Source organism: Jaculus jaculus, chromosome 11, assembly GCF_020740685.1.
Source record: "Jaculus jaculus isolate mJacJac1 chromosome 11, mJacJac1.mat.Y.cur, whole genome shotgun sequence".
NCBI classification, from domain to species: domain Eukaryota; kingdom Metazoa; phylum Chordata; class Mammalia; order Rodentia; family Dipodidae; genus Jaculus; species Jaculus jaculus.
This window is the reverse complement of record NC_059112.1, coordinates 2,484,134-2,628,312: the sequence shown is the minus strand read 5'-3', so window position 1 is coordinate 2,628,312 and position 144,179 is coordinate 2,484,134. Positions and strand designations below refer to the sequence as shown.

General features: G+C 43.1%; 3 protein-coding genes across 3 annotated transcripts; all 3 read left to right on the top strand.

Moving 5' to 3' along the window:
• The first annotated feature begins 64,011 nt into the window (after window positions 1-64,011).
• Window positions 64,012-114,307, top strand: LOC105944543 (interleukin-8). The gene is made up of 5 exons (XM_045130152.1): window positions 64,012-64,075; window positions 65,925-66,060; window positions 67,084-67,167; window positions 113,150-113,217; window positions 114,237-114,307. Exons 1-5 carry the CDS (start codon window positions 64,012-64,014, stop codon window positions 114,305-114,307), a joined length of 423 nt encoding a protein of 140 aa, XP_044986087.1.
• Window positions 114,308-114,827: 520 nt separating this feature from the next.
• On the top strand, window positions 114,828-115,743 carry LOC101610936 (alveolar macrophage chemotactic factor). The gene is made up of 4 exons (XM_004665302.2): window positions 114,828-114,945; window positions 115,063-115,195; window positions 115,289-115,372; window positions 115,610-115,743. Exons 1-4 carry the CDS (start codon window positions 114,828-114,830, stop codon window positions 115,626-115,628), a joined length of 354 nt encoding a protein of 117 aa, XP_004665359.2. The 3' UTR covers window positions 115,629-115,743.
• An 11,688-nt stretch (window positions 115,744-127,431) lies between these two features.
• Window positions 127,432-132,543, top strand: LOC101610648. Its single transcript, XM_045130151.1, has 6 exons — window positions 127,432-127,573; window positions 127,784-127,964; window positions 128,109-128,197; window positions 131,670-131,864; window positions 132,095-132,224; window positions 132,320-132,543. Exons 1-6 carry the CDS (start codon window positions 127,432-127,434, stop codon window positions 132,405-132,407), a joined length of 825 nt encoding a protein of 274 aa, XP_044986086.1. The 3' UTR covers window positions 132,408-132,543.
• The last annotated feature ends 11,636 nt before the right edge of the window (window positions 132,544-144,179 follow it).

The following is a 144,179-nucleotide window of genomic DNA, read 5'->3' as shown; positions in this document are numbered from 1 at the left end:
TTACCTGGCATGTGACACCAAGGTGACCCCTTGACCTCGCTGAGGATGGGTTTTCTTGCCTGGAGAATTGGTGTAAGAACAGTAACTACATCATGGGGTGGCTGTGAGCCTCGACTGAGGGAGCACATGTGGAGCAATGGGCCCAGACTTTGTCCAGTAAGAGCTCACGATTTTTTTAAAATTTTATTTTATTTATGAGAGAGAGAGAGAGAGAGAGAGAGAGAGAGACTGAGAGAGAGAGAGCATTCAGCTGCTGCCAACGAACTCCAAATGCATGCACCACCACGTGCATCTGGCTTATGTGGGTCCTGGGGAATTGAACCTGGGTCCTTTGGCTTTGCAGACAAGAGCCTTAACCGCTAAATCATTTCTCTAGCCCCTCATGATGTTTTAATAGTCCGCTTTCCCCTCTCATTTGAAGACACTTCCTACCTATACCCTGCATTGGTAACATAGCCCATTGGTGGGAAGTACTCTTTTCCTGGTTAGTAACAAGACCTGTTTTGTTTGGGGAACTCTGTGTTTCCGTTAGTAGTTTTAAGACTGGTGCAACGGGAAGGTTCTGGAATCGGATACCCACCCTGTTTCTGTCAGCACCTGTGAGTCAGGTTGAGACAGGCTGTCATCTTCTTACACTGTATTGTATGAGGACACATTTTTCCTCCAGTCTTCTGTGCTAGGCTAAGCAAGCAGAAACTGTCCAGGCTTGAGCACCAGCTCCCGGCAGGAAGAAACGACCTGCCCAGGGCCGCGGAGAGCTCTCAGTTCAGCACAGGTTCAGTGATGTGCTACCCTGACCTCACTCATCACTTCATTATCTTCTTCCATCATCTCACTTTTACACCGAAACCCCCCCCCAAACTAGGAGAGTAAAGTTATGAGAGATACCTAATTTAAATAAATCATACTACTTATTTATGAGAGCGGAAGTGTGCTTTGAACTCTCTTCGGGGAGGATGTAGTCCTCGTGTCTGGAAAGTGTTTTCCTTCCAAAGATACTGATTTAGGTATTGAGAAGTAAAGGGACCAAGTTATGCTAACTTTTTCCTTTTTGTTTATTTACAGATGGTTATTCACTTTTATAAATTTACTACTTTAAAATTTTTATCACTGCCTGTCTTTAGAAACTTTGGCTAACCTTAGAGGGCAGCCAGCTGGCTGTGAGTCACTTGTGATTGATTTGACTGTGTACTTTTAGCAAAGTGTTGATGCAGGGCTGAGAACGTATGGACTGGACTTTGACAGGCCTACCCTGGAGGATCTTCCAACTGTCTACTCATCATATAGTCACATTGTTATCAGGAAATATCCAAGGCTATTAACTTCCAACAAGACAAGGTTTATTTTGCCTCATAGTTCTGGGGCTCTAGAGGATTCTGGGGGGTTCTGGCCTAGTATCAGTGAGTCTGTTTCTTGGTGTCTTTAGCAGGGTTTCACATCATGGTGGGGACAAACTGCTTCTGTCACAAGGAAGCCAGAAAAGAAGAGGAAGAAACCAGGCTGTTCAGGCTCCATTGTGAGAGGTGCAGGGAGTGACTCTTGCCCGAGGTCCCACTTCCTCACCTCGCCCATAGTGCCATGCAGGGGTCCAAACCTTCAATACACAGACCTTTGGGGAACACTCATCCACAGGCCCAGACCAAATCAAAGACCACACTCAAATTGTCCATAGACATTTAGAGACGTGTGACCCAGAGTTTCTACTGCGTGACTCACTTGGAAAATACAGAGCAAGCTTCTTTATAATTTGCAGTGTCGGAAGCCAGAGGCAATGGAAGGCGTCTGAGGTCCTGTCCTCTGCCACTATGGTGAGCAGACATTTCTGCAACCACGCATTTGTTGCGTGTCAGTGATGGTCACTCTGTAGTACGTTTGTGAAATTCTGTGGCAAATAAGCTACTGTAGAGCCTTTATTTAACAGTGTTCGTGTGGTGAGTGGCTCTGAACTAAAGTACGCTGAATGAGTCTGGCGTCATTCTTTAATGAGATAGTGTTGGAACCACTTTTCTACAGAAACCATTTTGAAACTCTCCTGAAAATAGCTCAGTAGATAGAAATGGAGGATCCATCACCTACAGGCTATACGATTTGGGGAAAGTTATCTGGATTCTCTAGGCCACCTCACCTTCTTCATTAGCCTAGTTAGCATAATAATGACCTCCATATCCTCTGAGTTTGCATAGCAATCTCATTGGTTAGGTTCCTGCATGCTCTTTCAAAAATGATACTTCTGTCTTGAATGATTCAGTTACTTTCTGCTTCCTCATGTAATTTGATCTTTCCTTACATTGTCATCTGTTTACTGGGGAGAAGAAAAGTACCAAAACAAAACTTGAACTTAGACAAATAAACCTACATGATTGGACATACCCAAGCTTGATATTGACCCATTGATATGTTTTTTGTTGTCTTTGTTTTTGTTTTTTTGAGATAGAGTTCCACTCTAGTCCAGGCTGACCTAGAATTCACTATGTATTCTCAGGGTGGCCTCAAACTCATGGCCATCCTCCTACCTCTGCCTCCCTGGTGCTGGGATTAAAGGCATGTGCCACCATGCCTGGATCCATTGATACATTTTAAAATAATATAATGTTTAAAATAATGGGCGTTAAGGGCAGCAAAAAATTCCCTTGTATGGTCAAAGGGTCCGTATGGTAACAGATTCCTCTTCTTGCTTCCAGGCTGTTGTGTTTCAGGTGTGTCACTCTGCGTTGTTCTCAGACCACGGGAATTTCTCACCTGGGGATTGCATTGTCTCCCTGAGGGCCTGTGGCAGGGCTGCCTATGCAAGGGAATTCCTAGAACCACCTCGGGTGCTTTCTCTCCTGGGAACTTTGTAAGCCATCTGCATACCTCAGTGCAAGCCATTAAGTTGGATCTTTTCTAGTTTTAAAAAAGAAGGCAATCAAAAGATAACCTATTTATAAAAATGATGAAAATTTGTGACAATCGAAATGATGAGGTAGACACGAAACTGACAACCTGCAGCGGTTCGTGTCTTTGCATTAGCGTGGCTGCTGTGGAATTGAAGGGGTCAGTGTTTTCTCTGCAGGAATTTCTCTGCATGAGTCTACGAGCAAAAATCATGTGGCTACAATGTCAGCTTCAGTGCTCTCACTCACATTTCTAAGACCAGAATGGTTTTTGCAAAATCCCATGCATTGCAAATAATTATACCACACAGTAATACCATGAAGGTGAGAGCCCAAGTGGTAGAATTATTGTCTAAGAAAAAATACATATAGTTCAAGGAGAGACAGAGTCCTGCAAACTTTTGTTTCCTGAACCGTTAGGAAGAGTGATGAGGTAGGACACACTCCAAATGCTCACCATGAAAGAAAGATGGGTTGAGACAGCAACTGTGAGACTTAGACAGCACCGGTGTCAGCAGCCTGCAGGTGAGCGCGATCACCGAGAGTTCTCTGGGGGAGGATGGAGAAGAATCAGAAGATGGCAGTAATGAATACAAAGGGAAAATCAAGAAACATTTAAGGTATGACATCAAGTAGACTTTGGGATAGGTTAGTTTTTGGTGGGCAGAAGGAGTATTTAGGGGTCATACTCTTTCTAATTGGCTGGATTCTAATCTCACCAAGGGAGAAAGAAAATGTGAAGAAAAGAAAGAATGATGTCAGGCAGCCAATAGCACTTAATTTTCCATAGACTATCAGTAGTTGGTGAAGCAAGGCTAGTTTTCTTAGAACACTGCCCGGCTTTAGTGACATCTCAAAATACCATAGTAGGAAAGAGAAGCTATCACATTTAAGAGTCTGGAATGGGTGATTTGAAGGCAACTTTTGCAAGGGGGGTAATATTGGAGATCAATGGGTCTAACAAAGCAAATGTCATGTAGTAAGTCTTATTGAGGGACGGCTGGTCTTCATATAGGAACTGAATGGTGCAGAGTCTAACTTTGATCCAGGAAGGACTATTTCCTGGATAAGATGGTAAGTTACTTCATGCGGTCCCCGCAAAGGCTGTGGCTAGTTCCATGTCCCCCTGCCCCAACCCCATAATGTAATGCGAGGACCAGGGAACTCCTGTGGCGTTCATTCTATTCAAGCTAGCAAGTCCACCAGGCTGGGCAGAACATGGAAATAGAAGGGAAATAATCTCAAGTCATCTAAGCAAAGTGCACTTACCAAAAACCACTTTGAAGTATAGATTTATTTTCCCATATAAACAATTTTATATCTCCTCAGAAAACGTGACTATGCCATGCTGTGGAGAACTGCAAGCTTTAGCCACAATGTTGAGAGCTCTTGGTATAAATACTTTCTGATGCAAGTAGAAACTCAGTAATGTATCGTGCAGTGGTCCTCTTAGGGAGTCTTCTATTAAGGATTATTCAGGAACTAGAACAGAGGTTCAAATACAGATGTTCTGAGATCCCATTTTTTGGGACTAGGAAGTTTATTAACATCTCAGAGCAGTAGTTTAGGCAAAAGGGAGTGGATGAGGAGCCAGTGAGTTGTACAGAGAAGCATAGCCTGTGGCAGGTTAGCAGGAGGAGGGGAGCTGGCTACGAGGGAGAGAGAGAGGGAGAGAAGGAGGGAGAAGAGAAGAGAAGAAAGAGGTGCTATGCAGAAGGAAAGCAGACAAGAGCCAGAGAGTTACAGAGAAAATATGTGCCATGCTTCAGGAAAGAGGCCAGAAGACAGAGGGAGGGAGAATGGCCCTGGGCCTTTTGTGTCCATGTCCTTGGGGTGTGGTGACTTGCCAGTGGAAAGAGGCCTTGTAGGGCTGTGGGCCAGTGCTCAGCGAAGGGACAGGGCCGGCTGGATCCCTCTCGGAGCCAGGAAGCCCTCAGTGGAATGAGACCTTTGGAAGATGTCTGTTTTGGCCAGTTGGAGGGAGAGGGTCCTATGAGGCTCTAATAGAATTTAGACCTTTTCCCAGAATGTTAGAGACTTTCCATCCAAAACTAAGAAGAAAAGTAAAAATGAGCATTGTTCTTTTTTTCTTTTCTTCATGGTCCTTAGGGCCTCAACAGCTAGGAAATGACACTGACCCCAGCAAAGATGGAAGGTTTCATGAGTGCCGTTACTCAATGGCATCACTGTGGGAGCTACTGGTTTTTGATACCAGCATTGGGAAGAGACAGCCGTCAGCTGCACCATCATCCAGGCTCTGTCCCTGGGCTCTGGGTCGCTGCATTGTTCTCAGGTCAATGAAGAGTGTAAAACATGTTTGTGCCAATGCTCCCTCTGGGAAAACTGCAGGGTGCTGGATATCTCCAAGACTAAGGCACTTGAGCTTCCATAAGGCTCACAGTCTGGAATTGTTCCCTGGTAGGAAACCATTATCAGGCCTTGGGAAGGAATTTTAAAAAGTAAAAAAGACAAACAATCCAAAACCAAAAGAGAGAAAATGACTGAAGTGGTGTTCACAGTTTCTTTCTCCACTTGCCCAACTCTGCACTTGTTTTTAGGGGGCTTCAAATGCATTGAGTGAATTTAATGACCACATTCCATATAAGTGTTTAGGCACCTTGTCTATGCCAGACCCTTCCACAGGCCTTGGAATGTTCCAAAGAGCAGATGAGAGCCCCCACTCTCCTAAAGACTGCATCCTAGCCCCAAACACAGCAAAATGATCCTTTTAATTATTTGTTTTCCCATCCTCAATATTGATTGAGCATTTACAGTGTACTAGGCACAATAGGACACACAGAAACCATCGTCCCTGCTAGTGAGGAGCTTACATTCTAAAAGAAAAACAAATACACCTCTTTTAAAATGGCACTTTTGTTTGGTGTTCTCTGTAAAGTACTGAGGAAATCTTGGGTAGGGTGTGAACTTTGGGTATAAGTTAGCCCCATCATTGTTTAAAGAGGAAGTGGAAGGATTTAAAAAATGGCCATTTTAGATGAAAATACATGCTAGGTGTTAACAAAGCAATGAGGAATAGATGGCAAATGAGTGATAAGAGACCCATGGAGGAATGCCCACTGAAACAGGAAGATGGAGGATCAGGCAGGGTGCAGCAAGCCTCTACTGCAAGCTGCTTGGAAGGCTGGCTTGGAAGGATCACGTAAGCCTACATGTTTTATTCCAATCTGGTAAACATGGCAAGGCTCATCTTACAAAATAACCAGGGGAAACAAGCGCCTGTGGTCTGTGATAATGTCACACTTGAGGTGAAGCTTCAAGGATGTACGAGACTCGGCATGTATGTAACTGGGGACAGAGCATGCCAAGTAAAGGGAATAACAAGTGCAATGGCCTTAAAGCCGCTCTCTGAGTGTTCAGGAGGTGGCAGTGGGCGGTGCATTGAAGTGGTAGTGTCTGGTGGTAATGCTGTAGGAATGGACAAGGACTGGTTTAGAAAGCACCAAAGTAGATTTGGCAGAAACATGGGTGAAATGAAGAAAAAGAGATGTTTTAAAAATTTATTTATTGAGTTTTTAAATAAAAAGATTGTAATCCTGTATCTCCTGTTCTCTGCCCCAGTTCTGCTAGAAACTGCATTGGTGGGGTTATTGGTATTCATTGTGGAGACCAAGAGGCCTCAGTCAGTCTCTGCAGGGGTGGGGAAGCCTGGTGTCTCAGGCTGTTCCGGCTTACCCTGAGGCTCCTACTATCTTTCCACCTCCTCTTCCGCAATGTTCCTCGAGTGTTAGTGGGCAAGGCAGAGGTTTGATTTAGTGTTGCTTTCTCTGTAGCCTCTGGATCTCTGTTTTTATGAAGCCTGAGTGATCACAGTGTCTGTTGCCATTTCCCTGGAACTGGTTTTCAGGCTCACCATGAGAGCAGTGTTCGTGTCACCACTTTCTCTGCAACGACTTCTGGACCTGGCCAGTTGAGGTGGAGGTGACCCATATCCTGGCAGACATTTGGCTTTCTCCTTTGATGTAGGGATGCATCCTTGTTCTCCCCAGTGTTCTCTTTCACCCGCTGCACATGAGCTGCTGGGGAGCCAAAAGATGACTTTTGAATACATATTTATGTAGCATGTTAATCCAATCATTTGAGAATATTGTGCATGCTATGAAACTCCCATCTTCTTCTTGCAGCGACAGGAGAGCTCTATGCTATTCCAGATGTCAGAAATTTAGGCTTAACTCTGCTCTTCAGCCGCTGACCGCTTCAAAGCTCCTGTCATTAGCTACTGCCTATTTTAGATAGTTATCATGCCCCGTTCAGTTATTTGAAAAGAGTTTGTCTTTGTACTTGAACCACCTCAGTTTCTGCAAAGATCTCTGCATATCGATGCTTGTGATGTGGACTTAACAAAGGTGGGACCTGAACTGGGACATTACCTCCCCTTCTTCCCTGTGATGAAAACTGTCCTGATTGTGGAAGCAAATCCAAAATACTGAGAAATACAGTTTCCTGTGTTATTATCCGAGGTTAGGCTATTGCTCCCCATAACTGGAAAAGACTCCATTTAAACATATTATGGCAGATTAATTCTTGTGTTTAAATCATCTTTCACAAATAGTATTTCAAATATTTATCTCTGGTTAAAAACATCTTCAGAGGACTTTAAAAATGAGATTCTATTTTAATACCATTATGTCTTTCATTTTTCTCCTGGTAGAGAATTCTATAAATAATATCAATCACCTACTGCCCAAGAAGGGTCTGAAGTTCTCTCTCTCTCTCTCTTACTCTGCCTTTCTCCTTGTCAGGACTTAATGGGACCTAGGATGCCTATGATTATCTTACATTCTCAAATATGAAGCTCAGAGAAGTTATATAGGGTTAGAAAGTATGTCTCTGATTCTTGATCTTTCTTCCCACTGTAACACCCCACTCTTCAAAGTTTTGCACCATTGCTTTCTAATTTGGGAGCATCTTCTTCTCCCCAAAGCAACAGGCAGTTAGATAAAAGTTATACAAGTCAATCAGAAGTTATAGGGAGCATGGATTTATTTTCGCCAGGCTTTTGGGTCATAATTTACCCTGAGGCTGAGCCTGGAATTGATGTTCCAGGCAGCTATTCTGGCCACCAGGAGACATGCTTTCCAGCTCACCACACTTACTGTAGGTCACTGAATTCCAGTAGCTCAAAAGCATGCTGGCTGGACTCAACAGTGGTCCCGAGTCCTGTGGAATGATAGACTTGCTCTGGGGGATTCTAACCACAGTCACCACATTCCCTCATTCTGGTCACACAGGATGATCTTAGATAGAATTCATTGTCCTCTCATGTGGACTGTCTATGAGGTAACAAACAATGAGGTAACAAAACTGCTATTCATGTGAGCAAGTTTCTACAGACCAAGGGACACATCTTAGGTCAACAGAAATGTCTCTACCGAAAAACAAAACAACAAAAACCAAAAGAGGATGAGACTTTGACTCACCACTGTGAATGAAGTCCCATAAATATATAATGGAGCCATCAAACATGTATGACTCATGAAAAGCTAATGTATTTTTAAAGACCAATGAGAGAAATCCTCTAGTACTGAAGATAGTGAGTTTGGGTAACAGACCCACTTATAATACATATTTTTATCATTTTATATGCAGACTTCAATGGAAACTTACTTAGATCTTTCCCTTTCCTTGTCTAGAGGTGTCTTTTCAAGTAAAAAGAGACTTTGATACTTCAGATGGAAACTGACCAATTGAAGGAAGTTAGGTACTATGATAACAATTACTTTTATTTATCACTTAAGTATAAAAATTATAATACTCTGCAAACCATAGTTATTATTTTATGAAATTTCTTCAACAAAAAGACTCAATACAATAAAAACAGACACAAGTCTTTGTGGGACAATCACAATAACCAAAAATCAACAGACTTCTCCATGAAACTGTGCACATGACTTGCCTAGGTCTTATCCATTAGTGAAATTTATTGCTTTACTTCATATTGAAGCTGTAATTTTCTAGTTTCCTTTGACTACAAGTTTTTGGTCTCCTTTTTCCTTCAAGCATTAGTCATCTTCCTTGTGTATTTATTTATTCACTTAATTTTAATAATAGTAGGGTCTCACTCTAGCTCAGCCCCACACAGCAGAATTTAGTCATCTTGACAACTGAAAACACAGAGAAATATGGACAAAATCAAACTCTCCTACCACATGCTAGACTGTTCTAGGCCCCAGGAAGTCAGTTATGTCCGCTCAGAGTTTACATGAGCTCAAGAAGCATCGTGGAGGACAAATCAACGAACATGGCAGCCCAGCGTGGCAGATACCACCTGGGATCCTGGGGCACTGTGAGGCTGAGGAGGAGGGTTGTTTGAGGCTAGCTTGGACTACGTAGCAAGTCCGAAGCCATCTGGGTTAGGCAGAGAGACCTTGTCTCCAATCAAAATAAAACGAAATAGCTGAACACAGTCATTATTTCACATGGAGAGAACTGACTTAGTTTGGGCACTCAACAGAGACATCGGAGGATGATGACATTGAGTGGTGATCTGTCCTTCATTCTAGGGAAAGAGGGCATTCCTGTACTCCAGGCCAGAATGGGAGCTGCATGAGAAAGCAGATGTGGGCAGTAGACACACGGCCAGTGACAGCTGGAGGCCGGGCTGCAGTGTGAGAAGCCTGCGGGGTCGTGACACGGCGTGGCCTGTGCCTTATTCTGAACACAGTGGGAAGGCATTGGGAGTTTATCACCATAAGAACAACGTGAGTTCATTTTATTTCATTTTTTTTTTTTTAAAGATCAGCCTGCAAGCTATATAGAGTGGGAGCAAGAAACTTATCCGGACACTGCTGTAGGAATCCAGGTAAGAAACGAGGATCTTTGAACTTAGGCGGAAGCAGCAAAGATGCAGAAAAGCAGACAGGCTGGAGATGTGTTCTGAGTGAAAAGTCAGAGGGCTTGGTGGACTGAGGGGCATTGTGAGAAGGAAGGAGAAGAAATGAGGCTACGTTCTTGGCTTGATTTAGCGGCCTGGAGGATGAGGGCGAGCTGTACTGAGCTGAGGAAGACTGGGGCGTGCGCAGTGGGCAGAGGGAGCATCAAGAGCTCTGTTTGGTTCAAAGGATCCCCAGGAAACCTCTGGGACTTCCAGCTAATGACACTCCAACTTGAAAAGTCTGCCCTCTACACTTACCATGCACGGTTGCATGGGCAGACAGGGAGGGCCAGACAGGAAGGAGACATTGGTGTGGAGAGGACAGACAGACATAAATCAGCATACTCACTACATGATGGCCGTTCCTTGTGGTCGAGCAGCTCCCTTCTTCCTTTCCCATGCATTCCCACACTGTCTTTCTAAGGCTTGAAATGAGGCACTTCGGGGAAGAGATCGAGCGATGGCTACAGTGATGGACCTGTCCATTCTTTTCCCACCCTCATCTCTGAACCACCACCAGATTTGAGTGACTTACTACCCCCGCTCACAGTAAGATGTCTTAGTTTAAGAACTCTGAGCTCACTGACATCTAGGAATGAGGAAAAGAAAATGCTTGGTCTAATAATAGTGAAGCTTTCATTCTTGTCCCACTGATGTCTATATTTAATTAAATATAACTCAGGTGACTCACTTAGCACAACACTAAAGACAGATCTTACCAGCGGTTTATTGTCTTTTACACAGTTGCCAACTGAACTTCAATATTCAGAGGGATCTTATTTAAAGTTACCAGATCAATACTTAGCTTGAATTTTTAAATGCATAGAAAGTTGCACAAGAAAGTATAGGGGGCCTTCACCTGGCAACAACTGTTATTTTAAGGGTCCTAGTAAGATGAACTCTAGGGGGCCCAGCTGTCTGTACCATTTGGCAGGATTAAGCACAGTTCAACACTGTAAGAACCCAGCTGTTAAATACGAAGATTGTTGTGTTCATGGCCCTTCTTTAATGTACAGGTGCCTTCATTATTGCCCTTTGAATAATTTGAAGTGTTGGGAATAAGCCAACCTCCTCGAGCACTACTTGTGAGATGCCTCCCCAGGCCCAACTGCCTCAACTGGTCAACTGCCAGCTGGCCAACAGCCCCCAGCAGACAGCTGTACTCTTGGCAGGGCCAGCTGCCTGCTTGACATCTTCCGCCCCGCTCGGAGGAGCGCTTCGCTTGGGCTGTGAGGCCCACGGCAGCCTGTTCCCCTTACGGCTCCTGCACCGTGTCCCTGCCTTGGAAGGCTTCCTCGCTCTGGTATAAGCCTCAGTGAACTCTGTGATTGGTTCAAATTATAAAGTCATGTTTGCACACCATACATATGTCCTATCCCCTTCAGGCTCTAAAACCATGTCAGTCAGGAGATATGCTCTTGAACCACACTGATGTTGCAATATTAGGCTCAATAAAGAACTTCTTCCATAACTGGAGTGATGGCTTAGTGGTTAAGGCCCGGTTCGACTCTCCAGGACCTACATAAGCCAGATGCACAAGGGGGCACATGCATCTGGAGTTCCTTTGCAGAGGCTGGAGGCCCTGGAGTGCCAGGAGTGACTAGGTGTACAGGTGGTGGTGGTGAAGGAGGGGCAGAGGAAAGAGAGAGAGAGAGAGAGAGAGAGAGAGAGAGAGAGAGAGAGAGAGAGAGAAGAGAAGAGAAGAGAAGAGAAGAGAAGAGAAGAGAAGAGAAGAGAAGAGAAGAGAAGAGAAGAGAAGAGGAGAGGAGAGGAGAGGAGATAGGCTGTCAAGAGCAAATGATGAGGGAATTAGGTCCATGTAGTGTTTTATGGGCTGAGGGCCCCACACCCAAGGAACTGTAGTGCTAGTTGCTGTTAGGAGCCGGGGTCCTGACACCCAGGTTTAGCAGCTCTAACGGTGGCCGGGACTCACAGCTATACTGCTGGCCGCTGCGACAGGATGAGGATTATACAAACTTCCAAGGTCTGGGCTAGTGGCAATCAAAGCCTGGAGTCATAAGCCTTTTAACCTGAGCACCTAGAGACACAAGTCTGGCCTCTGGAGCCTGAAGCCATGAGTCTGTGGTTTTCAGAACTTGTAACTGTAAGCCTCTGTCCATCAGCGCAGCCCGTGAGTGCGTGGGGTGTGAGGGCCCAGGGACGCCAATAGTAGAAGACTATTCACTGCCTACTGGCCACTTCTCTCTGAACAGAGCCCAAGGACACCAAGTAGCTAACTGGTGACACTAATATGCCTTTGGGTGATAGGAGATTATAATTAAGTAAGCCTTTCAATAAAAATGCATTATATATATACTTATATATGGTACTATACATATATACAGGTATGCATATTCTGGTTGGAATTACTGAACCACAGGATATACATGTCAGTTTCTGGATTTTTATCCAAAGTGAAACAAGCTTGTACAGAAGTCCAGATGTCTTAGAAAAAGACTAAAGATTTTAAGAACTAAAAACATTTTCTATGACTATCTTACTATATAAGTGGAACAGTTTGGTAGACTATGATAGAAACTGTTTTGGGGGGCTGTCTATTAATGGTAGTGCTTTATAACGTTTAACTTCTACTTTAAATCTAATCATTATCTTGAGAGCCACAGGAAGGTGATCACAGAATTTTAAGATAAAAACTAAAGTGATAAGTTTTGTATTTTAGAGAGATCATTTCTGCCCACTGTGTGGGGTCTGGACTAACAGAGTCTCTAAGGCAGGAGTTGTGCTAACGTTCTGCTAATCCTCATCAAGGAGCACGTGGACCGGCAAGATGCCAGTGGGCATGCCTTTGCTACTGCTGGGACATGGGATGTTAAGAACAGGCCCAAGTGTTCTGCCTGGACAGTGAAGCATCTAGTGCTTCCATTCACAAACACAGGAAGTGGCGCCCTGGAGCCCAGACAGCTGTGGATGAACTTGGTTTAGCTGAGTTACAAGTGTGCAGATGAGTGTCAGGCTCTTGTGCTGTGATAAGCCTGGCAGATGCTACTGGAAAAGCCCTGTGTTGTTTCTTCTTAACTGTTTGTCCAGTCCCACAAGCATATTCTGTACAGTGTCAAGCTAAACTATGATGGGAATGAATACAGATGAAAACGATAGCTTTCTTTTTAAAAAATCATCCAATTTCTTAGAAACAGGGCCAAAGTCCCTAATATTTATTTCCATAGCCCCAGTACCCAATACTATGCGATGCTCAGAAACAGTTTGCTTAGTGCACATATGCGTGTTGCAATGGGGCCAGGCACATATCCAAATAATTTAATGCAGTGCACTATGATTCATGCTATGATACTGGCAAAATATTGCTGCAATATTTGTGGGAAATACTCATGGATCCTAATACAGACACAACACAATTAGCTTGGCAGGTTCACATGAGGTGAAACTCAGTGATACCCTTGAGATCATTGTGCACAGATTCTGGTTTCAAGCCATTTTAAGGGTGCCTACCATCTCCTTCACATGTGACAGGGCCTTACCCAGTATCATTTAAATTATTTTATTTATTTATTTATTTATTTTGAGAGAGAGAGAGAAAAGGAGAGAGAGAGAGAGAGAAAGGGAGGGAGGGAGGGAGGGAGGGAGGGAGGGAGGGAGGGAGGGAGGGAGAGAGAGAGAGAGAGAGAGAGAGAGAGAGAGAGAGAGAGAGAGAGAGGGAGAATGGGCACGCCAGGGCCTTCAGCTGCTGCAAACAAACTCCAGACACATATACCACCTTGTGCACCTGGCTTCATGTGGGTACTGGAGAATCAAACCCAGGCCATTGAGCTTTGCAAACAAGTGCCTTTAACCACTGAGTAATTTCACTAACCCCAATTTCATTTTTTATGAACAAAATGTATTTCACTCCACACTCTGCCCGTTGCAACTTTTTTAAAGGGTGAACACTGCTATATTCACGTGTTAAAATTTGAAAAGCGAGGAGACAGGAAGATGGCTCAGTCTGTGCTTGCGGCACAAGCATTGGGACATATGTCAGGATCCCCAGCATGTGCATAGAAGCTAAGTGTGATGCCCACACCTGTAATCCCAGTGCTGGGGAGGCAGGAACAGAAGGACCCTGCAGGCTCACTGGCTCACTGTTGATGAGCTCCAGGTTCAGCAAGAGACCCGGTCTCAAAGAATAAGGTGAAGAGTGATTGAAGAAGACATTCAACACAGACTTCTGGCCTCTATACATAGGTACACACACATGTATGTGCATCTGCACACAAATGTGTGCACATTCAAATGGAAAAGGTTTTTTGGTTTTTTTGCAGTGTTCTTTGTACAGTGTCTGATACACATGTCTATAGTATGTGTTATTCTATGTGAAGTGAAGGCATTTCCACCACATGAGTGTTATATTGATAACTGAACTATAACATAGTCTGTGGGGTGAATTACTGAACAAACAGCAGAAACCAAACACTTAGATTAACAGTGCAACAAAATGGCTGTGTGTGACAGCCCTTTGAAAAGTTACCTTGTGAGCCAGCACGCTTAATTTTCCCAAAACATTGAGTCTTAACCTAAAGACTTCTGACTAAAATTTAAAAAGAAAAGGATGGGGGTGGAGAGATGGCTTTGTGGCTAAGCACTTGCCTGTGAAGCCTAAGGACCCCAGTTAGAGGCTCGATTCTGCAGGACCCATGTTAGCCAGATGTGCAAGGGGGAGCATGCGTCTGGAGTTCTTTTGCAGTGGCTGGAGGCCCTGGTGGGCCCATTCTCTCTATTTCTCTCTATCTGCCTCTTTCTCAGTCTGTCGCTGTCAAATAAATATATAAAAATTAAAAAAAGAAAGGGATGGAAATGATTCCAAAAATTCATATTGGATTCAAATTTCACTGATGCACTTCCAGAGAAGTCAGTTATGATAAACACTCTCCTTTGGAAGAAAAACCCTTGGCCAAGAAGGATAATTCTGTTAATACTTTCAGAATCAGAATGATATTAAGGCCATCTGTTGTATAAAGAGGAATGGATGAAGCCGCTTGACTTCCTGTCACCACTATTGTTTCACTCGCCAGCATCAACATTTTTGGGAGTCTCTGACTTCTCGGATAGTTGGTGGAGTTATATCAGTTCTCTACAAACATAGGCTCCAACTTTCATAATATAATAAAGTCTCATGTTATTCCTTAATAGTCCAAAAATAAAATGAACGAGCAATATAACTTTTGTGTACATACAATTTGGTGGAATTCAACCCAACTCCTTAGCTATACAATAAGCAGGGTAAAAAAAACTTAGGATAATATCTATTTTATTATGTGGATTCAGGGATAGCCACACTAGAACATGTAATGAAGGAAATAGATGCATTTAACAACTTATAATGAATTGATATCAGATCAAAAATAGCAGTTCAGTGGCTGCTTCCTACACAACAGGAATAACAGCCCAGAAGTCCCAGTAGACAGCCAAACACACCAGGAACGCTGCGCTGCTGCGGGTGAGCAATCACAGGACAGGCTGCTCTGTAAGGAACCCAGGGAGGAACATGGAAACAATAAGGAAGTGTGGCAGCTTTGATAGCTTTATTTTCTGTTTCTTTGCAAAATGTTTATTTTAATCTTGATGCTTTCATTGCTTTGCAGGGGAAGAGAAAAACCATGGCAGAGTGGGTGTGCTGGGGTGTTCTGTAGTGTGACCGGGAGACGTCTCTGCGTGAGGACCACTTGGCACAGAGGACAAAGGAAACGCGGTGGTGGCACAAGCAGAGAAGGACTCTGAGGGAGTCTGAGTAGCTTGCGTCAGGAAGGCTGGGGCAAGACACAAGGCACATGGTGTCGAAGAGGCAGAGGTGGCAGAGATGAGAGTGAGGGACCAGGGGGAGAATTAGAGCCGCCACAGCACTCCTGGCTCTAATGAGTGAGATGGGAGCTACCAAAGTCCAGAGCTTAATGGTATCAGGATGAAATTCATCTTTTAGTAGCAGCCTTCCCTCGTTCAGAAAGAACCCCTTTCTTATTGAAAACAGAATGTTGGGGGATAAGGGGAGAAACTGGCTGATTAATCACGCTGATTAGGAGGCTGTGGCAATACTTCAGGTGGGAGATGATGGCAGTCTGGAATGAAATATTAGATGCATGGTAAATAAGGAACAGATAAGAGTCACTGATGGGTTGGGTGTGGATATGAAGCAAAGGGAAGGATCATGGTTGAAACCTAGGTGTAGGCTTGACTTTAGGACTGCCTTAGAGATTACAGAGATGGGATGGGGAGACCCAAGCAATAGCAGGGTTGTGCACAGGGAGGAAAGTACAAGTTTGGTTTTGGGCACAAAATATTTTAGGGGCTCACTTGGCATTAAAATGGTGATTGTGAAAAAGCAAACGGATTTTAAAAATAGAAATAGATCTGAACTGTGAATTTAAAAATATTGAATTTTTCAGTGTAAAGATGATACTTAAACACTGGGGTTGCCTGAGATAATTGAGGGGGGGAATGCCACCAGGAAGTAGAAAGGGATGAGAAGACAGAGGCCTGAGGTAGGTGAGGAGGGTCTGGTCACGTCGACTGAGCGGCACAGGGGCAGGGGTAGAATCTTGCAGACCCGGAGAAGACAAGGACTCCAGGTCAGCTGTATCCAGTGCTCACGTTTGATTGACGTGAGGACTGACCGAGCTTATTCCAACCAGCCAAAGGGAAGGTTGGGGAGAGTGCAGCTCGTAACATGCTTCCCTTGCAAGGTGGAGGACCCGAGTTATCCCCACCACCCATATATACGTGCTGAGTCTCATGCCTGTGATCCCAGCACCAGGAAGGCAGACACAAATAGATCCCCAGAGCTCACGGCAGGCAAGCAGAGCTTCATCCTTCAGTGACAGGCCCATTAGAGGCCCTGTGTCAAAGGAGGTATAGCACGTAGCTTCTCATTGCCAGGACCAAACACTGGACCAGAAGCAGTTTATGGGAGAAAAGGTTTTCTTTCAAGCCTACAGTTTTAATGAGAAATTTCACTGTGCTAGAGAAAAGCATAGCAACTGGCTCACATCTACAGGAGAGAGAGAGAGAGAGAGAGAGAGAGAGAGAGAGAGAGAGAGAGAGGGAGAGAGGGAGGGAGAGGCAAGTGTGTACCGGCTCTGAATACACTACTGTAGGTTAGACTGATCAACCGCAGGTCCAGCCCCAGAAATATCCTTCTTGAGCAAGACTACACTTTCCAAAGCCTCCACTGGCTGAGAACTAAGTAGGAAACTAAATCACAACTCGTTTTTAAAAAGAAGATTTATTTTTTATTTAGTTATTGGGGGGTGATGGGCACACAAGGGCTCCCAGCCACTGCAAATGAACTCCAGACACATGCACGATCATGTGCACCTGGTTTACATGGGACCTGGAGAATTGAACCTGAATCCTTAGTCTTTGCAGACATGCACCTTAACTGCTAAACCCTCTCCAGCCCTAAATCACAAACTCTTGAGGCTGTGGGGGACATTTCACATTTAAACCACCACGGGAGGTGGATGGTATACCTGATGACACACACACCTGAGATTGTCCTCTGGTCTTCCAACACGTATGCACACATGCGCATGTGTACCTGAGCACACACATACAAACACATATATGCACACACCACCCCACATACACATGCAAAAAGTAATGAAGCACTAGCAAAAATTCTTTGGTGACTGATAAAAATTGATTGCATGTACTAACATTGTTGGAGTCAGAGGCCCCTCTAGACCAGTGGTCATGAATTTAGACAGGAACCAGCCAGCATGGTGATGCTCTTCTGTTTCCCTATGTAGGGCGCGAAGGTGTGGCTGAATTTACCTGGAATGAAGGCTATGGCAGAAGTTTAAACAAAGAAAAGGGCAAGGGAGAGGTTACATTGATGGATCAGGGAGTCCAAGCTGGGTAGGAACAAAGCAAAACAATGAAGAAATGAGGGGAGTGAACTGTGGGGCACTTAAATCCCACCACATCAGTGACCCAAGTGGAGCTCTGTGTCTCCCCGTGTGTGTGTGTGTGTGCACGTGTGCTCATATGTGTGCTCACATGTGTGGCATACATGTGTGTGATGTGCATCATGTTCCTATGTGTGTGGGCATGCACGTGTGTCGTGTGTGTGTGTAATTTGGGTGTACATGTCTGTGGTATGCATGTGTGTTGGTGAGTTCGTGTGAGTGTTGGGGTGTGCGTGTCCGTATGTGTGTGTGTGCAGGTGCTTGCACCCATGTGTGTACCTGCACACGGAGGCCAGAGTTCAGTGCTGAGTGGCTTCCTCGCGCATTCTGCCTTACTCTTTGAGGCCGGGTCTCTTCCTGAACCTGGAGCTCTCCGACTCTTCTAGACTAGCTAGCAGCAAGCCCCAGGGATCCCCGAGCGTCCACTTGTCTGGCACTGGGATTTGCAGCACACACTGCCTCGCCTGGCTTTTACATGAGTTCTGGGGAGTCAAATTCTGGCTCTTACACTAATGTGACAAGTACTTTACATGCTGACATTTCTCCCCAGACTCCACCATTTATTCTGAAGATAAAATTCTAGGTGTTTTATAATATTTTTATACACCTTCTATTTTTCTTACTTCGACAGTTCGAAGAATCTTATGTTCTTTCCTGCATGGTGGGTTTAGAAATACATGTGGTTGCTTCCAGAAATTTACTCCAGGAAATTTTTGTTCAGTGTTTAAAATTTTAAATCAGTGGCAAATGTCCACTTTCCATGCACTTGGTTACATTTAGTCTCCCAGCATACTGCTTTGTCTTTCGACGGCTGGGTGTGCCCTCTCCGAATTCTATAGGTCAACTATTACTTACACATAGTGCCAAGGACTTACGATTCATACCTTTGCGAAAACAAAGTATTTAAATCAACAGTAGTCTACGTACATGAATCACTTGCTACTTCTTGAAAAATCTTTTGGGTGGCAGAGATCTCTGTTCTCTTGTACATCTCTGGAGTGCAGTCCTTTTTGGACTTTTTTTTTGCAGTTTTAACCATCTTTAAGTTTTTCTTAGACATGCAAACATGCTTGGATTAACAGACAAGGCTCCATGAGACAGAGTGGTCATCAGCTTACCCATATTATTATAATTAAGATTATGTTTTGCCCTATAGCAAAGTCAAGGTTATATTCTGTGTTCTCACCCACCTTCGTAAGCTATTGCATCTCTGTCTTTCAAACAGCTATTGACTTTAACTGAAGGCCCCCAAGCCTGTCCTCCTGGCTGCTCCCTTCAGCACTATCTCTTCCAATTAGAGTGTTATCACTGACACACGGTGAGGCCCCCATGGCCAGCGTGCACGTGTGCTCACGCTTGCACACTTGCTGCTTGCTCCTGGAGGAGCAACAGCAAACTCTGCAGGCCTGCTTTTGCAGGACGGTGGCCCACTTGCTCAACTTTCCTAATGCCCCACTGACCTACTAAGGTTCCTGGGACCCGTCACATACTCACCTGGACAGCAGCCACACAGGGTGGAGATTAAGTCCTATGGCAGGAAGCATTTTCTGCTTCACTGAGTTGAGCTGTGACCTCAATATAATGGTATTTTCTGGGCAAACAAAGGTGGTTCTGGGAAAGAGAAGCCTTCTAATTCACATCCTACTCCAGAACCATATGCCCAGTCTTGAAGACTGCTGCCTGCTCTCCCTGCCTGTAGTCCAGGGGCCTTGGATCGCAGCTCTGTGGGGCTTAATCTGTATCTTTTTTTTTCTTAATATTTTTAATTTTTATTTATTTATTTGACAGAGAAAGAGGGAGGGAGAGAGATAATGCGACATCTTTCTTTTTCTAAAAGAACTTTATGAAAATCAGAAGGAAACGTGTTGATCTACTTTTTCTCTGGCACATCTCTAGCTCTTTGGGGTCCACTCTCCTCTCACGTGACAAGCTTGAGGTTACATTAATCATGGTACACTGGCTTATTGGGAAGAATAGTTAACAACCGTGGTAGAAAACTCAACAGAAATAAAACCTCAACACTGGACAAGTCAGTTTAAATCCATAAAGCTGCCCATTCTCTCCTTAATTCAAATCCCCTCTACCACGACCACATATTTTCCAGACAAAAAGAACCCCACTTCTTATGATCACAGCCTTATGCAGAATCTCAAATCTTCCATAGGCTACAGGAGACTCAACACTGATGAGGGGAAGCAAGAGAAAGAACAGGAAAGGAGGAAATGGAAGGAGGAGCAGGGGAAGAGGGGGAAATGCAGAATGGAGAGAGGAAGAAGAGACGGAGAAGTAGGAAGGAAGAAGGAAGGGGAGAAGAAGCCATGAAAGCATTGTACACTAGACGAGAGAGAGAAACGTGGGTGACACCCGCACGCTCCCAACAGCTCACCTGGCCAAGGACAGTGGGCAGCAGGCAAGGCCCCATTCCTTCACAAGGTCTTTTAGTGAATGACGCTGAAAATGACCCCATCACACGGTGTCATTTGTGATTAAAGCCATACCACACAGTCACCCTTCAAACATTGCTTCTGGGGCTGCCACAAGCTGGTAGCCACATATACCCATTATTGCAACAGCCCAAAGGTTTGAATTTCCTGTTTGCTAACATTAACAATTCAAAAGCCAAACAAAGCCAGCTATTTCTTTTAAACAAAAGTAGACCTCAATATTTCTGAATGCACAATGTCTGGAAATGAATCAAACGTTACCTGAAGACTATTAAAACCTCACTTTCTGAGCTTGGAGAGAAAAAGCAATTTTTTTTCTCTTTGTTATAGCAATTTATTATTCTGGGTAGTACTGACTCTAGAATGTTAAATTTGTGCTTGGTACTGATTCTCCCTTCTTGGGAGAAAGTGCTCCGAGGCGTTGAGGCTGGAGTGTAAAGGGACACATTTCTACACTCGCTGTCCTCCTTTTCTTCCCTTCTCCTCCCCTAGTCCTCTCCCCTCGATCTCTTCCTATTCTCCCTCTCTTTGTTGTTCTTCCCTCCTCTCACTTACTTTCTGCAGCCAACAGGGGTTTGCGAGTCTGCGTAGGTAGCAGTGCCGGGAGTGCAGTCCTTCACGATGGCAACTGCGTGCCTGTGGTGGGGGAGCTGTGAATTCACGAGAGCACTGGCAGTTCTATGGCTTTAAGCTGAATTGCCCAGTGTTGGGGTTTTGTTTCTACTGATTTATCTATGAATGCCTTTGACTGTTGTTCCCAATATGTTATTTGGACTCTGGGTTTTGATCACAAGTGTCCTGAAACTCACGTTGCATTCATAGGAAAAAACTGTGTTCTGGACAGCGAGGCTACAAAGATGACTGATGCATGATTCCTCCACTGAGAAACTGATTTTCTAGAATGGAAAATAAAAATTCAAAGAGTGCTTCGAGTTCTCCTGAAAAGTCACGAGGACATAAAACCGTGTGCAGAATAAACAGCCCAGTGTCACACAGAAGCCAGACTTGACCCAGGACGTGTACCTAGTGCCCCGAGAGACTGGTCTGAGTTCTGAGTTCTGAGGAACTGGCAGGAAACACTGGAGACCCGTGATAGCTTCGGAGGGGCAATCCTGGCTTGTCTTCGTCCAAGGATGCAGGTTAAAACAATTGTCCCTGATGATAAGATAGGGGAGGAAATTTCATGTACAGGAGGGAGAAGAAGAAAGATTGCTGAAAGCCACCAACGTGATACACTTGGTTACATTTAGCGAAAACCTCTCCCTTTGTAACTTTTATGCTTGTTATTTATTTTTTTTTACACATGTTGATATCAGTGAGTTTGAATTAAATAGTTGACCAAGGAAATTGAATTTTTGAAAGCTTCCTGCACAAACATGAGGGCCTGAAGGGACCTGAAATTGCCAGGGTGAGGTCCACCAACATAGCCAGATGTGGCCACAAGTGCCCATAACCCAGTCCTGCAAAGGGGAACAGAGACCAGGGAATTGCCCAGGCTCATGAAAAGCAGCAAGCTTTGGTACTGTTTTGTATCAAACAAGAACAGGCAGGAGGGATGGAGCTGGGCACAGATGCGTGCCCCCCACCCCACCAACTCCTTTCAGGAGATCACATGGGATGCTTCTAGTGGGGAAAAGTGCTGGGACAGTTATTTACAAGGTTGTATGAAAAAACTTTTATTTATTTATTTATTTGACAGAGAAAATGGGGAGAGAGAGAATGGGCATGCCCGGGCCTCCAGCCACTGCAAACGAACTCCAGATGCATGCGCCCCCTTGTGCATCTGGCTAATGTGGGTCCTGGGGAATCAAACTTGTGTCCTTTGGCTTTGCAGGCAAACACCTTAAGCGCTAAGCCATCCCTCCAGCCCTGAAGAAACTTTAAACTTGAATGGAAGGTTGGGCGCTGTGGCCCATCCAGATTTCCTGTTCAGAACAGGGCATTACTTTATGGAGCCAGAATTTTGCAGTTGGCAGCTCACAGCTGAATGCCTCTCCAGGAGCTGTCTTTGGCCTGCAGTGGCTGCCTGGCTGAGGTTAGAGCCTCCCCCTGAGGACTGCCCACACCCACAGTCTGGTTGAGGTAGGAGTGCAAATTCATAGTGAATTCGAGACCTTTGGGATGGCCACCACCCAGAGTTTCTTTGGAGTCTGTTATGGCCCTGGCTGCATCTGCCCCACCATGCAAATTCTCCCTCTGTCCACACTTGTGCTTCTCCCGCCATTTCTGGTGCTGTTCCCATCATCATTCTCCAACTAGCTGCATGTGGACATCTCACAAACCTAGAGACTGATTCCTGGGGAAGTCCACCCAAGAGAGTCTCTAACTCACACCACACTTGAGAATTTGGGTAATGAAAATGGAGGCGTAGAGCTCTGAAGTGAGTCATCTGTACCAAATCACACTTCTGAGTCAGGAAAGGCCCAGAATTCAAACCAGGGCAGTCTGGCTCCACCTGCTTTCAGACACTAATGAAAATGAGAACAAACGGACTGCAGAGTCGACAAACGGAGGCACAATACTCCAAGCAGCATGCCTCCATCCAGGTAGTCCCCAGCAGGACAAAATGAGCTCTGCTGTTCAGGAACCTGGACATGTCACATCAGTACACAGAAAAAGCATGAAAGGATCTCTGGAAAACATGCAGGAAGTGGCTACTAGAAGGGTAGAATTGGGAAGCTAATTTCTAATAATGTGGTGTTTCTCCTCCTCCTCCTCTTCTTCTTCCATTTCCTCCTCTTTCTCCTTCTTCCCCTTTTATAAAGGCTCTATTCTTATTTATTTATTTTTAAAATTTATTCATGTGGGAGGGAGGGATGGGTACATATTTCACAGTGCATGGGTGGAGGTCAAAGGGCAACTTCCAGTTGTCTATATTCTGCCTTCTTTGAGACAGGGTTCCTTACCACTGTAGTTGAACTGTCAGATTACAAAGGAACATCAGACTGACCTGTAAGCTTTGGATTCTCCTGGCTCTGCCATCTCCTCAGCCCTATTGAGGCAGTTTAGGGGTAGCAGAATCCCCCAAAAGTAGAAGTAAGGAATACTTTTCTTCCTGGGATTAAGCACAGATAGCTTGAGGCCATAAAGTGAAACCAGATGCCCTTTGGACATAGTCATCACATTGTGAATTTAGGTAGAAGATATGAGTTCCCTACAGGTAATGTTTCCTAGCACTTGGTTCCTCTGCTCTTTATCTCTATGTGATTTGGCTAGGAAAGAGTTGGGGATGAAGGGTAAATGGGGTATATGTGTCCTGACAGCAGTAAATCATCCATTTTACATACATACATATATATATATATATATATATATATATATATATATATGCACACATGAATATATATTCATAATGTATATATGTATATATACACATATAAATATAAATATATATCATACATAATATATACAAATCTATTATAATTATAATATTATGGAAATTCAATTATAATATATATTCATATATGTATATAAGTGTGACAGTAATGCTCATCTCTTTGTATGATAATCAAAAGATTGATGGAGAAAAACTTTTTTAAAAAAGGAAGGGAACTAGTAAAAGTTTTGAGGAAGGGTTATGGAAAGACAAAAGACTTTGAGATAGGAGATGAGAAGAGGTCTAAAGAGTCCACAAGCAACTTCCAAGGGCTGACCAAGTGGGTGAAGAGAAAGTTGAGAAGTGACTTTGTAACTGTAAGAGAAACATGTGGAGGCTGGAGAGATGGCTTAATGGTTAAGGCACTTACCTGGGAAGCCTAAGGTCCCAGGTTCAATTCCCCAGCACCCACGTAAGCCAGATGCACAAGGTGGCGCATACATCTCAAGTTTGTTTGCAGTGACTAGAGGCCCTGGCACACCCATTCTCTCTCTCTCTCCCCCTCTTTCTCTTTCTATCTGCCCCTTCTCTCTCTCTAATAAATAAAAAATAATATTTTTTTAAAAAGAAACAGGCAATGGGATAGAGCCTAGAAACCAGTGTAGATGTCCCAGCCATTCTGATCTTAATGATATTGGTGTTGAGCACTACAAAGTCCCTCTGGGCTCTGAACCAGTGGACCTGTTGGGCTAGGGCACCAGACACTTTAATTCCCTAAGCCAGGGGCTCTCAAGCTCTTGTCATATGACCAGCAAAGAGCTGACAAGTGTAGACACACAGAAGGGTAAGTTATGAAAGTCTGTTTTGGGAGAATAAAGTATAAAGTAAAACAGAAAAGCTCCCAAGCTGAGCGGCGTTCCAAGCAGGAAATCTCTCTGGCAATGGACCAGTCAGGGTTATGGTGAGATCCTAGCTCAAAAAAAAAAAAAAAAAGTCTCCAGCCCCTATCTTCAAACAATGTGTACCTAGAAGTTAAAATAAGTAACCAAGAAAAATACTGCACATTTTGTACTACTTTTCATGGGGATGAGATGGAGAGGGATAGACTAAGAGGAAGGATTTTGGAAAGGAATATCAGAAGAGAAAGTTCAAGGGTGGGTGTTGTGTCAGTTCCACGTTGCTGGGATAAACATGCATACCAGGCGTAGTTTATGGGAGGAAGGGTTTACTTCAAGCTCATAGATCCAGGGGAAGTTCCATCACTGGTGGAAGAAACTGCTTCCGTATATCCCAGCAGAGAGAACCATCACAGCAGCCAGCAGACACCAGAAGTGACTAGCACGAACCAGACGCAGACTGTAGGGCCCTCACCTGCTCTGTACGCCCTTGACATGGCAACACGATCAGCGCAAACACACCTTGGAGCTGCACCCCAGGATCCACCCCCAGTGACACCTCCTCCAGCCAGGTGGCTGGAGATCCAAGTTAAAAGCTTAAGAAAACACCTGAGCCTATGGGGGGCACTCATTCAAACTACCACAAATAAAGAAAAAATATTGCACATTCTATACTATTTTCCATGGGAATGAGATAAGAGAAGGGTAGACTAACAGAAAGGACTTTAGAGAGGAATATTTGAAGAAAAAATTCAAGGATGAGTTTCAAAAGTAAGTAGGTATTTACGTTGTATTCTGTTATCTCTTTGAAAAAGATTACTTTGTAGTTTTTCTTATCAGCTTTCAGAGGTTAATGCTTAGAACTCACTGGGCACATCATGAATTGGGGGAGAATGCGAGAAAAGGATTGGAGTACATTCTCAATGTTTAAGCCTCATAGATGGGATATCCAAATTCATGTCAGAAGCATATTTCTTTCAAATAGGGGCTTTTTTTCCCCCAAGGGGACAAGTAGTGGGATAACATTATAATCAAACTCATTGTATGATAGCATGGAAAAGTAGGGCATGATCAAGATAAATGAAGAATCATTGTCTTGTTTATCTTGGTTCCTCACTGGATGAAAAATTTTGCTTTGAGGACAAACCATTGTATTTTGATTTAAGAGCCACATTGATCCTGCTAACACTAGCTAAGTCACTTAAGCTCACTGGCTTTATGAAAAAAAATTCCATTACTAATGCAAACAATAAGCTCTTGGTTCTTCACTGAAGAATTTCTAAGGTATTGGGGCGTCAACAGCAGGAAATTCTTTTTCAACTTGCACTTATCATTGTAAGAGACATAGGCTGAGAGCTGTGGTCATTTTCCGGGGGGACACGGTCACAGCTGGCACTGGGTGCCATTCATGGTGCGTGTCTTGGGTTTGCTCTGGCAGGTCTGAGGTTTGCATTGAGTTTATGGGAATCAAGATCACAGTGGAGAGGAGAGGGATCTATACTCCATGAGAAGGTGGTGGCTTGGAATGGATGTGCTGGGTGAACCTTTCTCACAAGCGTGGGCCCAGGAAATGCTTTCTCATGGGCTGTAGTGACTTGTTAGGCTTATGACTCAACAAACCAAACTACGTGCCAAGTGAAATTGTGTTGCCCCATTCCAGCTGCTCATGAGGGGCACACAGGATAGTGCATGCACTCCTCTGCAGCTCGGGTCTGCCAGGCACTGGGCAGCAAAGACAGAGGAGATGAAGCAAGATGAGAAGCTGCCTGACCTTGGAGGTAAAGGGCAACAGGATGTGAGCAGACCAAAGTCACGCTGTTTTCCTCTTTCTGTGGAAGGGTAGGCCAGTGACAAATTTATGTAATTATCACGTAGGAAAAAAAAAAAAAAAGCACTCTTTGGGGATGACAAATATTTCCTGGTTTACTTTGGGACTAAATCATAGGTGATGCTATTTTTTGTTTACTCTAGCTTTTGAGTTCCATGTAAGCTAGGGTCCAAGGGGCATTAATTTCACAGAAAGACCAGAGTTTAAGATGTGAAGCTGTGAGTGAAAGCCCGGCATGGGTGACCATGCCAAGTAATATCATGGACTTTCCATTCCTCTTCACCATGCTTCTTATGTTTGTTTTTTGAGGTAGGGTCTCACTCTAGCTCAGGCTGACCTGGAATTCACTATGGAGTCTCAGAGTGGCCTAGAACTCACAGCAATCCTCCTACCTCTGCCTCCAGAGTGCTGGGATTAAAGGCATGTGCCACCGCAGCATAGCTTCTCTGCCCCATTCTTCATTTGGAAGAGACCAGATTCCACTGAACATCTGGGAACAGAGCTGCCTGGAGTTTGAGGGCTGGCCAATTCACTTTATTCCAGCTTTCACTGCAAAACTCTTGACTATTACAATAAACTCATATTTATGCTTATATACTAATAGTACTTTCTTTTTAAAAATATTTTTATTTATTTATTTGAGAGAGAGGGATAAAGAGGGGGGGAGAGAGAGAAATGCAGAGAGAGAATGGGCCCACCAGGGCCTCCAGCTGCTGCAAACAAACTCCAGACACATGTGCCACCTTGTGCATCTGGCTTATGTGGGTCCTGGGGAATTGAACCTTGGTCCTTTGGCTTTGCAGGCAAATGCCTTAACCACTTATCTCTCTAGTCCTTTTTTTTTTAAAAAAATATTTTTGTATTCTCATTTTTCTTTAGAGAAGTCAATAGCAGTGACCACTGGGGTGACTCAAAACTCACCATATTGCTGAGAAGTGATGGTGGAGTGTTCAGCACTGAGACATCCCTGTCATACCAGCCAAGGATCAGGAACCATTGTGGAAGAGGTGGCAGAAGTAATTTAAGACCCAAAAGAAGAGGAGGACTGCTTACAAGGCTGTCATCTAGACACAAAGTGGCCCTGATATTCATGACCTCACAATGGCTGGTGCTACCTATACAAGATCTGCAAAGTAGGAGGAAAAAAGATGACATCAAAATAGAAGAGAGACTGGTTGAAAAGAAGAGATTCAATGGAAGGTTGATTTGGAAGGGGGAAAATGAGAGTGGTGGGAGGGGATCGTCATGGTTTGTTGCCTATACTTGTGGAATATAAAGTTAATAAAAAGTTAAATATAAAATAGTTACCGATTGCCCAATACATATAATTGTAGCTTACTTTTTGTTGGGGTCAGAGTCCTAGGGCTGGAATTCTCAGAAAGCCCTTATTCTTCAAGAACTCATATTTACCTATAGAGCACCAGAAAGTCATTAATGCAGTTGTTGGTATGATGTGGACTTGTTTTGCTTCACAACAAGATAAATTGTACTGGGTGTGTAGAGCTCCTTGCTCTTCTACAAATGTGGTGAGCAGGGATCTCTGAGGTCTTCTGGAGCTTTCCCAACTTAAAGCTCTCTAGCACTGTGCCTGCTTAGGATGAGGTATTCTGTTCTCTGCTTCTGGAGCCACAGAAATCATGGCAGGCACTGGAGTGAGCTGTTCAGAAGACGTTGAAGGAAGATGATCACTAGAGAAACAGTACAGGAAACCAAAGTAGAAGCCTACCCAAAATCAGTGGTGAAGTTTTATGATTCTTTGTATCATACATTAAGAATTTCCTATATTGTTGTCTAAACCCTAATGATGCCATTACATAGGAACTAAAGAAGGAGCTGGAGAGTGAGGAAGAGAGCCCTCCCTGCGGGTGCTGGCACGTGCGCTCTGTGGTGAGCTGTCTCCCTGCCTCTGGCACATAGGACTCAAGCTCCACCTTCACTGCCTTGACTTCAACCTTTTTATTTCAACCAGTATTCTGCTTGCTGGGCTGTAGTCTAGGATGCTGGCATTATAGATTTTTAAAGAAAATATCATCCATGCCACTATCTGTATACCAAGTTATCTAAATTCCTTTAGATATTAATTGTAAATGTCTATAAAAGTGACTTGGTAGCTTAGACAAAATTGATCCCTCAGTGAGAATGTATTCATGCATCCCATACTGGACGTTTTTCTCCCCAGAGACAAGACCTAGCCCTTGACCTGGTGTAATATTATAAGCACTTAAGACTACCGGCCAGCCTAGCTCTGTAGGATTTCTTTTTTTTTTTTTGTTCATTATTTATTTATTTATTTGACAGCGACAGACATAGAGAGAAGGACAGATAGAGGGAGAGAGAGAATGGGCGCGCCAGGGCTTCCAGCCTCTGCAAACGAATTCCAGACGCGTGCGCCCCCTTGTGCATCTGGCTAACATGGGACCTGGGGAACCGAGCCTCGAACCAGGGTTCTTAGGCTTCACAGGCAAGCGCTTAACCGCTAAGCCATCTCTCCAGCCCGCTCTGTAGGATTTCTATGTGAAGTCAGAGCCAATAACTTACTCATTTCGAGCAGCATTTCTTCATTCCGACGATGTCTTCTGAACACCTACTGTGTGCAAGGAATTCATCAGGACCACTGAGGGGCACCTGTAAACAAAAAGGAAGCCACTCCTCCACCTCCTGGGAAGCCTCATGGTAGCAGGGGCGTAGGAGTTCAGCACTCTCTTCCCGATGTCTGATGCTTTCCTCACCGCTCTAGCGGCGGCTGGGCACCTGCATCCAAGGACAAGTTGCCAGTGGATACCTCCCTCAGTGAAAGAAAGACAAGGGCAGGCACACACAAGACACACGCACTGCAACTTAATGTCTTGTCTTGAATATTTCTGCAGGAATTTTCTTTTCCCCTCCTGTTTTCTGGCCATTGAAAATCAGATTGCAAAGCCAACCGTACCTGGACTGCATATACACCAGTTGTTTCATCTAGGGTGTTCCATGTGGTATTTGCAGGGGAGTTGGGGAAGAACCCTTTTCAGGCTACACACACTTCACAGTGGCTTTTATCCAGTCTACCTGGCTGGCTGTTCCCTTGCAGGTACCTCCCTACTTCCCCGCCCCCCGTGGCTTGCACGTAAGCATCCGTGACTATTCCACAGTGAGCTCCTGGTATTGAATTAACTCACAGGTGCTCCACTAATATTGATATTGGCTCAGGGCTTTGTAAAGGGTTTGCATTGAAAACCAAGGATGCCATTTACAGACTATGACCCTCACCATTCACTTTAGCATGAGCTTCTCAAGGATTGGATATACCCTCACACGAGACCTGGACCCTGTGTCATTTCCATACCTCGGCAACTTTGCAAATGACAAACGCTTGGAGCTCAGTTTCCAGCAATACAAATGCGAACTACTTGGGACCTCTGAAGCATTTGACTGCTGTGTCTGTAAATTTACATGTTGGTATTCTAGGTTTGTTGATTTTTTAAAAAATATTTTATTCTTATTTACTTATTTGAGAGAGAGAGAAGGAGAGAGAAAAAGGCAGATAGAGAATGGGCACTCAGGGCATCTAGTCATTGCAAGTGAACTCCAGACACATGTGCCCCCTTGTGCATCTGGCTTATGTGACTCCTGGGGAGTTGAACCGAGGTCCTTTGGTTTTGCAGGCAAATGCCTTAATGGCTAAACCATCTCTCCAGCCTTAGATTGTTGAATTTTGAGATGCTAGTGCAGCAAAGGTTGCGATCAGGGTGAATATTCAAATAAACACTGAAGACTTTTTGTCTGCAATGTGCAGCTCTGTTTCTTGTTTCACCGACTTTGTCAGAAGAGATTGAGTTGTCCTTTTGTAGACAGCAAGTGGAATTCACGGTAATGCAGGCTACCACGGACAATTGAGCAGCGGCACCTGGTTCCCATTATGAACTTCGTCATGCCTTACCTGCAGTCCATTAGCTGGGCCGGGTGCCTGCCCATATCCAACCAACGAACCACCAGAAACTCTCCTAGCTATGTGTTTCTTTATGAAGAAATGGCAGCCATTTTGGCATGTACAGATATTTTGAAACTATATAAAAATACACAAGGATCATACCTTTTTTTCCCAAAATATTTGTATTTATTTGTGTGTGTGAGTGTGTGATTCCAGCATCTCTTGCAGCTACAGGATTTTGTCTGGCTTTATGTAGGAGCTGGGGAATTCAACCTGGGTCAGCAGGCTTTGCATGCAAGTGCCTTTAATCACCGAGCCATCTCCCCTCCCTTTGTCTTTCTTTTTAAAGAAAAAGTTCTTCTGACTGTGATCCATTTTAAAAATAGAAAGCCAAAGATTATACTTTCAAGGGCTCATTTCTATAGCTTGATAATAGAAACCTAAAAGAGAAAAACAAGGATGGGGAAAAGGCACCATAGGCTGGGAGAAAAATCTGTTTTTTTCTTTTTCAGAAGGCAATGAGAACCAAGGAGATAAACCATTCCTCCTACATGAGCCTCAGAGGAATTGGCGAGATGAGCAAGAGTGCTGCTTCCATGGACAGCTTGACAACCTGCGCCAGGGTGATGGAGACAGACACTGAGGACATTCAGAATGCACCAAAGCAGAAATCCAGATGCTGAGAGCTGAGAGTTCTTCACTATAGTAGACTTAAAACACACCCATTCACAGTCAGGGAATTTTGTGGAAGAGGGGGTGGAAAGATTTTAAGACCCACAGACTGGGAGGGAATACACAGAGGCACTGCCCCCCCATAATGCCAAACTGCTCCTCTCACAGCTTATAAGCCACACCCCCATGGAGAATACCAGCAATCCCAGTGAGGAGGACCCTCAGTGAAATGGGAGCAGGAAGGAGGGATATGATGGGATTGGCATATGATGTGCCCATACAAAGTTTCTACTTAAAAACAACAACAACAAAAAGAAAACCAAATAGAGACTTAGAGAACCACAGTGGAGATTTAAGGATTTAGTTTGAGCATTGCATTTATTTCTTAGTAAAAAGTAGTAGGTTAGTTATCTTTTCTGTGGTACTAAGGATTGAACCCAGAGCTGCACACACACTCGGCAGGTATCCTACCACTGGACTGTACCCCTTATCCCTTTTCAGGACTGATTTGAGGCAGGCTCTTATTATGTAGCCAGAGTGACTTCAAAATCAAGGCTATCCCTCCTGGTTCAGCCTGTTAAGTGTTGGAATTGCTCAACAGGATTACTATTTATGCTGATTTTTTATTGAATTGAGAACTTTTTAATAAACATATTGCATAATGGCTATATCCTGCTGAATTGTACTCTTACATTCCCTCTCCCCTGCTCACATTCCACTGAAGGCCTTCTCCTGGGGGTCGCTGGTATCCACTGTGGGGTCATGAATACACCAGTCACTCTCTGTGGGGAAGACAAGGTCTCACCGTGAACCTTCCCACCCAGTGGCTCCCCCTCTTCCGCACATTATAAGTCTCTTTTAATGTTGAGCTCTCAGCAGCCTCTGATTCTCTGCTTTGATGACTTTGAAGCCCCTCAGTTTCTACTTGGCATCTCCATGGAAGAGGTTTATTTATGAACAAGGTGACTTAAGTCTCTGGGGACTCTATGATATTAACTGGCATCATTGATTTTGGCTCAGAGCTCTAGGTGATTTCAATATGTCCAGCTCTCAGATGAGTCTCCATCCCTACAATTTTCTTCTTCTTTTTTTTTTTTTTAAATTTTTTAATTTATTTATTTGAGAGCGACAGACACAGAGAGAAAGACAGATAGAGGGAGAGAGAGAGAGGATGGGCGCGCCAGGGCTTCCAGCCTCTGCAAACGAACGCCAGACGCGTGCGCCTCCTTGTGCATCTGTCTAACGTGGGACCTGGGGAACCGAGCCTCGAACCGGGGTCCTTAGGCTTCACAGGCAAGCGCTTAACCGCTAAGCCATCTCTCCAGCCCAAATTTCCTTATTCTCAGATGGAGAGAAGGAAAGTGACAGGAATGCAGAGACAGAGCTGCTGACTCAACCCCTGGGTGGTGCTCTGTTGCTTTTGGCCACAGGGACCATGTAGACACCAACTTCGTGATGGGAAGAATAGAGAGAGGTGAGGCAAGATTGCTAAGGGTCAGGCCTTCCTCATTTCTGCCAAGTGTTCCTTTATTCCTGCATGTCATCTTCTGCTTAGGTGAATAATTATGACAGCAGAGGCAAATGTAAGAACATTTTGTTTTCTTGCCATGGCACAGAATCCTATTGACGTTATTGTGAAAAGGGAAATGAGTGCTCGGGTTAGGTCTGAGAAACAAGGCTGCCAGACTACCAAGAATTCTTGAATTCCACTTGTGGTCAGCGCCCCGAGTCATTGCCTCATCTGTGCCTAGAATGACAAAGCAGACTCATACAAAGCAGGAAGGAAAGTGTCAAGCTTTTGAAAAATGTTTAACGAATTTTGTCTTGTTTATCTGTTTGTTTAGAGAAGACAGCATGTAAGGATATATATATATGTATGTATGTATATATATACATATATATATATGTATATATATACATATATACACATATACATATACATATATATGTGTGTGTGTTTGTGTATATATGTGCACATATATCATATATATCATAAGATAATTTTGGGGCTGAATTTTAAAATTTTTACGTGCTAATTTAGTTTTGGTCATTTGTGCTAAAAATGAAAGCTCCAGTAATTTGGAGTTGTGAACCTGATTCTATCTGAAGGCTTAACATTTAACTCTTTGCAAACTAATTCTGTCACATATTCTGAGGACTCCTGGATCTTTCCTTTTATAAAATTCTTTTGTTTATTATTTATTATTTATTTGAGAGCAACAGACAGAGAGAAAGAGGTAGAGAGAGAGAGGGAGGGAGAATGGGCGCGCCAGGGCCTCCAGCCACTGCAAACGAACTCCAGACACATGCGCCCCCTTGTGCATCTGGCTAACGTGGGTCCTGGGGAATTGAGTCACGAACCAGGGTCCTTAGGCTTCACAGGCAAGTGCTTAACTGCTAAGCCATCTCTCCAGCCCAATCTTAATTTTTTTTTAAAAAATATTTTATTTATTTATTTGAGAGAAAGAGGCACACACACACACACACATCCACATAGGTGTAAAATCTCCTTGGGTGCGTGTGTTATGTTGTGTTTTTCCTTACCTGAGGGAGGGAATGGTAAAGGAAAGCTATCATTACATCTGAAGCACTTTCACATGCTATTTACATCTATCTGTTTAACTACCTGTTTGAGTCAGAGTTTAATGTGGTTCAGGGTGGCTTCAAATTCATTCTGTCGCTGAGGGTGAGACTGAACTTCCGACCCTCTTGCCTTTTCCTCCGAGGGCTGGGAATATAGCTGTGAACCACTGCACCTGGTTTAGTGTGGAGCTGCGCTTGAAAGCAGGGCTGCGCACACTGGACAGGCACTCTGCAACCGAGCTCCATCTCCAGTCCTCACATAATATTTTATTCTTTTGGTTTTTTGAGGTAGGGTTTCACTCTAGTCCAGGCTGACCTGGAACTCACTGTGGAATCTCAGGGTGGCCTCAAACTCACGGCAATCCTCCTACCTCTGCCTCCTGAGTGCTGGGATTAAAGGTGTGTGCCACCACACCTGGATTGATTTAATTTTTTTAAGCACAAAACTTTTGGAGAGGCTGAGAACATGTCTACAGTTTTGGAAACACTAATACCTGACATCTAACATAAAGTTGGCACTCAACAAACTGTGTTGTAGAGATGCAATTTGCTCCATTTCAGAGCTCTGACAGTTCTCAACTCATTTGAAGGTTGCAAAGACCCTCCTGTAGACCACTTTTTCTTTGTTTATTTGAAGTAGGGACTCACTCTAGCCCATGCTGGCCTCCAACTCACAGTGATCCTCCAGCCTCAGCCTCCTGGGTGGTGAGATCACAGGTGTGCTCAGCCCTACTAGCTCCATAGATGACTTTCAATGGCCCTCACTTACCTGAGTTCAGATGAATGCAGTGCTGAGTACTGCACAGGAGACTTAGGTCCACATGGTTTGAAATTCGTAATCTTAAATGAAGATTGGATCTGTGACTTGGTGGACTATATACTCCATGGAGCCAAAAGCTGCACTGATCTGACTCTCTGGCCTGCAGAGTTATGCAGGAATGAGGCTGTGAATAATTAACCATCAAGCGAGGCATTTGGTGAAATGGCAGTGATAAAAATGGACTGGCATTCCAGAAGTGAGAACAGTAAGAAGTCTTGTAGTAGTATTAATAAATAGCCTCCTAGGGCATCGTAGATAGCCACAAGCATCATGCAAGGTAGATTAAACTCAGAAAAACAGATGTCAAAATACCTCAACTAATAGAAAACTGGTTCAGTCAATAGTTCAGAGGATATGGCAATGGTGTTCAGCATTTGATTTTCTCAAAGTTAAAAAAAAATTATTCAGTGCTGTCTTGTAAAACTTTAGCCATTTTACCAATGTCTCAGACTGTTCAGACACCAAATCTTTATTAAATCGTAATGCTCCACATGGCTGTTATGTTAAACTTCTTGGGTGTACATTCTACCTAAGTAGTCTTCTAATAGATTTATAAGATCAGTATTTTAGTAGTCAGTCATATGCGTGTGGACAGAAACAAAAGAGAGGTGGCAGTGACCCCATGGCAATAACAGGGACCCCCAAAGGCGGATGAAGCAGGATTGGTGAAGGCTGAATATCTCCATTTTTAAACCCGAGGTGTTCCCAAGTCTGAAGTGTTCTGAGTGCCCTCCTGACGCCACGTGGAAGACTGCACACCAACTTCATGTCACGAGTCACACATGCAGGTGCTCGGAAAACGTGCTGCGAATGTTTCAGTCGAAGTGCAGACACTGCCTATGAGTGACAAGTGAATGTGAGATCTGGATTTGGGTCCTAGTCCCAAACTGCCTAATTCCGTATGTGCAAAACTGCGAAAAGCTGCAACATGAGAAGCGCTTCTTCCTGCCGCCGACAGTTTGTCCGAGGGATATTCGACTCGATGCTTCCATTTGTCCCCCTGAGCCCCGCTGGGTGGGCTGAGGCTTGCTTGGGGGCGTGATGACATCGGGTAAGAGTGCAATCACAGCAGAAGCACCGGCTGTTTTCTACCATCCTCTCTATCTGCCAGTTCGCTGTCTGGCTCCTGACCTCTGTAGCAATAAGGCATAGGATTCTTTTTTACTTTAAAATTCATTTTATTTTGGACAATTTCGTGATGTATTTATAATGCATTTTGAGCATAGTCATCCCATGGTTCCTTCTTGTCCCCTTTCACTTCTGCTGAACCCCTTCTTCTTCCCAACGAATTTCTCCTCTACCTTTGTGTCTTTTTAACATTTTTTGAGCATGACCCACTGAGTTGAGTGAGGGTTGTTTGCATGACCGTAAGCGAGGGTTCTTTACCTGGCCACACCACGGAAGAAAAAGCCCTCCCCTCGCCCAGAAGCCATTCACTGCCCATGACTTCTGTGGGTGGGGCTCACGAACCTCTCCCCTATACTTTATGGGCCCAATCTTGTACAGGTAATCACAAGTGAGTCTTAACCCCATAAGTATGACTTTTAATTGGTAGCTGGACCCGATGAGGTCATGGAAGATGGTAAGGCATGTGTCAGATTAAGCTGCCTTTCTTCAGCTTAGCAAAAAGTGGCACTTATCGTCCTGAATAACTTTTTTTTTTAAACAAAGGGAAAGGCCTTTGTCCGGGGTAGCTATGCACCCCACTCCCTTTCCCTGGCATCTCACGGTCCATGAGTAGATAATGTCAGTGGAAGCAAGTCATAAGGTCTATCTTGCAGAGTCATGGAATGAATCAGCAAGATACATGAACATGTCTATGTGCTAAAGTAAATGTGGACTTTTTTTTTTTAAGTCAAAAAACAGGAACAAAAGAGTTCACCCATTGTTAACCTTAAAGTTGGATGCATGATGTCAAAGAAGACAGGGTGTGACTTTTTACACCTTCTAGGACAGCATCTTGGCAGAACTGTTGGCACCTCTCATTCAGAGTGACTGCTGTACCCTCAAATGCGGAACAGGCTTTTGAAACCACCACAAGAAATGCTGTCTCACGACAGTGCCAATTGCGTGTGAGATAAGCGGATGTTGTTTTCTCGTTTAGCAACTTCCTGACACGTTACAAGTATTCATAGCTCCAAATAAGCATGGTGCATGGCAGGGCCCATTGCTACCCTGGACCTGCTAGAAGCTGGCTGAGGGTTTGTTTGATGTGGGTCTTTAAACTAAGCAACCAAGAGTGATTCTCTCAATAAATGATACTGACAGCAATTACAGTCTTCAACATATTGACTAGTTCCCATTTATACCATATGCTCACTCTATCAGTTAATACTTCAAGGAAGTAACCACACTCCCCAAATTCCACACAAGAAACCAGAAATTCCATAGGTAAACACATGCTAAAGATGATACACACTCCTGATTTAAAGCCAGAGGTGTCTGACCATACAGTACGTGCTTATTTATTTTAGACAGACAGAAAGACAGACAGACAGACAGACACACACACACACACACACACACAAAGAGAGAGAGAGAGAGAGAAAGGAAAGAATGAATATGCCAGGGCTTCCTGCCACTGCAAATGAATTCCCCCCGATGCGTGCAGCCACCATTGTGCATCTGGCTTTATGTGGGTCCTGGGAATCAATCCTGAGCCATCAGGCTTTGCAACCAAGTTACCTTTAACTGCTGAGCCACCTCCCAAGGACTGTCACAGCAGTGCTTTAGCATTATTATCACTAATGGTAAGAGAAGGAAGGAAAACTGTATTTCCTTAGAAAATGGGATGCTGAAAGCCTGAAGGTGTGTTACTGCATAGGTGTGCTCAGTTCCAAAGCGGGAGCGGCCCTAGGTGCCTCTGCCACTGTGGGCACGTGGTGCAGAGGTAGGAAGGTATGAGTCCCACCAGGCACGGCCGCCAACAGCAGACAGCAGTGCACACGATCAGGCCAGCCTGGGTGGGAAGGCAGCAGATGGGACATCTCACTTTCCCATGCCTTACTTCTGGCATTATTTCCCTGATCCAAATTTAAAGTATGCCAATCATTTTCTCTTTCAAGGATGGTGCTTGAACAAAGCCATGTCTACTGGTAGGAATCTGTTCTGAAAACATTTCAGAAACTCTCATGAATGGTTCATGAAACTCTCCTCGGAGTCACTGGCAATGATTTTTCCCTTCTTTTTCATTTCTATCTTGTGTGTAGTGTAGTGTGTGTGGTATATTCACATGCATACACCCGTGGGCCCTCATCGGCTAACCTGCTGTGGCTAGAGTGGAATGTCGGGTATTCTGCTCTATTTCTTGTCTGTCTGGTGTTGCTTTGAGCCCAAGTCTCTCTCTCTCTCTTTAACTAGTTATGGAGTATGGGACGGAGCTCCAACAATTCTTGGATCTCTGCTCGCCTATGGCACTGGCATTACAGGTACATGTGGCCACACCCGGCTATTTATATGGGATCTAGAAATTTGAGTTCAGGCCCTCACACTCGCTCAGGAAAAACACTTACTCCCTGAGCCACCTCTGCAGCCTTGTGATTGGTTCTTACTGAGATGCATGTATTCCATGGGGATTTACTCAGTTGACCTTTGCTAGAATACTGTAATCTTTCTCATTTTTAAAATTCCATGTAATTCATGTATTTTTCCTAAGGGTAGTCAAATGATCTTGGGCCATGAGGTGGAATGTGAAAATTACAGAGTGGTAGATAGAAGTCTAGGAAATGTAATAGCTCAGCTCAAGTCAATGCCAAGTTCAGATAAAGTGCTGGTAGATGTTCCACAAAGCTTTGCTGAATTCCTTGATTCCCTTTCATGATATGCAGCTCAGCAGCATCTCCTAGGTTTGAAAGATGTTAAGGTTTTCAAACAGTTACACATATTTACCTGAAATATGCAATAGCTTAGTCTTTCCCTTTATAAGGGGTGATATAAAAATCAAGGCAGGTCATGACTTTGCTAAGGTTGTATTTTTAGAAACCTCAACTTTTTGTGGGTGATTTGATTGAGGAACTTTAAAGATGATGACATTTACTTAGAGACTTCCCTCAAATGAGATCAACATTGTTGAGGTTCTACATGTCATTCCTCACTGGGTCCAGTGTAGGAAGAAGAGAAGCTGAGGTGGACTTTTGTGAGCAGATCCTTCACCTGAAGGATCTGATGTGCAGGGAGGCTCAGTGGTTGCTGGGTTAGACTACCTGGAAGCTCTTTAAGGAAGAGAATGAAATGACATCATTCAATGTGTTGATTGGCTTTCAACATTCCAGAATAGACAATTCTCTGAGATTTATCTGTTCTGCAAAATCATACACAAGATATTTTAATAGTCATATAAATATTTTATATTTAGTCATTTTATAAATATTTAATTGTGAAGAGGTGACCTAAATCTCCTGGTGAAAGAATAATAGACTCCTAATCATTAGCTTAAGTTGGTCCATACATCAAATGCCTAACTCACGGCAGACTAGAGGGTACACGTTTTATAGAGGTTCTTGTACTAATAGTGTCCTTTATGTTAGAGCCTTTATCTTTGTAAGTAGAAATGAAAAACAAGCATGACTTATAATCCAGGATACCTACAGCTCTCATCCTAGGCATGCTCAGTGTATGGTCTGTTCTGTGAAATGGGACTCTGTACAATGAGACGAAGCCCTCTGTTGGCATCCACAGAAGTGAGAGAAAGCTTTCCATACAAAGGATTATTTTACTTTTGTAGTCCACAATCCAAATACTATATAACTTTAACATGGACTAAAACAAAGAAGTTTTATTTCTAATTTTTTATAGCACTTTAGTTTTGCAATACCAAAGCTTGGACAAACAACATTTTTTTGTCACATTTATTCATTATGTGAACATTTCACATGGGGAATTTTCTGTATTGAAGGCTTTGTGGGTTAATGCTGTCCTATCAAAAATGCATTGTGGGTGAGACAGAAGGAGCTGGCTCTCAGTGAGAAGTGCTCTGTAGTGTATGACAGCGGGCTTGGGAATTAGATGTCAGGGTTGAAGTCTTGTTCTTCCACTGCTTGAGGACCATTGACAAACTTTTAACTCTGTTGCTTCCTTATCCTCATCATCTGGAAGGGACAATGACTCCTGACTTTGTAAGTGCTGGCTGAGTGACTTGATGCGTGGGAAGCGCAGTGTGGGCCCAGAGAAAATGCATCGTACAATAGAGAAAATGCATCGTACAATAGAGAAAATGCATCGTACAATAGAGAAAATGCATCGTACAATAGAGAAAATGCATCGTACAATAGAGAAAATGCATCATACAATAGAGAAAATGCATCATACAATAGAGAAAGTGCATCGTACAATAGAGAAAATGCATCGTACAATAGAGAAAATGCATCATACAATAGAGAAAATGCATCGTACAATAACACCCTCCCTCTGCCATAGCTCTGCCAGGTGCTCACTGAATAACCGAGGAAGTAGCATCTCAGGGTAAATATTTTTCTTTGTTGTTCTGAGAATAGAACTTTATTTGCCATTGATTTAAATTCATGTCATAAATCCCAAAGAACTCTACAGTGGCTGAAATGTCCTTTGGAATTGACAGCTCATTTTGGACTTTTAAAAATCACTTTTCTTTTCCATTAAGAAATGACTTCACTCTGATTCATGTGACCCAGGGTCATCCTAGGGCTGGTTTTAGAAGGTAACCGAATGTGTAATTTCTCTGTGTGGTGTGTCTTTAGAAGAACTGGGAATACCTCATGGAAAAAATAATGTCTAATCCCTGTTCACTTTGAGGAGTGAGAGAGTGACAGAAGGAGAGAGAAAGAGAGAGGGAAAATATGGGTGCAGCAGAGTCTTTTGGTCTCTTGTAACTGCAAACAAACTCTAAACACATGCACCACACTGTGCACCTTGCTTTATGTGGGTACTGGGGAATGGAACCCAGGCTATCAGGCTTTGCAAGCAAGCACTTTTAATCACTGAGCTAGATCCCCAGCCCCAAGAGTGATTTTCTGTGTGTGACATTTTTCCTTGACCTAAGGGTCTGTTTTTCTTGTGTCTTATACCCTACTAAACACAAATAATTTTCATGCAAAAGTTTTACTGAAAATGTTATGATAATCTTATGAGACCTCCCGCGTAGCGCCCTCTCCTCCCCCCAACGCCCTTCCTTCCTCTCTCATCCCATATCTTCTCCTCTCTCCCTTCCTTCAGTCCTTCACCCCTCCCCCTTCTTTCTTGGTAGCAAAGTTAATGAGACACATTGGGGCACTTGCAACTGGCCCTCAGGCAAACCATGCCTTCTTCTTGAACCAATTTTTAGTCGAGTACAATTTCTAGTTATTTGTTGAATAAGGGGAGTTCAAGGGAGATTTGTCAAATCCTTGGGAAATTCCACAGCAAGTGGTTCATACTCATGACTGGTGGGGTATGAGAGCAAATGGTATTGCAGAGGACTTCACTAATTCATGCCTTAGGAATGTGACATTGGAGCGAGGGCTCAGAAGCAAGCTGACTATAGGTGATTACTAGGTAAGAGACCCCTGGAAGACTTCCTTTAATTCATGAGATTTTCAGTGTTTATTTTTGAATTATTCTTGCAGTAATGAAAATAGAACCCAGGGTCTCATCATCACAGAGCAAGCATTCCCTTACTGAGCAATATGATCCATTCTTTAAAGGAACTTAAATGTGTAACATGATATGAGCATTTTAGAACTAAATACAGACTGCTACAAAGGGGACACTCTCCAAAGGAGAATCACTCCCAACAAAGAACTTGAGGGTAAAACACAGTGCTGTAAATGCTGACCCAGGACAAAACTGATTACTGCTACCTTGGTATTGTTGAGAGAAGTAGATTCCTGGGGCCTGGATATTTCGAAATGGTGATGTAGGAGCACAGCTCAGGAAAGAGGCCTGGACCTGTTGTGACAGTGCTGCGGGAACAGAGCTCAGGAAGCAGGTCTGGACCTCCTGTGACAGTGCTGCAGGAGCCGAGCTCAGGAAGCAGGTCTGGACCTCCTGTGACAGTGCTGCAGGAGCAGAGCTCAGGAAGCAGGTCTGGACCTCCTGTGACAGTGCTGCAGGAGCAGAGCTCAGGAAGCAGGTCTGGACCTCCTGTGACAGTGCTGCAGGAGCAGAGCTCAGGAAGGAGGTCTGGACCTCCTGTGACACTGCTGCAGGAGCAGAGCTCAGGAAGCAGGTCTGGACCTCCTGTGACAGTGCTGCAGGAGCAGAGCTCAGAAAGCAGCTCTGGACATCCTGTGACAGTGCTGCGGGAACAGAGCTCAGGAAGCAGGTCTGGACCTCCTGTAACAGTGCTGCAGGAGCAGAGCTCAGGAAGCAGGTCTGGACCTCCTGTAACAGTGCTGCAGTAACAGAGCTCAGGAAGCAGGTCTGGACCTCCTGTGACAGTGCTGCAGGAACAGAGCTCAGGAAGCAGGTCTGGACCTCCTGTGACAGTGCTGCAGGAGCAGAGCTCAGGAAGCAGGTCTGGACCTCCGGTGACAGTGCTGCAGGAACAGAGCACAGGAAACAGGTCTGGACCTCCTGTGACAGTGCTGCAGGAACAGAGCTCAGGAGGCAGGTCTGGACCTCCTGTCACAGTGCTGCAGGAACAGAGCTCAGGAAGCAGGTCTGGACCTCCTGTGACAGTGCTGCGGGAGCAGAGCTCAGGAAGCAGGTCTGGACCTCCTGTGACAGTGCTGCAGGAGCAGAGCTCAGGAAACAGGTCAGGACCTCCTGTGACAGTGCTGCAGGAGCAGAGCTCAGGAAGCAGGTCTGGACCTCCTGTGACAGTGCTGCAGGAACAGAGCTCAGGAAGCAGGTCTGGACCTCCTGTGACAGTGCTGCAGGAGCAGAGCTCAGGAAGCAGGTCTGGACCTCCTGTGACAGTGCTGCGGGAACAGAGCTCAGGAAGCAGGTATGGACCTCCTGTGACAGTGCTGCAGGAGCACAGCTCAGGAAGCAGGTCTGGACCTCCGGTGACAGTGCTGCAGGAACAGAGCACAGGAAGCAGGTCTGGACCTCCTGGACAGTGCTGCAGGAGCAGAGCTCAGTAAGCAGGTCTGGACCTCCTGTGACAGTGCTGCAGGAGCAGAGCTCAGGAAGCAGGTCTGGACCTCCTGTGACAGTGCTGCAGGGAACAGAGCTCAGGAAGGCAGGTCTGGACCTCCTGTGACAGTGCTGCAGGAAGCAGAGCTCAGGAAGCAGGTCTGGACCTCCTGTGACAGTGCTGCGGGAGCAGAGCACAGGAAGCAGGTCTGGACCTCCTGGACAGTGCTGCAGGAACAGAGCTCAGAAGCAGGTCTGGACCTCCTGTTACAGTGCTGCAGGAGCAGAGCTCAGGAAGCAGGTCTGGACCTCCTGTGACAGTGCTGCAGGAACAGAGCTCAGGAAGGCAGGTCTGGACCTCCTGTGACAGTGCTGAAAGGAGCAGAGCTCAGGAAGCAGGTCCGGACCTCCTGTGACAGTGCTGCGGGAGCAGAGCTCAGGAAGCAGGTCTGGACCTCCTGTGACAGTGCTGCAGGAACAGAGCTCAAGAAGCAGGTCTGGACCTCCTGTGACAGTGCTGCAGGAGCAGAGCTCAGGAAGCAGGTCTGGACCTCCTGTGACAGTGCTGAAAGAGCAGAGCTCAGGAAGCAGGTCCGGACCTCCTGTGACAGTGCTGCGGGAACAGAGCTCAGGAAGCAGGTCTGGACCTCCTGTGACAGTGCTGCAGGAAAACAGCTCAGGAAGCAGGTCTGGACCTCCTGTGACAGTGCTGCAGGCGCAGAGCTCAGGAAGCAGGTCTGGACCTCCTGTGACAGTGCTGCGGGAACAGAGCTCAGGAAGCAGGTCTGGACCTCCTGTGACAGTGCTGCAGGAAAACAGCTCAGGAAGCAGGTCTGGACCTCCTGTGACAGTGCTGCAGAGCAGAGCTCAGGAAGCAGGTCTGGACCTCCTGTAACAGTGCTGCAGTAACAGAGCTCAGGAAGCAGGTCTGGACCTCCTGTGACAGTGCTGCAGGAACAGAGCTCAGGAAGCAGGTCTGGACCTCCTGTGACAGTGCTGCAGGAGCAGAGCTCAGGAAGCAGGTCTGGACCTCCGGTGACAGTGCTGCAGGAACAGAGCACAGGAAGCAGGTCAGGACCTCCTGGACAGTGCTGCAGGAGCAGAGCTCAGGAAGCAGGTCTGGACCTCCTGTGACAGTGCTGCAGGAGCAGAGCTCAGGAAGCAGGTCTGGACCTCCTGTGACAGTGCTGCAGGAACAGAGCTCAGGAGGCAGGTCTGGACGTCCTGTCACAGTGCTGCAGGAACAGAGCTCAGGAAGCAGGTCTGCACCTCCTGTGACAGTGCTGCGGGAGCAGAGCTCAGGAAGCAGGTCTGGACCTCCTGTGACAGTGCTGCAGTAGCAGAGCTCAGGAAACAGGTCAGGACCTCCTGTGACAGTGCTGCAGGAGCAGAGCTCAGGAAGCAGGTCTGGACCTCCTGTGACAGTGCTGCAGGAACAGAGCTCAGGAAGCAGGTCTGGACCTCCTGTGACAGTGCTGCGGGAGCAGAGCTCAGGAAGCAGGTCTGGACCTCCTGTGACAGTGCTGCGGGAACAGAGCTCAGGAAGCAGGTCTGGACCTCCTGTGACAGTGCTGCAGGAGCAGAGCACAGGAAGCAGGTCTGGACCTCCGGTGACAGTGCTACAGGAACAGAGCACAGGAAGCAAGTCAGGACCTCCTGGACAGTGCTGCAGGAGCAGAGCTCAGGAAGCAGGTCTGGACCTCCTGTGACAGTGCTGCAGGAACAGAGCTCAGGAAGCAGGTCTGGACCTCCTGTGACAGTGCTGCAGGAACAGAGCTCAGGAAGCAGGTCTGGACCTCCTGTGACAGTGCTGCAGGAACAGAGCTCAGGAAGCAGGTCTGGACCTCCTGTGACAGTGCTGCAGGAGCAGAGCTCAGGAAGCAGGTCTGGACCTCCTGTGACAGTGCTGCAGGAGCAGAGCTCAGGAAGCAGGTCTGGACCTCCTGTGACAGTGCTGCAGGAGCAGAGCTCAGGAAGCAGGTCTGGATCTCCTGTGACAGTGCTGCAGGAACAGAGCTCAGGAAGCAGGTCAGGACCTCCTGTGACAGTGCTGTGGGAACAGAGCTCAGGAAGCAGGTCTGGACCTCCTGTGACAGTGCTGCAGGAACAGAGCTCAGGAAGCTGGTCTGGACCTCCTGTGACAGTGCTGCAGGAGCAGAGCTCAGGAAGCAGGTCTTGACCTCCTGTTACAGTGCTGCAGGAGCAGAGATCAGGAAGCAGGTCTGGACCTCCTGTGACAGTGCTGCAGGAGCAGAGCTCAGGAAGGAGGTCTGGACCTCGTGTGACAGTGCTGCGGGAACAGAGCTCCGGAAGCAGGTCTGGACCTCCTGTGACAGTGCTGCGGGAACAGAGCTCAGGAAGCAGGTCTGGACCTCCTGTGACAGTGCTGCAGGAGCAGAGTTCAGGAAGCAGGTCTGGACCTCCTGTGACAGTGCTGCAGGAGCACAGTTCAGGAAGCAGGTCTGGACCTCCTGTGACAGTGCTGCAGGAAGAGAGCTCAGGAAGCAGGTCTGGACCTCCTGTGACAGTGCTGTGGGAACAGAGCTCAGGAAGCAGGTCTGGACCTCCTGTGACAGTGCTGCAGGAAGAGAGCTCAGGAAGCAGGTCTGGACCTCCTGTGACAGTGCTGCAGGAGCAGAGCTCAGGAAGCAGATCTGGACCTCCTGTGACATTGCTGCAGGAGCAGAGCTCAGGAAGCAGGTCTTGACCTCGTGTGACAGTGCTGCGGGAACAGAGCTCAGGAAGCAGGTCTGGACCTCCTGTGACAGTGCTGCAGGAGCAGAGCTCAGGAAGCAGGTCTGGACCTCCTGTGACAGTGCTGGGGGAACAGAGCTCAGGAAGGAGGTCTGGACCTCCTGTGACAGTGCTGAAGGAGCAGAGCTCAGGAAGCAGGTCTGGACCTCCTGTGACAGTGCTGCAGGAGCAGAGCTAGGAAGCAGGTCAGGACCTCCTGTGACCGGTGCTGCAGGAGAGAGCTCAGGAAGCAGGTCTGGACCTCGTGTGACAGTGCTGCGGGAACAGAGCTCAGGAAGCAGGTCAGGACCCCCTGTGACAGTGCTGTGGGTACAGAGCTCAGGAAGCAGGTCTGGACCTCCTGTGATAATGCTGCAGGAGTTGAGCTCTGGAAGCAGGTCTGGACTTCTTGTGACAGTGCTGCAGGAGCAGAGCTCAGGAAGCAGGTCAGGACCTCCTGTGACAGTGCTGCAGGAAAAGAGCTCAGGAAGCAGGTCTGGACCTCCTGTGACAGTGCTGCAGGAGCACAGCTCAGGAAGCAGGTCTGGACCTCCTGTGACAGTGCTGCCGGAACAGAGCTCAGATCTGGACCTCCTGTGACAGTGCTGCAGGAGCAGAGCTCAGGAAGCAGTTCTGGACCTCCTGTGACAGTGCTGCAGGAGCAGAGCTCAGGAAGCAGGTCTGGACCTCCTGTAACAGTGCTGCAGGAGCAGAGCTCAGGAAGCAGGTCTGGACCTCCTGTGACAGTGCTGCAGGAACAGATCTCAGGAAGCAGGTCTGGACTTCTTGTGACAGTGCTGCAGGAGCAGAGCTCAGGAAGCAGGTCAGGACCTCCTGTGACAGTGCTGCAGGAAAAGAGCTCAGGAAGCAGGTCTGGACCTCCTGTGACAGTGCTGCAGGAGCACAGCTCAGGAAGCAGGTCTGGACCTCCTGTGACAGTGCTGCAGGAACAGAGCTCAGATCTGGACCTCCTGTGACAGTGCTGCAGGAGCAGAGCTCAGGAAGCAGGTCTGGACCTCCTGTGACAGTGCTGCAGGAGCAGAGCTCAGGAAGCAGGTCAGGAACTCCTGTGACAGTGCTGCAGGAGCAGAGCTCAGGAAGCAGTTCTGGACCTCCTGTGACAATGCTGCAGGAGCAGAGCTCAGGAAGCAGGTCTGGACCTCCTGTGACAGTGCTGCAGGAGCAGAGCTCAGGAAGCAGGTCTGGACCTCCTGTGACAGTGCTGCAGGAGCAGAGCTCAGGAAGCAGGTCTGGACCTCCTGTGACAGTGCTGCAGGAACAGAGCTCAGGAAGCAGGTCTGGACCTCCTGTGACAGTGCTGCAGGAACAGAGCTCAGGAAGCAGGTCTGGACCTCCTGTGACAGTGCTGCAGGAGCAGAGCTCAGGAAGCAGGTCTGGACCTCCTGTGACAGTGCTGCAGGTGCAGAGCTCAGGAAGCAGGTCTGGACCTCTTGTGACAGTGCTGCAGGAGCAGAGCTGAGGAAGCAGGTCTGGACCTCCTGTGACAGTGCTGCAGGAACAGAGCTCAGGAAGCAGGTCTGGACCTCCTGTGACAGTGCTGCTGGAACAGAGCTCAGGAAGCAGGTCAGGACCTCCTGTGACAGTGCTGCAGGAAAAGAGCTCAGGAAGCAGGTCTGGACCTCTTGTGACAGTGCTGCAGGAGCAGAGCTGAGGAAGCAGGTCTGGACCTCCTGTGACAGTGCTGCAGGAACAGAGCTCAGGAAGCAGGTCTGGACCTCCTGTGACAGTGCTGCTGGAACAGAGCTCAGGAAGCAGGTCAGGACCTCCTGTGACAGTGCTGCAGGAAAAGAGCTCAGGAAGCAGGTCTGGACCTCCTGTGACAGTGCTGCAGGAGCACAGCTCAGGAAGCAGGTCTGGACCTCCTGTGACAGTGCTGCAGGAACAGAGCTCAGATCTGGACCTCCTGTGACAGTGCTGCAGGAGCAGAGCTCAGGAAGCAGGTCTGGACCTCCTGTGACAGTGCTGCAGGAGCAGAGCTCAGGAAGCAGGTCAGGAACTCCTGTGACAGTGCTGCAGGAGCAGAGCTCAGGAAGCAGTTCTGGACCTCCTGTGACAATGCTGCAGGAGCAGAGCTCAGGAAGCAGGTCTGGACCTCCTGTGACAGTGCTGCAGGAGCAGAGCTCAGGAAGCAGGTCTGGACCTCCTGTGACAGTGCTGCAGGAGCAGAGCTCAGGAAGCAGGTCTGGACCTCCTGTGACAGTGCTGCAGGAACAGAGCTCAGGAAGCAGGTCTGGACCTCCTGTGACAGTGCTGCAGGAACAGAGCTCAGGAAGCAGGTCTGGACCTCCTGTGACAGTGCTGCAGGAGCAGAGCTCAGGAAGCAGGTCTGGACCTCCTGTGACAGTGCTGCAGGTGCAGAGCTCAGGAAGCAGGTCTGGACCTCTTGTGACAGTGCTGCAGGAGCAGAGCTGAGGAAGCAGGTCTGGACCTCCTGTGACAGTGCTGCAGGAACAGAGCTCAGGAAGCAGGTCTGGACCTCCTGTGACGGTGCTGCTGGAACAGAGCTCAGGAAGCAGGTCTGGACCTCCTGTGACAGTGCTGCAGGAGCAGAGCTCAGGAAGCAGGTCAGGACCTCCTGTGACAGTGCTGCAGGAACAGAGCTCAGGAAGCAGGTCTGGACGTCCTGGAATAGTCCTGTGGGTGCCGATCTCAGGAAGCGGGCCTGGGCTTGGTGATACTGGAGCTGCAGGCACAGTGAAGGCAGAGACTGGGCACGGTTGAAGGATGTCTCCTGACATTAGGGGTGGTGGGCTCACGACCTTAACCTGCATGAGGCCTAACATACCATATGTTCCCCTCTCTCTGCCACTATCCCTCCTGGGCCCTTCCTCACTGGTGTTGCAGGTATCCCTCATGGGAGAGGCATTGTGGGAGAATCAGTCAGTTACTGACAGGAGGCAATGCCCCCCTCTGAGCATGATGCCCAACGTGTAGCTGTCCTAATCTTTGCTCCTCCTCTTCCGCAAAATTCCCTGAACCTTGGTAGGTAAGTTTTAAGTCTACTTCAGTGATGAGCTCTCAGGAGCCTCTGGATCTCTGCTTTGGTAGTTGTTGAGTATGCTCAGTGTCTGTCTCCTTCACACTGAGGTTGATTGTCAGACTCACCATGGAAGCAGCACTCTTGCTCGTCTCCCCAATCCCTCCATGGTTTCACCTGGGCCTTGGCTGAGATGGGAGGTATGGTTTATCTCCTTGGGTCTTGCAACCTTCTAAAAGAGAAAAACAGATTCTCTAATGGAGAACGAAGTTAGCATAGGTTAAATGGGGTAAATGTTATTAACATAGGGAGATTTTGATGGGCATAGCCCTTCTTTTGGTGAAAGACTAGTGGGAGCCTGACTTTGGAAAGCACAGTCTTTGTCTCCATGGGATTCAGACCTTGTTCCCAGTTCCAGATATGGGTTTCTTTCTACTGAGTGGATCGCTTAGCCAATTTGAAAGCCACTGGTTCCCCACCAAGGCTGTGTACCACTATTACACTGGTGTTTACTTCGTGTCTTGCTGACCTTTTAAAGGGTTAATATTGAGAACAAAAGGTAGAGAAAAGAATTACCAGACTGTGCACAAATTGAAACATAGAAGCAGGGATAGACAGAACCAAGGGGAGACTACAGGAGTTGTCTTTGAACGTTGGAAGAGGGGTTCTTAGAACCAGAGCGCTGTCTGCAGAGCTTAGAAAGGGCTATGTGGGGAAGATTTTTTAAGTGGATGAGTGGCATTTTTTGTATCCTGGAGACCATGGTGATGAGTAGACATTGAAGGTTACCTCTGGGGAAAGATAAGGTCAGGTTTGTAATTCAAGAAGTTCATTTGGTAAAAGGGGATGGATGGCAGAGTAGACAAAGCTGACATTTGGACCAGTAGGAACTTTGGGTCACAGTCTTGGGTCCGAGAACGCAAGGCTCAGCCTAACACAGTGGAGCTGTGAAGGAGAACCTCAAGTGGGGGAGCAGTTGAAAGAAGTGATTTGTAGAGCTGGATAAATTATAACTGCAGAAATAAAAAATCATGAAGCTGAGTGACTGAATGATAGAAAATGCTAGCAAGAGAAGCCAGGCATGGAGGTGCACGCCTTTAATCCTTGCACTTGGGAGGCAGAGGTAGGAGGATTGCCGAGAGTTCAAGGACACGCTGAGAATACATAGTGAATTTCAGGCCAGCCTGGGTTAGTGTGAGACCCTACTTCGAAAAAAAGAAAGAAAGAAAGAAAGAAAGAAAGAAAGAAAGAAAGAAAGAAAGAAAGAAAGGAAGGAAGGAAGGAAGGAAGGAAGGAAGGAAGGAAGAAAGAAAATGCTAGCAGGAGTCACTGTACCTGTGGCCCATCCTGATTTTGAAATGTGCTCATAAGCACATATAATTCTGGAAGATATATATGTCAAAACACCTCTGGGCAATGAGGCTACAGATGATATATATTTATTTCATTCTAAAGATTTTCTTTATTTCCCCAATTTTTTCCCCCTTTTTTGAGGTAGAGTCTCATTTTAGCCCAGGCTGATGTGAAATTCCCTCTGTCGCTCAGCCTTTGCAAACTCATGGCCATCCTTTTTCCTCAGTCTCCCCAGTGCTAGGATTAAAAGTGTTTCCCACCTCACCTGGTTTCTCTCTGATTTTCTGTGCTGAAAGCCCTTTATAGTTATAATCAGAAATGCCAAGTGGTAAATAAGGAGGGCAAGAAGAAGAAAGCAAGAAAACGTGGTAAACCCTGCTTGAAGCAAGGTGGAATAATATATGGACAGTCAGACCAGTTCTGCCAATAGATGACAGTTACAACTCCAAAAGGAGCCTTGTCAAGTTAGCCTCAGCTCTTTACAGGCCCACAGAGCAGGTTTGACAGGCTGTAGGTAGGAGATCAGAAGGCCTGGGCATGAAGGGGCTGCAGCTCAGGGGAGAAAGCCAGCTGTATCTGCCTCATCTCAGCAGCAGGGAACCTTTGTGTAAGAAGGAAGGCCCCCAAGTCTGACGACCTGCTGGACTGTGCCCCAAGGAAGCTGTGCTCATGGCCCCCCAACTCAGACCACTTCTCTTCAGTTATGAAGATGAAGGGCGGGTTTATACTCGCTGGAGCTCTGAGGTGCTGGAGACCTGCTCCTTGTTGGTCACAACAGCTACATTTTAAATGTCTGTCATGGAACACAATGCACAGTTTGTGTAGCCTAAAACTAATAGGCAGATGCATTGTAAGAAGTCTATGGGGCAATAAAGATTGTTGTTTTTTTTTTTTTTTTTAAAGTATCCCTGAGTGACAGAAGAGGCTTTTTAAAGTGATGATAGAGGGGCTGGAGATGGCTCAGGGGTTAAAGGCACTTGCTTGCCAAACCTGCTGGCCCAGGTTTGATTCCTAATATCAAACACGCAAAAGTGGTGAATACATCTGGAGTTAGTTTGCAACATCAAGAAGCACTGGGGTGGCCATTATTTCTCTGTCTCTCTCTCTCTGTCTCTTTTTCTTTCTCTCTCTCTCTCCCTTCCTCACAAATAAAAAGTATTTTTAAAAAGTGATAAGATTTGTGATCCTGCTTTTCAAGAAACAAATGACTAGAATTCCAGGAAACCATAATGATAACTATAATGACTACTATAATATGTCATTATACTAAGAGCTTTACAAATATTGTTTAGTCCTTGTAACAGCCATGCCCATTGTTTTTGTTTTAAGTCATTGCTTACATATGGGGGAAACAGATGACAGACACTGAGTGGTTGCTTCAGTTTGAACCATAATGATTTTTATTCACACGTTGCTGCTAAGAGTTCTGGAGATGGATTATGGTGTATATATGTGTTTATACACACACACATAAATTGTTATCTGTGCATGTGTTCGTGTGTGTGCAGATACACATGGGTATGTGAGTCCATGTGGAAGCCAAAAGACACCCCCAGAATGGTTCATCAGGCACATTCACATTTTTGAGACAGAACATCCTAAGGGCTTTTAACTCACTAAGTAGGCTGCCCTGGCTGGCCAGCAAGCCCCAGACATCTACCTGTCTCTGCCCCCAGGCACTGGGAGTACTAGAGCAGCTTGTTTTTGTAAACACGCATTCTGAGGGTGCAACTCAGGCCCTGATGCTGCCAAGGCCAGCCAAGCATTTGTGCAATTGAGCTGCCTTCCACAGCCTATGTATGTATGTGTTTGTTTTTCTTCTTGTTGTTGTTGTTTTTCAAGGCTGGGGCTCACTCTAGCTCAGGGTGGCCTCGAACTCACAGTGATTCTCCTACCTCTGCCTCCTGAGTGCTGGGATTAAAGGCATGTGCCACCACGCCTGGCTCTGTATGTATGTGTTCTTAACAGGATCTCACTTTACATCCCAGTTTGGCCTTAAACTCGTGATTGTCCTCCCTTGGCCTTCTGATTGCTCCAGTGATAAGTGCACATCATCACATCTAGCCTCCCAGACATCTCGACGTGTAACAGACATCCACCTTAAGGAAACACCTGCTTTGAGGGGAACAAAATGGAGGAGTCCTAACACCCTTAGGAAACTGGCTCATACAACCCTCCAAGGATAGTCTGTTTCCTATCTCCTTTCTTCCCCTCTCCACCTCAAAAACATTCTGTCTCCTTTCCATCTCCTTTAGCTTTCCTTACCCTGAACCAAACCCACAGACTGCCCACTTCCTCAGCTCACGTGCACGCAGCTCAGATGTAAGCTCTGCTGACCAGCCAGTGGGACTGAGCCTTGCCACAGAGTGTCCATGAATGGAGAAGAAGCAGAAGAAATCTGCTTAACTCAAGCACCAGGAGCAGGTTGGGGAGGCATGTTGATTGTATCTGGGAGAGCTGACTTTGAAGAGGCTTTGGAAATTCTAATGGCAATGAAGTAGAGAAGAGATGGGCCCAGCAAATGAAAAACCCTGGTGTTGGGCTGGAGAGATGGCTTAGCGGTTAAGCGCTTGCCTATGAAGCCTAAGGACCCCGGTTTGAGGCTCGATTCCCCAGGACCCACGTTAGCCAGATGTACAAGGGGGGCACACGTATCTGGAGTTCGTTTGCAGTGGCTGGAAGCCCTGGCGTGCCCATTATTTCTCTCTCTCTCTCGCTCTCTCTCTCTGTCTCTCTCTTCTCCTCCTCTCTGTCACTCTCAAATAAATAAATTAAAAAAAAAAGAAAAAGAAAAACCCTGGTGTTTAATGTAATAGCAAACACACACACACACACACACACACACACACACACACACACACACACACGAGTGAGTTGATCCCATTCCAGAAAATCAGAAAACTTGGGAAACCAAGGGCGAAAGCCCTGCTTGCCTTTCCTGAACCCTCAAAGCCCATCTGTGGGCAGTTTTCTGCAGAGGAGAGTGGGAACTTACTGCCTCCTGTCCACAAGGTGGGGCTTCTTATTGGCTTAAAGTATTTATCAGAAGTACTCTTTGTTTTAGCCTTTTCATTTACCTTACTTCTGTATTATCACCTCAGGAAGGACCAGGCTGTAAGATTCCCCAGCTTATCCAGATGTAATTTGTGCAGAGATTAAAAGTCTACAGCTGGATGAACTGGAGAGATGGATTAGTGGTTAAGACACTAGCCTGCAAAGCCTAAGGACTTAGGTTGATTCCCTAGTACCCATGTAAGCCAGATGTACAAGATACACATGTTTCTAAAGTTGCTTTGCCATGGCTGGAGGCCCCACTGTATCCATTTTCTCTATCTTTCATCAATCAGTAAATAAATAGAATTAAGAAAAAGACTACAGCTGGGAAGAAAAAGTACATTGCTTTTGCATGTGTGTATGCAATGTAATATAGGGCATGCATCAGTGCATGGTGTGTGTGTGTGTGTGTGTGTGTGTATGTGCAAGTGTATGTGTGTGTGTATGTGTGTTGTATGTATGTGTGTGTATGTGTGTGTGTATGTGTGTGTGTATGTCTATGTGCCTTGGCAGAGCAGACATCGGGTGACACACACCATCCCTCTTCAGTCCCTTCTCATTTTGAGCCAGATTCTGTTATTGGCATTGACTCTGTTCCCCACCAAACCCAGGTAATTCCCTGGTCTCTGCACCTCTGTGCAGGACTGGACTTACAGGGGCAGGTAACTGTTTTGTGGGATTTAGAAATTCAAACTCAGTTGGATTCAGGACCCTACAGGCCTTCACCCTTGCACAGGATGTGCACTTTGCCGCGGAGTCATCTCTCCAGCTCCAAATGCCTAGTTTAAAATAGGTTTATTTATTTTTGCTATAATCTATTCCTCAAGGTAGGTAATATCTTGTTAGGGTATTGGGTCTTGCCACAGAGGCCTATAAAGATCAAAGTGGCTTTAACCTCTCTTTTTCATCTTTTTAAAGACTAGATACATTGAAGAAGAAGAGGAGGAAGGTAAAGAGGAGTGGAAGAAGAGATGGAGGAGGACGAAGTGGAAGGAAAACATGGTGGAAGAGGTTGAGGAAGAAGAAAAGAAGGAGGAGGAAGAAATGTCAAAAGAAAAATGACATGAAAATAAATATGACCGAATTATAAGAAATTCTAAATAAGTTGTTTGAATTAAACTTGGGTTCAGCTCTTTGCTAGCCATGTGATTTTCATACTCGGTTGAGAAATGGAGATATTGGTACCAGATTCGAAAGTTCAGGACGAATTAACTTGTGTGGAAGACGTGGTGCCAACCTCCCCACGCACCTCCCCCACCTCCTGATCCCTGTGTTGCCGGGCACAGCTGCAGCTCGCCCAGCCTGTGCCGCTAACCGGGGAGTGTGTGGGCGACTTCAGTGAGATACTTCTCAAGTGTGTGCGTGACAGACAAGCGCCCTTCCAATCACCCACACCCAAGGTCCTCACCGTCTATGACTGGCTCACCTCCACTAGATTTGCAATCATCTAGGGGCCATCAGAGAGATTCAGCTAAGGACAGAAGAGCCACTGCCCCTGGCGCCATCCCAAAGGCTGGGCTGCTGGACCGAATAGAAAGGAAGAAAGGAGAAAGCAGGCTTTGTGCCGGCATTTATCGCTCGTTGCTTTCCCTGACTGCACATGCAATGTGGCCGGCTGCGTCTCTGCCACGCCTTCCAAGGCATGCGCTGTGTCCCCCAACTGTGGCACAAAATAAGTCCTTCCCTCCCTCTTTCCTTCTCCCTCCCTCCCTCCCTCCTCCCCTCCCTCTTTCCTTCCTTCCCTTTCTTCCTCACAATGCCTCTGTCAGGTATTTTGTCACAGCAACCAGAAAAGTCACCAACACAGGGGCCACCTCCTTTCCTTCATCTCAGATCCATGCCCTCTGCCTCTGGTGCTGTCCCTGTTTTCCATGACCCGGAGTCTGGGCGCTCTCTACTAGTCCTGCTCCAACGCCCTGGTCCAGTGTGCGTAGTTTCGTAGTTTCAGTCCCTCCCCTGAACTCCCATAGCGCTCATTACGTGGTCATCTTGCTTCTGCCTTGCCCGGCCACCTACCTGTCTTCCCCTAGCAGCCACTGCGGGAGCATGTCACTGATTTTCTTTAGACACTCTAGTGACTTCCACCCGGAGTTCACTCAAATCCTATAGCTGCCGCCAGGGCCATGTGATGTGACCCTGTGTTCCCTGCCCCTCCTTCCTTCCGTTCCTCCCTCCCATGTGCCAGTGTTCATTGTCACTCTCACCATGCCCTCAGCGGGAATTCTCTCCCCAGTAGTCACTAAGCCAGTTCCTACACGGAATGATGGAATTCTCAGCTCCAGGTCAAATTCTCCAGGAGACTCTCCGACTCCCCAGTGCTATCCCTGCTCATCCTCTGGCCACCTGCCACCTTCACCCTGTCCCCCGACCCTGACTAGCTTACATCTTCTGACTGCATTTTCCTCACCTAAGACATCATGTAAGGATGGACAGTGCTGTTCAGGCTTTTTACTCACTTCCCAAGCACACACAAGAGCATCTGAGATGGCAAAGATCCTCTGCCAATGGATGGATGAATATCAGGAAAGTTAGGCCTCTTTCATGTATTTTTAGAGTTTGATGGTGCTTGTTTTGGAGAAGTTTAATAGGGTTTTCTTTTTTTTTTCTTCTTCTTTTTTTTTTTTTTTGAGGTAGGGTCTCACTCTGGTCCAGGCTGACCTGGAATTAAGCATGTAGTCTCAGGGTACCCTCAAACTCATGGAAATCCTCCTACCTCTGCTTCCCGAGTGCTGGAATAAAAGGCATGCTCCACCATGCCCAGAGGGGTTTTCTTTTTTTTTTTTTAATTATTTATTTATTTATTAGAGAATGATGAAGAGGCAGATATGCAGACAGAGAATGGGCATGCCAGGGCTTCCACCTACTACAAATGAACTCCAGACACATGTGCCACCTTGTGCATCTGGCTTACATGGGTCCTGGGGAATTGAACCTGGGTCCTTTGGCTTTTTGGGCAAGTGCCTTAACTGCTAAGCCATCTCTCCAGCCCCCTTTTTCTTATTAAAAACAAAACAAAACATGTCTCACAACAAGGGACTGAACAGCCACTACATATCTGAAAATCTAAGGAGGAAGTCAAATAGGAGGAAACAGAGGCCCTCCCTTCCCCATAGGAGTGGCAATGTCTGGTGGTCAGTCTCCCCAGCCCACGGGCCTCTCATGGTTGCCTCCCACTTCCCTGAACCCTTCTCTGAGTAGGTGATAGATTTGTCCACAACATTCAAAGATGAGTTTACATTCTTTTAAAGCGCTGGCCAATCTAGTGTTGGCAAGTGTTCTCTCTCACCACATCCAGTCAAGGTCTCCAGAAAGCACTTCTCCATGTGTTCCCACAAACTAAATGTCACAGAATAAAGCATGAGGAAATAAATGGGGAAATGCTTTATTTCATGTGTGAAAAACCTGAGCTCTTGCTAGGAGGCGGGACTGGTTCTTCTGATGCTTGGAGATGCTCTCCCCAGCGCTGAATAAAGAACTCTCTTGTAGCAGTAGTTTCTTGTTGCCCTTGCAAAGGAACATCCAGACACATGCTCCACTTTGTGCATCTACCTTTTTGTGGGTACTGGGGAATTGAACCCAGCCTAGTAGGCTTGGTAAGCTGGGGTCTGTAACTGCTGAGCCATCTCTCTCAGACCCATAAGATGTTTTTTAAAAGTTTTACATAATTATTTTTGCCATAAATTGTGGCGACTGATTAGCTTACATCTCCAAATCTATGTACAATGAATTCTATTCTAATTTGGTTTCCTTTGTATAGAAAATGATTATGTATGACTTTTAGTACTTTATTTGTATTTATGAGACAGAGAGAAAAAAAGACAGGAGAATGGGCATGCCAGAGCCTCTAGGCGCTGCAAACAAACTCCAGATGCATATGCCACCATGTGCATCTGGCTTATGTGGGCACTAGAAATTGAACCTGAGTCCTTAGGATTTGTGCCTTAACTGCTATGTCATCTCTCCAGCCCTAATTTACTCTTAATTGATTTTAATCTTTGAGAAAAACTGGAAAAATCCCTGAAACTCTGCACAAATTTGCACCTTTGGGCTTACATGGATTTTGTCGTGAACAGAAGATACATAGCTTTCATTATATTATGAAGTAACTAAATGTTTAAAATAGAGTCACCAAAATATTTCTAAAAGGGAATTTAATTTGTTTAATCCCAGAGCAGATTAATTAAACTAACTGCAGGACACCACTCATGTTCACTCGCAGCGCTCCATGTCGATGACCTTCAGGCTCTGGATAGCAGGGAGCAAGAGAATCCCTTTCTGGTAGTGGAATCGAGCTGCTGGGAGTTCACACCTGCTATTCTCCTCCTCTTATCCTAATGGATCCTATTTTCTTGCCACTTACTCCAGTCCCAGGGTGGTTAATTCTTCCAAGAGAGGAAATCCTTGTCTGGATGCAATGGTTTCTATCCCATCTCCCACCCTTGCTGAGTCAGAGAGGGAACACAAACTATTTTCCATACTAATAAATAGTCATCCCCAAGAGAAAACAGGAACAGACGAAGATAAGTCCTCCTTCTTCCCATAGTTAATTTTGATCTCACTTGAAGAAATTGTGAGACCTGGGAAATCTGTCTTAAGGAAATGTGGACCAAGCACAGGGGCAGTGCAAGTACTGTCTGGAGACTGGCACCCAGGGCAAGTAAGTAAGGGGGCAGGGCCCTGACCTTGTGCAAGTTCCAGTCCTGTGAGTGAAATGCCTGTCTACCGATGGTCACCACACCGGGTCACACGGGGTAGAAGTTCATATCACCTGCATGTAATCGGTGTGGAATTTGTATTTGAATCAACTTTATTCACAAACATTTCAACAGTCTCTGAAACAAAATGGAGAGAAGTAATTGTTAAGCATCTACTAAAGTTTGCAATAAATACAAATTATTAAAAAGAGCCGGGCGTTGTGGCACACGCCTTTAATCCCAGCACTCGGGAGGCAGAGGTAGGAGGATCGCCATGAGTTTGAGGCCACCCTGAGACTACATAGTGAATTCCAGGTCAGTCTGGGCTAGGTGAGATCTTACCCTGCAAAACAAACAAACAAACAAACAAACAAAAGAAAACAAAAAAAATTGTTAAAAAGAAATTGTTAAGGCGAAGCTGATATTCTGAAATAAAAACCTTGAACTGGTAACATAGAAGAGAGTAGTCACAGGGCAGGAATGACAAGAGACATTTTTCCATTTAGTTGTCTTCAGATAGAGCCCTGTTTCATCTCTACATGACTTTGAAAACATTGCCTATCTACAAAAAAGTACAAAATAATAAACAAATTTGTGGGGAAAATTTTTTTAAAATTCACTATAAAATCACACCACCTTGGATCAGCATTTCTGAAACTTTTTTTTTTCTCCAGTCATTTGATTAATTATGTGCTGGAGGTTTCAGTTACATCAGTCCTGTAATTTATAGCAAGCAAAGTTTCTTTCTGCCAAATGATCCCATTTTCCATTACTTTCAGTGAAAGACATTCTTGACAAGTAATATATGATCACTGTTACCCCAATGATCTCTCTTATTATAAACATTATAGTAATAATGACTAGATGTGAGGAAAAGAATCTGGGACTGGGAAGATGACTCAGTAGTTAAAGGTGCCTGTTTGAAAGCCAGCTGGTTCAATTGTTCAATTTCCTCAGCCTTCACATAAAGCCAGATGCAAGATGGCACATACATCTGTCACCCCAGGCACCGATGGGAGTCAGAGCCACGAGAATCCAAAGCTCACGGGCTAGAGTCATTTGTGGAGGCAGGAAACCCTATGTCATGGAAAGTACAACAGTCACCTCGAGTCCTCCGACCTCTACACGCGTGCTGTGGGGAATGCATCCCCATAGCATGTACACGCACACACACACACACACCCACTCTCTCATACACACACACACACACGCACACACACACACACACACACGCACACACACACACACACACACACACACACACACAGCCCTGCAAATAAATAAGAAAATAACTAAAACTTCCACATAGGCATATGCATAATTTGGTTTTACATATTTTAACAGAAAGAAATGATTAAGCACATGTTGATGCTTGCGCTTTAGATCCGCATTAAAGGCAGGCTGACCTTAGGTTTCCAAAGCCCGCATTAAATGCCAGTTTCTACCAGTACTCTTTGCCCCAATCCAGCACTGCAAACCTTTAATTCCACTCAAGGAGAAGACTATTAGAAATTCAACCCTGTGTGTACATCAAGGGTTAAAATATCTTTTGCACACAAAAGGAATTGAGCTACCAGCAATATAAAAAAAGAGATTTCTAGAAAAATCTGCAGCTAGATCAAAGCTTTAAGAGATTGACTTTATGGGGGCTAGAGAAGTGGTTAAAAGCACTTGCTGGTAAAACCTAACTGCCCAGATTCAATTCCCCAGTACCCACATAAAGTCAGATGCACAAAGTGACACATGCATCTCAAGTTTGTAATGGCAGGAGGCCCTGGTGCCCACACAATTTTTCACTCTGTCTGCTAGTCTTTATATATTAAATACATAAGAATATTTTTAATTTTTTTAATTAAAAAATAAATATTGCTGAGACAGCTTTACTTTGTGAACTTTAAAAGAAGATACCTTGTTACACAGTAACAAGGTAGAAAAGAGGAAAGCGGATTTTGTGAGCCCTTCTCTGAGGCAGACATCATTCACGGCCTGTGACGTGGGTCCTCACTTAATTTCCAGTGTGGTGCCCTCGGAGCCGAGCAGGTTCCTACGGCCTCACTAGCGCTCCCTGTGGGTGTGCAGAGCAGCGGGGCTCACGGGTTGCAGGTGAGAGGAGTGAGACGGAGGTGAGGACGCCCTCCACGGCGGGCTCAGGATGGAGACGCTGGGCTGGGAGTCGGCGTCTCCTCACTGTCTCATCTCGGCATGTGTGCAGGCCTTTAAATTTAGTTTTCTTCATGACCTGTTGTTGCACCCCCACTCTTTATTTATGTGGGCATGCTTTCAGTGGTACCATTGCCCAACTTGACAGGGGTAAATTGGAATTTAGAGATGGAGCTGAAATACCCTAGGGATACCAGGCCTGACTCAGTCATAGTATTCATAAAGTGCAGAGCTGAGAGCCTAGCCTAAATCTTTCCATTAGTTTTTATTTATTTATTTTGATTTTTCAAGGCAGGATTTCACTCTAGCTCAGGCTGACTTGGAGCTTATTCTGTAGCTCAGGCTGGCAATCCTCCTAGCTCAGTCTCCCGAGGGCTGGAATTAAAGGTGTGCACCCCCACACCTGGCCATATCCATTGGGTTTTGCTGACTTAGGTTTTAGTGACACATTTATGGTAGGTGTATTAGTTAGGGTTCTCTAGAGGAGGACACCATAGAATGAGCTGTATTGAAAAGGGATTTATTGACTTGTGTTCACAACTTTTAGCATTAACAGTGTTGTAATTAGAAGTCATCAGTATAGGTTTATAACCTTACTTCATCCTAGAGAATTGCTGAGCTGGGACTAATTTTCTCAAAGGAAGAAAGCATTCTAGATGTGAGTTGAAGTAGAATGAAGAAACAAAACAACAAAACAAAACAGAAAAACCAGGTCTGGAGTCTCACATTTTGGCAGCAGCAGTTGAAACCTGATCATAGACTCATTTGACCCAAAGTCTGTTGGTGAATACACAGGGGACACGATTCAGACTCAAATTCATCTCAAGTCCAGTCCATGCTTTTCCCACCACATTCGGCTGTGCTTTGTGAATACAATCTTGTCCAAGCTTAAAACAACCTCAAATTCCAAGATGCCTTTTGCAGTGGGAAGGAGAGGAGCTTAATTTAGCCCAGCACCAAAGAAACAGAGTTAATGTGTGCATGTGAATTTCTGTGTGTGTTAATGTGTGCAGGTACAGGGTGTGTGTGTGTGTGTGTGTGTGTGTGTGTGTGTGTGAGAGAGAGAGAGAGAGAGAGAGAGAGAGACAGAGAGAGAGAGAGAGAGAGAGGGAACAAGAGAACAACGTTGGGAGTTGTCCCTCAGCTCCATCTCCTTTTACTGACCTGTAACTAGCTGCCCGCCAGCTCCAGGGGCCGCTGTCTCCTCCTCCCCAAGGCTGGGGTTCTCAGTGTGCACTCCTACTCCCTGCTTCTGTGTGTGGGCTCTGGGGAGGCAGGGCAGCTCTTCCTGCTTTCAAGTCAAGCAACATACCAGCTAAGCCATTTCCCAGCCCCTTGGCAACTTCTTAAAACATGCAGTTTGGTAAGAGTTATGTATGGATAGATATGGCAAGAGGATGCCTATTTGGATATCTTGGCTATGTCTTGAGCTTCCATTTCTAGGGTAATAGGCATTTTTAGTGTCTCTAATGAATATTTCTGGGTGCCTGTCATGTCATCAAATTATTTCATTGGCTCATGTGCTGGATGAGTAAACAGCTCACTTTTCAAAAAGACTAATGAACTCGGCATTTATCTCTCAGGGTGGGGGGAGTGACAAAACACCATTTATATATGTGCTTTAGTTAAACTTTTTATGCAGCTCTGCAATATTTTACAGCAGGTTCCTTCCTGCTTGTCATTTCTATTTCATCTTAGCTTATTTTTTTCTTCTCATGATGCAATGATTCTAAGGACTATCTTTTCTGAAGTGGGATGAGATAACTCTCCCCCTTTACTTTGTCTTTGGCCCCATATCAACAAGAGAGAACCCTAAAACACAAAACGTTAGAGATTACACTATGCAAGATGAACCACATTTGGAAAAGGGTATTTATGTCTTGGGAATGTTCCATTTTGGAGAAAAATGTATGCATTACAGTCGTAGGGACTCACAGGCTCAGCTGTAAGGAGGATATCAGGAAGAGGTTGGAGCTATAAAATGACAAAAGTGGGCCAATTTGAGGAGATGGGAACAAGGGCAGAAGACCAGCTGCCCATGCCAGTGGGACACAGCACAAACGCATTTGCACGCACCCACAGCTCTGCACGTGGAGGTGATGCTGCTATGAATGGAGTCCAGGAACAAAAAACTGCATTGGGCCTGGGTGCATCTTTACTGAACGAAGCTTAAAGACAGGGTTTTCTTTAAGGTCACTGGGCATTTTCTATACAAATGTGGCTCTTTTTATATCTTGTAACTCCACAGACTTCATTACGCTAAACAATTTTAGGAACACAAGCGGGCTGTGTTGTCTTAAATTTAGTTTAGTCATGGTGAAGTTTTATCTCCCTTTAGTACAGCAATCCCAATGGTGTGTCTTAAATCCAACCTCGTTGTCAGTGATAGTATAGTTCACAGCTGCTTCCTCAGAACAAAGTTCACTCACTCAGAGGACACCCAGACCCCCCCACCCCCCTTGTCGGCGTGCAGAGCTTGTGCTTACGTGGCACAGCCACGGTCAGACGTTCTTACTTGCTCCTGTGGCGAGGCGTCTGCAAGCAGAGCTAGGCTTGAAACCTCTTTTTTTTTTTATTTTTTAAGTTATTTATTTATTTATTTGAGAGCGACAGACACAGAGAGAAAGACAGATAGAGGGAGAGAGAGAGAATGGGCGCGCCAGGGCTTCCAGCCTCTGCAAACGAACTCCAGACGCGTGCGCCCCCTTGTGCATCTGGCTAACGTGGGACCTGGGGAACCGAGCCTCGAACCGGGGTCCTTAGGCTTCACAGGCAAGCGCTTAACCTCTAGGCCATCTCTCCGAATTCAGGGTCTTTGCAGGAATCCCACTTCACCCAAGACCTGACATTAGCCACCATTGTCTGTTAAATCAGTAAAGGGACAGTTAAATTTCTGAAATGCTGCTTCAAAACAATTGACTGAGCATTTGCTTTGTGGTAAAAGGTTCTGTAATCTAGGCATGGCCTTGCTCTCAAGCCTTAGTGATTGGAAGCAGATGAAGAAAACAAAAACAAAAACAAAAGCATCAAAAACCTTGTGGTTCAGAAACTAAACTATTTGAACTGCATTTGAAAATGGCAACATTTCCTTCTGTACATCCTTCTGTGGATCAAGTGCTGGAGCAAAAAGGTGTCTGGAGTTAACTCTCGAACGTCTCTCACCATTTCCTTAACCAGATGTTCAGCTGGCTTTTGTCTTCCTCCATCCTATGAGTCCTTGCCTGTATTGCTTAAGCTGCTTGTGAGAAACTCTACCCTTATGCCCCAGGCTGGAAATATTAATCTAGTACTTTTCTAGTCTGGCATACAGTCAGCCTCAACTTGGCTTTGTTTTTGATAGATCAAATGCTTTCAGAATACTTATGTCTAATACTTATGTTACGTACTTATATAAAAAGATCTGATGAAATCTATTATTAGTTTGAACAATATGCTAACAAAAATGAATGGAGCTTTGTTTAGCATGCGTGTGTGTGTGTGTGTGTGTGTGTAACATAGTACGTGTGTGGCGCCTGCACATTCATGTGCCCATGTGGAGCCCTAATGAGACCCCAGTGGTGGGGTGGGCGTGCCTGCTGGGCCAGAGTAGCGCGTCAGGTTTCTGGCTCCTTTACTCTTCAGACCACTCTTATTTGGGCCGGAGCTTGTCATTTTGTCATGAGCTCTTGCGGTTCTTGGGTCTCTGCTCCCCTACAGCACTGCGGTTACAGACACAGGGGGCCATGTCCAGCTGCTTATACGGTTCCCAGACACGGAACTAACCTGAGCAGTCTCCCTGGCCTCCTTATGTCTTCATGCTTGCACAGGAAGTGCTCATAGTACTTAGTCTTACTGCTTCTAGGTCCTTCTCTCCCTCTTCATTATTCTAGGAGTTAGTACAAAATGTTTGTGCAGCTGAGTGATTTCCATGTGCAATATGTGTATTCATAGTTGTACTTAGTACACACATAATCATGGTTTAAAGTTGTGACGTGATCATTGAGGACACTAACAGTTCCTGGAGTGTGGTGGTTTGATTCAGGTGTCCTCCATAAACTCAGGTGTTCTGAATGCTAGGTTCCCGACTGATGGAGATGTGGGAATTAATGCCTCCTGGAGTGTTGGGGGCAGGTTTATGGGTGCTAGAGCCAGTGTTTGGCACACTCTCCTGTTGCTATTGTTCACCTTATGTTGACCAGGGGGTGATGTCCACCCTCTGCTCATGCCATCATTTCCCTCTGCCATCGTAGAGCTTCCCCCTGAGTCTGTAAGCCATAAGCTGCTCTTGGTCAGGTGTTTTCTGGCAGCAATGCGAACCTGACTGCAACATGGAGGTTCTACAAATTATTTGGAAAAGAGCTCATCATAACTTTCCCACTAAAAGTGGTTGGCACTGTTACTTTTACCTTTGTCATGGCACTGACAATCCCCCTAACAAGATGATTATAGAAAGGATGGTTGACAGCCTGTTCAAATAACTATCACACAATAATTATGTTTTTCCATAAATAAAAAGGAAAACAATTGCTAATGATTTATCAAAGTAAGAATTGTGTTTTAAATCATGTCTATCCAAATTATTCAATAATTTGAAGAAAGTTTCACTCACACAGAGAATCTGATAAGGGCCCAGTCAAGGAAGTGTGATGACTCAGGTTGGGCTGAAGGGCAGGTAGCCACTGCGCACTGTGGAATTTCCTCTGACATAATGCATGGGTAAGGGTGCAAGTCTTTCTCTGGCGCTGTGATGATATAAAAAGGCACGAAAGCACTGCATGGACGCAAGTCCCGGAGACAGCAGACCGCACCAACGTCTAGAACGAGAGACCCGCAGCTCGAGACTGCCCTCGTCTTGAGACATGACGTGCAAACTGGCGGCTACTCTGTGCGCTGCCCTCCTGCTGTGGGCAGTTGTGTGCAAAGGTAAGGGCATCTTTCAGGCCTGCAGAGCTCTCCTGGCTAAGGAGGATCCTCAGGTGGGAAGCTTATCTCTAGTGAATGGATACGAGCATCAGGAAGAGAAGGTAATTTTTGTAGTTACTTAATGTTAAGTTGAAGTTTTTAGGCTATATCTCTATGGCATCTAGGAAAGTATAATGTTGATCATTATAGATATACTGTTTTTATCTTTCAAACTCTGTCACCTACATTTTAATATAAATATATATCAAGCATCCTGTTGAGAACCACAGTCAATTATTATTATTAATATTAGTAGTAGTAGTAGTAGTATTTTGGTTTTTCGAGGTAGGGTCTGACTCTGGCCCAGGCTGACCAGGAATCCACTACGGAGTCTCAGGGTGGCCTTGAACTCCCGGCAATCCTCCTACCTCTGACTCCCGAGTGCTGGGATTAAAGGCGTGCACCACCACGCCTTTAATTTATTTGATTTATTAATACTGACAAAGGCAATGCCTACCATTTAGCTGCATTGCAGAATTTGATGGACAGCCTTCAGCTCCTGCTCTGTCCAAAGGCACCCTTATTATTTATCACCTTGATATCCTTCCTATAAGTAAACACAGCCTGGAATGCTTATCAATTGTGCATTCTATAATTTCTCTTTTAAGCATTAAGGATGTTACTATGATACTACTCTTGGTGAAGTTCATTTCTAGCTTCTATGAAATCTTCCTGAAGGCAGTGTCTATGTTGCTGAATGTTAGTTTACCTAAATATACGACATTTTGGAATTAGTGAGGACTGTGTGACATTGAATAGAAGAAAATATTCTGAGGATGTCACTGTAGCACAAGGACAACTCTAACGCTATGTAGAAAGCCGTTTTGTGTTTTTAGCAATATCTGCTTTGAAACAATTACACTGCGCACACGTGCTGGTCAACTTCAGTGAGGGATTCACTCAAAATACAGTGTTTTATATATCCCACAAATACTTATGTTGGGATGAAATAGGAGTACATGGGGATAGAGAGCTTTTTCAGTGGTTAACGGTGAGTTCAACTCCCCTGTACCCACCAAACCCAAATACAAATTAGCACATGTCTGTGATCCCAAGGTGTCCACAACCAGAAGAGGCGGAGACAGGAGTACCCGAAGTTGCTGGCCAGCTCCTCTGGCAGATTGCAGCATGGCAGTTTATTTTCAGTGGCAAGTAGGTTGTATCAAAGAAGGTGGAGCCTGGACACCTCCAAGTCGTCTCTGAATTACACGGGGTGCTGTGACACACATACTCATGCGCTCACACGTCACTACATAAATATTCTTCCCTCTATTCTTGCCTCTGCCCTCTCTTTACCTCTTTGGAGTAAATAAATAAGAATATTTTAAAACATAAAAAGGAAGTAGAGGGTCTGGAGAGATGGCTTGCTGGTTAATGTGCTTGCCTGTGAAGTCTAAGGACCCAGGTTCCATTCCCCAGTACTCACATAAGCCACATGCACAAGCTGACACATGCGTCTGGAGTTCGTTTGCAATGGCTAGAGACCCTGGCACACCCATTCTTTCTCTCGTTTTCTCTTCCCTCTCTCTCTCTCAAATAAAAAAATAAAATAAAAAACTTAAAACATAGAGAACAGCCGGGCTTGGTGGCACACACCTTTAATCCCAGCACTTGGGAGGCAGAAGTAGGAGGATTGCCGTGAGTTTGAGGCCACCCTGAGATTCCATGGTGAATTCCAGGTCAGCCTGGGCTAGAGTGAGTGAGTCCCTACTTCGAAAAACAACAACAACAATAAAAAAAAGTAGAGAACAAAGATGTAATTTTTGATGAAATCCATCCTTAACCTTGGTCTCCTAACCTCCTTCCACAGCTGTATCTCCAACAGAGCCCAGCAAGGAATTCCGCTGTCAGTGCACTATGTTCTATGCCGTACCTATCAATCCCAAGATCATCTCAGAGCTGAGACTGATTGAGAGGGGACCACAGTGTAACAGTACAGAAATGCTGTAAGTACTCTAAATAATGACTAGGCACATTGCTTTAGAAGACCTAGCATTGGGCTGGAGAGATGGCTTAGCGGTTAAGCGCTTGCCTGTGAAGCCTAAGGACCCTGGTTCAAGGCTCAGTTACCCTGGTCCCACGTTAGCCAGATGCACAAGGGGGCGCACGCATCTGGAGTTCGTTTGCAGGCTGGAAGCCCTGGCGCGCCCATTCTCTCTCTCTCCCTCTATCTGTCTTTCTCTCTGTGTCTGTCGCTCTCAAATAAATAAATTAAAAAAAAAAAAAAAAGAAGACCTAGCATTGTAGAAAGTGGAAGTGTTGGCCTGGAGAAGTGGCTTAGTGGTTAAGGGACTTGCCTGCAAAGCCAAAGAATCCAGGTTCGATTTCCCCGAACCCACGTAAGCCAGATGCACAAGGTGGTGCATGCATCTGAAGTTCATTTGCAGTGGCTGGAAGCCCTGGCGTGCCCGTTCTCTCCCTCCCTCTCCCCACCTCTTTCATGCTCTCAAATAAATAAAAATACAATACTAAAAAATAAAAATAAAGAAAGTAGAAATGTCTAGGGAAGCTGTAGATTAAAGAACATTCTAGTGACTAAAATAAAGTCACAGTTCACTCTCTCTCTGTCTCTAATAAATAAATAAGATGGAGAGAGATGGAGAGATGGCTTAGCAGCTAAGGTGCTTGCCTGCAAAGCCAAAGGATCCTGGTTCGATTTCTCAGGACCCACTTAAGCCAGATGTACAAGGGGACACATGCACCTGGAGTTTGTTTGCAGTGGTTGGAGGCTCTGGAGTGCCCATTCTTTCTCTCTCTCCCTCTCTGTCTCTAATAAATTAAAAAAATACAATAAATCTTTTAAAATAAAGTCACATTTTTTTTTTTGTCTCCAAGACATTTAAACATAGTACCTGGTATGCCTAATAATTGAAGGTTACTTTAGGCTTAGGTTTTGTGCCTGTATTTTAAAGATCCATGATTAAAGTAGGGTGGTTGAATATTGATTTTCATGTTCTCTCTCATTTCAGTGTGAAGCTTGTTGATGAACGACAGTTCTGCCTGAACCCCATGAAAAAGTGGGTTCAGCATCTTGTGTACTCGTACTTGAAGGGGTAGGTTGATGTTTTAAAATTCTGATTCTAAGGAAGGTAGTCTTATGTTAAAAATCAGCCTATAATTTTCTGCTGCTGTTTAAAATCTCACCTTCTGATTGAAAGGGGAAAACTAGTAGCACTTGTCTATTATACTCATGCCCAGGATGACCATGCATGTCAGCTTGCCTGGGGATGTCTGTGTTGGCACCCACGTCTTGTGCCATCTGTCTCATTATCCTTAGAAGTATCCTGTTTTAGATTATAACTTAGCTTCCCCTCACCATATTCGGTTGAAAATACAAGGCATTTCTTTCTAACATGTCTAAGAAAATGTATTTTAAGAACCTCAATTTCATCCTTATTAGAACATTGTTAATAGTTCATTATTTTATTCTATTTTACTTATTTTCAGCTTTGAGGTGCTGATGCCGCAGGGAACTTCACAGTAGAGATACAATGGGACCAGCTTCAAAGAAGTCTTCAGCACTTCACCAATGGATGGCCTGAGTCTGCTATAAGGCTGCTAGATAAAAACCACAGGATATCCTGCTAAATTTGCATTTAGTGAAATCATGAATAGATTCTTCATTGTATCATACAACATTCAGTATATAGCTATATCCAATTTTTGTTTGACTATAGAAAATGTTAAGAATTTCAGAAATGTAATGCTTTGACATTACATAAAATTGAAAGGATCATGATGTTTGTGGTAAATCCTAGATTTTCATTTGAGTCTGGCAACCCTAGTCCAGCTGGCCAGAATCTTCAAATCCTTGTTTAATAGTACCATGGTTTCTTACTCAAATCTCAACTGGAGAAACAGTATTAGCAACCCTCCTACCTCACAGGTGCCTGTGAGCACATGAGGAGGTACTTTAAGGATTTTGTTTATGAAGATGTAAATTATTCTCAAGTATGAGCATTCACCTATTTATTATTTATACGTTTATTTAAGCATGGAATACCAAAATGTGCATGCATAAATTTGTTAAAAGATGGGAAAGAAAACAGGGATGGTTAATATAGTAAGATGGTTTTGTATTTATTTTAGATATTAGAGAACTTTTGATCAGGCTTTCAGATTTGGCAAAAAAAATCTACATTTTTATTTCGCAGGACAATCCAAAGTTTTAGTATGGCTTATCTGAACACTTCCTGGAGCTGAGCATCCTTATCTGATGCTAGTGGTCCGGGTATCATGCTGTTTGCTATCATGAATTACGTATAGAATCACACATTAGGACTGCCTATCTCACATTTGCAAAGGTTCTCCAAGTACTGTAAGCAAGGAAGATCTTGTTGATTAAAGCACACCTATTATGCAGAAATTGACTCACAATTCTATTGATATACTTGTAGGTTTTGTGCAAATTAGCTTATTATTTTAATATTGAGAGTTTTTTTTTGTGTGCTCCCAATGAGGTTTGCTAGTACTTTTGAAACTATGGCAATTGAAATCTAGCTGTAAAACATTCAAAATAAAATGTATTACAAAAGTCACCAGGTGTTTATCTCTCTTATGTCATTTTAATCTACTGGAGTTGTCTTTGCTTATGTTAAAATCGTATCTTGGTGAGGTAAACGGTATTCCTGTAAACATTTACCTGACAAGGACAGAACTTCTTTCAAAATGGCTTATGAAAAGTAGTCTTTTTTATAAAATGTTGAGAGTTTCTTTTCATCTTCTCACTGTATTCTGTTCTGCTAAGGCATCTCCAAAGAAGCAGCTGACAGTCTTAGCACTGCTGGGCATTGGGCTAGAGATACAGGAGAGATGACCCTGTTTGTCCCCACTGTCCTCTCAAAGCTTTTTACAACATCAGCGTGGGGGAGCAGAGAGAGATGTGATAATGGGGGAAGGTTGAGATGGGATAAGGCAAAGCCCCTAACACTAGGAAAGAGGTGGACTCTAGGAGCTGGACAGCTGGGAAGGTAGGAAGAGGGCCTCTCTCCAGAGCTATGGAGAGGACAGCAGCATCGCTCTACCTTGAATTTAGGATTCTATCCTCCAGAACTCTGGAGTAGTACATTATGATGTTTTAAAAAAATATTTTATATTTATTTATTTATTTATTTATTTATTTATTTGAGAAACAGATATTTGAGAGATAGAGAGAAAGAGGCAAAGAAAGAGAATGGGTGTACCAGGGCCTCCAGTACTGCAAACAAATTCCAGATACATGTGCCACCTTGTGCATTTGGCTTTATGTGGGTCCTGGGGAATCGAATGTAGGTCCTTTGACTTTGCAGGCATGTGCCTTAACCACTAAGCCATCTTTCCAGCCCTCTTGTGATGTTTTAAAGACATACAGTTCATTTACTTTGATGATACAAGCCCAATTAAATACTTACAATAAATATTTTATACCATATTCATTTTTATTTTCTTATTTGATAATTTCAATATATTCAATATATCAATATATACTGTAATTTGATCATACTCCCCTCCCATTACCCTCTTTTGTGCCCCTCTCTCACTTCAATTCCACGGAACCCCTTCCTCTTTGCAAGTAGTCATCCTGTTTAGATGTCTCATTCTTTTTGCCTCTCCACCATCATCCATTTCAAAAGGCTGATGGCCTCAATCAATATTGGGTAGGTCTTGTGGAGGAAAACAACATCCACTGGGAAAGCAGTTGTCAGTTCATGCCTAGAGGATCACATCTGACAATAGCTTCTCTAGCCTCTGGCTCTTACAGTCTTTCTGCCCGGAGTTTCTCAGTGTTCCTCTAGCATTGGGGGGTGTGACAGTGATGTCTCACCCAGTGACGAGCATTCAACTGTTACTCTTCAGCACCTTGATGAGTGTTGGGTCTCCCCAGCTGTCTGTCACCACCATCTGCAACAAGACGTTTCTCACAGGCACAGCTGGCCTAGGGGCCTAAATGACTAGTCTTAATGACATGTTAGCAGGAGGACAGGGCTCTTTCAAAGCACACAGCCAGGAGTTATGAAGCACAGTTAGCTGAGAATTCTATAAGAAAATGTACACCTGATTCTGAAAGACGAGTAGGAGTTCACCACACAGCGGGAAGAAGAACGTGTGGGAAAGCGAGGTCTAGACAGCAAGTAATCTGTGGGCAGGACCATGACCTGATCTGAGAAGTGAAAGAATGCCGGCATGGCTGGGATTTGGCATGAACCAAGCACAATGGATGCAGGCAGGTGGGAGCTGCACGTCTTTAACCAGGCTTAGAAATTACAGTCAAAAAGGTTTTAAAAAACCACATTTTATTATTATTTATTTGAGAGAGAGAGAGAGAGTGGGGGGGAGAATGGGAACGCCAGGGCCTCCAGCCCCGTAAACGAACTCCAGACATGTGCGCCCCCTGTGCATCTGGTTAATATGGGTCCTGAGGAACTGATCCTGTTTTCTGTGAAGTAAACGAGTAATTTGATCAGTTCCCAAACCTAAAGTGAAAACACTCCTTGCAACCAGGAGATCATCGTGACAAAGGCCATGGAAATGACCTTCTCAACTGCTTGTTCAGCTTGAAAATACTCCACATAGCCTGTACCCTCTCATCTACAGCATCATCAGCTATAAACAGCAAAATATTTTATTAAGAAAGAAATCACACAGACCACGTTAGAATTTCAGCAACACAAAAATGTGCCACAGAAAGAAAGAGATGCCCAGAAAAGGGAGAATGTGTTTGAGCTCAAAAGAAGAAAAAACAAAGGAATTAGCTGACTTAAAAAAAATGTTCCATCTATGACATTGGTAAAGTTACGTGTGTGCATATATATATATATATATATATATATATATATATATATATATATGAAGTTTATTTGTACACATACATTTTTCAATGACATTAATGAAGCTAGGTATAGAGAGATGGCTTTATTTGTATATACAGCATGTGGCAATTAGCATGTTTTCTGTTTGTACAAATTTCTGTACTGAAATATGGAGCTGGTATGCAGCTAGTGTAACCTTTAGTAGTTATAGGGCCAAGCTGATCATTAAGCCCCTCTGCACAGATGTGCTCAGGTGCACTTTTCACCCACAACTAAGATATACACAGAAAATAAAATATCAAGCCAAATTTTGGCTTAGTGGGGCTTTATGTTGACCAGCTACAATTCAAAAGCTCCACTTTACCCTGGCTTCTGAGTTTCTTTTCCAACTATGTTATTTTCTTGTCTTCTACTCTGATTTGTCAACCCCAGTTTCTGAGCATTTCTTTTCCCCATTAACTGCTTTCCTTACTGGTTCTGATGTAATCATGGAGATTGAGTTTCCAGTTCTGACCTTCGGCTCCCCTCCTGAGCACCTGTGCTTGCCCCTTTAGATGTATCTGCCTCTGACCAGTTAGAATGACCCCGTCTGACGTGAGCACAACCCTTCCATTCACATCTTAAAGCAAGAAACTTGCAAACAGGCTGAGAGACTTTCTGGGGAGTGTTGTTGAGCATGCATAAGTAAGGGAGATTCATTGTCATTCGAATAAGCTATGCTGGAAACCAAACTGAAGAAGCCTAAGTCTGAATTCAAGCCTGTCCTAGGTGTGTTTCTCTGGCATTTTTTATTTAATTTAAAATGTTGATATAACTGCAAATGCTCCATTTTCTTCCCTTTCCATCCAGTTCCCTCTGCCCACCCACCCATCTCCATGGCACAAGTCATCAAGAGACCTTTGCAATGGCCCAAGGTTCTGCAATGGTGCGCACCTCCCCAGCTTTCCACATTTCCCTACAAGCCTGAGGGTACCTGAGGGCGTTCATGTTGGCAGTAAAGTGAGGGTTACTATTGATAGCATTTCTGTGAGAGTAAATAATGCTGAGTACTTTATGCCAACTCTACCATTGCAAAGAGTAGTGACAAACAGAGTCTTGTGTATGATTTCTGTACTATCAGGACGCAGTATTTATTCTTCTGAAGTGCGGTTATATCATGTTTTGCTTTACATAAAAAATGAACTATGTGCAATTACAGTTGTTCTGCTGTTCTAAAATAGAGTATTGTTACTAAAGATTACATGTACAACAATAAAAAATGCAAATAAAAGTTTCAAGCGAATATTTTTCATAAGTAAGCAAAGATTCACTCTAAATTCAAAGAAGCTAATTAATATGTTATCATTGCATTTTATCATGAAAGGCTCAAACAATGAGAAGGATGGGTCACACACATTGCATTCCTGTACCTGTTGTTTACTAGGAATCTTCCACCTTTGTATAATACTTTGAGAAAGATAACATTGTCCTGTTATGCCCAGTTCTCGGCATCCCCAGTGACCACCAAGGAGAACCAAACACTTATGCAAGGACAAGGAGCATTTTAATTCGGGCTTAAGCTTGATCTCTTGACTTCACCAGCGCAGTGGTGAGCCCGAGTAGTGGGAGGGTAGGGTTTTTATAGGGATTTGAGCATAGAAGAAGGGGATGGGTACATGATTGGTTGATTTAAACAGCAACTGCACCTGTACTCTTCTGGTTGGTTTAGGATTCTGGACGAAGTTGGCAGGCGGGAGCTAGATAACTAAGCAACCTCTGTTGCGATTGGCTAAACAAGCAGCAATAACATTTGTGTGTATTTCGATTGGCCGAGACAGGGAGGTAGGCGGGATAAATCTCTTAATTGGCCGGGGCAGGGAGGTAGGAAGGACAAGTCTCAGGTGTCCTGGGGAGGGGCTGCCCCTTTGTTTCTTTGTTTAAACTGAAGCTTGTAACTTAGGCCTAACCAGGGCAGCACTCTGCTGAAGCCTGTCACGGCATCATTCAGCTTCTGGGTCCTTCAGTCCTACTTCATAATTAAGACTAAAATTCAGGAAAGTTAAGGGACTTGCTTAAGATTACCTCAACTACAACTCGGTCCCCTGGTTCCACAAATAAAACCTCTCTTCATTATACCAATGAATTTTGTTGGTTCATTCATGTCAGCTTCATAATAATTAACTATTAAAGACTTATTAATCTCTGTGCTAGAAGCCTTAGGCAACATATATGAGTAAGTAGCTACTATTCTCTTTCTCATGGATTGGGTACAATAGTCGTTGACATTATTGTTGGATACAGAAAAAAATTGAATATACTGTAGCTCTCAGGCATTGACAAATGCTATGCAAGGCTGAGCTTTCATCGAGAAACTATATTTCTAATAATTATACACAGTAACCATGGCACTTATATGTGAGAAGGAAGCCTCTTGCACTTGGGGCTTCGATGAAGGTGAACGTAGCATTGTTAAAGGTTTCATTAGAGGCCAGCTTTTGCCCCATAAATCCTGTCAGATCCCATGGCTTCTTTAATCCTCTGTGACCATTTTGATGAAATCCCTTTTTCCCCAGGTTACATCTTGTAGCATCTACTAATGGTGGTGGGCTATTCATTAATGAACATGTCATAACATTAGTTAGGGGGCAGCCAAGAGTCAAAGTTCAATGCAAAATATCTTTCTACATATCTCATGATTTATCTTTGCAATTTTCTTTAACTCTCTCTCACCTGACATTGTACCCTCTCAGTGAAGTAATCCCATTTCTAGTGTGCATGCTTGGGACACTTATCTTTCCTCACATTTACCCATTATTCTCATCAACACAATGATATTATTGTTTTAATTTGATAATGAAAAGTTCTTGCTGTCATATTTTCTTATTTCTCTCTCCTTCTGTCTCTTCTCCCCTCCTCTTTTCCCCTTTTCCTCTTTCTTTTCTATGGGGATTTGACATACGTAAATTGAAAGGACTAATATTGACTTAACTACAGCATAATAAATCTCAGTAAGAACTAATATATTGGGGAAAATACCAGAACTAATTGCAGTGGATTTTCTTTAAATCAGTTCTAGTATCAGTTCTAGAGATAGCTAATGTATTGGCCAGGTCAAGAGAACATATACTGTTATTGTCATCATTAATGTGGTTTTTATTTCTATATATATTCCCACCAGTCCCAGAAAGTCAAAACTTTGTAAAATGAATGGCAATTTTGACCACCAAATAAAGTTTTGACATATTAGGGCTTTAAATATTATTTTCAAAGATAATTTTCCATTTTCCATTCTGAAGTTTCTAAGTGTTGGTAATCCTTTTCTTGAAGTTGAGATCTAACGGGTCACCCCAGAGGGCGCCGGGCAGTTCCCACCCTGCCTCTGCCAGCTCGCCGCCCTCGTACAGCGGCCCGTAGGTGGTTTGCGGTGACTTCGGCTTCAGTCCCGCCGGTGTGGGGGGAGTCGGTTGCCCTGCTGTGACCTTCACCTCCTAAAGATGCATCCTGACTTATCGCCACACTCGCACACTGAAGAATGCAATGTCTTGATTAACTTGCTTAAAGAATGTCACAAAAATCACAACATTCTGAAATTTCTTGGTTATTGTAACGATCTTGATCGGGAGATGGGAAAATGCTTAAAGAATGAGTAGGCAAGGCAGAGAAGAGGTCCAGGAGCAGGGAGCGTGGCAATGCAATGTGAAGGAGGCTGCTCCAGGAGACTGGAAAATAGGTTGTTGCTTCCCTGCGAGCCTTGGCTGAGGGAAGACCACAGGGCTGTTGGTCATAGCCAGAAGGATCCTCTCTTTGGCCTCCAGAGTCCTTTGAAGGAAGTGACCTGTGAGGAAGTGAGCCATGGAGCAATGTGATACATGGATCCTGAGTACTGAGCGAAGCCCTGAGCCGGTCAGCTCTGCCCCAAACCCGACTTCCCTGTGCTGCTGCTTCCTTTTGTGTACATCCACTCAGAGTTAGCTCACCTTCAAGCAGGTAATTTGTCTCTTCTTTCTTAAAAAAAAATGTTGCGATATGACACGAAAAATATTGAAAGCCAACCACATGTCAAATGTGAGGATTATGAAATATTTTTAAAAAGTAAGACATATTTCCATCATTTTTAGATTGTGCCAACTACTAAATTATAAAAATGAGGAGTTGGAAAAGTAATTAATAATCATCCAGCCACTTGTTCTTAGGAAAACAATCTAAAGAAATAAAACTCCCAAATTTACAATTCACTTGAGTCTCTTAGAAAAAGTGACATGTTCCACTTCTGAAACACTTTCCTAGATAATTGCAAATAAAAAAAAAAAAATCCCGAGCATGTACTCTGCATCTACTCCAGTAATGAGGAGGATGAGGGGTGAAAAAAATACTGAGATCAAGATAGAGCTTAGTCTATAATAATTTAAATTTTAGTTCATGTTATCTTTTTCGGTATTAAAACCAAGTTGTACTAATATAAGGAATACTTACATATCCCTAACTTTGTCTTTATTTGTTTATCTTGTATTTTGCTATACCTGAGAAAAATACAGCACTTGCATTTGTCCTTCTGAAACCAGGTTATGCAGAACTCAGTTAGATGCTAACAGATTTTTAAAAAACCCACAGAATTAGGACACATGAGATTCAGAAACCTATTTCTGAGTTTTTCTATTTTGGAGAAAATTTTCCAATGCAAAACACAATCCTATCCTTGCTATCAAGTTCTGTGCATTTTGAGTTTAAAAACAAAAAGCGATTCTGGGTTATTTTCTAGTCTACATAAACAATTTCTATTCTCTGAAATAGCAAAAAAAAAAAAAAAAAGTATGGGAGCTGGACAGAAAAGAGAGAGAGAGAGAGAGAGAGAGACAGACAGGGTGGGGAGGAAAGAGAGAGCCCACTTATCTTTGCAAATGTAACAGAGCTGAGAACCAAGGGGAAGAGACTCTTTCCTCAGATTGCCCCAGGGGAGAAGAGTAGCAGCAACTCTTTCCACCCTTGGTTTGGTTGCCGTGGTAACAGAGATACAAATCTGTCATAGCAAAACATTTCCAAAGAATACATTCAAGGTACCTTGCCTGCTAAAATTTGCATCCTAGATCCACAGCCGAAGCTCAGTTTGGATTAGTAGTTACCACATGGACCAATGGGTGAGAGATGGAGGGAGAATGGAAGGCAACTATTATTACACCAGAAAGACACAAAAGTAGCAACATTTTGACTTAAAGGTTGAGTGGATCTTAATAAGAGAACAGAGTTAAGACTGATGGCAGTCATTATGGTCTGAAGGTTCAGAAATAAAGCAAATGGAAATCCAGCCCTCTACACATCAACTCAAATCTGCAGCTGAGCACTGACCATGCCCATCAGCAGAGCCAAAACAAAACAAGAGAATTCCAAGGACTGTGACCATCACACAGTTTGTAAATCCAGCCCCAACACCAAAGCAGAGGCGACATTACACCCTGCTGAGTGCTAGGGTCTGGATGTACCCTCCTAAGGCCCATTTGTTAAAGCCCCAGTTGCCAGCCTATGGTGCTATTAGGAGAGAGCAGAGCCTTTAGGATGTGGGGCCTAATGGGAGGAAGTTGGATCACGGGGGGCGTCCTCCAAGGTGATACAGATGCCCCAACCCTTCTGGGCAGTAAGAAAAATTTTAATGATAGTAAGTAATCATTTTCTGACACATAGAAGAATAGAATGTGGAGGCATCGGGAAGACAGACCACCACGGAAAGTGGAACTAGGGTATAGGGTTGAGGATGAATATATGTGAAAGATAAAATTGAAGAAGAGTGGTGAAATACAGGGCTGTGTTACAGTCCCAAGATATTTAACCAGGATGCAGCTAAGGATATACTTGGATGCATATGAGTTAGTTTGAATTCTCTAAGAAGCAGATGTCTAAATAGGGTCAGATATGCCGGAGGTTTATGAAAGTAACACGCGTGTGGGAAATGAGAAGGAATGTGGGAGATACAGCTCTTATTCCAGGAGAAAGGGGAGTGAATGTCGGAGGGGTGGAGCATAGTAGGTTGCAGCATCGTTCAAAGCTCAGCAGCATCTCTGGGGCATTTTGGAGCCAGTCACCAGTCAGAGGAAGTGTGCATCTGGCAGAAAGGGGTCTCTGACTTTTTCTTCAGGGTTTCCTTCTCAGCCAGAAGCAGGGTTCAGGAAGGCTGCTCTTGAGACAAAGGTCCTCATGGATTCCAAACATACCTGTCACTGAGCTGCGTGCACCAGTGACGTTCTGATAAGAAGCTTTCTAACACAAAATCCCCGACTTCTCGCATCTGCTGCTTTCTGGGGCGTAAATACTTTTCCCACACCTTCCTTTGAGCTACTAATGCTTTTCCAACTGGTTACCAAATTTCTGAATGTCTGAAAATCTGCTCCCATGAACCAGTGTCAGCCTCCAGCACAATGCTGCCTGCAGTCTGTCTAGAGTAAAGACGAAACACATAAAAGTGAACACTTTAAACAGTTTTCCGTCTTGCATTTTCATTTCCCCTATGATGATTGGCTAAGATCTGTTTGCTGACACAATCATGGGGCATCCTACTTGGGGAGTTTGCTGGGAATATAAATATAATATAAATATAAAACATAATCATATTGTCTATCAATCATCTGGCAGTTGTTTTAGATATACAATACTAATTTTAAATCCCAAAGATGAAATTGTTCTCAAGTTTATTAGGCATCATAATGCCTCAACTAAAATTTTAGGAATATTTTAATGAAGCCTAACAAGTTGAATATATCATTGATCTAAAAAAGAGCCTAAGATGGCTAACATGCTTGTAAAGAAAAAAATAATCAACTGATCCTACTACTCAGAATATCCCAGACAGGAGATACCTGTCATAATGTATTTAAAGAGTTACTACAAGGCTGGACATGGTGGCACACACCTATAATCTCAGTACCTGGGAGGTGGAGATAGGGGAATTACCATGAGTTTGAGGCCAGCCTGGGCTACAGAGTGAATTCCAGGACAGCCTGGACTAGAGTGAGACCCTAACCTTGAAACAAACAAAAACAACTGCAATAGTAACAACCACATAAAATAATTTCTACAAATCTTAGTAATTAAAATAGAATGGTATTTGCAAATGCAGTGAAAGACAAACAGATCGACAGAACAGAGAAGAGACTCATACACAAAACCTGTAATATAGAACATAGGTCATCATAAAGGTGACATTGCATGTCAACGAGTCAAAAGGAAGGATAGTGGGCATGTGGAACTGAAAAGTGACTATAAAAAATGCAGGGCTGGAGAGATGGCTTAGCAGCTAAGGCGCTTACCTGTGAAGCCTAAGGATGCATGTTCAAACCTCCATATCCCAGATAAGTCAGACTCACAAGGTGACACAAGTGCACAAGGCCGCACATATACACAAGGTGGCACACACATCTGGAGTTTGATTGCCGTGGTTGGAAACCCTGGGCCACCTGTTCTCTCCCTATCTCAGAAAAAAAAAAAAAATGCAAGTGACTCCTTGCTTCAGGGTACACACTACAACAACTCTGAACACTTCAAACTTGATGAAGAAAATACCAGCTAATAGTCATCTGACTGCTCAAGAACTGTCAACTAAATCATATTAATATTGATCCTTGGATGTGCCTACATATACATTCAGGTGGGCAATGTGTGTGCAGGTGCATTGCATGCGTGGGTGTGCATGTGGAGAACAGAGAACTTGGGTGTTGTCCACCTGTTCTGAGACAGGGTCTTCTTTTGGCCTGGAGTTTGCCAGTAAAGCAACTGGGGTCCTCCTGTCTGCTCCTCAGTGCTGAGCTACACTCCTGAGCTACCCCACACCGAGTTGTTTTTTTTTTTTTATTCGAGGTAGGGTTTCACTCTAGTCCAGGCTGACCTGGAATTCACTATGTAGCCTCAGGGTGGCCTTGAACTCACAGCAATTCTCCTACCTCTGCCTCCCAAGTGCTGGGATTAAAGGCATGCACCACCACACCTGGCCCCACACAGAGTTTTTAACATGGGTTCGGGGTATAGAACTTGGTGCTTGTGTGTGTCATGTGTGGTGGTTTGAATAGATGGCCCCCAATATATTCAGCTTTTTATTTGTAATTTGCATCTGCAGCCACCTGGCTGGAGGTGGTGTCACTGGGTAGATATTAAGGTGTGGTGGTGGGTTCAGATTATAATCTAAAGATATGCAAAGTGTGCCTAGCTGGAGTTCCTAAAGTGTGCTGTGTGGCTTTTGGGTTTGGGGCTAGTGGCTTCTCTCTCTCTGCTTGGGCCTGTGAAAGTGGGCCAGTTTCTTCTGCCATTATGGAACTTCCCCTGCATCTGTAAACTTCAATAAATCCCTTCCTCCATAACTGTGTCTGGTCTGGAAGTTCATCTCAGCGAACCTGAAGCTGTCTGCTACAGCATGCCTGATTTTTGTTGTTGTTGTTTGTTTTTTTCGAGGCAGGGTCTCACTCTAGCCCAGACTTACCTGGAACTTACTCTGTAGTCCCAGGCTGCCCTTGAATTTACAGCAATCCTCCAATCTGCCTCCTAGGTGCTGGGATTAGGGCGTGTGTTCTCAATGTCAGTGTTGGAGCGACGACTCAAGCTCACAAGCGCGCGTGACGAGCCCTCTTGCTCATGTCCCCAACCCCCGACTCCGTGAGTCTTTTAAGTGATTTGCGTTACTTTGAACTAGTAAAAATCCAACAATTAAATGAATGAAAAGAATTTTGATTTCTGAGACAGGCTCTCACACTTCAGTCCAAGCTGGTCTTAAATTTATAGTAATTTTCCGGCCTTAGCCTTCTGAATACTGGGATTACAGGTATGAACCACCATGTTTAGCTATAACTATATATGTTTATGTAAAGAATTTTGGAGAAATTAAAAGTTTCAGCATCCAAACAGCCAGAAATAAAAGTTAGATGATTTTAATGTGTGAAGGTCATTTGGGGTTACCAACAATATACAGTCTACTGAAAAACTAAAACCTTCGTTTATATGTCTTTCTATTTTCTCTCTGTTTACATAGGACAAATCTCGCTAGATGGCAAACATCCCATGGGCTATGTGACTTTCTAGGTGATTTAGGTATGTTCACAATTGATGCAGCATAAACCCAGCAAATGTAAATCCTATTGTATGAATCCTCCAGGCATACAGAAAGCAAAGATGACCTGTCTCCCCATATGTATGCTACATATATGTTCCCGCTTCATTCTGAGTGGCCTTGGTTCACATTATAGCAGCAAAGTAAGGAATGATGGGCATTCACTTTAAATAATTTTTATTTTATAGAATTTTTATATCATTATTTGTTTTTAAAAATATTTTTATTTATTTATCTGCAAGCAGAGAGACACAGGGAGGGGAGAGAGAGAGAGAGAATGGGCATGCCAGGGACTCTAGCCACTGCAAACAAACTGAACTCTAGATGTATGGGCCGCTCTGTGCATCTGGCTTTACATGGGTACGGGAGATTCAAACCTGGGTCATTAGGCTTTGGAAGCAAGTATCTTTAAATGTTGAGCCATCTCTCCAACCTTATTTCATAGAACTTTACAAAGACAGATTTACAGCAGACTTCACAGGTCCCAGAGTGTTTAGAGATGCATCATTTGTTTCCTCAAGCATTAGCTCTTGGAAGGTGGCCAGCATCAAGAGTAGGGCGTTGCATTAGCCTTGCACTCTGCACTCGGCTCCTTTCCCCGGTTGCATGAGATCGGACTCTCAGCCCTGGATGGTGTGTTTCATTAAATCAGCATGTTTCTGTTGGCTTCTTCAGTCTCTCTTTCTCATTTCCCAGTTCTTTTTTCTTTCTTGAGCCATCATCAGGAATTTGGTAGAACACCTCTCAGGCTTAACCTGTCTGATGTGTTCTCATGGGTGGTTTAGGAGAAACTATCACAGGTAGTTTTGAAGTGAGGAGACCTTCACCTCACACCTGAAACACACCATAACTAATTCTCACTACTGACATTAACCTTGATCCCACAATTAAGGTGGCATTAGACAATTTTCTCCACTGAAAATTTACCTCTTTTTTCTTTCTTTACCCCTTTTGTCAGAAAAGAGCCACTAAGTCCACCAAACGCAAAGGGGAGGAAGTTAAGCTCCGTCTCCTGGTGGAGAGGAGTAGGGAATTCATGGTCATATGTTCAACCACAACAATCAAGAAACATTTGGGGAGAAACACATTGAGTTTATGAAATCTGCTTCTGATGTACTTATTACATATAATTTTTATTAAAATTGTAGATTACAAAATTTAAGACCATTGTAAGTTCAAATATTGTCCAGACCAATGATCACAGCTACCACAAAATGTTTAATGTGTACTTGGTACTATTCTAAGTGAACCACCTTGGTTGTAACATGATGACATAAGCACTATTGTGTTTTACATGTAACAGATGAAAATACTGAGACACAGGGTGTTAACAGATTAACCTTAAATCCAATGACAGTTCTACTCATCTTGAGTTGGTATCTTCAATGTAGTTCAATCAATAAGAAAGCAACAAATGAGCCGGGCGTGGTGGCATACGCCTTTAATCCCAGCACTCGGGAGGCAAAGGTAGGAGGAGCGCTGTGAGTTCCAGGTCACCCTGAGAGTAAAGAGTGAATTCCAGGTCACCCTGGGCTAGAGCAAGACTCTACATCAAAACACCAAAAAAGAAAAAAAAAAAAAAAAAAAAAAGAAAGCAACAACCATCCAACAAAGATAAGCAAAAATACAAAGAGGCAATTAATATAAAGTTACTAAGTGCTTAATTTCATTCGTTGCCAAAAAGTTAAATTTAAGCCACAATGAGATAGCTCTATTAGAGAGTTGACAATGGTAAATTTGGTCATACTAAATTTTGGACATGAGATGACTGAGGAGATGGACAGGTATATAAAGGAATAATTGTGGAACCTACTTGAAGGTTCTTGTCCCAGTATTATTGCTTCTAAGTGCCAACCTACAAAAATTCTGAGCCCTGGGCTGGAGAGATGGCTTAGCGGTTAAATGCTTGCCTGTGAAGCCTAAGGACCCCAGGTGAGGCTCAATTCCCCGGGACCCACTTAAGCCAGATACACAGGGTGGCACAGGCAACTGGAATTTGTTTGCAGTGGCTGGAGGCCCTGGGGCACCCATTCTCTATCTGCCTCTTTCTCTGTCTGTCTGTCACTGTCAAATAAATAAATAAATAATTTAAAAAAATTCTGAGCCCTGCCCATGAGAAGTCACAAAGAGATGCTCATGAAACACTGTTCGCAAGAGCAAAGATAAGAACTACTATCCGTCAGTAGTCTGATTGATAACTTAATGTTAAGATGAAATCACTATTTAGTTAGATTTAAATGGGTAGGTCTTTGAAAGGTATTTTTAAATAAAAACAGATTCAACGTGTTATGTTCTGTACAATGCAATTTACATGAATGCTGAGGTCTCAAAAGCATGTATATATAATAGGTATGTCTGATAAATGCTATTGATAGAAGAAATATATATAATAAAAATATATGATAAGTGCTATTGATGGAGGTGTGTACATATGATAAAATTCAGAAAATTAGTGAGAACAACACTATTCATGCAGAATTTGGACAGTAGAGAGGGGATAGAATTTGTGATAAGACTTAATAAATAAATTATTTTTAAAAATTTTAATAATTTTGTTTATTTGAGAGAAGGGGGGAGAGAGAATGGGTGCACTAGGGTCTCTAGCCACTGTAAATAAATTCCAGATGCATGCACCCCTTGTGCATCTGGCTTGCATGTGTCCTGGGGAATCAAAGTAGGATTCTTAGGCTTTGTAGGCAAATGCCTCAACTGCTAAGCCATCTCTCTAGCCCTGAATGATTTTTTTTAAATTAACAAAAGACTTGACACAAATATACTGAAACATTAATAGAAGTAGTTGTTATAAGTACATATATCTTTACCTCTGTTTCAAAGCTTTCATAATTGAATGCTATAAAGGTTAAGTTTGTAGATTTTTTTTCTGTTAGTGGGGAAAAAGAAGGGAATTTGATAATTTGTCCATGAAAATTTTTTCATTGAATCTTTCTATTTGCCAAGCTTCCTTCTTCCTTGTTATGGGGATTAGTAACACCAAACTGTGTTTACCTCTGTGGCTTCCTTCTGAAAAAGAAAATTTGGCTGATTGACAACAAGCATATTAACCTAGATTCGGAGCCAGAGGCTCTAGGAGGAAGTTGTGATTTTCAATGGCAAGGGAAAAGCCAAGCATCTCGACGTTGACACAACTTCTGGTAAAATGCCACGCAGGTCACTGAGTTTGCTCCTTCACAGTGGCAGCACTGTCCTACCCTGCACATTACTCAGGGCACAGTTCCATGGGACAGAAGAGGAATATTCTGGGAACATGCACACTCTAGTCTGTGGATTGAATAGCTACTTAATACCACACTGCATTTATTTGTGCTCCCAAACATTGGCTTTGGGGGACTAGCTCCATATTTATGAGCCACCACCTGTATTGTATAGCTGTGTGTTGGTTTTTGAAAATAATTAAATTTATATTTTTACAGTTGCTATATGGTAAAATATAACACTGTGTAATTGTAGGTCATAGGAGAAACTGAGGCATTCTTTCTACGTATGAAATCAATGACTCCTGTGTTTTGTATGGTGTCCCATATTTCACTGGCAGTAACATGAGAGCTCATCAGCATTTGTCAGTAATGTTATTAAATATCAAATCACATGGTTTTGCACATGTGAAAAATCACATCTAATTTCAAATAATTGAAATACTTGTAATCCAAAACGTGCTTTCTTAAAGTTATTACTTTGATAGCAAGTAAGTTTCAACATGTAAATTGGGGTGGGGAAGCACATTTAGACTGTGGTAAATGCTGCTTCTGTAAACACTAGAATAGTGTCTAGAGTTATAAAACAAAATCAACCTACCACGCAGAAAGTGAGTAAAGTCTTTAAATCATGCCAAAGAGTAAAATACTGATTAATTTTAGATTTTTATGAGTTCCATATTTATGCCTAATTATCTTCTTTCTCTTCTTCTCTCCCCCACCAGCTTCATCCTCTTTCTTCCTCTCCTTTAGTGTAGAAAATGGGCAGAATTTGTTGTGGAGTACTATTACAAGAACCAGGAGCAGACAATAGCTCAAAAAGATCTTTGTCTCTTATACTTTACCTTCAGTTGCAATTAACCTGGTCTCAGAAACAGTGTGTGTTACTTGGCAATTAGAAAAGTGAAGCGAGGGCTGGAGAGATGGCTCAGCAGTTAAGGCACTTGCCCACAAAGCCTAATGACCAGGGTTCAATTCCCCAGTGCCCACATAAGCCAGGTGCACAAAATGTCACATGTATCTGGAGTTTGTTTGTAGCAGCAGGAGGCCCTGGCAACCCATTCTTTCTGTCTCTTTGCTCTGTCTCTCTTGTCTTTCTGCTAATAAATAAATAAATAAATATTTTAAAAAAGAAAAGTGAGATGATTTTTAAAATCTCATAAAATTAAGGGCAGTGAGAAGTTACTTAGAAGAACAAGTAGGTCACATGGGACAAAATTTACAAATTTAAATTAACATGATATGTAAGTGGAATAAATGTAATTACAAATGTTATTAAGCAGTATGAAAATATCCATGTGCAAGATGCTAATAAGAGGAATATGATAGAAAAAGATAGAAGTAAAAATGTGGAAAAAAGATACGACTGAGAAACCGGTATAGCTCTAATACTGCTGCTTCACAAGACATGCTATGTTGCCATGTGTGTGAAACCCATGTGGGTCATTTCTTAATGAGAAAAACTTTATATTACAGAGAAAATATAATCATTCAAAATTTGTAAGTGTTCAAAGTGTATTTTATTGCAATCAACATAATTTTCAGAATAAGCAAACTTACATAACAGGAGATTTTAACACACCTCTCAATAATTGATGTCTGATTCTCTCTCAAGAAAAATAGTGAATAAAATTCCATAAAAACAATTTCTAAAAATAAAAGAGTAACATTTGGTATGTTTTGCAATGAGGTCCTTATGTTGATCTTCAGTTAACAACTAGAGATTTATTAATAGCATACTACCTAGAAACAAATGGCAAACACAATTAAAGAAACTTGATTTTAAGTAAATAATGCATATTAAGCCAAAGCAAACAAACAATTATTTGCTTTTGACTATTATTTTAACTGGAGAAAATCACATATGAGAAATTTATTTTCCATTTATCTTTCCACATAAAAGGTACTCCACATTTCAAATTTGTGAAATTATTTATAGTTATGATGTGCTTTACTAAGCATTTCTAAAACTATTCTTCATTTCCTTTTCTTACAAAGAGTATCATCCATCTTCAAATCAGAATAAGGCTCAGAACACCTTGAACTATTTTATGTGAATTATGCCTTCTAAACGATGCTTTGTCAGTAGTTGTCTTTGATATTTTTTTCATTCCCCTGGTTGGACCTAGCTGACTGGAGTGGAATTTTCAGTGGACTGACCTCACACCAGCTGAGACAAGTGGTGCGGGGCGCGGTGGCAGAGGCTGTCCACATTTTATGGTTCACTGAGGGAACGTGTCAGCTGACAGAATCACAGCACTGCCCACAGCGTCCGCCGCTGTGACCCAGCTGAAGCAACAGATGGAGTCTGGAAGTCTGGACAGTATCCATGACCCCAAGACAGTGCTGACTTTCCACACGTTCAACCTGCGATCTTGAGTGAAGGTGACACTTTGCCATTTGGACACAGCATAGTATTTGTCATGCTGGCATTCTAACTGAATAAGCATCAGAAATTGCAGATCCAGGAAGGGCTCCTCCTCCTCTTTCTTCTTCTCCTCCTCTTCCTCCTCCTTCTTCTTTTTGAAGTAGGGTCTCGCTGTAGCCCAGACTGACCTGGAATTCACTATGTAGTCTCAGGGTGGCCTCCATCCTCCTACTTCTGCCTCCCAAGTGCTGGGATTAAAGGTGTGTGTCACCACACCTGGCAGGTGTTCCGTTTTATTTTGTTTTGAGAAAGGATTTCATGTTACCCAGGCTGGCCTGGCAGAAAATGGCTTTAACCTTCTGATTCTCCTGCCTCTATCAGTAGAGTGTTGGGAAAATAGGTGTGTGCCACCATGTCGAGTTTATAAAGTGCTGGGGATTGAACCCAGAACTTCATGCACACTGGACAAGCCCTCTACCAACTGAATTACAACCTCGGACCCAGATATATCTCATATACAGTACAAACGTATCCTTTTCAAATATAAATATAAAGGTGGCTAAGTACTGACACAGTACTGCTCATGCAGCCACCTCACAATCAAGGTAGAGGATTTCTACCTCACTGTCACAAAATTCTCTTTGCAGGTGTGATTCAGTCACTCTGCCCCCTGACAGACCTAGATAGATACTGATCAACCTTTGACCACTATGCAATGTTTTATTACTGTATAAAACTGTATACATTACTAGAGTACTATGTGATGTCTTGATATATCTATATCTATATCTATATCATCTATATCTATATCTAAATCTATATCTATAGATAGATAGATATAGATATAGATATACTTTGAATAATATTCAAATCAGTATAAAACCTATCTACCTCCTAAAAGAATTACTTCACTTTAGTGACAACATTAAAAATTCTTTCTTGCAGTTTCTTTTGTGAAATATGCACTATTTTTATGCATGTCACCCTGCTGTGTGATATAGACCAAGGACTCATTTCTCCAATCTAACTGTAGCTTAATACCCATTGACCAACCTTTCCCTACCTACACTTCTCTTAGCCCCAGCCTCTGGTAGTACCATTCTATCCTCAACTTCCATGAGATCAACTTTTTAGATTTCCCATTAGTGAGAATATATAGTGTGCGGATGGCTTATTTCCCTTAACGCTAGGCATTCCATTTCCATTTATGTTGTCACAAGTGATGAGATCTCCCCAGTCTAATGTATGCGTAGCACTTCATAGAGGCTGTAGGATGCAGTATTTGCCTTGATGTCTGACTTCTTTCAGCAGTGGCTTTGGGAAATCACTCATGTGTGTGTAGTAGCTTATTTGTAGTTACTGGGTAGTGTTTCACATTATGAGAGGATAACTCAAGTTTTTATACTTTTACTGATTTTAGCTTTTTGGCTATCTTGCAAAAGTACTGCATTTGTAGACATATATTCCTGTTTCTTTTGGGTGAATATCGAAGAAGGCATGCAGTGGGACACATAACTGTAGAGAGGCTTTTGTAAGAACAGGCCCAAGTGTTTCCTGAGATGCTTGCCCCATGCTGGACTCCCGCCAGCTACAGAGGAGAACTCTGCTTGTTGCACAGGCTTTGCAGCAGCACTTGGTATTTTCCGTGTTTCAAATTTTAGTGACTGTCATGTGGCAGCTTACTGATTCTAATTCCATTCCCTTGTGACTTACAAGGTTGAGCATGAGCTCCCTGTGTGTTTGGCCATTTATAGTCTTTCTACGATGAGGCAACTGCTCAAAATCTTATTCTATATTTAGATTTTCCTTTTAACAGAAAGCTTTATGTGTCCTTATATATTTTTATTTGAAATCTTGTCAGTTACATATATTATATATGTTTTTTCATGGCCTTTTGTTAGGCTATTAATTTGTTAACATCATTGTTACAAAGTTGGTAGTTTTCAGTTGCAATGGAGTCTATTTATAATTTTTTACCTTTATGATCAGTATTTTTACTATGTTGTCTATATTGAATTTTTAGATTCTGTAAGATCACAAAAATTTTCTTTCCTATATTCCTTAGCAAATATAAGAATTTTAGCTTCTGTGTTTAAGATATGATACATTTTAAGTTAACTTTGCATTGAATGAGAAGCAAAGACCACAGTTTATTTTGCTCCCAAGGGTATCTAGTTATCCCAACACTGTTTATGGAAAAGACTATCTCTTCAATGGGGCGGCACTGGCATGATCATAAAACCTCACCACATGTGTGTTCTGAAGGCTATTTCTGAAGAATTCAGACACTCTGAGACCGAATGCTGTTTCAGTCATTTACTGGAGGGAGACCTGGAGCAACTCACAGAATTACTGGAATCCCCCGGCTTACTTATTCTATTCAAAGAGTGAATAAGGTAAGATGATCATGTGTAGCTCCCTTAGTAATGTGACTTCCTGAGTTTATGCATATAGGTTAGTGGCACAGTTAAGAATGGAATACAAGCCTTTTGACCTTTTGCTAATAACATGTTTACATTCTTTAAAAGCTATGACTGTCAACTTCCTCCCTTAGCTTTGGAAAAATGCTCACACTTCATCAAATTGAAATTCTCCGATGGTTTTATGTGGTGAAAGCAAGAATTTTACCAAGTTAATTATGGTGTCATGAGAAACAAAATCCTATATTTTGTAATCCTGTCAGAGAACTGATAACCCTACACTTATTCAAAGTCCTAGGATAGAATTCTTACTTGTAAAATGTTAGTTTGAAGTTTATCAGGTATCTCTTTTGTTATGTGTGTGTGTTTTAATTATTAAACAGCTTAAGATAATGAGCTCTAAGTAAATTTAAGTAAGAAAGCTTTCAGAACAGATAAAAATCATTATAGGTATTAATTATTCATTACAATGATAACTGGTGCAGAATAGCTATAGGCTAGCCTTTAAAATTTTTGAATAGATTTGTGCGTGGTGGCACAGGCCTGTAATCCCAATACTTGGGTGGCTGAGGTAGGCAGATAGCAAGTTGGAAGCCAGACTACTCTGCATGGTGGTAACTTGCCTCAAAAAGTAAAAGAAAGGCCAGGCGTGGTGGCTCACGCCTTTAATCCCAGCTCTTGGGAGGCAGGGGTAGGAGGATTGCCGTGAGTTCGAGGCCAGCCTGAGACTACATAGTGAATTCCAGGTCAGCCTGGGCCAGAGCGAGACCCTACCTCAAAAAATAAACAAACAACAACAACAACAAAAAAGTTAAAGAAGTCAGGCTGAAGGGATGGCTTAGGGGTTAAGGTGTTTGTTTACCTGCAAAACCTAAGGACCCAGGTTCAATTTCCCAGGACCCACATTAGCCAGATGCACAAGGTGGTGCACTTGTCTGGAGTGGTCTGCAGTGGCTAGAGGCCCTGGTGCGCCCATTCTCTCTCTCTCTCTCTTTGTTAAATAAATTATATATATATATATATATATATATATATATATATATATATATATATATATATACATATATATATATATATATATTAAAGTAAAAGAAAGCCTGGCATGTTGGCACATGCCTTTAATCCCAGCACTTGGGAGGCAGAGGTAGGAAGATCACTGAGAGTTCAAGGCCACCCTGAGACTATATAGTGAGTTCCAGGTCAGCCTGGGCTAGCATGAGACCCTATCTCAGAAAACCAAAAAAAAAAAAAAAAAAAAAAAAAAAGAAAGAAAAGAAAGAAAGTAAAAGAAGTGTTTGAGTAAATCTAGTCCACCCTTAGCTCTTCATTGTGAGCCAATTCAAAGTAAAAAGGATGGAGCATTTCCCAGTACAAGGAGGAAATGGGGACCCTTTCCCACTAGACGTTATCCTTTTCTTTGTGGAATTTTCACAAAGGACTTCCTTCAATGAAGTTGAAGCAATGAGTTTTCCTCTTCTCCCTGATAAAGCATTTTACAATTGCTTCACATTAGTGTGCATGATGTGAAAATGAAAAAAAAGAAGTATTTCCAGCAAGACTAAAACTTTATAAGAAGTCAGAGCAAAAAAACATGTTACAGTTGAAATATTCACTTCTCTTTTCTTTGGAAAGCACAGATCCAAAGCTGTAAACACTTATCCAACCCAACTTGAGGACATATCCTTTTCAAAGCAGCAGTATCATGGAGGGAAGTACTTCTTCCCATAACAGAGCAAAGCACACACTCCCGTGGCCAGACCAGAGATGAAACTCTAAATATCAGGCTGGTCTCCCTGAGTATTCCCTTCTCAGTCCTCCCCTGTGAGCCCCTCTGAGCTCATCATGTCGGCTCCATCAGCCCTTGAAATTCCCTTTTGTGTTATAGCCATGCATGTGCACACCAAATGCCTTGTGTCTTCCTAATGCACCTGCCGTAGTACAATGAGACTCTTCTTAAAGTAAGGTCATTTCTAGAAGATTCCCACCTATTATGGCCTAGAACTTGCTTCTGAGTTACTTGGCCTGTTTGAGGAAAAACAGAGGCAATTTTCTAGACAACAGTGCACAAACTTGTCTTCCATTCAGTAAGAAATGAGTGAACATCATCAAGGTAGACATTTCCAAAGTAGAAAAAGCAATCCTGGACTCAAGATTTAAGATTAAGGGATTTGCCTGAAAAGCCTAAAGACTTGGGTTTGATTCTCCTGCACCCACGTAAGCCAGAAGCACAAAGTGGTACATGTGACTGGAGTTCATTTACATTGGCTAGAGGCCCTGGCATGCCCATATTCTCCCTCTCTGTCATTCTCTCTCTCTCCTGTATCTCTCTGCTTGGAAATACATTTAAATATTTTTCTTTAAGCAAACCTAAAATTCATGTGTGGCTTTGTCTGTTTGAGTTGCTACAACAAAGCACCGTTCACCAGGCAGCTTACAGCTAGGTTGGATGCACGTGTCACAGCTGTGCAGGATGCAAAGCCCTAGAGAATGGTGCAGGCACATTTGGTGAATGACTGGGGCCAGCTCTCCAGCTCATGGATGACACCTCTCCCTGTGTTCTCACTTGATGAGTGGGGCAAAGCAGCACTTTGGAGCCTTCTGTCATATAAGGGAACTAACCTAGTTTGGGTTTGGGGGTTCTAGGGCCCAATCACTTTCTAAAGGCGTCTTCTCTTAATGCCATCACAAGTGTAATTAGCTTTCAGAATATGCATGTGATAGGAGCATAGACAGTCAGGTCACAGCAGCACAGAACCACAGAAACAGCATGGAAAGAGGTCTCAAGTAAGAACAAAACTGAAGGGTGTGCTTGATTCCAATTCGTACTAAGAAGCCTTCCTAAACAAGCAGAAAAATACATAAAAGTTTATGAAATGAATTGAAATGGAGAATCTTTAAATAGTTTATTTTTATTTATTTATTTGACAGGGAGAGAGAGAGAGAGAGAGAATGGGTGCACAGGGCCTCCAGCCACTGGAAACAAACCCAGATGCATGTGCCCCCTTGTGCATCTGGCTAAAATGGGTCCAGAGGAATCCAACCTGGGTCCTTTGGCTTTGCAGGCGAACGCCTTAACCACTAAGCCATCCCTCCAGCGGGGAATGGAGAGTCTTTAAATAGCCCTAAGAATACATAGTAAATTAATCTTTAGTTATGTGCCTGGAAATCAAAATGAGAAAGCAGCCTTTTAAAAAATTTTTCAATAAGTGGTGCTGGAGAGATTGGATATCCACATGCAAAAGAATGAAACTGGGCCTTTATCGTACACTATACAAAAGTACAGCTTGACATGGTTTAAATCTTTGACTAGAAGGTAGACTCAGGAAAGCAGGTCATGACAATGGAGGCTTTTGGTCATGCTAGCCAACACAGGCAGTGCAGGCGAGAATGAACATGCAGGTTCTGTGCAGCTCAGGGGTGTCTGCACAGCAAGGAGACAGCGCCATGCAAAGACAGTCTGTGAAATGATAGGAAATGTCAACAGGGAAGGAAACAAAACCAACTTAAAAGGAGCACAGTCAGAACAGATAGTGTTCCACAGAGGGTGTAGCGGTAACCAGCTCTAATCAAGAGGACAACACAAATCAAGGACCAGCCAAATAAGGAGTGATAAAGGATTCACAGGAAAGGAAACATTAGCACAGAAGTTGGGAGATGTGAAGAAAAACAGTACAGTCTTACCTCAAAAATTAAACTAGAATTGATGCAGGATTTGGGGGTTCAGAAGGGATCTCTCAGAATTTATGAACTTGGGGTTCTATCCTACCTTTAATAAAGAATTAGTAAAGATAGACTCAAGCAGGATAAATTATGAATATGAAGTTTATTTAGGGGAACTCACAAACTGTGGGTTTTGTTTAGAAGAGATTGAGATGTACGTAGAAGGCTAGAACAAAGTCATAAGCACATAGGAAGTCGGAAACACGCACTTATGTTGGAAACAGCACAGTTCAGGAGACTCATTAAGAGAAATGGAGGTTTTAAGGAATATAAACGTGCGTGAGAAAGTTTCGTTGCTCAGGTAGGGAAAGTTAGACGGAACACATAACAGTGTCCACCCCTGAGTTTTCTCATGGAAGAAAGATAAAAAGGCAAATGGTGGTGACTTAAGGAACAGCAGAGAGAAGATATTCAGATGATAGACAAGTAGTAAAGAATGTTCTACCCATGTTGACGCTGGGATTTAAAGAAATTACACAGGTAGCAAGCCTAGAGTTGGTGAGAGCACCATGTGCTATAAGGGAAGTACACTGGTAGATTCGGAGACCAGAGGCTAATCATACGAGTAAAGTAAAAAATTACTCCAAGCTATAAAAGAGAGAAAAGCAGAAAAGTTCACATCAAGAAACAGTGCTACGTTGCCCCCATCCCTAGAGGACAGGCTGATGTGTCTCCAAGCAACACAGAGGAAAAGGTAGGGAGACTCACGTGCACCCAGGGTAGTGCCGACTCAGAGCAAGAGACAGAAAGGCCGCAGCCTTTCTAGCTTCAGATTCAGGTGTGTGAGGGGAAGACCTGATTGCTTTGTGCATGTAGAGGGCAGACACACCTGGCCATTTATGGGGAGACCTGGTTGCTATGTGCATGTAGAGGGCAGACACGCCTGGCCATTTATGGGGAGACCTGGTTTCTTTGTGCATGTAGAGGGCAGACACGCCTGGCCATTTATGGGGAGACCTGGTTGCTATGTTCATGTAGAGGGCAGACACGCCTGGCCATTTATGGGGAGACCTGGTTTCTTTGTGCATGTAGAGGGCAGACACGCCTGGCCGTTTATGGGGGAGACCTGGTTGCTATGTTCATGTAGAGGGCAGACACGCCTGGCCGTTTATGGGGAAGACCTGGTTGCTTTGTACAGGTAAAGAGCAGACACACGTGGCCAATTAAGGGGGAGACCTGGCTGCTTTGTACTTGTAGAGGGCAAACACACCTGGCCATTTATTTATGTTGTATGATACACTGTGGATAGCAGTGAGAGCTGCAGATCAGTCTCGATCAGGCACCAGTGCCAGGGCAAGGTGGCATCTCCTGGTTCTCTTTGGACCTCAGTCTCTAACTGAAATTGCTTTAAAAGAAGCTAACTTTCTCCTATCCTCCTTCAGAATTTCTATATGATCCAACAGTCTCATTTTTCTTCATCCAAAGCAATTTAAACTAGGATCAGGAAAAGATCCATTCATGTATTTTTATGTGGCATTCATCACAGTAACTATGGTATTGAAACAATCTAAACACCTTTCAGCAGATGAATTGAAAATGGAGATTGTTATCTATTTAACATGTATATCACAAGTATTTATATTCATACTTAATAGGATATTCAGTCATAACATATAAGGAAATTCTGCCATTTGCAATAATATGCCTGAATCTCTAGGATATTACATTAAATGAAATAAGAGAAGACAAACACAAGCCCCATGTGGTCACGTGTATATGTGGAATTGAAAGTAGTATATAAGTCATAGATCTGAGAGTGGGATGGTGGCGCAGGGGTGTGGAGGGAAGTGACACAGAGGTGATAGAACTTTCAGTCTTGCCAGATGTGGGAGTCCCAGAGATCTGCTATGCAGTGCAGTTCCTAGTCACTAGCAGTACTATGCTCTGTGCTCAAAAAACTTGAGAGGCTAGATCTTCAGTTAAATGTGTTTACCATCTACAAACTGAAACATAATAATAGCTAAGAATAACTGCAATAAAGGATCTGGAGGAAATCTTGGAAAATGGTGGGCATGCTTCATTCAAGCCTTGTTGGCATGATGGCTTTATGTGAGCATAATTATGCCCAAGCCATTAGGTTGTATATATGAAATATGTGCATGTTTTTAAATGGCAATTATCTCAATAGAGTAGTTTTAAAAGCATTGACTGATCACAGAAATAATGAGGCAGCGGAATGTAATTATAAAAAATAACAATGGTATGCCTAAGAGTACGACTGAGCACTGGTTACAACACAAGGAAGAGTGGCTGAGGAAAGTGGGCAAGGGTCCCTTTGTCTCACAGGCACCACGAGATCCCATTAGCAGGCCTGCTGCAATCTCAGGCTGTGGCTGGAAAGCACCTTTTTTTCTCCCTCAAACTCCCCATTGACTGTGATGTCTGAAATCCATTTGAAGGCATAACTGCCTCCTCTCCTTCACTAGACCTCTGCATTAAAAGACCAAAACAATGGCTCTATCGCTCAGACAGAAATACAATTTTGCAGGAGGATATGTGTGAGTGAGGTCAGATTTTTTTTTTTTTTTTTTTGAGGAAAAATGTTTCAATAATGGGAAAGTGTAAGAAGTAGACTGGAAAATTTGAGAGATCAACAGTTAGCAGTAAGCCTAGCAAAGATTTTTCTCTCCAAAACTAGATGTCCTATTTGAATATATTCCATTCTGTTCTAGGTACAGAGACAAACAGTCCCCTACCTCACAGCTAGAACATGGAGGGGCCACATGCATTGATTCTCATGTCCACTGCACTTTGTTCTAGACAATACCCCAGGATTTCAATCCTAAGAATGCATGGCCAGGTGTCTAACTACCCATCTAGACCAATGTAGGCCAGAGAAAAGACATCAGTGTTTCAAAAGACACACTGACCTCACTCATGCCTTGCCCTGGGAGGAGCAGGTAGAATAAACAGGTATGACTTTGCATTATATTATAACTAACTGAACTTCCAGGAAATAACTTCCTTAAGTACGACTGTCTTCCTTTATAGTAATTCCCAGAACAGAGTTGTGGAAAATAGGGTAGAAGTCTTCATTTTCTCTTGATGACTATTACTCAGGAAGTTCAACTGGCATTTCTAAGAGTTCATTGCTGGCATCTTCTGTGGTCTCATCTTTTCCATACATTCCACTGCTAACAAGGTAGATCATCTTATTATTTGAAGAGCATAGAAGGAAGAGGAAATATTTTGTAAAAATCCCTAGACTTTTCTATATGCTATTTACCCATCTATGTTTGTAAAGATAACACCAAGCAGTATATTTCATGGATCTCAAGATAGTTTTATAACATGATAAAGACTGCATTGAACTAGATGCTAAAAAAAAAAAAAATTACAAGAAGAAATAGGCAGGTAATAAGAAAAGGGTTTCATGTGTCAGGAGCCCAGATTTGCTATGGGAACTCCTCATACATTTTTCACTTTATGCTATTCTGTTGCTGAAAACTATATGGGTTTTGAAAACAAAGTTAAAAAAAAATAGTACATTAACAACTTTAGAGCCAAGCTCACACCTCAAGGAAGACCATCAGCTGAAACCTTTCCCCAAAGAGGCAGTAGTGCTTTCTTTGGGATTCCCCAACCCCCAAACATTGAATCTAACATTAGTTGGACCTGTGACTCTAGTATATCTCTGACATTTTTGTTGTTGTTTTTCTTGCAAATGAAGTGTGGCCATGGTTACCCTATCTGCCAACAATGACATTTGGGGACCTATATCTGATGCTGTAAAAGTCCCTGAGGAAATTCCCCAATCTCCTTTCTCAGCAAGAAAGTTGGTTAAGGCTTCAGAGGAAATAGAAAAACCCAGGAGATAAGAGCATGAATACATACATACTGCCACCCATAGAGTAAGAACAGAACTGATTTTTCAACTAGAATAAAAGACAGACACCAAAGCTTCTAATCTACTACATGGCATGCATAAAACATACACACTAGCTTATCCACAGAGTCAACAGGTGTTCTGGTCAGAGAGCTTGACCAGTACTAGGGCTTCTGTCTCTTCTGACCTTGAGAATGTTCCCCACATACCTGTATTGACTTACCACATCTTCATTTTGATTGACAGCTGGCAGACTCACATCATGGAACACACACAGACAAAGTATAAGAAAAAGAAGAAATAAGATCCCATTGATTGCATGCTGTCATCTCTATGAATCCCACTGGGGCTCAGGAACATCAAAGGGGAAGTGATAGATTAAATACGAATGCTGCTCTGACTGCTAGCCAGATAACCTTCTCTATGGGATGGCAGCAGACACTGGGGCAGAGGAGAGGAAACATGAAAGTATAAACGTATGGGAACAAGACCAATATGCCATTTGTCCACCCAATAAAGTTCTCAACTTAAGAAAAGCTCATCCAAGCAGAAAAGAAGAGTCTGCCCACAGCTCAACACTAGAGCTTTCTACCATGCCTTCTCAGGCTCCGGTGACATTGTGGAAGAGGGAACTGACGGCTGACCTTCAGAGCCACAAGGCATGTTGGCATACTGTGTGCCACTGTGCTCTGGACATGAGCCAACCGTGCTCCGGTGCATTCATCACCCCACAGCGGCTACTGGTCCTCTCACAGGGCGCGCGCAGTCATCCGCACACTGACATTTTGACATGAGGAGAGACAACAAAATAGAAGGAGGACTCCTTTAAAGAGGAAGGCCTCCAGGGGATAGGAGGTTGAGAGAGGGTCAAAACAGGGTAATATCACTGGAATATCATCAAATCACACCATGTTTCTACATTAAAGTTTTCAACAAAAACAAAAACAAAAAATAACAATCATTCTGTGGTTTTCAGTAAGGCTTTGAATTTTAAAATTCCAAGAACTAACTCAATTTAGAGCAAGGTCAACTTTCCTGAGTTTAGTGTTTCACTTAGCATCTGTGAAATGACTCTTTCTTTGTTTCCTTCTTTCTTTCTCTCTCTCTCTTTCTTTATTTGGTTTTCCAAGGTAGTGTCTTGCTCTAGCCCATGCTGACCTGGAATTCAATATGTAGCCTCAGACTGGCCTAAACTCACAATGATCCTCCTACCTCTGCTTCCCTAGTGCTTGGGTTAAAGGCATGGGCCACCACACCAGCCTCATTGCTTATTTAAAGGTTATAAGGTAAATTTAAATTAAGCAAAACTTACTATTTTCTTTTTTTAATGATTTTAACATAATTTTAAACTATATTATTTACTTATTTACTTGAGAGAGAGAGAGAGAGGCAGAGAGAGGGCGAGAGAGAATAGGCACCCCAGGGCCTCTAGACGCATGCGCCCCTCTTGTATATCTGGCTTTGTGGGTCCTGGGGAATCCAGCCGAGGTCCTTTGGCTTTGCAGGCAACCACCTTAAACACTAAGCCATCTCTCCAGCCCCCAAAACTTGCTATTTTCAAAGGGAGGCTGACAAGCCCACAGAATTGTGCATTGATAAAACTAGCTGTGTGGTACAGAGTGTGAGGCACGGGCTCACCTCACCTCCACCACTAAGTCCACTAGAAAAGTATTTCAAGCAGAAATGCATGCTGTGCATGGAAAGAAGGGTTTATGAGAAGAGACACATCTATATCCTGTGCAATCTACTCTGATCTTTTCTATACCATTCTTTCTATATTTCCTTTACTAAAAGCATCTCGTCTTGACTTTCTAAGTGTTTCTTAACCCACCTCTGTGGAGGGAATTAGTCAGAGAAGACAAAGAAACCTTGCTTAAGGAAGTGGTGATGGATCTGAGGTTGAAGATGAGTAAGAGTGAACTAGGTGAAAGATCACAGAAAGGCTATCTAATCAGAGGGTACAGCAGTTGGGCATGGGGCGCACACCTTTCATCCCAGCACTTGAGAGGCAAAAGTAGGAGGATCGCTGTGAGTTCAAGGCCAGCCTGAGACTACCTAGTAAATTCCAGGTCATCCTGAGCCAGAGTGAGACACTTCCTCAAAAAAAAAAAAAAACAAACAAAAACACACAGAGGGGACAGCAATGCAGAGCCTAGCCACAGAGGAAGTTGGTGTGTGTGGAGGCTGGAAGGAAGGCGGGAGCAATGGCAGGAGTGAGAGAAGTGAGGCCCTGTCACACCACGAGGATGGGAAGACAAGGCAGCAGGGGCCTGGCAGGGCTTTTCAGGTCGTGTTATGGATTGTTGTCTTGGGGAACAATGGGGTGGCATTGAAGCTTTACTGCTTGCAGTGACTCTGTGGGATGATGGTGAAACACACACAGGCCAGGGCAGATGGAGGGAGAACACTCAGGAAGCTGCTGCCTGGAATCCAGGAAGGAAAACATGCTGAGCTTGCTCATAGGTCAGTGGACACAGAAATGCACACCTTTGCAACATTGGGAAAGTCTTCTGATTGCAGCTAGAGTAGGGAAGTATGAAGAAGGTTCTGCGTTCATATTTCTTCCACAACCACTTTCCTAAATGACCTCCTCCAATTCTTTGTATATGAATACTGGCCAGAAGAGGGTCAACCTCTGCTGGTACAATGCAAGCCCAGACCTCTGTACTGAATTGCACATTCCATATTTGTGCTTGGACAATCTCGTAGGAATTTTTATCATTAACATGACAAAAAAGTTCCCCATATGTTTCCATTTATCTTCTTCTCCTGAAGTTTCCTTGTCTCAGTGATGGCAACCTAAAGTGTATTCAGGTAATGTCAGAGTCATCTACACTATGTCATATGTTATGCCTCACTGCTAATTCACCAAGAATTAGGCAGTTCTATGTTTAAGACACTCCTTGACCCACAGCTTCTTGTCAGCTCCGTGGATCCCATTCTAGATCAAGGCATACTCATTTCACACTTGAACCTGCCTTCCAACAGGCTCTACACTGCTCTGTGTCTTCCTTTGTTTTTACATAGCACAGGGAAACTTAAAAAAAAAATATTATTTTACTTTCTACTCAAAAATCCTCAAAGTATCTTTGTACTTAACCTAGATGGAATCCAAAGTTCACACCGTACCCTACAAGGCACCAATCCTCCCAATCGGATACCTATTTCTTGTCAATACTGCTAAGCCCTACAGGTCTCTAGCTACACAAAATAAATTCTCATCTTGAGATCTTCATACCTGCCTGGGATACCTTTCCCAGAGCCCTGTGATTTGTCCGTCTTTTCTTAGAGATTGTCACTGAAAGATTCTTGTATTGGAGTCCTTCTAAGAGCTCTAAACACAAAAGACATATGGGTATGCTTGCACAAACATTCATCTATATCTGTTTCCCTTGTCACCTGTCACCTCATTCTTCAAATAGAATGTATACTCCTTGAATGAGAAGCTTTCTCAGGCTTTTGCTATACCCTTAGTGCCTTTAACATTGCTGGATAATTAGGAGAAGAAATGTTTGATGAATGAATCAAGCAGTTATATGTATATAAGGACAAGATGGTTAGATGTGCCTGGCAAAGAGGACGGGGTGAGTGGTGGGATCATGAAAAATGCACACACCGGCCTTACCACTGACCATAGTTGAAGCCCATCCCTCTTTTGCTCAGGGAAGGCTGTGCACATGCAAAAGAACCCTGGGAGAGGCAATGAGGAACACCAGGTAGTTGCTACCCATAGTGATCTGCTATCAGAAAGTCAGGTTTTGCATTTCAGGTCCTTCATCTTCCAGGTCACTTGTCCTGTCTAAGCTCTCTGTTCTTATCCAAGATGTCTTCCCTGGCTGTCTAGTGGCTAGGATTCACTCTCCCTCTATTCTTATTCAAACATGGGATAAAATAATTTTTGAGGATTAAATAAAGATAATTCATGAAAAGATTCAGTATGAAGTACTTTTCATTAGCTATTATCTTTGTTTATTATTATTTGATAGGTTATGGTTAACTCATAATGGAATGATGAAAGAAAGTCATAAGAGGATTAGACAATTGGGATGTCAGGATTAGTCTGACACAAATGTTTAGACAAGAAAGATCTTCTTCATCTCTTAAAGTGCTTATTTCAAGTGAAGAGTAAGTTGACCACTAACAATAACAATCTCTATAGCCTTCTTTATTCTATGAATAAATGTAAGGTATAATCAGACCAGCGGCAGATGGAAAGACAGTGGAAGAAAGTTAAAGGTCTGATTCAGCAGAGGACTTAATGTGTCACGTCATAGCACATCCTGTTTTCTTTTCAGATCATTGCCCAGTGTCATGTGTGCCTGCACCATGAGGACAGTCCAGGCCAACTTTACTCCACATCAGCACTGACTGCCAGAGGCAACCAACTCCTGCATTAGTCAGTACAGCCATCAGATAACCAAGGAAGCATACAACCACCCTGGCATCTGCAGACACAGTATTTCAATTGTAGCATTTTGTAGATAGTCTTATATCTGCATGCTCAATCACAATGTCTGGAGTGAAGAAATCAAACCTTCTGCTAGAATATACTTTTTTTAAAAAAAATTTTATTATTTATTTATTTGAGAACGACAGACACAGAGAGAAAGACAGATAGAGGGAGAGAGAGAGAATGGGCACACCAGGGCTTCCAGCCTCTGCAAACAAACTCCAGATGCGTGCGCCCCCTTGTGCATCTGGCTAAAGTGGGACCTGGGGAACCGAGCCTCGAACCGGGGTCCTTAGGCTTCACAGGCAAGTGCTTAACCACTAGGCCATCTCTCCAGCCCTAGAATATACTTTTAACATATTTGCTCCGCTACTTTTTCTCCCCATGACCATACAATACACCTATGCCTTTAATAAATTGGTAAATTTCCTAAATATTAGTTCACCTGTAGTCATACCAGTTAAGGTTTCTATGATTCATAAATATGCCTGAATAGATTTGATGACAATTAACAATTTCAGTATTTACCAAAATGTTAAATACTAAGATTTGTATTGAAAGAATCAACATGATTAAGGCAACCAAATTGACAAAACCTCCCACAGAAATGATGACCTCAGTCCCAGAAGTGCGTAATTGGAGATTAATATTGTTTTTATTGGAGAACTCTGATTTGGCACTTTTAATATCTCATAGTGCTAACTCAACAGGCAGCTCTGCCATCAAGTGCCAAGGGTTTTCCATAGGTCCCAGTTAATGTTGGACGAGTTGAGCATCAACAAACGAGTCCTTGCCAGACATCAAAGAAGAAAGGAGTTGTGTTTGTGCAGGACATAAACATTTTAATGTAAAATTGATGGTTGAAATCATATCAATTGTGGTACTCTGAGGGAAGGCATCTACTCTAACAGAGTGAAAAAAGTAGGTAGAACAAAACTCTTGTAGAGAGAGACCCCTTCTAAGCATGCCCATCCACAGAGAAAAATGCTAAATCCCAACTGTCTGTTATGGTAGGCAATTGTCATGCACACAACAGAACCATCAACAAACCAGCTCAGCAGCTGGATGAAGTCTGGCTCCACACTTACCACTGTGTGCATCAATGTCACCGGCGGGTCTTTCTGTACTGAAGAGGAAAAATGAGGCAAAAGTTTCTGGCAACTAGTGGAGGAGAACAAGTCTCTGGTGATGTTTAACCCAGCCATGAGGGTTTGCTGGAAAGCTGAGGCAGGGACAATGATGGAAGGGCAAGTTGGAAGGCAAGCATGAAACAGGTGACCTCTAGGAAATGCTGTCTGGTCTTCTGATAAGTTGGACATGATTGAGGTAACTTGGTTTCAGCGACATAAAACTAAGACACCTGAATATGGTCAAAGGGTGAAGGAGCATATATGTTTAAAAGACTTTTTCCTGCTTGCTTGCTTGCTTGCTTTCTTTCTTTCTTTCTTTCTTTCTTTCTTTCTTTCTTTCTTTCTTTCTTTCTATCTTTCTTTCTTTCTTTTGTTTTTTTTCAAGGTAGGGTGTCATTCTAGCCCACACTGACCTGGAATTCCCTATATAGTCTCAAGGTGGCCTTAAACTCACCTTGATCCTCTTCTGCTCCTAAGTGCTGGAATTAAAGTTGTGCACCACCATGCCCTGCTTAAAAGACATTTCTAGGTAAAGGAGATCAACACAGAAAATCAACTCCTACTAAATCAGATATCCAGAGACCCAGAGGCCCCCAACACCTCATCACTGAAGCAGACCAAAAATGAACCCAACATGGCTTAGGGAAATTTTGCAGAAAGGGGGGTGGAAAGAATGTCGGAGCCACATGTTGGGTCATGATATGCAGAGACATTCATCCTATCCATAACTGTGGGCTAACTCCAGAATGCATGACCCATATACCTCAACAAGGAGGGGCCAAGGGGAGGGGGTAGGACATGGATGAGCCTAACAATGGTACCAAATTGACTGTATTCCCTGAGTATAAACTTAATTAATAAAAAATGTAAGTTTACAAAAAAGACATTTCTAGGGAATAACAGATTTTGTTATGACATCTCAACATGCCAAATGCTCACCTGGCTTATATCCTGATAAAATGCCACTATGCTCAGTTTGTAAGCATATATTGAAGCTCACATGATATTTCAGAGATGAAGGAGATAAGGGTTCAAAATTTCCAAATCATAGACACACTATCCCTAGGTGGGACATTCATCCCATGACTGCCAAACTGAACAAAGGAAGTAGTTCTATGAACTTCGAGCATTCACAGGTCCATACTGATCTCTTCTCTATCTGCTGACTTTGATAACCTTGATATTACCATCTAAAGGTGACATGTCGAAGGCTAAGATACCTTTCTTATTACATGGAGCTCTTAGGTGAAAAGATAGCATTTGAAAAAGTGAAACCAGAAGCTACTGGGAGAATTTCGCAAAGTGGAAGAGATGGCAGATACCCAGGAAGTACACTATGCACCTGCATCTATGGCCACCAGTTGTTGTTTTTGTTTTTTAATCTTAACTCAGAGCAGGGCGTTTTCTCTAGTTTTTTTTCTTAGTTCCCCAGGCTGACTTTTCTGAGGTTGGGGAGTAGCTGACAGATGGGTCTTGGGCAGGTCTCAATGTCTGCAGATGTATTAATATCCCTCATTTATCAAAACCATGACTGACAATCCAGGTCTACACCTCTCCAAGGAGATGCTCCACACCCCAAGGAAATAAAGTTAGTATGGTAAGTGGAAAGATAAGAATACTGGTGAAAATAAGTGGAAAGACAAGAATACTGGTGAAAATCTGTTGACGAGGTCCTGCCTAGGATCTTACTTACTACTACAAACTGCTGAATGGATATTTGGTGTGGTGGTTTGCTTCAGGTGTCCCCCATACACTTAGGTGTTTTGAATGCTAGGTTCCCAGATGGTGGAGATTTGGGAATCAAAGCCTCCTGGAGGCAGTGTATTTTTGGGAGTGGGCTTATGGATGTTATAGCCAGTTTCCCCATGCCAATGTTTGGCACACGTTCCTGTTGCTATTGTCCACCTTATGTTGGCCAGGGGGTAATGTCCACCCTCTGCTCATGCCATTGTTTTTCCTTGCCATCATTGAGCTTGCCCTCAAGTCTGTAAGCCAAAATAAACCCTTTTTTCCCCAAGAGCTGCTCTTGGTTGGTTGATTTCTACCAGCAGTGCAAATCTGACTGCAACAGTAAAGTGGTACTAAGGAGTGGGCTTGCTGCTAGACATCTGACTGTGTGAGTTTGGCCTTTTGGAGCTGATTTTCAAGAGGAATGTGGAAGGATTTGAAACCATTTCCTAAGAGATGCTTTGCAGTGCTGTAAGTACAGCTTGATGGACTATTCTGGTCAGAGTTGAAAGACCTGAATGCAGTAAGAACTATGAACTGTGAGGTTTGGCTTATGAGGGTGAGAAAGAGCTTTGCCTAGACTGGGCTAGTAGTTTGTGTGAGAGGCTTGCTGTTATGCCCGTGTCCTGAGAAGTTATGCCTGTGTCCTGAGAAGCTGTGCAGGGTTGCATTGTGTAGAAATGGACTGGTGTGAGCAGAGGAATATGGCACAGAAATCTGTGGGCCTGAACTGCTGTCCATTCACCTGCAATTGTATGAGAGATTACAACCTTTGAGATAAGGCCAGCTGACCTGCATTGGGACAAGAGAAAGAATGCAGTTTTTGAAGGGGCTTGAATACTCAAGGAACATTCTGTTCTTCAAAGTCTGCTATATTTGCCCCTGGATTAACAAATTGGCACCCTACCTGGTATTATGGAGTATATGAAATGCAGGAAGAGATGGTCATTGAATTTGCAACACAGTCTTGTGTTTTGCAAATGGCTTCAGTGTGTAGCAGATTTGCCAGATGCCTTCATGGAGACCCAATGCAGTCATGAAGATAAACTGAGTGTGGCAGTGGAGACCCAGTGGAGATGGTAGGACCACAAGATGGCTGCTAACAACAGCTACCAGACACATGAAGTTTTCCAGAACTGTGAGTAGCCTAGCTGGAGGGGTGGAATTGGAACTCCAGAGACTTGTTGCTGGTTAGAATTATAAGATTTGTAGACTTGTCCCTAACTAGAGTTATTGGTCAGAGTTTGATGTTTGCCCTGGTTGTTTTAAATCTTGCATTGGTTTAATATTTCTTTGCTATGTCCAATGCCATCTTTTGCAGTGTGAATGTTTATTCTGTGCCATTATGGGTTTGGGGTTTTTTTTTTGGCATTATGGTTCAGTGAAAAGATCTTGGATTATGGGGATGTTTGAACATCATTAGGATTGATGAAAACTATGGAGACTTTTAAAGTTGGACTAAATGCATTGCATTTTACATCATGTATAGTTGTCAGCTTATGGGGGGGTCAGGGGCAGAATGTGGTGGTTTGATTCAGGTGTTCCCCATAAACTTAGGTGTTCTGAATGCTAGGTTCCCAGCTGACAGAGATTTGGGAATTGATGCCTCCTGGAAGCAGTGTATTGTTGGGGGCGGGCTTGTGGGTATATTATAGCTAGTTTTTCCATGCCAGTGTTTGGCACACTCTCCTGTTGCTATTGTCTACCTTATGTTGGCCAGGGGGTGATGTCCCCCCTCTGCTCATGCCATCATTTTTCCTGCCATTATGGAGCTTCTCCTTGAGCCTGTAAACCAAAATAAATCTCTTTTTCCCACAAGCTGCTCTTGGTTGGGTGATTTCTGCCAGCGATGTGAACCTGACTGCAACATTTGGATATGAAAAGGAGGGAAGGGGGAATGCAAAGGAATGGAAAAGAAGTTATGCATGCATTAAACCCTTAAATATTCCAAAAGATTTTGTAGATTGATGCTGAGGAGGGTGCTTCTGAGGCAGCAGAGAGAAGTGGAGCAGGCTCAGCAGATTAGACTCACCAAGAACCCGTGAAAGCAGATGCTGCTGCTAAATGCCTCTGCGAAGAGCTAGGTGATAGTGAGTGGCCACCCCAGCCCTCTCATCTCTCTCTGGTAGTATATTAGCCAACTTCTCATTGCTGGAACAAGATACCTGACAAAAGTCACTTTCAGGAAGTTATAGTTCCAAGTTACAGTCCGTTATAGCGAGAAAAGCCCAGGCAGGACTTGAGGCAGCTGGTCACACTGAGTCCACAGTGAGGAAGCAGGGAGCGAGGACTGCTTGTGCTCAGCCAGCTCTGTCCTTTTTATACAGTCCAGATCCCCAGCCTAGGAAGTAGTGCCTCCCGCTGTTCAGGCGGGTCTTCTCACCCCAGTGAACTAATCAAGATGATCCTCACAGGTGATGCTGGGACCTGTCACCAATCAATATAAACCATGACAAGAAGTGACTAGAATTTGAGAAAATCTAGAGAGGAAAATGGTAGTGCTGGCTTCAAATGGGGTGAAATGGTAAAGACCACCAAGGCAGCTCTGAAGCCCCAGCCCACACGTTGGCTATAGGGACCGATGTGGTCAGATAGCACGGTGAACTCATCATGCTCCTGATGAGGTTGGGTAGCCCGGGGAAGTCGTGCTCCTCCTGTTAAAGGCTTTGAGGGTTGTGGTTTGCTAAAGTGCCTTCTCTAGCTAGACTCCACATAACCTCAACCCATAAAAGAACCCAAATTCAGTGGTTTACTGGGTATCTGCCACCAACAAGAATCAACAAGAAGCAACTTGGTTACCCACCAGACGAACCACAGGTTGGAGCCCCAAAAATGTTCAAGAGTTACACAGAGAGAGAGAGAGAGAGAGAGAGAGAGAGAGAGAGAGAGAGAGAGAACCTCAGGAGCACCAATCTGCCAAGCCTTGGACTCTCACTGACAATCAGGCTCAGAAACACAAGATTTCCCTCCAATTCATGAGACTATATTGGAGAACTGAAGAGCAAGGGAAGGACAATTTTAAAGACTGTTCTGATTTTGTCTTATTTCTTCTTATAATAATGTCATGACAGATCTGAGCCTTGTAGCTCAGACAGCTGGTGATCAGTGTCTGAATAAATTCAGCAAATCATTACATAGCAGAAGTTGGCCTTGATGGGCCAGAGCCTTCCTAACCTGGTGGGTGCTACAGAGAAGAGGAAATGCTTTGATGAAACCAAAATTGTCACATTAAAGAAGAGCTGGACATGAATGTTGTATCAGCATTCAGCTAACAATTCAATAGCAATAACACCAATGACTATTCTATCTTCCCTGTGATCCTGGTGCCTTAGCCCCAAGAGTATGCAAGTGAGAGTCAGCCATCTGACCTATTAGAAGCTAAGGGGAGGAGATAATTAAAGTCTCCAATAATCTCTTTTCCTCTTGAGCATTTTTTAGAGAAACCTCATAACTTGATTGCCAATACCTTTTAATTGAGGGAAGATTCAGGACAAATTTAATCACAGAAGATATGGAGGCAGAATTTATAGTCATAATTACTCCTCACACAAAATAAAAGCTGTTTACTTACAAGGCAAGATACAAAAATGTTAAATGACTCATGGTAGTGTTGGAATAAATTTTGTAGCATTGCATTGTCATAGATGACAGACCCAAACACATCTGTTACACAACCATTTGCTAACACTTTGCTAGAGTTATTCCAGGAACCCATAATTCAAATACCTCACCCATTAGAGAAGAATTCTGGAGAAGGCACGCAAGTGCTTATTTATTTAGATACTTTCCAAAGTCCATGTAACGGCTTGGCAGATGCTCGACCAGGAGGACAAATTTATGTCTTGATGCAAAACTACTCTTTTATAATTATAATTAAAATCTTATTAGGTACCAACAGATGGTGAGAAATAGAAAAAAAAATACAAGATGTATCAGAAGCTCCACGAGACTCCAACTTTTCATGAAGACAGTAGTCTGGGGCGAGACCACCCTGTGGAGCAGGGCGCCTCCATCATTGTCTAACAGCAGTCACAGCAGAGCCCTTGGTTCAGTAGTGGCCTGGCTGCAGCATGTCTGGTGAAAGAATACACCAATCCATGTTGCAAGTGTGCCCATGATGTAGGCCGAAGCCACGCGATCCATGCAGAAGCCGGGTGCTATCTGCAGTACCCTGATTCTGTTACACGTGTGTCCATGGCACAGCCCTGGGTGACATGATCTATGCCTAAATCCTGCTTCTTCCAGGGTGGGAGAAGTTAGACATTGTCATTTATGTACTTTCTGAGAGTGACTCGTCCTCCCTAGAAATTCTGTGAATCTCCCAGGACCATCCCAATTTATTTCTTTTTCTGCTTCTATGCTAACTGCTGTTCACCACTAATGGTATTGTTACCACTAGCAGGATCTTAGTTACACAGACCCTGCATGAAGTCTCTCATGAATATCTCTCATGAGATAGCAGTTCTGTGGGCTTATATGCAAAGTATGGAACAGACTTTATCCCAGGAAGCATCGCAGGAAGCAACCAGGTGAGTTGGGAAGTGATCCTTGAAATCCCACTAATGATCGGTGTGAAGACACTGTGGGTGATACAAAGATGCAGAATGCAGAGGAGAAAATGGGTCTGGGGGGTCACAATCTTCTTCCCTGAACTTTTTTTCTTACATGTATACAACAAACTATGTCACTTATTTTGCAGATTACATAAGATTCATAGAAAATGGACTTAAAATACCAATCTAGATCCTAGAGAGAATAAAAAGTATTGAGTGAAGAACAAAGAAGGAAAGGTTTTGAAAACAGGAATTAAGATTCTGAGACTAAGAAGACTTGATGTCAGAGTCCTCAATGCACCGTTCCGTGTAAGCTACCCCAGGTGTCTCAAGAGGTGGGTTCCATGGGCACCTCTCTATGCAATGTCTCTCAAGTATACAGTCCCGGAATAAATTCCTGTTCTGTGTCCAGACTCTATAGATAACTTCCTCCATGACTTCTCCACTCAACCATCTCACAGGTATTTCACATTTCATATGTCTAAGAATTCTTAATTCCCCTCGTGTAAGCATAGCCCTTCTCAATCTTTCACATCTCAGTAAATATCAACACCACACATCCGTTACGTGTCAACTCCATTGCCTGCATCATATTCTTCTGCATGTTTTGAAGGATGTATCCACATGATATATAATCTCCCATCATGTCTATAGTTATCTATATGTCTGTATCAACCTAGACCAATATATCATACTTTTTCAGCTAGTTTCGGGGTTGGTGAATTTTTCTATTTCAGTGTAAAAATTTGCCTGCAAACTTAGTGGCTTAAAAGAAGGGCGGGAGACACGGCCCAGCAGTTGGCGCACTTGCCTGCAGAGGATAACGTCTCCAGCACCCACGTAAAGCCAGGTGCACACAGCTGTGCGAGCATCTGGAGTTTCCTTGTAGTGGCTGGAGGCCCTACTGTGTCCTTGCTCTCTGCCCGCCCTCTGTGTCCCTCTCTGTCTGTCTCTCTCTGCTTGCAGATAAACAACTAATTTTTAAAAAAAACTGCAAAGTTACCCTGTCTGGTCCTCTCTAAAAATAGTTTTACAGGGGAAAAAGCTAGTACCAGCATTTTAATTTTTTTTTATTTTTTTTTTTTTTTTTGAGAGTGACAGACACAGAGAGAAAGACAGATAGAGGGAGAGAGAAAGAACGGGCACGCCAGGGCTTCCAGCCTCTGCAAACGAACTCCAGACGCGTGCGCCCCCTTGTGCATCTGGCTAACGTGGGACCTGGAGAACCGAGCCTCGAACCGGGGTCCTTAGGCTTCACAGGCAAGCGCTTAACCACTAAGCCATCTCTCCAGCCCGCATTTTCATTTTTAAAAGTGATAGGTTGGTTAAGATTAGAGAGAAATTTTGTCATAGAAATGACTAGAATCTGACAATGAAAGTATTCATGGCTGAAAAACCTTTCTTACAGCATAGAACTTCATTGAAGCATGATTTCATTTTCAAATAGAAACTTTTCCAACTTTCCTTGATTTATAATTTGTAACAGAGAGCTCTTTTGTACATGACCACAGTATGACTGATGGCAGCTTGTGGTCTATTTCTCACACGTTAGCCATTACCGCATTTCTCTTTTCTATGACATAACCCCTCGTCATAGCATTCATCAGTTTGCTCTCAAATTTAAATTACGTAAAAAATAACAACTATCCCTAAGGAACATTCTGTTCCAAAGCAAGTGACTTAGCAGTCTGACTTACTAACACTCAATTTTTTGGAAAAAATGACTCAAATTGACACATTTTATTAAAGCCTATTTTGTCCATTTACTCTTTAGAGGAAGCCATGCTTTAAAATCCCAGGTGGTTTGTAAGGGAATCTTAGTTCAGTATTAGCCAGAATTTCTAGGATTATGACTTGGGGCTTGGCATTACAACACATTTTATGACTGTGGGAGCAATTCCCTAATTCCTAGTTCTTATAAAAATAATGTTTTAAATATGCAAGAAAGTAGTAATTTGCTAAGAATTCATAACACGATTTAACAAAAGGTTTGTGGTAATGAATCATTCAAAAAGCACGTTTTATTCTTCTACATTCATTGCCTGGGATATTGGTCTAGTGTTAGGGCTCTGTCATGTTTTCAGGCAGTGATAAGGGGAGGGGAGAGGTGATTCTAGGAAGTACATAAATCACGTCATAAAAACACACTCAACTTTTCCTGTTAGAGCAGCAATAATGAGGCTGTACCCCATGTTAAATGTTAAATATATGCTGCTGCTATGCAGAGGCGATTATTCTGCCAAAGAAAAGAAAAAAAAAACACGAGAAATTAGAGGAAAGAAAAGTTATGAAGGTAATTACAATATAGCCAATTGCAATTATGGTGGAAAGTGTCTAAAGTCCAACTTCCTTTTTAAGTATCTTTGCATTATCAATCATATCCCTTCTCAAAATAATTTAAAATAGCTACCATTAATGAGTTTTTTTTCTCTTGGGCTGGAAGTATAGGTCAGTACTTGTCTAACATGTGAGAGACCCCGGATTCAATACCCAGCACTGAAAAAAAGAGATATTCTGTCTCCTATTTGCAGTGTTTTTTGCTTGGTCCAGATCAAATTTTGGAGGAACACAATAAATGTTTCCTATTTCTGAGAAGCCCAGGGGTTTTGGAAACATTTAAAGCATTAATCTTCATTTTTATTTTACTATGTATCATCTGTTATTGTCAACCAAAAACAATTAGGTTTGCATAGTTGCATAAAAGATAATTGGTAACTCCATCTACCCAGAAATTGACAAGCATCTGCTCAAATACAGCTTCTCAAATGTAGCTGAGTGTGGGTTCAGCTCATTGATTCTTTCTCTCTGAAATGAGCAGTAGGAAAAAAAAAAATTGATGATGCCCCAAAAGAAACAACGTTTCATAGTAAAGGTGGAGGAGCTTGGAGGCAAGCTTGCTCCCTAGTAATGCTGTCTGGTCACTGGGTGGCCAAGCCAAACATGGAGGAGGCGGGTTTACGGACTTTGCAAAGTTAACCCAAGACTTTTTTCCTTTTCTTTTGCATACAAGGAAGTAACTATTCTACTACCCTCTTACATTCTCCCTTTTATTGACATGCCAATGTGCTTAATGACCAAAATCATTTCTTAAACATAAAATAGAGTGGCAGATATAGAGGTAAACATACATTTTAAAAATATTTGAAAAAGCCTATGCCCTATCTTTACTCACACAATTAAAGTCTTGTCTGGTTTATAAAAAGAGATCAACTTAGAATAATATTGCACACTTTAACACTAAGACAAGACAGCAAGGCAGAACGTCCCCCACCCCTCGTCATGTATCTCCAGCACTCCAGTGCACAGAAATCATGTAAGCTGATCAATATTTTGGTAATATATTTTTTCTTTTTACTACCAAATATATTTCTGGGGTTTGGCCATTCTTTCAAATACTTCAGATTTCAAAGAATGAAAATATCATTTGAGTTTTCTGTAGGAATAACCAAAAAACAATTTCTAACATGGGACAAAGCCAAATTAAAATGGTGGAGTTGTAAAACTAGGGGGTAAGGACAAGTCACTGTCCACTTTTCCTCCTCCATGGAAACAACAACCTTGATTTCAGAGCGTATACAGTGGACCTGAGAGAGGCAAAAGCACGGTGAAAGTTGGACCATGGGCCCTGCCCGTGAGGTAGCCATGTTCAACAGTGAGACACAGTTCGAATGGCTTTGTTAGAAAATGTCTCCTCAGAGAACAAAGGCTGACCTGGAATTCACTCTGTAGTCTCAGGGTGGCCTTGAACTCCCAGCAATCCTCCTACCTTGAGCACTGGGATTAAAGGCATGTGCCACCATGCCTGGCCTTAATTTGTTTTAAAGAAAGTGAGGGTCAGTTTTAAGTTAGGTTAACCTAAAGTCTTTTTGACCTTTTGTAGTATTATGGCCCCCAAAGGCAGACACAGAGACTGAGGATTTCAATAACATAAGTGGGGGACTGGGGGGCGCAGACATAGTTCCACTGGTCAAGTGCTTGCCTCACAGGCATAAGGACTTGAGTTCAATTCCAGTAACTGTGTAAAACACTGTGTGCTGGCATGCGGCTATAATCCCACTGCTGGGAAGGCATGGCTAGGAGGTCCCCTGAGGCTCATTGGCCAGGCAGCCAAACCTAATCAGTGAGTTACAGGTTAAAGAGAGACCTTGTTTCAAAAAAATGGTGGTTGACGTTCCAGACAAATGACACCAGAGATTGTCTTACGGCCTCCACATGCAGGCACACACATGCACATATGTGTGCACATCACACATTCACACACACACACACACACACACACACACACACACACACACACACGCCCTCACATTCTAAAGTGTAGTTTAAAGTATGACTATTGGGCAATGCAATAAAGTGGCTACCCAGATTGTGGGAGCTCTGGGAAGTGTACCAATAACTATGAAGAAAGTGGTCTGGAGCCCGCAAAGCACCACAAAGCTCTGCTTGCATATTCTCTAATTCTCAACTTCCAGTACTGCATTTTCTACTGTTTAATTCTTTCTCTGGCCTTTATTTCTAGAGCTGATTAAGCAGGAAAAAAATTCTTATATTTGTCTCAAAGAATCATTGAGATGTTCACAAAGTAATGAGCCTAGAAACACTTTGACAAGCCATTTCAAATATGTCCATTTGTGTTAAATAACTATGGTGTTGTGAGTGAAATTAGATTGCTTGTGCTATATTGTTCAGCTTATACAGATGACTGTCAGTTTCTGGATCATTTTATTGTAGTTGTGAATAAATAACACGAGGGTTTTTTTTTTTTTTCTCTATCACCTGGTTAATAGAACTGGCTTCTCTTTAAGTTGGCATTATTGAAGCAATCACTTTCACAGCACTATTATCTCCACTGATTGCTAATGTCATAATTCTCAAACTCAAGGGATATTTGGACTGTCCACATTTCTACTTGTCCCAGATGCCTAGACAGGAGCCAAGCATGGCAGCGGGCCAGGGCAGTTTCAGTGGGAAGCCAGGTTCGGTTTGCACATGGCTTCTTGGCTTGTGTGGGCAGCCCCATCGTTGACTTGCAGAGGGGATTTTCTTTCCTCATTTGCCAGCTTAGACAAATTTTGTCTCTTTCTGTTCTGTAAGCAATTCACAGTGAGTGGATTCAGGGTGCACACCTACGACAGTGGAGAATCTGCCGTGCCATTCTTTGGTCATCATTCAGACTTCTCACTTGGTGCCACAACTAATTCTTATGCTCACTTATATTTAAAATAGCAAATCTGGGCGTGGTGGTGCACGCCTTTAATCTCAGCACTCCGGAGGCAGAGGTAGGAGGATCACCATGAGTTTGAGGCCACTCTGAGAATACAGAGTGTATTGCAGGTCAGACTGGGCTAGAGTGAGACCCTACCTTGAAAAACAAAGAAACAAACAAAAAAGCTTGTTTGGGGGCTAGAGAGATGGTTTAGTGGTTAAGGCATTTGCCTGTGAAACCTAAGGACTGATTCCCCAGGATCCACGTAAACCAGATGCACAAGGGGGCACATGCATCTGGAGTTGTTTGCAGTGGCTGGAGGCCTCTCCTCTCCCCTCTCAAATAAATAAATAAAATATATAAAAGATAAAATAGCTTGTTTTGAACTAACCTAGTTGTGCATGAGTACGTAAATGCACACCACACACACCCACAATCAAACATGTTATTAACTTTTATTTGTCACGCAATCTTATGGTATAGTTTCTTCTCTGTGGTTAAGTTGAATTCAATTGCTCAATATCTTTAGTCATAATTTAAAATTTTGAAGTGAAACTTATTTTTTGTCTCTAGATGCACTAATCTCGGGAAGATCCGTTTAATCAGTGTTTTGGCTGTTTTCTCCGGACTGCCCCTCCCAGGTAGGACCATGGCTCGCTGCCTCAGGTCCGAGGCTGACGGAGCCAGGAAGCTGCGTGGGATACAGAACTCCTCATGTCCTGCTCACACAGCCGTCACCGAACCTCCCAGCCTTCCTCAGCTGGATTTGAAATTTCTGTCCAGAATAAGTTCACAAGGTCTAAGACACCTTCTTCTTGCTCAGCAGTGCAAGTGATGTTAGTTCAAGAAAGATGGGTGGAGGGGTTTGTGAAATGTCCCAGGGCTACAAGGAAGAGAGTTTCAGCCCATGAATAGTTTCTTCTTACCGTCATGTTTACTGATAACTTCTGTTGGCCTCATAGGAGCCCAAGAGTGCTGGGACCTGTCCAGAGGAGGACCAGTTCCTTGCCCGTGAAAGAAAGCCCATCCCCCCTCCGCATCTTGTAAGACAGGCACAGCTCCTATGCATGCGACCTGGCCATTAAACCTTCAGTCCTGGAGGCCAGCCTGCCCTTCATCTTCAGGGAGAGGCTACAGGCTCCAAACCAGGTATTGAAAATAACCTGTCACCACTGATTAAGGCTGAGGAGGGTTCCAGAAGCCTGGAGGGGGAGGGCATACTCCCTGATCCTATGAAGTTGATCTGTGGAAGTCAGAATGGGTGCTGTCTCGCTCTCAAGTGGATGTGAAACGACAGCAGCCTTAGATAAACGTCCCATGGTCTGGGGCCTCAGCCCATTAGTTTCCTTCAGCTTCTCCAAGTCGTGTCCAATTCACACTTGCGGAGTAGGGACCGCGGGGCGCACAGCAGGGCCGCCCGCACCGCTCCGCTCACTCACGTGAAGACCCCAACCTCTCCTAATTCACAACGGTGTCATCGTCCAGAGCAATCTGCTCCGTGACCTCTGATAGCGTGAACGTTTGTAGTCACCTAGAAACGCATTTACTTGCTGAACTGTAAAAACAGATTTCCAGTAAGCCCGTCTTGATTTCGCAGGCCCTCCCTGTGGCTGATTCCAGGTGGAAATAAAGACTTTCATCCTGTTTCCCTGACTTCCAGAGCTGGCAACCTCCCAGGCACCCATTAAGCCCTGCGAGCACCCTTACCATGACCTGTCTGCAAGGAGTTGAGGAAGCTGTGCTTGCACAGTCGTTTTAATCGAGGATTACATTCCCTGAACAATCACAGGGCCAGTAGTAAGAACCCCAGCTCAAAACCCACACAAGCGTTCCTCTCCGCTCTGGTCGGGGGGCACGTGCAGAGGGCTCTCTCGCCTCGCTGGGCAGGGCTGGCCTTCGCTAGGACGAGGTGCCCACAGGACCCCAGAACCGACCGCTCCTCTCCCAACAGCCGTCTCCTTCACCACGCAGGGGCGGGGCTACAATAAAATCTGGCTCAGGGCCTCCCCGCAGCCACCCTTCTCCCCACTTCTCACTGTCCAGCCCTCCCCCACCCCGCACCCTGACACACCCCCCCACACACTGCTCCAACCCCAAGTCCAGGGAATTTCCCCAGCATCCCCAAGCTTGAGCTTCCTGCCCAGTGGAAGAGGCGCATGCAGATAAAAGGCATGCAGCAGGCTGGACGCAGCCACAGTGCGCCTGAGCCCCAGCCTCCCAGCTCCCTCCAGCCTCTCCAGCCCGAGCCACCATGCCCCGCGTCGTGCGCGCCCCGAGCCTCGCGCCCTGCCGCCCCGGGCGCATCCCCGGCCCCCGGCGCTCGCTGCTGCCGCTCGCGCTGATCTGGCTGCTGGCGGCGCCGCTGGATGGTGAGCGCGCGTCCGGGTGCGGCGCTCGCGTCCTACGCGCCGCGGCCCTGCGCCCCAGGCTCTCTGCGCCCCAGGCTCTCTGCGCCCCGCAATAACCTTGTCTCTTCTCTTCCCCAGCCGCTCCGGTCGGGTCCTCCAGGCAAGAGCTGCGCTGCATTTGCTTGACCATCACTCCGGGAATCCATCCCAAAATGACCAGGACCCTGGAGGTGGTCGCCCCGGGCCCGCAGTGTCCCGATGTACAAGTGATGTAAGTAGTCCTCTCTGCGGGGAGAAGAAAGCCACCCTCCCCCTACTGGGTCTTGAGGGGGGCTCACGGTGCACTCTCTTTTCCTCTCTGCAGAGCCGTACTGAAGAACGAGAAGGAAGTCTGTCTGGACCCCGCAGCTCCTTTGATCAAGAAAATCGTGCAGAAGATGTTGGACAGGTATTTGCCACGTTAGTTTTGAAGTTTTCTCCCCACACGATTGCAGATTTGGGGACCAGAGTCCGGACCATGCTTAGAATTAGAAAAAGGATTAAGAAGGGAAAGTTGTTCTGGAAAAATCTTTCTTACAGTTTTTACATGTGTGAGCAAACCGAGGGCGCATTACTGAAATGTGCGTGTGCTTTAGACTGAGGTGTGGAACTTTGACTAAAACGGTTATCACTGTTTTCTCTACAGTGGAAAAAAAGAAAACTGATTAAGAGAAATTAACATGCATTGGAAAAGGCCTTCGTTTCCAAGGACGATTCAGGACCCAGTGACGACAAGAAGGAATGGCTCGTTTTCATTCCACAGTAATGCTCTTGGTGGACCCCCACTTTGAACAGGATGGGGAGATCTTTGTGCCTAAAGCCTTCTGCTCAGAACTGAGCACACTGTTAATGCTCTCTGCTGTCATTTTATTTGATATGTTGATGAGACCTTTGGCAACTGACTAAATTTTAAGTCAAACATAATTGGTTGTTAATCTTTAAAGATGGTATAAATGTATGCGTATATTCACATATACATATATATTCTAGGAATGCTATATATTTTATATACATATTTACATACATACACACTGGATTCAACAGATTAGTAAGGTTCTGTTAGAATCTGCTGAGGGAGGGATAGTTTATCTTCATTCTTTTCATGAAATAGGAAATATTTTGTCTTTTTTTTTTTGGATAATCTGTTAGAAAACTTTCTTACTCCTGACCCTGGCATGGTACATGATTTATATTGTATTATGAAGCCAGTCTGTCATACAGAAACTTGTGTAGAATGTATTTCCTTATTTAGAATTTACAAATGTGTAAGTTCTGGAAGGACTAATTTATTCTCTTCCTATAATTTTAGACATTTGATGTCTTCTTTGTATGGCATAATGTCATGACTTACTCATTAAACTTGGTTTATATGCTATTTATTAACTATTCTATTAGTAGATCTACTATTTAGGTCTTAAGTGTGTGATTTAAATACATTAGGAACATAAGAAATAGGTAGATTGCTGACTCCTAATTTCCACAGAAACATTTAAAAAATTTTTTGCATTTTTTTGAGAGAGAGAGAGAGAGAGAGAGAGAGAGAAAGAAAGAAAGAAAGAAAGAAAGGAAGGAAGGAAGGAAGGAAGGAAGGAAGGAAGGAAGGAAGGAAGGAAGGAAGGAAGGGAGGGAGAATTGGCTGAGGGCCTCCAGCCAGTGCAATCAAACTCCAGAAGTGTGTGCCATCTTGTGCACATGTGTGACCCTGTGTGCATGTGTTACCTTGTGCATCTGGCTTATGTGGGATCTGAAGAGTCTAACATCAGTCTTTAGCCTTCACAGGCAAGCGCCTTAACTGCTAAGCCATCTCTTCAGCCCAAGATTAATTTTTATATTATATTTTTATTTATATTTGAGAAAAAGAGGCAGAAAGAGAGAGAGAGAGAGTGAGACAGAGGCAGATAGAGAGAATAGGTGCACCAAGGCCTTCAGCCAATGCAAATGAACTCCAGATGCATGCGCCACCTTGTTCATCTGGCTTTATGTGGGTCCTGGGGAATCAAACCTGGGTCCTTTGACTTTGCAGGCTAGCGCCTTAACCACTAAGCAAGCCCTTCAGCCCCTAAGACTCTGAAAGTTTGGAAAACCTATTAAACATATTTGAATATGAATTTATCACTTAAGTAGTATTGCTAAGATGTTTGGATGCCTATAGTGTATCTTTAAAGAGTCTGCTCATTTTGTTATAAGGAAATATATAAAGCTACTTGATTCATTATTTTAAAATTATACTTTTAAAATGTGTCTCATTTGTTTATATTACTTATTTTGGGGGTTGTTTTGAGAAAAAAGTAAAAGATTTCTAAATTTCACTCACATTGTTTCTGTTTTTTTTATGCTGTGACTTATTTATCTTTAATTCTACATTATTATCAAGATGGACTCCATACCTCCCTGGCTTGACTCCATCCCTTATTTTTTCCCATCCTCTTGCATAAATCCAACCTTTCTCTAAGCACACTCCCATTCTTACTTCTTCAGGGCATCGGTAGCCCCTGGGGTCCTCTGAAAATATGAATATGAGGAACCCTCCCAATTTCCAGCCTTTATCAGCTGCCTGCACTGCTTGGCTCTCAGATGTGTTCCGAAGGCCCACCTGTTAACAGCGGGGTCCGCAGTGCAGGGCTGCTGGTGGTGGTTCAGCTGTTCAGAAGTGGGGCCTACTGGGAGGGTTTCCTTCACCAGGGATTAAAGGGGATTTTGAACAGCCCTTCATCTTCACTTTTCCTTCATTCCTTCTTTCCCCTCCTCCATCATGTACTCCTGTAAAATGTATTATAAAACCATAAGCCCGAAGCAACAGAACCTGAAACCTCAAATCTTTGACTTGTGAGCCAAAATAAACCTTCCCTCTTTCTGAGCTGACCACCTGAAGTGTTTGGTCCAGTGACACCAAGCTGATTAACTGCTTCCTCATTCTAGACATGAACCAAAAGATCCTGAAGCACAAAAGGGGAGGTTCTGTCTCAGCTTCCCCCCAATTTCTTCTTCTTTTGTTTTGTTTTTATTTTTTGAGGTAGGGTTTCACTCTAGCCCAGGCTGAACTGGAATTCACTATTCATGATGATCCTCCCATTCCTGCCTCCTGAGTGCTGGGATTAAAGGTGTGCACCTCCATGCCCAGCCTGCTGATTGCTTCTTGAGCTCCACATCTCCCTCCCATTCAGTCCAGTCAGGTGTTTGATTCTGTAGTCAAGCAAGCTCTCTTCTTTTTGACTATGGCTCTACTTGAAAGAACCTTTCCCCTTATGCCTACAGAAGATTTACCCATCCTTCAGAATTCTGTGCAAGAACATCTCCTTTGCAATGTGTCCCTTGCTATTGCCAGGACACCTGTGCTTTCATGTTGGTGCTCCCATGGCTCCCGCTAGATGTCAGATGTGCGAATTTTAACAACCACCACACTACTTATTTGCTTATCTGTTTCTTTCCATAGTCTACAAAGAGCTGCCCGCCCTAGAGTATCAAGCATATTCTATTTAGATCTGTCTCCCCAATGTGTGGCACAGACTAAGTGAGTTGGCAAGGTATCCTGACACCACCTGTCGGATGCTGTCCTTAAATCAACAACCTGGCTCATGGCCTCTTTTCTTCCTGTCTGTAGATAATCCAGTGAGGGGTTTGATGTATGCAATCCCCCAACCTGTATCATCTCCCAGTACTCTCCTCTGATTGACTTCCACCTTTACTCTCTGTTCCTCAAAGCAGCCTCTTACACCTCCCACTATCAGATTAGGGCTCTTTTCTATTGTCTCAAAGCACTTTTCATGTTTGCTTTGTAACATTTCCTCACTAAGAACTATACAGTTTATGGAATCTACACACAGCTTCACTCCAACTTCACGAGGACAGAGACAATGTCTGTCATGTTCATCTCAGTCCTAGGGCTCTACCCAGCATATGGTAAGTATTTAAATAGATGAGTGGTCTAGGCTGAATACTTCCCACTGTCTATCTAGGATTGAGATATAAAATACTGCATTTCTAAGAAAAGCAAATTAAATAAATATAAAAACAAGTAAATGGAAAGGAATGGTATGAATCTAACTCCTATATAAACACACTTATGCTACAATTAGATTAGTATATTACCTGTGTTATAGTGGCATATATTTGTATACATTAGCATATGCTATTATACTTTTAGTAAATGTACATTTAACCTAGGTTTTCTTTATCATTAGATTTTTGTTGCTACAGATAAACTATTAATTTAGTTAATGTAGTTTCAATCATCATATTCTGATGTATCTGTAAAAATGAAAAAGGGAAAGGAAGACAGGCAAAGGGGAGGAAAAAATGTGGAAATGCTTACAGTGATTTCAAGGCTATGAGTTTACTGACAAGTTTTCTTCATATTTTCTTTCTTTCTTTATTTGAAGGCCAAATGATACAGAGAGAGTGAGAGAGAGGAGGAGAGAGAGACAGAGAAAGAGAGAGAGAAAGACGGAGGGAGAGAGAGAGAAAATATATGACAGGGATTCTAGCCACTGAAACAAACTCCAGATACATGCACTACTTTGTACATCTGGCTTTGTGTGGGTACTGGGGCATTGAACCCAGATTGTTAGGCTTTGCATGCAAGTGCTTTAATCACTGAGACATCTCTCCAGCCCTGCTGACAAGTTTTCAGCAATATAAATATGTACAAAATTATTCTGTACTTTTAAAATCATTAAATTTAGAAGGTATCTCTTTGCCCTCTCAAACAATCCTTTTTTAACCCTATAAATTATAGCAAAGATAAAAAAAATCCTCCATAACTGCTTGAACTCTAAATGACAGTGTTTTGAGTAATCACTGATTTGTTATATTAACTCCCAAATACTTATTAAGAACCCAAGAACAGTGGAAGATAGGAAGGCACAAGTTTGGTGAATAAAGGAACATTACTTTGTCATCATGAACATCTTGGTTTTTTATCCAGAAGCAAGATTTGTAAAGGTGAATTTGTTTATAGACCATTAACTCAAATCTCATTTGTAACGTCCCTGTGATAATAGCTGTCATGCCCCTTCTACAAAATGATCATTCTACAAAGAAATAAAATGATTTACATGTGTCACCAGAGTGCAACTTACTCAGAATCCCCCAAAATAGCTACTGTTGTCCATTTCTGCCATTAATAGTTGATCTCACCACTAGTAGACTGAAGGATGCACATATCTGGGGAAAATTAATCTAAGGTATGTCTTCTGGGGAAATGTATCATAGCTTTCTCAAGCTAACCTCCAAATACTGTTTTTAGTCTCTTATCCATCTGAAACTCTCTCTTATGCATAAAAGCACTTGGGATTAACTATGTGGTCAGCTAAAATTCACTTTAGATATCTGAACTGATTTGGACAATTCTGGGGTTTATGAGGTCCTTCGTTCATTCTATCAGACATTCTCCCTTCCTCTGGGTGTGACACATTCCCATAATCCTTTAGTTCCTGGAGGGATGACAAGATCTATGGTAAAACATGACTACTAGCTTTGTGTTTCTATCATGGCTTTTAATTCCTTTGTTAAGGAGAGAATTTTTGTGGGTAACTATCATACACATAACTTAAAGAGTCCTTCCTGGATGTCATAGAATGAGAAGTTTACCACACTGGTGGGTACCTGGGGATTTCTAGAAGTCTCCATGACTAAGTCACGGAAGAGAGGGGAGTGAATGCACCTGGTTTGTGCTGCCATTCCCGGGTCACTGTTAGTCAGCAAAATTCACATTATATTCCCGAGAGGGACTGCTCATGCTTCAAACACATAGAAGGAGGTCAGAGAGTAGTAGAGGGAGAACTCCAGTGCAGGTCTAGGGTTTTGCTTCTAGAAACTCTAGAATCCTTTTTGCTAAATACAGAGGAATTGCTAAGATACTTCACACCTGATGTGTAAAAAAAAAAAAAAAAAAAAAAGAGGATCATTTCTCTTGCTTCAAACATGCATAATGTTTGTTTCCAATTTAACTCTAGGGTTTTTTTTATTCCTAAGAAGACACTTGCTATTAGTGTTTAGCATTCATGGTACAATAAACAAACCAAAAACCTAGAATTGCCTTTCAAACCTAGTTCTGACAATAATAGTTCTGAGAATTGACAATTGATTCAACACTTCCTGTTCTTCGACTCTTCCTTTATAGACTACTGTAATGGCACCCATTTCACAAGCACTGAGGGTTGTCCTTGAAGAAGAGATATTTGATAAATATCAATTTATTTTCCAAGTTTCAAACTCCCTATCACAGTGAGTAAATGATACTTGGATAATTTGAACACTATATTTGTTTTTCAAATTTATTTATATTCTTCTTCCTACACTTGAATGACATATCTTTTTTTTCTTTTTCTTTTTTGTTTTTTTGTTTTGTTTTTTGAAGTGGGGTTTTTCTCTAGCCCAGGCTTACCTGGAACTCACTATGTAGTCTCAGGGTGGCCTCGAACTCACAGTGGTCTGCCTACCTGCCTCTGGAGTACTGGGATTAAAGGTGTGTACCACCACGCCCAGCCCTAAGAATTTGTCTCCCTCTCCTCTCCTCCTTTCTGTTTGTTGTTGAGAAGGAAAGGGATACTCTATTAAAGAGGATAGAGGGGCCTCAGCAGAGGTTCTAGCACTCAGCAGAGGGCATCAGCCACCACCCTGGTGAAGGTGACTATCTGTCATATCTGTCGCTCTCTGACCAGACCCACTAGAGAAAACACAGAAAAGAGGACAAAGCAGAAGCCCCCAAATGCACAGAATTGTCAAAAATCAAATTCTTTAAGCTATCCTATTTGGAGTGGGCTCGCCATATAGCAAAAGGGGATCAGGATACTTAGTTGTAAAGGCATAATGTATAATGAAAGTTCTGAAACAATGTTGCTCTGGAATTTGCTCCAACAAATGGCTATGTCATGAAAGTACATTGAAGCTTATGCACTTGTTGCGTAAGCAAATGATATTTGAAATAAAATTCTCAGGACCGCCAAACTTTACAGAACTTCTCTGTCCCAGCATCCAGAGGGACCCTTGAACTGCTTCATCCTGCACATCCCTGCCCCATCCACCGCCGAGCCAGAGGCCACTCTGAGCAATGCCCAGCGGAACCTCAGTTAGAGTGAGTGTCAGTGCAATTGAGATCTGGATGACGCTTGTCAACTCAGAGTTATGACACAACACATCTGGTTTCATTGCTTATAGACAACCTTCTGTTGCTTGAGAATATTTTGATGTACTAAGGTACTTTAACAAACTGAGCCAGTTTACTAACCCTAGAATCTTTTGTATACACTTTTTCTATGGCTAATTTGTGGGTTGTTGTAGCTTATTTTTTTTCATACTTGGAAGAATTTCAGACATATTCTTTCAAAATATTTTATGCAGAAAGCAGGGTTAATGGGCTGGAGAGGTGGTGAAGTGTTTAAGACACTCGGCCTGCAAAACCAAAGAACCTAGGTTTGATTCCCCAGGACCCATGTAAGCCAGATGCACAAGATGGTGCATGTGTTTGGAGTTTGTTTGCACTGGTTGGAGGCCCTGGTGTTTCCACTCTATCTGTCTCTCTCTCCTCCCTCTTTTCCATCAAATAAAAAAAAAAATAAAATGCTTAAAAAATAGTGCTAATATATGTCTTAATTTTAGTGGATAATGGTCCTCCAATGTCCATAAAAATAGCTAACAGATAGGTTTTATATTGGGTATTAGAAAAACTTGCTTGTTTCCTGAATGATTACTATTTATAAGGTGGCTTAAAGGAAAAGGAGATAAATTAACTTACCACAAAAAACAGGATTAAAAAATAGTCACATTAAATAGAGTCAATTAAAAGGCTATCAAGTTATTTTAAAACCCAAGACTTCTGACATTTCTTTTTATTTCTAGAATTTATTTAAATTATAATTTTTGTAAACCCAGTTCTGCAGTTTTAAAAAAATATTTTATTTTTATTTATTTATTTTGGTGAGTAAGAGAAAGAGGCAGAGAGAGGGAGAGGAGACAGAAAGAGAGAGAATGGGTGCACAGTGTATCTAGCCACTGCAGATGAACCCTAGACACATGTGCCACCTTGTGTATCTGGCTAACATGGGTTCTGGGGAATCAAAGCTGGGTCCTTTGCCTGTGCAGGCAAGCACCTTAACCACTAATCCATTTCTGCAGTTATAGTTCTGCTTTCAATTAAATAGGTAATTTAAAATATTTTTCACATTTTGCATAATCTTGGAAACAAAATGAAATTATACAAATAAGACTAAGAAAAATTAATAGTAGTGATGGTAAACATTATTACTTATGTCCCATTTCTTTGAACAAATATTTTACATATTTCTTTTGACAAAGTGAGTAAGAATTACATGATTAATTCCATAGATACATCATATATACTTAATATTTCTTCAATAAACAGAAACCAGCACTTACATATTTCATTGCAATGTTGAGTAATAGGCTTGTGAAATTTTCATGACAAGACATTTGCTGATACTTCCTAAACCTTCCACCAACATCATTTTTGTGACATGACACATTGACTAAGATTGTTAGGTTTATTCGTTTATTGACAATTTATATAAGTCCATGATGTATTTTGATCACATTCACCTCCCTTTGTCTTCTCTTGTCCCCTCCCACTCCTGCTGAACTCTGTCCTCTTCCCATATAGACCCTCTTACACTTCTTGAAAATCATTTATAGTGATCCACTGAGTTTTGTTAGGGCTGCTTGTATGAGCATGAATAGGAACAGCTTACTGGTGCAGAGATCAGTTGCCAGTAGCCAAAGCACTGATAAAAAAATGTCTGCTCCTTCCCTGCAATCATTAGCTGCCAACATTCCCTTCCCTGAAGCCCCTTGCCCTGTCCATGATGAGATGTTAACAACTCAGCCTTGTTCAAGTCTCAGGTAGGTTCTGATTCTTTCTTTTTTTTTTTAATTTTTTTTTTATATATTTTATTTATTTGAGAGCGACAGAAACAGACAGAAAGACAGATAGAGGGGGAGAGAGAGAGAGAGAGAATGGGCGCGCCAGGGCTTCCAGCCTCTGCAAACGAACTCCAGACGCGTGCGCCCCCTTGTGCATCTGGCTAACGTGGGACCTGGGGAACCGAGCCTCGAACCGGGGTCCTTAGGCTTCACAGGCGAGCGCTTAACCGCTAAGCCATCTCTCCAGCCCTCTTTCTTTTTTTATTTTATTTATTATTTCTTTTATTAATTAGTTTTGTATTCAGCAAATATAGTCTGTTTGGTACCATTATTAGGCTCATCCATGACCTACCCCCTCCCGTTGGCCCCTCCTTGTTGAGGTATATGGGTCATGCATTGTGGAATTAGCCCACAGTTATGGGTAAGATAAATGTCTCTGCATATCATGACCCAACATGTGGCTCTGACATTTTTCCACTCCCTCTTCCACAAAATTTCCCTGAGCCATGTTGGGTTCAATTTTGGTCTGCTTCAGTGATGAGGTGTTGGGGGCTTCTGGGGCTCTGGCTCTCTGATTTGGTAGGAGTTGATTTTTCTCTGTGTTGATCTCCTTCCCCCTTGTGCTGTGATTCTCTGACTTTGAGTGCCCCAAGAGTTTAAGGCCTTTAGATTACCATTCTCTTTCTTGTAAGCAAAGTCTAAGAACCTATGGGTTCCAAACCAAACTACTCTATCCAGCAAAAGCATAAGATGGTGAAAGAAAAACTTTCAATGACAAAACTCAGCTTAAAATTATATGAACACAAAACCAAACCTACAGAGAGTATTTCAGGAAATTCTCCACAGGGAAGAAACAAATAACCAAACTCAAATGCCTACAAGAAGCAGATCACAATAACCAAACTCAGAGTAGGAACAAAAAACTTCAAAGTCCATGAAAACACCAACACACATCTACCATCACAATATGGCAGGGATCAAATCAAATCTCACGTCATTACCCTAAATATTAATGGCCTTAACTTACCCATCAAGAGACACAAGCTAACAGGATAGATAAAAAATTAGACCCCTCAATCTGTTGCCTTCAAGAAACCCACCACCTCCTCAGGATGAAAGGGTAGAAAACAATATTCCAAGCAAATGGGAATAAGGAACAAACAGGCATAGCTATATTAATATCGGATAAAGTAGACTTCAAATCAAAAATAATCAAAAAAGATAAAGAAGGCCACTTCCTACTTATTAAGGAAATGATCTATCAAGAGGATATTACAATCATAAATTTGTATGCACCAAACACAGGGGCAACACAGTTTATGAAACAAAACCTACTTGACAACAAAACAGAAATAACCACCAACACCATCATAGCTGGGGACTTCAATACACCATTATCAGTAATAGACAGATCATCCAAACAGAAGCTCAACAGGGAAGTAAGAGAGCTCAACAAAACCATAGATCACTTAGACCTAACGGACATCTACAGAACTTTCCATCCCAAATTCACAGACTACACATTCTTCTCATCAGCCCATGGAACATTCTCTAAAATAGACCATATACTGGGTCACAAAGACTTCCTCCACATATTTAGGAAGATTGACATAATTCCCTGCATGATATCAGATCACAATGCTATATTGCTAGAAATCAACAACAAAAGACCCACCAAGAATCACAGCAGCACCTGGAAACTGAACACTTTTAAACAATAAATGGGTAGTGGATGAAATAAAAAAATGATTCTTTCTTAAAGCAGGTCATGGTGGTGCATGTCTGTGATCCCAGCACTTTCAAGACTGAGGAGAGAAGATGATGAGTTCAAAACCACCCTTGGCTACAGAGCAAGACTAACTCAAAGACCAAACAAAGCACATGTGTGTATGTGTGTGTGCGTGCACGTGTGCACACACACACACACACACACACACGAGACAATTTTGTGTCACACAGCTTTCTATTTCTTTGGATCTAAGAAGACACCTATATTGTTTCTTCTCCTTCTCCTCCTCCTCCTTCTTCTTCTTCCCTTTTATTTTTTTGAGGTAGGGTCTCACTCTAGCCCAGGATGATCTGGAATTCCCTATGGAGTCTCAGGGTAGCCTCAAACTCACAGAAATCCTCCCTAGTGCTGGGGTTAAAGGCATGCACCACCATGTCTGGCTTGTATTGTTTCTTTCCCCCAAAGGATGAGAGCTTTTCCATAATCCTGCTAAATGAGCCAGAAAAGGAGCTTCAATAGTGTTAGGTACGGAGAGAAAAAAAGTGTATAGTGAAGCCAATAAGTATGTTACAATATGTTTTGGAGGGCTTTTTTTTTTTTCTGGAAGGAAAATATGATTTAATTCTACAAATTAACAAACCAAAATATATTTAAAAAAAACAAAAAAAAAACATGGAAGGAGGGCTGGTTTTGATGGACAGAAAAAGAAAGATATTATGAATAATGCTAACATCCTTTATATTTCATTGACAGCTTTGAAAGATGAGTAAACTATATAATTATTCCTATAGAATCATTCTAGGTAAATAAAAATATCTATGTCTCTAGGCATATATATGTATATCAGTGTATTTGATGTGTGTCTGGGGTGCAGACAGAATATGAACCTATTGTCAAAATATCACTGATGATTAGTATCAAAAAATAGTAATGTTGAGTAGCAAGATGACGAACTCACAAAGTTTGCTACACAAATATCTAAAGTGCACAAATACTTTACAACAGATAATATCAGCTATCTTTGTTAAACTAAAAATAAAAAAGAAAGACAAATATGCCACTCTTTGCTTTTCAGGAATACTCAGAGGGCAGAAACAGTCCTTATGATACAAAGGAGAGTGAGGACTGGAGAGATGGCTCTGCAGCTAAAGGCCAGTGGGCTTGGTTTTGATTCCACAATGCCTATGTGGAGCCAGAGCACAAAAAACGCACATATATCCAGAGTTCACTTACACAAGAGAAGGAGTGTGCTTCTACTGTCTGGATGAAATCATAAAAGAATTAACTTGAAAGGCAGTAAGGAGCCCATAAGCTAATATCCAAAGGCTCATATTCCCCCCACATACTCCAAACAATTCCTGACATGTGTTAAAGACTGGAACAGACCATGGGTTTCTTTGCCACTGGAAAGAGAAGATTTTCCTCAAGGGAAGCATATGTATGATTTCAGGTCTCATAGTGTCTGTGTTACAGGAAAGGTGTGGTATGTGACTACCTGGTCAAACAAAGAAAATGTTTGTAGTATTTTAGTCTAGGTCTTACCTGTAGGGTGCATATAAACCTTTAAAGGAACCAAGTGTTCAAAGGGAAATAGAAATGTGAAATCATGCATAAAATGTTACTAATTCAGCCGGATGTGTAACCTGTCTGGCTTATCAGGGATGGGCACCACATAACCATCCTTTTATGGGCATATCACCACATACCCTCATTTTCTCCCCTCCTCTTCCTATTGACTGGCCTAGGAGTAGTAGTATAACAAGGGCACATATAAAGCCACTTCCTTGCAGACTGCCAGATCCAACTCCCCCTCAGTGAGGTCTTCTGGCTGTGGAAACAGCTCTAGCTCACTCCGTAACATCATGAGCTCTAGACGCCAAACCACCCTGTCCGGTACCAGGGCCCGCTCATCCCACGCTCTTCAGCTCTTGCTGCTGACATCTCTACTCCTGGCTGCGCTGGTTCCCTCTACCATTGGACAACGTAAGAGACTCTTAGGGAAACGTGAAGGCAGAGGCCCTCCCTGCCTCCCTGCAAGTGTAGGTAGGGGACTGGGTGGGAGAGCAAGCGGTGAGGGGGGCTGGGAGACTAGCCAGGTGGTTCGGGGCTGGAGAAGACCAGGACACTGATAAGATATGCTTACAGGGCACTGCATGCGTGCCAGTCACTGCTTGTTAAGCTTGTTACTGAAGATTTGCCAGTCGTTTTCTTTAGGGAAACATCTCAGTTTACAAGCAAGAGGAAAACCCGTGCTCACTGATTGGGGCTCAAGTTGGGAACGGTATTATGAACTGCGCTGCTCGTGTATAAAGACGAAGACTGAAATCGATCCCAGACTTGTTGTCGCTTTGACGGCGACCGCACCAGGACCCCAGTGTCCCAACCTCGAAGTGATGTAAGTCCTCGCTTCTGTGTGATTGCCATCCGGAAAGTCCCCCACCTCCCTCCCACATCTGCTGGGTTTTTTCCAGTCTTGTGCGCCTGTCCTGGTAACAGAGGCTTCGTGAGATACGCGCCTGTCATCTATTCTCTCTTGCAGAGCCACACTGAAGGATGGGAGGAGAATCTGCCTGGACCCCGAAGCAGCTTTAACCAAGAAACTGATCCAGCACTGGCGCAAAACCGATAGTTAGCTGCGTAATGTTTGCTTTCTGTCAAACCTTCTTACTGTCTAAGAAGATAGGATTTTTTTTGAAATCTCGACTTTTTAGAATTCTTATTTGTTCGGGATACTTGTCATAGGGTATGAAAATCTGCATACATTTTTCATGCTGCCTCAGAAGCTGCATTTTATTTTGAGAAAGCTGGTAGAGAGATGACACAAAGATGATGAAAAGAAGGAAGCCTAGTTGCAACATATAATTTATGGTTTATTCTGTAATTCTTGGCCAACCATTGTGCTATGTTTTGAATTTCTATACTCAAAATGTTCTTTCCAAACACACTTGTGTCAATTTTTCCTCCTCTACTTTATTTTTAGGCTAGGCATGCCTATGGTGACGAGCAGCATTGACTGTTTAAAGGTAGCAGGAGCAGTGCAGGCCTGAGGACGGCATCTCTGCTCCGCAAATGCTTTCTTTCTTCCTAAGCTTAGGCAATTAGTGTGTTTCACTATCTTAGATATAGAATGCCTTATTTCAAAGCAACCTATGAAATGTCCTAATTTTATTTTAACCCTTGAATCTTCACTATAATAAAGTTGTAGAATGAAAGTTTTGTAAGCAGTGGTTATTAATTTCAAAGTGAATATAATTAATACTAAATGTTTTATCTGAATATTTATATATATTTGCATATATAGCATATATAAAATTACAAATTTACTATTAGAATTGGGCAGGCAAGCATAATATAGAACTTAACTTAATTAGAATATTGGCTATTCTTTTAAATCAATACAACCTTCATTCATTCTATAACCTGTACAATTTATACCCATACAATTTCTTCAGAAGTATTGACATTAACTCAAAATTTGCCATTAATTTGCTATCATATATTATCAACTTGAACAGACTTGCTTGGGAAAGCAACCTTAAACTCTCTCTCTCTCTCGTAATGGCTTTCTTTCTTTCTGTCTGTCTGTCTCTCTCTCTCTCTGTATCCCTCTCTTTGTCTTTTCTGGACCTTGTACATACTGCTAAGCAAGTATCTGGCCAATGAGCCACTTTCTTATTCCTCCTCCTCCTCTCTCTCTTTCTAATTGAGTATTTTACAATATGCCAACAAGACAGTAGTTGACAGTTTTCCATTTTAATATTGTGCTTTAAATGTTGTCTGCCCACATAATAACCCACACATAGATATTAGTAATTAGTACTAGTACTGATAGAGTCTGCTGCACGGAACTCAGTGGCAGAGCTTGCTCAGCATATAGAGGTGTAGGGTAGATTCCCAATACTGCAGAAAACAGAAATCCAATTCAGATAACTTCCAAGTCAGAGTGGGAGTTTAAATATTTGTTCTTAGCCACTGGACTATGATGCTTTCATTAATTCTTCCTTCTGTGATGAGATTGCATCACATGGCCCATCATGTGACTGACACACGAAACAGTGCTCAGCACATAAACATCCTGTATGTCTATGGGGGAAGAGAGGACTCCACCTCCTCCTGCCTGTACACAAACTGTGGGGAGCAATTACGAATTAAGCATATAGTTCACACACACTGCATTATCAAGAGCTTCCACATCTCTTCACCATCACATAGGCTCAGTGCCTTAACATCTGTTATCTATCAGTAGACATATTCACTCAGTAATAGTTAGCCAAAATGGTCATAGACATGTATGAAAATGGTAAATGTAGATTATAGTTATTTATATTAGTTTTGCTGCAAGAATTACAAGTTAGCTCCAGCATGTTAATTTCTTGTTACCGTGTGTATATATCGAATTATTTTCTCTCAGTGTAGAAAAAGTGTGGCTTGGATGACACTATTACTTGCAAGTACGGAAATCTCGGGCTAAGAGTGGACAGACCTCATGCATTGCTGTCCATACACACCACCATCTCTTTTATCCATTCCTTTTCTGCTAGCCCACATGGGGCTTTGAGTTTAAGTTCCATAAACGCACATGAAATACAACACATTATTCAACAGTCATCATAGTGGACATTGATATGGAAAAGCTTCTAGAATAGAGAATTGTCCTTGATGATGCCCTTGACTAGGTCACTAGGGACAGATATATGGACCAATGATGACAACCAGATGCAGTATGTTAGTACAGAGCTCTGTTTCAGCTGCCCTAATGAGCAGATGCTCAACTCAAGCTGAGGCTTCCTCACCGTTAAAATTTCCTGTCTTCACCAGTGTGGCTATTTTGTATCGGCTTCCTACCAGAGTGCTGAAATAGTGATAAACTCCATAACCTCACATCTCAGAAAGCTTTCCATTTGGGGAAAGAGTCCATTTTAAACACCTTGATACAAAAAGCACACCTATGACATATGTTTGTGTATATTATCTTTAAGAAACAAGAAAAGTAGGGATGCTGTAAGATAGAACAAGGAGCACCCAGTAGATTTAGTTGTCAGGACAGACCCCTTGTGGAAGTGACAGTTAAGCAGACACCAGAAATCTAAATAGCACTTACCCAACTGAAAATTCAAATCATGAGAGAGTTAGGAGAAAATCCAGACCAAAGAATTAAATTGCATATTGCTACAGCCGTCCTGCGCTGAACATTAGGAAGTGAGCTAATTCCATTCAGTAAATGCCTGAAGCCCTTCCCCAGTATTAGTTTATGTGACAAAGAACCTCGTGTTTTGAGACAAGTATATACTTTGTTGGGATCAGGAGTCAAGGCAAGCAGAGCTCACACTGAGTGGTGTTCTGTTACAGGGCTTCCACCTCATCTCCACATCATGCTGACCCTCAATTCCCAGAATGTCTGAATCACCCTTCTGAGCGCTTCACTGTTCCTTCGAGTAGTGAAGACCAGCCCTGCCTTGAGCAGGCAGAGGAAGCAGCAGGCATCAAAAAATGGGCCCAGTCACTGCCCCTTATCCTCTCCTTTGGGCTGTTATCCCAGGACACCAGGAGAAACACCAAGACTTAAAAAATTTTCAAGAACAATGCATTCAAATATTACTTTGTAATTTTTCTACAGGAGTAATGGGGATGATAGACCTTGCGTCTTGTAGTGTATTGGAGGGTGCTTAATGAAGCCTTGTAAATTCCATCTAAGAGACTACAGAAGACTTCCACACAATTTTCAAACCACACACTTTTGACCATGTAATAGCCAAACTCAACAGTAAGCCCAAGTTGGGAAGGAGACAACAAATTGATTTGGAGGTATATTCTGTGTAAATTATGTGGGTCTACAGACTCCAACATCACACATTTGACAAGCATCCTGTAAGACTGAAGTCCACCTGTGTTTCCATAAATGTACGGGAATGCTGGTACACTTTGGAGATGTGGATATTGACTGCCAGCTCCCAGCCAAGACAGCTGACCCTAGCCTTTTTTTCCCTTCTGTTTTGTTTTAATCTTGGCAGGCCAGAGCTTAGCTTTGCTTCCCCAAGTGTTTTTGCTTCCTCAAAACGGCTCCTCATCCTGCACCCCAGGTTTCCTGCTTAACCCGCAGAAAGGATAAAGGTTGCAGGGAGGGTCCAGGAGTCACTGCTCTGTGCTGGAAGCCTCCAACCCCATTTCTTCTCTGCCTTTGATCTGATCTGTTGGAACCTTCAGGATATGAGCCTTCCAGCTTCTCGTGGCCCCCAGCTCAGGATGCTGCTCCTGGGGCTGCTGCTTCTACCAGCTGTGGTTGCCTTTGCCACTGGTGAGAATGGGAATGGACCTGAGTGATGGGAGAGGGTACTGGTGCCTCTGAGGCCAGGGAGGCTATTACCAATAACACCAGCAGGGATGTCCTAGCTTGAGAGGTGTGCAGGCAAGTCTTCTGGTTCATCTGAGGCCATGGTCCTGGAAAGGACTTCTAGGTCCCGCTGGCCACTCATGGGATCACCACTCCTTCCTTTACTCCTGTTCTTTCTCCCCTTCCACCCTTAGCTGGCCCTGAAGAGGAAGATGGGGAGCTACTCTGCATGTGTGTGAAGACCACCTCCCGGGTTCATCCTAAACATATCATCAGCCTGGAAGTTATCAAGGCTGGACGCCACTGCTCTACTCCCCAGCTCATGTGAGTCCGGCTCTGGTCCCAGAGGGCCACCTGTATCTCCTATGCCCATATCTCCCCTGTCTCATTCAGTCTGTCCTTTCTCTTTCCCCTCACAGAGCCACACTGAAGAATGGGAGGAAAATTTGCCTGGACCGACAGGCCTTCTTGTATAAGAGAATAATAAAGAAACTCCTGGAGAGTTAGCTAATAGCTGCCTAAATCCAGTTTGTTACATAGGATATGTGAGTTTGTCTACTTTTGATATAACTACAAAAGAATCTCCTATGTTTACATTGCTTTTCAAATCTTAAATAAATAAATGCAATGAATCAAGGTGTCATATAGTCAAACATTTCTTTATAATGAAGCCAACATAGTGCAGACCATTACATTTTTACATAAGAAAACACCTCCAGAATTTAAGTGAAAAATGTTTTGAAGAAAGGTGTGTCTTAAAGGTTTGAATTTGCTTGACGTTGTGGGTTATATGTAGAGTAATGTATATTTACTCAATTGCACTACCTCATATCTAGATTTTATTTTTGCATTACAATTAGTTTTCTCAATAAGTCACCAGGCTGGGTAGAGTGGCTCACACCTCTAATTCCAGCACTCAGGAGGTTGAGGTGGGGCAATCACCAGGAGCTTGAGGTAAGCCTAGGCTAGAGTAAGAACCTGCTTCCCCCAAAATTAAATACATACATTAATAGCATTACTATGCTGCCTTTAAGAAATTAAGTACACCAGACTCTGGTTTTATTTCCCTAAGATTTATACTCTATCACTGTGTTACCATACAATGAATAAAAAGGAAACTAAAGGACTCTTTAATATTAATTAATGATACTTTTATGAAATCATATGCTAACATCTTGCCTTTCACTGGTTCTTGGAAAACAATGGTATTTCACAAAAATAAAATGTTATAAACTGATCTTACACTCACATCACTGCCTACCATGTAGCCATCATTTGGCAAACCTACTGGACTTTTTCTTATTGTGTTCTACTTATAGACCCTCTGGGTTATTCTATGCATGCAGATATGTCTCATGTAGTGTACAATTTCCTCAGTATTCTCTGGTTCCAGGGAATCTTATTTCTAATTTGTTTTTCTCTAACAACCCCACAACATCAGAGATATTGAGATTGCATGTAAAATGGCTGTGGAAAACCAAGAAAAGCATTTTACTTCAGAAGACAATTCCCACACTGGAATAAAGGAAGATGTTGTAATATGTGAATATAAATCACAATTTTCCCTCCTATAGCTTCTTATAAGTACCACTAAGAGTACATTGGAACCTATAGGGTAATATAGAATAATCTTTTTTTCCTACTAGCCTTCATATATCTGTGAAGTCTTTGGTCACATGTGATGATGTATCCATAGAGCACGGAAATGTTACCTGTAAGAGTCTAATTCAGCTTAGTGCATCAAGGCAGAAGGCAGAATCTAGTAGGGTCTGGAGGAAGTCACAAACCCTTGATCATGAACAAATACAGTCTGAAACTGTGATGGTACTTATGCAGTGGAAGGATGAACTTCCTGAGAGAAAATACAGACAGGAGAGATGAGTCTCTTGAGGGAGAGGAGACCTATAGAACAACAAGCTAATGAAACTAGACACAGGCTCTACAGGCTTCTCAAGTGCCAGGGTATCTCCTAAAACTCCCACAGCCATGCCACAAGTTCTACAAGGCTTGGGTAACTACAGGGAAAGGCAGTGAATATTGATAGTATGGCTAGCTTTTGTCAGCTTGGGGTTTTCACCTTCACTGCCATGTTGGAGCACGATTACTCAAATCATCTTTCCAAAACACAGACGTAATGTGGTATTTCCCCTTCTTGAGATGTTCAAAGTCCACCATTCTTAGCATGGCACTCAAGATTGGTCACACTCACTTTGCCTTTGCACCTTAGTTTCTTCTGTGATGGAGGGCAGTTACTTTGAGTTGACACTTCCTCGTTGTGAGGACTAAGCATGGGATAGATGCAAAACACCTGTCGTTCCTGTACATAGTCCATGCTTAAAAATTACAGAGTCATAATTATTTTTGTGCATCAATATTGCTCTCACAGCACCTTTGTTAACATAGAGTGTTGAGAAAAGTACTAGTGGAGCATGTTGTGGTGAAAATGAAAGGTTGTAATAGCACTCCAAGTCAAATGAACTTTAAGGAAGAAAGCATTAGAAATGACATGAGGGTGGCATGATTATTTTTGTTTATTCCCCTTGTGTTGTCTGTCTCTAACAAGACTCTTATTTAATAATTAGTAGGTGTGACAGAGTGTTCATACCAAAAGTTGCAGAGTTAACCAGTACTGGAGTGCTGGGGCCTCATAAACTTTACCTCAGAATGACTCTGGCCCAGCTATTCTGAGAGGACTATTAAGTTGCCACCTTTATCAGCAAGAGCATTGAAAGAGAGCTTTTCTGCCAGGAAAACCCCAAGACACACAGCAATGCCCTGTTGTTTGAACCTTTATGGAGTGGTAAAGCATGAATGTACTTGAACTCCTTCTACCCTCGCCTTGGCAACCCAGGTGGCAGTGGGAGGTGGTTAGCAGAGAAGGTTAGCAAAAGCCTTTACTGCATAGTCAGGGCTGCTGTCAAAACAAAAGCTCCCAAGTGTATTTTCCTCTTGGAAGTTGTCCTGCATTTTTGTAATATTTGCTCTTTTTCCTTCTAAGGCTTTTGTGGTTAAAAACAACTTCCTTCAACATGCATAGAACATGAGGGTTTAGTTGATTTTGAAGATATATATCTATATTTTCTCATTATACAAGTCATGTTCATTGTAGATAGCAATAAATAGACAATAGAGGAAAATATAAAAGCCTATAACTTCATAAAAATATGATTTAATTTTATTCAAATATTTGACGTGGTTATAAAATGAATTCCATAGTTTTAATAAAGTACAATGTATTTGTATGAACTCATAAGAAAAACACTAAGTAATTATTTATTTAACAGCAGTGCAAGAGGTTAGGGAGCACTTCTTTCTAGATTTTTAGATAGAAAAACAAGTCCCACAGGAACAGAATAAATTTTGCTTGCAAGGGCATAAGTGACAAATGCATGTAATCTAGCATTCCTGTTTGTGTGTATATAAAGTGTGCACATAGTCATTGTTTATGTACATAGTCCACACATGCACATACACACATTAGCTCACAGATTCACAGTACTATATTTATGCTTGCTTCATAGCATGAGGCCCTGATATTTTGTTTTGTATTCTATTTTATCTTCCCATATTCTACTTTTTAAAAATGTCAACCACAACTCTATCAAGTGATCTCATAACCTATTGCTAGATCCTGACCTGTAGTTTGAAAATATGATAAGTTCTTATTTGGGGTCAAGTTTTGACACTTCTTCTTTGAGTCTGCATTGTTGTGCAGGTGCTCAGCATGCCTGTGGGGACGGGATCTTCGGTCTAACCATAGGGTTAAGTCTCTTTGTCAATGTCCCCCCACCCATAGTCTTTACCCCTGATCAAGGTTGGAACTGCTGGAAACCTTCAGGGAACAACTGCTGATGTGAAGAAGCACCAAACCAGACATCTGGGTTGCTGAGATTCTAGGTGCTTCCTTCGTATTCAGTGCCTGTTCTGCCTCTGCTGCATGCATCCAAAACTTCTGAGGTGAATAATCAGACTTCACTTAGGTGGGCTTGAGAGAAAGCAAATGCATTCACATTTAGTGGGCTTAACTGGCAAATTTACATGGATTTCTTCTTCCTGTGTGATCTTTGTAATGTTCTCATAGATGTTGGGCACATCCCAGTGGGCTTGTTAGTATTCCCACCTGCTGTAGTTTGAATGCTCTCTGCAAAATACACATGGAAATGGGCTGGTGCTGGGAAGTGGAACCTTCCAGAGTAAATAGGTAACAGGGCTCCTGCCTTATGAATGAATTGATGCTATTACTACAGCAGTGGCATAGTGATGAGGACACAAGGTTGCCATAAAAAGTGAATTTCTCTCTCTCTCTCTTTCTCTCTCTCTCTCTCTCTCTCTCTCTCTCTCTCTCTCTCTCTCTCTCTCTCCACACACATACAGACACATACACCTCTGACTCTCTTTCTCATTCATGTGATGCCTTCTATCACAGCAGGAAGAACTTCGCCAGATGTCTCCCCTTGCTCTTGGATTTTCCAGTCTCAGGATGCTAGGAAATGAGTGCCTTATGTCTGATGCATCTCTTGTTTTGTGGTATCCTCTGATAGCAACATAAAATAAACAATGGATAGCCTTGGGTTAAATCTCAACTCTGTCTCTATATGACCCTTAGTCTCCACAGTTCTTAATTTTCAGAACAAAGACAATACTGCCTACCTCCCAGTTTGTCCCACAGAGCAGGTATGATTTCCAAACAAAGGAAGTAGCCACAGTTCTTGTTAAAGCAATCTATTAAGAACAAGGCTAATAAGCCAGAATTTCTCCAAACAGAGCCATAACACAATGCCTTGGTGCAGACAGTTAATTAAAAAAAAGTTTACAATGGTACACTCAGAAGCCATAGATTATTACTAGAAAAAATTCAGTGTCAGGGATAGGATACCTTCCAGTGAGTTGTTGACCAGGGGAGTTCCCAAAACATTGCAGGCCATTGCCAATTCTCTTGTTTCCCACCAGACATAGATGGTATGACCCTATTGATGAAGACTCCACATGCTTGGACTGCAAGATCACTGAAAAATCAAGCTGGAACTGAGCTAAAAACTTTCTTCCTGTAGACCAGCTGACAGAAAGCTGGAAAAAGTTATGCTACATGCAGCTCTAAGGGAGAGAGAGAAGTCATCAATGGAGATAAACAACAGTGGGCACTGCAAGCTTTAAGTTTGGCAAACCAGGCCAAATGAGCCAATGGGTGCAATAGTGGCATGTCTGTGATGGGGGAAACCAGCCACTCTCTCATAGGATTGGAGGTCCACTCCACAGGAGAGAATATACACCTGATACTGCAAGCCTATGATGGGGGAGGCCATGAGCCCTAGGGATGTAACGCCTGCTGGTGTCTGGTTAAATGCATATACTATGCTCATCAAACTGCCTGGTAAGCACTCTTCTCAATGTTCATACCCATATATTAATGCTACTGTCACTTTTTGTTAGAGAAGCTGTTCTTTTCAGATGGTGGTGACCTCTGGGATGATTCAAAAGGCACCATGGTGTTGAAAAGAAGGACAGAGGAGTGCTCAGTATTAAAACATCTCTATCACACCTTCCAAGGCTCAGGGTCCATTGTGGAAGAGGTGGCAGAAAGAATATAAGAGCCAACGGAAGGGTAGGACTCTTTACAATGCATTCTTCCAGACACAAAATGGACTGGATACCCATGACTTCACAATGCCTACACAAGATTCTCATAATAGAAAGAAAAAATAATGGCATCAAAATAAAAGAGAGACGGGCTGGACAGAGATGGTTTTTCTGCTAAGGTGCATGCCTGCAAAGTCTAAGGACCTAGGTTTGATTCTCCAGGTCCCATGTAAGCCAGATGCGCATGGTAGCATGTGCATCTGGAGTTCGTTTTCAGTAGCTAAGGGCCCTGGCATGCCCATTCTCTCTCTCTCTCAAGCTCTCTCTCTCTATCTCTAATAAATAAATAAAAATAAACCTTCAAACTAAAAAGGTTAAATTAAAAAAAATAAAAGAGACTAATTGAGAGGGGAAGGGGATATAATAGATTGGAGTTGCTAAGGAGAAAGTGAGGGGGAGGGAATTATCATGGCTTATATAATTATGGAAGTTTTCAATAATTTTTTTTTACAAAAAGTTTAACATGACAGACACTGGTGGTATTAGCCACCTAGTGATACCTGAAAGAATCAAGTAAAAAGACCAAAATGTTTACCCACCACTATATAAAATATGTAAGATACCTAGTGACTTGAAGCCTGTCTTTCTAGTAAAGAAAAGAATAAAAAGAAACAACATCTGAATGAAATCAAATTTACACTACAATAAGAAAATCCCACAAAATGAATAATTCATAATAACTAAAATTCATTTGACCCATGGCTCTTGAAGCTTGAAGTCTGTGAGTGAGGGACTACATCTGCTGGTGGTTATCTTGCTGCATCATAACATGGCATGTGAAGAGAGAGATAGAGGATGGGAGGAGGGAGTGGCGACAGAGCAGGGAAGGATGCGGTCGGGGAAGGAAACCACTCTAGCTATAGTGAACCTACTCCTGTGAGAACAGCACTCACTCATATGTGAGGGCAGAGGTCCCACGATCACCTGTTGAAGTTCCCACCTCTCATCACTGAGGGCAATTTATATGCATATGTAAAATACATACAACCAAGGCATGGTCACTCCACCTCACCATACATACATGAACTGAAGTTCCCAGGAAAAGGTAAAAGAGGCCTTGCCTGCATTAAAGACTCAACAAGGCTGTTTGACTGATTAGAACTTCTGTGACTGGGGAGAGCGATGGGATGTTGTAGGTCCAGAGATAAATGCTCTTCAGCTATCTTTACTCCCTCAATGGCCATTCATTGCCCACCTCTGTGTCTCACCTAACATCTATCCTTGTGACTATCAGATAAGATTATTGTGCAATATACAACAAAGATATTTATGACCAAAAACCAGATGACAATGAGCATTGAGAAATAATATACAAAGTAAGTTTTGTAAAATTCAAGCTTTATGATGATTCATAACTTCCCTAATTGAATGATATATCTTTGTGCTATGTATGCCATTTTCTTTTTTATTTTTTATTTTTTGAGGTAGGGTCTCACTCTAGCCCAGGTTGACCTAGAATTCACTCTGTATTTTCAGGGTGTCCTCAACCTTACAGCAATCCTCCTACCTCTGCATCCCTCGTCCTGAGATTAAAGGCATATGCCACCATGCCTGGCGCTATGTATGCGATTTTCACTTGAGGTATCTACATTCATCTTTCAACTTCCTAAATTTTGTCTTATGATGCCAGAGTCATAATGTGGTTTCTAGTTCCAAAAGAAATTTCTTATGTAATAGTTCCCAAGAAAAATGTTCTTATTTCCTCGTCTTTTATAACTTTGGCAATCTTGTATTTTTTATTTGTCTACTACAATATTATGATCTATTTTTTTTTGTAAATACCACTTCCAGATCATTTAGGAAACAAACTTAAGCAAATAGTAATACAAAACAATGGACTAAAAAAATTAAAAACCAACAAAATTGCCTCCAAAAATCTGCTAAAAATAGTACATGGGATGCTTTAAATATTTGAGATCATAGATGAGCATGTCAGGACTGTGGAGACATAGGAACCAGCAGTGTAGAATAAAGCCAACAGTAGAAGTTGGACTTGATTCAACTCTGCCTTTTCTGCTAGACCAATTGCTGTGCTGTATATGCATAGATAAAAAATGTGTACGGTGAATAGTTATCATTCAACCACATCTGGTCTATACTATACTCCATACCTTTAGTTATCTGGATGTCCTCATCCTCTATGAAGCAGATGTCCCACAGAGCTGGACACTCAGCCCCTTCCGTGAGCCAGCCTCCTTTGCTTTGCCCCTGACACTGCTCCTCTTTTGTCCCAGACCTGGAAGGCTCAGGTCCTGTGACTCTAAATGCATTTTCAGTGCTCATCTGTGCCCTTGGGCTTGCTGGCAGACATTGACCTCCACACTTACTAAGGACACTGGTTCTGACGCCTGGCTATGTTGACTCAATACCCTGCTCCTGCTCCTTGTGCAAGGTCCACACTCTGGTTAGGGTCATACTGTCTTTGGAACACTTTTTTCCAACTGAGGGATTTCATTCAAATGCTGAGTCACCAAAATAGGCAAAAGGAAGCAAGGTCATCTCTCCTAGGAGATGCCCTACCTCTAGACAGTGAACCAATCATCAGGGTTGGAGAGTGAGCTTGAACACAAGGATGCAGCTTTTCCTGACCTTCCTGGACCAAGCACAGGTAATCTGTGAGGAGTTACAAGAAAGAGCCAGAAGCAGACTGTCTCTGGGGAGACAGTATAAGGAGGCTGACCCTGACCCCACCCACACACTAATGTGCTTGTACCTGGGAGGCAAAAATGCTAGGATTTAATATGGTGCTTGGACACCTTCATTGTTTCCTGCAGGGACAACCATTATGTACTAAATGTTATTTCAGAGCAATAGGGCTGGAAATTGACGGGGGAAATTCTTAAGGCAAGATGGAGTAGAACAGGCCATACTCTCCACTCCTGCCTTCTTTCTGGTCATCAGGGCTGCTTTTTAGGACCTCCAGGGAGCTGCCCCACCACTGCCCCCAGCTCAAAGGAAGCAGTGCCTGAGTCATGGGCTGGACATGCAGGACATTCATAGGCAGAATTATTCTCAGTATGTATGACTAAAGAACTGGAAAAATGAAGTTGGAAAAGGATGCATTCCTTTGAAGACCACCCATAACACCATGCAATAATACAGATTGTCTGCCTAAAACATAAAACTATCCACTGGCTTCTCTTCTTTATGGGTAATGGATATTCCTTGGCAAGGTAAGAAAAAGAATTTGGGCCAAGACGTTGAAGAGGAGGCTGAGGAGAGGTGCTCTCTGCTCACAACACAGGGGACTGCTCACTGTGAGGATGGCCCTTTGAAAAGAGTGGGCAGAAGAGTCATTCCACTTTTGAAAAACACTTGGCTCAGGAAACAACATGTGTTCAAATAAGAGTTCATTAGGCTATCACATTTTTGTGCTCTAAAATTTTAAAATTTACTTCATGAAGACTTTTCAGATTCAAGCAATATATTAAAAAGAAAATTATGGTGGTGATGGTAAAATGTCTTCCTTTTCACTTCATTCACAGAAACAAGTGATTCTGATTAAGTTATTTCCAGGGGTCGAGTTCTGTGTGTCTGTGAGTGCTGGCCCGGTCATGGTGTGTTTCATCTTTCTGGCAGTGCACGGATAAGCGGAGGCTGATCTCGTGTGAGCACTCTCATTTGCGTCAGTCTTGAGTTGGGGCTGTACGAGACTACGGCAGCAAGCACGTTCTGCCTTCCTTCAGTTACAAGAACTTGAAGAGGACTCAGCCAGCGTGATTAACACCGAGACAAATGTTCGATCCCATGAAGCGTGGTGAGGTGTCACAATCAAGGCTTAGGATATTTTGGATTTTTATAATTTTTATAATTGAGTATATTGAGTACTCAGCAAATATCTCATTTCCTTTCTTGAAAGCTACTAAGTAAAGCATGCACATGTACATGTGGGTGGTATCTACTATTGACTTAGAAAGAGGAACATTATATACACAAACATATTACTTAGGAATCATTTTAAATTTTTAAAAGTTGTAAAGCAATATGTTATCTGTGAATCCCTTATGCAGTTTCCCCTACTGTTGAATATTTTACATTATTATAGTCCATTACTTCACTAAACTCCAGACTGTATTTGGACCCTGCCAGTTTTACTAATATCTTCTCTCTGCCCCAGGATCCAATCCAATGCACCCATATTTTATTAATTGCCAATTCTCCATAGTTTACTCTCTGGGCTGTGATAATTTCTTAGTTTTTCATTAACTTTTATGATATTGCCAGTTTTGAAAAATGCTACTAAGCTATTTAGTGCTCTTTAATTTGGGTCTAAAGCATTTTTCATAAGCAGACTTTGGCTATAAATATTTAGAAATAATACCAATAAATTCCCTTCTCATGAAATGGTATCAGTTGGTTTATGACATCCTACTGATGGTGTCTTCTCATGAGATCATAGCAGTGGATCCATGACGTCCTACTGATGGTGTCTTCTCATGAGATCATAGCAGTGGATCCATGACGTCCTACTGATGGTGTCTTCTCATGAGATCATAGCAGTGGATCCATGACGTCCTACTGATGGTGTCTTCTCATGAGATCATAGCAGTGGATCCATGACGTCCTACTGATGGTGTCTTCTCATGAGATCATAGCAGTGGATCCATGACATCCTGCTGATGGTGTCTTCTCATGAGATCATAGCAGTGGATCCATGACATCCTGCTGATGGTGTCTTCTCATGAGATCATAGCAGTGGATCCATGACGTCCTACTGATGGTGTCTTCTCATGAGATCATAGCAGTGGATCCATGACATCCTACTGATGGTGTCTTCTCATGAGATCATAGCAGTGGATCCATGACGTCCTACTGATGGTGTCTTCTCATGAGATCATAGCAGTGGATCCATGACGTCCTACTGATGGTGTCTTCTCATGAGATCATAGCAGTGGATCCATGACGTCCTACTGATGGTGTCTTCTCATGAGATCATAGCAGTGGATCCATGACGTCCTACTGATGGTGTCTTCTCATGAGATCGTAGCAGTGGATCCATGACATAGTGCTGATGGTGTCTTCTCATGAGATCATAGCAGTGGATCCATGACGTCCTACTGATGGTGCCTTCTCATGAGATCATAGCAGTGGATCCATGACGTCCTGCTGATGGTGTCTTCTCATGAGATCATAGCAGTGGATCCATGACGTCCTGCTGATGGTGCCTTCTCATGAGATCATAGCAGTGGATCCATGACGTCCTGCTGATGGTGTCTTCTCATGAGATCATAGCAGTGGATCCATGACGTCCTACTGATGGTGTCTTCTCATGAGATCATAGCAGTGGATCCATGACATCCTACTGATGGTGTCTTCTCATGAGATCATAGCAGTTGATAAATGACATCCTACTGATGGATGGTGTCTTCTCATGAAATCATAGCAGTGGATCCATGACGTCCTACTGATGGTGTCTTCTCATGAGATCATAGCAGTGGATCCATGACATCCTGCTGATGATGTCTTCTCATGAGATCATAGCAGTGGATCCATGACGTACTGCTGATGGTGTCTTCTCATGAAATCATAGCAGTGGGCACTTGGTGTCCCATTGATGATTTCCTCTTGTGAGGTCTTATTACTGGTTACATGACATCCCACTGATGATGTTAGCCATCATTAATTGCTCCAGGGATAGTTTGCCAGGTTTCTCCCCAGGAAAGTTACTATTTTTGAAGAATCAGGCAATTTGAAAACATTGAATAAAGTGTGTCAACACTACTGGAAACTGTTAGGCAGTTACTGAAAGAAAACCATGGAGATTTGTAACCAATGGCTGTCTTTCATTATACAGTAAGTAAGTAGGTACCATTCAACTGTGGAGATGACAGAATTCTAAAATCAGTTCTGCTTCTGAAATTATTACCACAAAGGTTTTATTCTATTATGGATTTGATTCTCAGGCTCAATGACATCTGACTCTAAGGAAGTTACTTAACCTCTTTGCCCCCTAGTTTCTTATTTAAAGTTCCTTGAAGATGACAATAATATTTGCTTTAAGGAGTTATTCTGAAGATTGAATGAGTCAATATTTGTAAAGTGCTTATCAGAGCATAAAATAGAAGCTCTGGACCTTGGGTGGGTATAGAGGTTTACATACTTACCCACAGTGTGTGGCAACCAAAGAAAGGAAACATTATGGCTCATATTTATCCAAGTCTTGTAAGCTTTGTAATATAACTACTGTGCTTTATAGAAAGGAAACAAATAAGACATGTTAATGCTTATTCCACAGAGAACAGTGAAGAGAGATTACAAGGGAAAAAACCTGTTTATGCCTTTCTGACTTTATAAACTTTATAAAATGAACTTACATTACAACTACACCTTAAAACAGAAAACACATGTTTTACGTTTTGAAGAATTACCTTCATTTTTCTTACCAAAACCATAGAAAAGGAGCAAGAATAAAGAGTCACCACACAAATGCTCAGTGGTGTGTATTATTCATTGTCTTATCATATTCTTTATAACCTCCAGATTATTTCCCATTTTGTTCCCTGTTATCAGTTGAATCCCCCTTCATCAGGTCATTACTTTCAAAGATAACCGTTCATTTTGTACATTATTTCCAGTAGATAACATGGGCTGTCATTTGCTCAAACTTTCTTTTCATAGACAAAATGATTAAAAGTGGAATGA

Excerpts from the sequence above, each read along its gene's own strand:
- LOC101610936 (XM_004665302.2), top strand. The coding sequence starts at position 114,828 with ATGCCCCGCGTCGTGCGCGCCCCGAGCCTCGCGCCCTGCCGCCCCGGG. Across the intron at positions 114,946-115,062 it reads GCTGGCGGCGCCGCTGGATG|CCGCTCCGGTCGGGTCCTCC; the intron begins GTGAGCGCGCGT and ends TCTCTTCCCCAG. Across the intron at positions 115,196-115,288 it reads TGTCCCGATGTACAAGTGAT|AGCCGTACTGAAGAACGAGA; the intron begins GTAAGTAGTCCT and ends TCCTCTCTGCAG.
- LOC105944543 (XM_045130152.1), top strand. The coding sequence starts at position 64,012 with ATGACGTGCAAACTGGCGGCTACTCTGTGCGCTGCCCTCCTGCTGTGG. Across the intron at positions 64,076-65,924 it reads GTGGGCAGTTGTGTGCAAAG|CTGTATCTCCAACAGAGCCC; the intron begins GTAAGGGCATCT and ends CTCCTTCCACAG. Across the intron at positions 113,218-114,236 it reads CTCCGGACTGCCCCTCCCAG|AGCTGGCAACCTCCCAGGCA; the intron begins GTAGGACCATGG and ends CCTGACTTCCAG.
- LOC101610648 (XM_045130151.1), top strand. The coding sequence starts at position 127,432 with ATGAGCTCTAGACGCCAAACCACCCTGTCCGGTACCAGGGCCCGCTCA. Across the intron at positions 127,965-128,108 it reads TGTCCCAACCTCGAAGTGAT|AGCCACACTGAAGGATGGGA; the intron begins GTAAGTCCTCGC and ends TCTCTCTTGCAG. Across the intron at positions 132,225-132,319 it reads TGCTCTACTCCCCAGCTCAT|AGCCACACTGAAGAATGGGA; the intron begins GTGAGTCCGGCT and ends TTCCCCTCACAG.